Source organism: Harpia harpyja, chromosome 8 (genome assembly GCF_026419915.1).
Source record: "Harpia harpyja isolate bHarHar1 chromosome 8, bHarHar1 primary haplotype, whole genome shotgun sequence".
Lineage (NCBI taxonomy): Eukaryota > Metazoa > Chordata > Aves > Accipitriformes > Accipitridae > Harpia > Harpia harpyja.
In genome coordinates this window covers 5,472,835-5,617,013 of record NC_068947.1, presented here as the reverse complement: position 1 = coordinate 5,617,013, position 144,179 = coordinate 5,472,835, and the positions used below count along the sequence as shown (strand labels likewise).

At 39.4% G+C, this 144,179-nt stretch overlaps 3 protein-coding genes across 12 annotated transcripts in view; 2 read left to right on the top strand and 1 right to left on the bottom strand.

Moving 5' to 3' along the window:
• TAB3 (TGF-beta activated kinase 1 (MAP3K7) binding protein 3) overlaps window positions 1-42,489 on the top strand; it is a 48,683-nt gene extending 6,194 nt beyond the window's left edge. Inside the window, exons 2-8 of one of the 4 annotated variants that reach the window (XM_052794196.1) lie at window positions 21,698-21,886; window positions 24,926-26,060; window positions 26,301-26,378; window positions 29,620-29,780; window positions 33,032-33,125; window positions 34,725-34,808; window positions 37,860-42,489. In XM_052794196.1, coding sequence (XP_052650156.1) covers window positions 21,785-21,886; window positions 24,926-26,060; window positions 26,301-26,378; window positions 29,620-29,780; window positions 33,032-33,125; window positions 34,725-34,808; window positions 37,860-38,008 — 1,803 coding nt within the window. In that variant the 5' untranslated portion in view covers window positions 21,698-21,784 and the 3' untranslated portion in view covers window positions 38,009-42,489. Of the gene's footprint in view, window positions 1-21,697; window positions 21,887-24,905; window positions 26,379-29,619; window positions 29,781-33,031; window positions 33,126-34,724; window positions 34,809-37,859 lie in introns of those variants that run through there. The other 3 variants (XM_052794194.1, XM_052794193.1, XM_052794195.1) reach the window with 3 other exon arrangements.
• A 30,460-nt stretch (window positions 42,490-72,949) lies between these two features.
• GK (glycerol kinase) lies at window positions 72,950-111,207 on the bottom strand. 6 transcript variants are annotated; one of them, XM_052794418.1, is made up of 22 exons: window positions 111,011-111,207; window positions 103,063-103,136; window positions 102,302-102,408; window positions 101,649-101,726; window positions 100,569-100,648; window positions 99,397-99,534; window positions 98,775-98,884; window positions 98,107-98,173; window positions 96,940-96,957; window positions 95,872-95,907; window positions 95,177-95,244; window positions 93,587-93,629; window positions 92,817-92,897; window positions 90,798-90,876; window positions 88,823-88,919; window positions 87,083-87,167; window positions 82,997-83,117; window positions 81,338-81,481; window positions 80,255-80,335; window positions 78,613-78,699; window positions 76,531-76,601; window positions 72,950-75,423 (listed from the first exon to the last, which is right to left on the bottom strand). In XM_052794418.1, the coding sequence occupies exons 1-21, from the start codon at window positions 111,086-111,088 to the stop codon at window positions 76,558-76,560; spliced, it is 1,716 nt and encodes a 571-aa protein (XP_052650378.1). In that variant the 5' UTR covers window positions 111,089-111,207; the 3' UTR covers window positions 72,950-75,423; window positions 76,531-76,557. The 6 variants fall into 6 exon arrangements, with proteins under 6 accessions (XP_052650378.1, XP_052650381.1, XP_052650383.1 ...); XM_052794421.1 differs by lacking the exon at window positions 76,531-76,601; XM_052794423.1 differs by lacking the exon at window positions 78,613-78,699 and having other exon boundaries at window positions 111,011-111,206.
• A 22,794-nt stretch (window positions 111,208-134,001) lies between these two features.
• On the top strand, window positions 134,002-142,727 carry TASL (TLR adaptor interacting with endolysosomal SLC15A4). 2 transcript variants are annotated; one of them, XM_052795038.1, is made up of 3 exons: window positions 134,003-134,267; window positions 138,775-138,866; window positions 141,379-142,727. In XM_052795038.1, the coding sequence occupies exon 3, from the start codon at window positions 141,380-141,382 to the stop codon at window positions 142,256-142,258; it is 879 nt and encodes a 292-aa protein (XP_052650998.1). In that variant the 5' UTR covers window positions 134,003-134,267; window positions 138,775-138,866; window position 141,379; the 3' UTR covers window positions 142,259-142,727. The 2 variants fall into 2 exon arrangements, with proteins under 2 accessions (XP_052650999.1, XP_052650998.1); XM_052795039.1 differs by lacking the exon at window positions 138,775-138,866 and having other exon boundaries at window positions 134,002-134,267.
• The last annotated feature ends 1,452 nt before the right edge of the window (window positions 142,728-144,179 follow it).

Here is a 144,179-nt window from a genome sequence, read left to right as displayed (position 1 = left end):
TGCAGTTTTGTACTTTCTCTTGCTTCTGTACTGAAGAGGTTAGCCTTGGATGTGTACTGGTTTCAGTAGCGGGTAGTGACAGTGAGATAAGTCCCTGATCGCATCCAGCTTCCTTCTGCATTGGTTTGAGCTTATTAGCACTTCCTGTAACACACATTCTTTTACTATTGTTTTCTTGGAATATCCAGTTTAAAGGAAGAGGGGACAGAAGGGGAAAGCAGTTTCTACTATATCTGTTGCAGAGGAATTAAGTTTATAAATGGCAGAATGTAGACCCTCTTAAATGAAACCTGCCTCTCTGCTTTTGAAGCCCTTTCTCTAGGTACAGTAAATGCTGCTTTTGCTTTAAAGAAAGTTCTAAGTCAAGTAAATGTTCTACCTGCCAATCCTTTTTCAGATTTGGGAGTTGAGGTAAATGAGGCTGAAGGTAGCCTTAGGCCTCAGAGAGACCTACGTAAGATCAGCTTTTTTGATCTGTCTTTAGAAATGATCTTCGACTGTATTAAAAAAAAAAAAAACCCCAAAAAAGTCAAAAAGTCACCGAAGTGTTGAAATAGAGTTCCTTCATCTAGGAGGAAGGGCTCCATGAGAGGGAGATGGATTAGTGGCTTCTGTAGAGGACAACTTTAAGTTTTCCAAAGACAAGAAAGTTACTTGCTCTCAGCAACTCTGTACAGTAGGTCTTGATGTTTTTAGTACCATTAACTGGATGACATCTTCCTGTAGTAATGCGGACACTGAGGGATCTTCACTGATCTTTCCTGTTGTTACTCGGCTAGTACCAACAACAGGCACTAGTACCAACAACGCAGACATTGCTGGTACTGTGACAAACAGTACTTCTATTTCTGGAGCAACACCCAGTCACTTGAAAGCTGCTTTTCCCTAACTGAGACCACTTTCTGTAAAAGTTCTAACAAAAACACATGGCAAGTCTCCCGAGAGCGTATGTTACCCAAGATGTGATCAGGGCACAGAGGCTTGTGTTGTTTGGTTCTTATCTGTACAGTTCAGTTCTGGGCTTTTCATTTTCAGAAGTCCTGGTGCCGTTTGTTCTCATGTACATCCATTAGTGAGAGGTCAAAACACAGTGTTAGTGGACAGGTGTCTTCAGTCTGATGGAGGATTCCCCTCCTAGAAACAACAGAGAAGATGAGGGAAGAACTCCTACTTCTCTCACCTTTTGAGGAATCCATATCTTCTCAAAGAGAAGATTTTGCTTACTCTTGGTGGTTGGGGGAGGTGGAGAAAACTTTTTATTGCCAGTCTTGGGCTCACTGAAGCGGTCGTGGTGGGGATTGCTGTTCACTGACTTGGTATCTCTAACTGGATGAAGGGGAAGTGGTGTTAGGGAACTGGCAGGAAAGGATCAAAGGAAGTTTGACTCTATTCTTCTGTGAATTCAGTTTAAAAAAACCCCACAAAACCCAGTCCTTTTCTGTCGTGTGTGTGTTCCCCCCCCTTGATTCCTGTTAAAATCTACATCACAGTTCACTGTTCAGTCCATCTTTCTGTAAGGAAGTCTAAAGAATTCTTTTAATGTGTCTTGTTTTCTGAAAGGTCCGAAAGGTAAGGGTTTCATAAGTACTTAGAGTGCTAGAAGAAGGGGGGGAGGGGGGGAAAGGTTTAAGTATTTCTCTTTGATTTATAGTCTTTGGTTCAGGAGGGAAGAAAGTAGTTATGACATTAACATTTTAGTATCTCTTGTTCTTATGTTTTTATTATGTGATAGAACACAGATTCCAGAAAGTACAGGCATGTTTTACAGTGAAATTTGTGCACTCATGACAGTGGCAAATTTCTGCTTTGGGGTACTCTGAATAAATTTGCCTGAGCATAATCATTGGTCTACTGTATCCACTTGTCCGTTCGCGGAGTATTTGAGTTTAAGTTTTGTTAGTAGTAGTTTATAGTAAAGGCTACTGATATTTTGAATTAGTTCCTAAATGCTACTTTCTGAACTGAGCATGTTTATATGCCTTTTTTGCCACTGTTGGTTGTATTGCCATCAGTAAAAATGGTTAAGATGACTACCACGTGCTTATGTAAGCTGCACTCGTTTTTAAATGAAACTATTTATGGTACAGGCTATTTAGTCTGTTCAGAAATGAAAACTACATCCTTAGGGGGGATGCATTTAGACTTGCTTAGACCTTTCTTTTGTCTGCTTTCTGAGTCTTTTTTTTTTTTTTTTTTTTTACTGCAGTTGTTTTGGGGGGGGGGGGGGGGTTGTTTTGTTTTCCCAGCAAGTGTATGGTATACTTAAACTTGCAGGGTAAGTTATTTCTGTGTATAGTAGAATTTATGAATTACCTAAACATGTTACATAATCGTAAATGATCTTAATTTTTATTAAACTATAAGAAATGTCAGGCAATCAGAAAAACTTGATGTTTTCGATAATTTGTTCATGAGTAGCGATGATCCCATGTTATATAGTAGGAGCAACTTGGTTGGTTAACTGGTAGTATGTACAGAATGACAGAATGCTACTAGAAGACTATCCAGTAGGCAGGTACTCTACAAAAAAATTGCTGGATTTTTTGCAATATTCAAGAAGTATTGTGGTGGTTATTTCAGCAATAAAGCAGCAAAGTTGTATTGCAATGGTATTAAATAGTATTTAACTAGTGGTCCTTTAACAGTTAAGTACATTGCTAGCTATGAAAAAAAGAATGCTTAAGCATTAAGTGAGTTTACTAAGGTGTAAACCTCAACACTGAATTATAATAGGTTATTGCTATGCATATATTTGAGTACATAGAGTTTGTGTTATTTTTATGAAATAAGTTACAGATAGTCAAAGATGAGTAACTGCTGAATATATTAATGTAATTGTAAAACTTTCTGCTGAGTAACTTTTCAGGAGGTATCTGGGAGGATTGCAAACTTCTTTTTAAGTGTTTGTTTTAATTCTTTCATGACACTGGATTAAACTCATTACTTTTATGTATCTCATTAAAATACTAGCATTTTTCAAGCACAGTATGGGTATTTTGCATAGTTTGCTGTGCTCTTTGGGTTATTTTCTCTCTTCTGTGATTCTTCTTGTTTGCTAATCCCTGAAATTCATTCACAACTAATCTGGTCCTGTGGTCAAGGCTAAGAACTCTTCCCAGTTCTTCCAAATGAAACAGAAAATGAAGACTCAGAAAGGCAGTTTTTCAGGGAGGTTGGGAACAATCAAGCTTTCTCCAAGGTTTAGGTTCCTGGCTTGCTTGAATGTAGATAATTTGGATTTCACAGGGATACTGATTTTCTGTCATTTAACCTTGAAAATAAGACTTCTAGAAATGTTACCTGTTTTTCTTCAGTGTCTAAAACACTGAGTAAAGTATGACCAACCAGATACATTGGTTGCAACCAGAACTATTGGTTGCATAGTTGGTTGTAACCGTGAGGTGCCTTTGTGTCCCAGAATGAAATCTGCTAAATGGAATCAAAGATTTATGACTTGAACTGTTTTTGTAATGGGATAGTCTAACTTTTAATAGTCTTTTCTGTCTTGCCTAAAGCGAGAGTCTGCTTTTGAGATCTGGTGAGATCTCATTGTGACATTTTGATCTAACACTTCTCCCTCTCACCCCTGGCTGCCCACTTCTGTCTCAGTGTTTTATATCTGATAATGGCACAAGGTTTCATGGGGTTTTGAGGTGAATCGGGGAGCTGATCCAGATTGAGCTACTATTTAGGGTTTGTAAATCAAAGTTCAGCTTTAACAATGTTCAGTTCACCATTTGGTCCCTAAGTGTTTGTGCTGGTGCGTTGGGAGGAGCAAGCGTTCAGAGGAAAGGAGAAGCAAATTCTTTTTGCAGAATTGCTGTATTTTTGCTGGTTTAAAGTGATTATGAAACAGTCAGATGAGACTTCCTACGTGATAATTTTCTCTTGTGGAAACACCTAGAGTTTGTGCTATAGCTGAGCATTTTATGCCTATAAATACTTCACTGGACAAAGAGATTTTTTTTCCTCTAAAACTTATTTCCTGAAGTTAAAGAGTTTTTGTGCCCAATGCTCACTTGTTTTGATATTTTATGTTTTTCAGAGTTCAACAACAGTAGCAAAACCCCGTCTCTTTTTCTGGGATTGCTGTTGTTTGTTTGGTGTTTTCAGTTGTGACACTATATGCTGGAGAAAAAATGGATGGATTTGGATGTTCAGTATTTGTTTTCCCTTATAACTATGTATTTTTGTCTCCCTGCATAGAAGGGAAGTAGACTGCAGCCCTACATTCCCTGTTAAAAAAGTTTTTATGAAGCTTGGTATTTGGGTGTAGTTATGTTTATAATTTTTGGTGTGGGGTTTGGGTTTTTTTTCTTCTGTTAATTATTTTGCACTTCTGATGTTTAAGAATTTCTTTTCTTCTCACTTTTTTCTGGGAATAGCATTCGATAGCCCCTTAATCAGAAGTTCTAATATTACATAATTTCCAAGTAAGTTAAGTCTTTCTACTGACTCCCGGACTAGCCTAGGTTATGTCTATTCTATTATATAGTCTTCTCTAAAGACACAGGTTTTTTTTACACTGGTAATTTAAAAACTGACTAAAAATGTAAAACACATTTGAAAGTTCAATTTTATTTAGGTAAAAGCAGTTGTATGAACAGTTCCATAAATTTGGAACATGCCATTTTGAATTCTAGTAATGAGATTTCCTTTAATTCTTTGGCTCTTATTTGAAAGTAATCATTTGAATTTTGAAATTTGCTTTTTGTAATAAATTATTAAAAATTCTTACCCTGCATACAATTTAAGCATTCTTATTATGATTCTTTCACAGTGGTGTTCAATTATTGGCAGGTTTGGTGTACATAGTGAATACTTTGACATAAATAAGTAGGTATTCAATACAACAGTGTTTGAACTTGTAGCTTGAATGTATGCCTGTTCTTCTTTATGTGCAGTTTCTGTTTGTTCTGGAATCAGTTCAGTTGAATTGAGCGTGTATAACTACATAAAGAATGTCTTTACTCTTACACATACTTGGAAATTTGTTTATTATAAAGGCAGTGTCTCATTAGAAGAGTATTTTGTCTGCGTCCAGTTAATTTACTTTTCAAGTATGTAGAAGGTTACTCTTCTGATCAAAGTGAATGGTTGGGTGTGGAAACCTGACAAATTCTCAAAGTAATAGAGATCTTGTATTTGAGCAAGTATGTTCAGAGAGTTGATCATACATTTTCTTTTACAAGTGTTCAAATTTGTGTGAAATTTATTTTTAATTAACTTGAAAATTAGACAAAATATCTATTAAGATAGTTGAATTAATAGTAACTCCATAGGTTAAACTGTTTACACAGTAATGGAGAATTAGGGGGCCTCGAGTATCCAAGGTCTTGTGTATATCCTGAAAGGAGCCTAGTAATCCTTCCTGGTAGATAAGTTTGCTAAAATACTATACTATTATGTAAATCTGGTAACTAGGGATTCTTTTGATTGTGGTTCTCAGGTAAATACTGTTTTTAAAAAGATTCCACTCTTTTTTAGCCAAGAAAAACCCCAAGCTTTAAACAGTACTGAATTTGGTTTACTATAATGGAAAACTGGTGATGTGAAATATTCATTAAGGTAAGAATCAATTACTTTTGTATTACAAGGGTTTTTAAAAAGATAAATTATCTTTGTTTTTTAAATCTGATGCTGAGTCAAAGGAACAGGCATCTTACAGAGGTATCTAAATACTTAATTTCTACATTTCTCCAGCAATTGGATGGAACAGAGAGTCTTCATATGGTGTATAGTCTAACTTAACAGGTCTGTTACAGTATTGCTCAGCTCATCTGGGCATTCCAAGTTTTAAATACACAGTACTATTTGGCAAAATTATTCTTAAAATATGCTTATTCATAGCATTTTAGAAGTATGTTTATATCTAATTTTTAGATACGTTTGAATTCTGTTTCAAAATAAAGTAATAGTGTTTAATTGTCCAGAAGTATAGCATTGTTTTCCATCCTGTAGGGGAAGAATGACACGGAGAACAAAATAGGAACCCTTCTGAATAAGGCTTGTGCTTAAGCAGCACAATAAATGTCAGAGATTCTCAGCTTCTTCCCTCTACTCCCTCTATTCTAAAAGCAGAGAAAACCCAAAGCATACATGTGAGTCCAGGTCATGCAAATGCTTAGAGCTGTGATTTGTTTGTGTTTAATGCTTGTGAGAATTCTGAAGAAGTCATTGGGCTATTTTGTTAAGCAGAGGGTATGGCTACTTGTGCTATGATTTCAGAATCAAGGCATCAGGTTACAATGTTATTTTAACCTATTTTTGCTTTCAACTGCTTTTTTGGTTCTCAAATGTACAAATCTGTCACTTTGTGCTGCTGGTGTCTAGGGCAGACACTATCTGTCAGTTACTGGCTTCAGGGGAATACTCTGGTGGCAGTGTGTTTGGCTGGCAGGGAGATGACTGCAAATTATTTTAAACTTTAGATTTTTCTGCTGTCTAACTTCCTGTTGTATACAAGACTGCATTTGATTTGTCGGAAGGTACATGACCGTGATTTTTTTTCTCTGTGTTCTCAGCAAATGACGCTCCTTTAAGACTCCAGGGAGTTAGACCAAAAGACCTGTGTTTCAGATTGAAATTCTCTGTGTCTAAATGAAGAGCTGTGCATGCTCCATATTGTTACTCTCTGCAAAACATAAGGACATGGCACTTCTTAACAGTAAAGAAATTGGGAGATTGGCTAAAGAACTAACTTCATACCACATCTCCTCCTTTGCTGCAGCATCTAAGCAAAGAAACTTACCGTATCAGGTGAAAGAAAGACTTTTGCATTCTTGCAGCTTGCATCTGCAACCACTCAAACTATTGGATGGATATCTGTTGCACTCTCTGTGCTTGTGAATGTGAATAGCACTGAGCACAGCGCAAATACCAGGGCAATTTCAGTGTAGTGTAAAGAATGTTTCAAGCAGTTCTTTTGCTACTGTTTTACCAAGTTATCCACAAGACCCCTATGTCCGGTAAGAACAGAGAGGTCTGTTAAAACAAAAAAGGATGGTGCTTTTGGAGGATGCCTCTACCTTGAGCTGCTGGACAGCATCTTGTTTTAGAGAAGTGAAATAATCCAAACCTCTTAAAGAGAGTAGAATGAGCTAGTAACTATTTTAAGTTGAAGCTGTCTTTGAGCCCTATTTTTTTTTTTTTCTTCTTCTAAAGCAGGATTATGAGGATAGCTTCCTAAAAGGGAAATGAAATCAGCGCAGTTTATCCTACCAACCTTAATGGAGTACAGTAGGGCAGATCAGTGTGGAAATGATCTGGCTTTAGAGAGATGCTGATTGCTTTAAGTGTTTAACATGCATGTTTAACTTACATTTGGAAGAATATTTGTTATATAGAATAAAAATAAGGTATTTTAAAAACAGAAATTGTGAATACAGATTTTCGGGTGAAAGGCTTTGAAAAGCAAAATACTGCTTATTCCTGAAAGTTTCAGAAAGTGTGCTTCATTCATTTTGTCTCATTCAGATTTATACCTATTTTTTTTCTGTAGCTGTACCTGATGAAAGTGAAATTTGCTCGCAACTTCTCCATCAGACAGCCATGCAGTGTCAACTGTGGAAAGACTGGCTAGTAGTAAAGGTCCCCTTTCCCTTTAATTTTTATACTGTAAGCCTGATTTTATAAAGCCACAGAGCCGTTTAACATGTTCCTGCTATAGCTTGTGATCACAGGCTCTGTGAAAGAGGGCTCTAGCTCCATAATCACAAAATTGGTCTTTTTATACTCAGCTGTATGTAAAAAGTCACGCATGCTTCAGCCAGGAATTGCGTTAATCTTATCACTTGGATCTGAAATTTTCTGGCCTGGTACCAGACCAACAAAAATAAACAAATGTTATGACTGATGACCTGAATACTGACAACCTGCCACTGCAGACAATGTCATTGAGTAACCAAGGTGTCAGGACTGCAAACTCAGTTTTCCTTAACCTACCAAAGTCATGACTGAAAGCCTCTGAGACAGAGGTAAAGCATGGTCTTTAGAATCAGTTTGTGCTGTTACATAGCTGAGTGACCTGTGAGTGATCGTAATTCATAAAGCTTCTAATTTAATGTTAAATTGTTAGAAAAATTAGTTTCCAATCCTGTCCTCTGCTCAGAGCACACAAAAGAGTGTGAAAGTTATTTGGCAATATGAAGCGGAAATTAGTATCGTTTGTGCAAAAGTTCAGTGTTGGTGGCTGCCCTTTTATTGCTGCTATCTCTAGTTTCTCAGCCTGCCCTCTCTGGTGTTAAAACACCTGATTTGGTGCCAGGCTTTCTGTACGGGAGAGGACACTCTAAAGCTTTTATCAAGTAAAGCTATTGGATACTGTTCAAGTCCTTTGAAGCTGTGCAAGGATTTTGGCAGGAATGCATCAGTGCATCTTAGGATGAACAATTGTATTCATATTCCGGTATTTCCATTATCTTTTTGGGCTTGTTCTATTTCTAATCTTGGCCGAAGATTATGGAACAAGTGGGTCTGAAATATCTAGATTTCCTTGTGGAGATTTGCCATTGAAGCAGTTCCACATATGGGGCAGCTACAGCTTTATCTGAGTGTCAGTTGTTTAAACATTACCTTATACTACCAAGGCTTCTCACTACAACAGTTATAACATAGACCTTGCTTGTGGAAAGAGGGAAACTCACAGATTTCCTTCTACCAGACTTTTTTTGTATCCTATTAGTATTCTTTATATAGAATGCTGAAGCCAGTGCAGAATGAAAACATTTTAAAATATCTGCATTGTATAGTATCTGAAGCACATCTCCCCAGAAAGGCAGTCTGGGGCTAAGCTGAGATCTTAAAATAAGAGAGAGAAAAACCTCCATCTAGGGCTTATATGACAGCTGTATATTTACACATATATATAGCTACATACACATACGCATGTGTGTATGTTTGTTGTTGGCAGATGATGTTTTTATTTTAAGGTATCTTTTCTGTTTTGCTAGGAAATTGGGTACAGCAATTCCTGAACTATGGCACACACTCAAGCATCTATAGATGTACACGTATGATTATAGATAACCTCAGTGTGTTAATATGTTATATTGACATAAACATATATAGATAAAATAAATACAATTAACACAATGTTATGTGTAACCTCTTATTATGACCTGGTTTTGTGACACCCTTACGGGTGGGTGTTCATGCAAAGACTTGTCAGAAAATACCACAAAATAGGCAAGGTTCGCATTACAGTTCCTTATCTTAACAAATTCTCCGGGAATGATAGAAAAGACAGGCATGCTGCATATCTTGTCCACCATATTTTGTAGCAGTTAGTCACATCAAGGAAATTTACGCAGTCAGGCCACCAAAGCTTAATTCAAAACTTCAAAAGTGGAAGTTGATGTTTTGTGGTATATAGGGAGTATATGGTTCGTATTTCTCTGTGCTGTCAATAATCTTTTGCATTGTTCTGTATTGACTCCTGTCAGTTCCTTGTTTGTTCTGTTTCTGCTCTCTCCTTATTTCTGTCTTATTTTTTGTTCCTGTTTATATGCGCCTGTCCACTTCCCTCCTCTGTTTCCTCTGTGTAAAGTCATATACTCCATCAGTACGTGTTTGCTGGGGATCCTGAAATGAGGTTTTCTCATCCCCTCACTCAACTCCACTTCCTTCTAATCTAGGGTTTTTCTTCTAGTTTAAGGTGGCCAAAGTGAGGAGAGGCTAGTAGTAGTGAGGCCAGAAACAGTGTTGCATAGGTGTTCCTGCTTCCCAGTACCATTTTCTTTTCTTTCTCAACTGGTCATCTTGGGTATGAGTTGTAGTCAATACAGTATGCAGGCAGTCTTTGCAGTAGATGTTGCTTTTTGCGCTGTTGGCAGTTATATGGTCTGCTAATAAATTTACACAGGTCACTTAAATTGAAACTAATGCAGTTAGTATCTCCTTTTATCTCTGCAGGAAAATGATTACTTCTTTACATGTATAAATATGCTTTGCAATCATTTTCTTATTGGTGCAGAAAAATGTGAAAGTTTGAGACAGGGTGTGTTACAGAAATGGTCTGCGTCCTCTCCTGTAACGCTCTTCCATATGTGAAGTTATCAACAAAATAGAAATCTTTGGTTCAGTCAGTGTATTCAATACAGAGTATTTTCAAGGTTTGTCATATAAAAACCCATCAGAGACTTAACAGAGAAATTGTACTAGCCTGGTTATTTTTAACTGTTGTTTACAGCACTATTACTGTTAGCAATCACAAAAGTCTGTCAGGGATATTTCAGAAGCAGGAAACCTGATGTTTAAACAGTTGATTTAGAATTTTTTTCTCCTCTTTCTACCTTAAGAATAGCTTAATTCAAATAGTTCAAGTTTTCTTTGGTTGCGTAGAGAATTAGATTTTATGTTTTAAAGTTTGTTGTCATAAATCGCTCATCCTATTGCTGATTCATAGCATGGTTGACTAAAAGGAGTGAATTTAAACTTTGTAGTTCTTGCATTGCTTCAGTGGGATCTGAGAGGATGGCCAAGCTTTTACTTCACTGTGAAATTGTTTGCTGAGCCACCCAAGTAAATGAAATAACTGGTTAAAAATTCAAATGGTATAGCCCTGAATGCATGAAGTGCAGTGGTGTGCCTTTTATGGAAGTATCAGCAGGTTCAGATGACTAATGTGATTATGTTGCTTTTACTCTGTAAATGGTCAATTGTCTCTTTCAAATTTATTGATAGCAATTCATTTATTTAGAGCAAATATTTTTAATAGGGAGAAGCCCAAATCAAAGTGAAAAGTGAGGGAGACATTTAGGCTAATTATGTGAATAGCCAGTTGAATGTGTAACAGTTGATGTATGAGTGTGGTTAACTCTGAACTTTTACAAGTTCTATGTAGGTAAACCAAATGACAATTTGGTTCATATTTTTTTAAAATCACGACTGTTGTCTTCAGACGTTGTGAAACTTCGGGCTTTAGTGAATACTTACTGCTCTGAATTCCTGCAAAAGTATAGTGTTTCATTTTGTGGAAGTCTCTTGTGGAAGGACTCACTATATTTTGACCAGTGTAAATATATGTTGCAACAAAGCCTGTTCTCAATGTCTTACAAGCAAATTCAAAGTGTAGCAATGAATTTGTGATGTAGGAGCAGGAGCTAATACTGAGAATCACTTACCTTGTGTAGGAGTTATAAACATCTTTTAGGCTGGAACAGTGTTAAATTCCTGTTGAGCTTGTTGAAATTCAGGCTAGTAACCTGCAGATAACTCTCCATCCATAGCAATACTCTGAGACATTTCAACTTCGAGAAATGTTAATCTCACACTTCTGAGAAGGAAACTCACTTTCTGGAACAGTTTGTGTATTAAACAATAGTCCAGTATTTTTGCAGTTTGTTAGCTCAGTTTCCCTCTAGTATAAACCTCAGCTTCTAGTAATTGTTAAACATGGAAATATGAATAGCAGACTGTACTTCAAAAAATAAATAATGCTGAAGTTTATGATCCATGGATTTGCAGTAGACTTTTTTCCTATGCTTTGTAGTATATACTCAGTTTCATGTTTTCTTATATCCTTTTTGGCTCATTTTGATTCCCAAATAGGATATAATGGCCAAAAAAATTTTGCATCATTATAAAACTGCTTTTAACGGGGCCAACACTTACAGTTTATGAATTAGGAAATCTGACAGTATGCTGGTTCACTGCAGGTTTGTTTCCAGCCACAGCCTATATTTCACAAACGTTCGGTCAATAATTGTAGATCGTATGTCCTGGTAAGAAAGCCAATTCATCGTCCGCATAGCCTTGTGATAATCTCAGGATTATCTGTGAGGCACACAAACTCACTTGTGTTTACAATTTCTAGTTGCACCTAGTATTCTGCAGAATTCTGGAAATTGGTACTTGTTGCATAGTAGCATCATTCCTGAACTATCTCACTGCCTTGAAAACTTACTTCTCTTGTAACTTTGTTGTGTAGCAAGAGCTGCTTCTAGTTGCTTTTTGGTGTGGGAGAACCATAAATTCCTAAGTAAGTATTTACTAGTATCTGATGCGGTCTTTCAATATATAAAAGAGGCTTATAAGAAAGATGGAGGGAGACTTTTTACCAAGGCCTGTAGTGACTGTATGAGGGGCAACAGTTTTAAACTGAAAGGTGGTAGGTTTAGATTGGACATAAGGAAGAAATTTCTTACGGTGAGGGTGGTGAGGCACTGGAACAGGTTGCTCAGAAAAGTTGTGGATGCCCCATCCCTGGAAGTGTTCAAGGCCAGGTTGGATGGGGCTTTGAGCAACCTGGTCTAGTGGAAGGCGTCCCTGCCCATGGCAGGGGAGTTGGACTTGATCTTTAAGGTCCCTTCCAACCCAAACCATTCTATGATCTACTTGGTAGAGGAATTGCTGGCCAAGAATCTCTGAGTTACTTGCTAAAATGAGTATCATCATTCCAGTTAAGCAGTCTTCTCATTATCATTCAGTTTTCAGTATCTCCAGGTGCTTGTAATGTACCATGTAGCTATTGAAAGTAAATTCTACTTTGTGGAGATTTGACTTGTATATAGGGTAGAGATGACTTTTACTCCTTTTGCTTCCAAAGCAGTGGAATAAGTAAGGTCTCTTATTGTCAGATACTAGTCCTACCTTAAAGGACAGAAATTTAATCATGACCAATGGCACAGAATAATGTGTGACTTGTTTTGAAAATGTTAGATCTTCGTAGAGCAATACTTCTAACTCCTTTTCCGCCTGGCAACTTGGTGTCTCAGTGCCTGATTTTTTTTTAATCTGTGTAAACGCTAAACTGTTTATATTGTTCCTGTGACTGTCATAGATGGAAGAGGAAAAACAGTAAATAGATAACACTAGTCCTTTTAGATGTTGATGGCTCACAAGGGTGACAGACTGTAATGAAAGGGAGAAAAAGCAAATGCCGAAGCACACAAAGCAACACAAAATACATGCCTAAGAGGGAGTAGTGACTGATTATGACTTTTTGAATTTTAGTAACAACCTGTATCATTAACGTGCTTGCCCACAGACCACAGATGAAACCTTATTATGCTTCGGTCATATTTCTAGGCAATGTCAGTGTTGTGCCAAAAATGGATCTCTTCCATCCAGGTTTCTCTTACCTCAGAATTACATATTGCTTTTGCGTGATGAAGACAGCCCATATTGTATCACAATATTCCTCATTTATAGAATCTGTGGAAATAGTTTCAAACATGGATAAAACCAATCATTGCTTAAGTTTAAGCTAATGGGGGGGGGAGGAATGTCTTCATTGCTTTACACTCCTATTTCATCAATGTGAGATAATAGTATTCTCATCATGCTGGCTTTAATGAATTACGTTGCATTTCAGTACTCCGAGCTGTTCTAGGCCATCAAATGACACATCTGTGTAACTATTCTATGGCTGCGTAACTATTTTATGGCTAAATGGACAGGGATGTCAAACCAAGAGTTCTTAGGTGAGCTTGTATAAATTTACCATAATATAAGAGACCAGCTGGTCAGCAGTGATAGCTTGTCAGCTTTATTTTTAGTTTTATTTTGCTGTATACCTCTATACCACAATAAGTGTTTCACATTGCCTTCCTACCATCCAGGAGCTTTATGAATCTGTTGATCTTCTTTTATACAAGTGAACGAATGTTCATCATAAGACAACTTGACTAACCATGAAGTTGTGTTTTTAGTGATGTAGCCAGTCATTCAGAGCAGTGACAGCAGCATGCTGAGCTCAACTTTAAATATTGACTGCTTTTCTCTTGCTTTGTTGAACTTAGTATGTCTTTATGAACTGACAAAACGTCTTTAAAGTCTGTTGTACTTGTCTTTCCTACTCTGTGAAACAATACAGTCCCAAAGCTGTGGGATGTATCACCCTGTAAATAAAAAAGCTTCTGTAGCAAATGGTCATTGTGATTTGTGAGGTGGGAGAGTTGTTCTTAGCTATATGTAATACTAAAAATTATTTTAGCTGGACTGTTGCAGGGAAAAGTAATCTTTATTTTTTGTCATACATCATGTTTAAACAGAGTGAGTGTGTGACTGAAGGTGGTTGTGAGGAAAAATTGCACTCTTGGCACTGTTAAAACAGTTTAGTTTCTCATATTTCTGAGGTTTTAAGATCTTCCACCTAGTGAATCTTTATGCAGGTGTCACATTACCATAAAAGTATTTGCCTTTGCTGCAATCCAAAGTCTTAGTTGGATTGATATGACTGTTCTGACACTTGTCGTATGAGTTAATTGGTTTTTGTTTATTTGAACGGTTAAATAACTGGAAACTTAGTGTACCAAATTGTTCGCTTTATTATTCCCAGTATCAGTATAACGTGATGACTTTAAACCATTTACAGTCAGTTTAATATTCTACTGCAGGCACCTTTGAATTTAAGCCAACAGTGGTTCCAGAGGCTGCTCAAGGATTAGAGGTGAGATTACGTGATAGCATCTGCAGCCAGGTCACATGCCAGGCATGTTTACAAGGCTATAATTGGGTGCAGATACCTATTAAATAGTAGGTATGTGTGGGATGGGATGTTAAAAAACATATTTTTGCTTAGTTAATTCTTCATGAGAAGCAACTCTGTTTGAATCATCATGTTCAAATTTCATGGTTTTATTCAAGCTTATTTACAAGAATGTTGCTATTTAACAGCTTTTCTGCTGTGTGTTTGCAGTCATTGTAGGAAGCACCACAGTAATTATACACCTTAACATCTGCTGGAGTATTGAAATACGGAAGTGGAATTTGGGATGTGATCACGTAGTAATGTAGACTTTGGCCGAAATCATATTTATTTGTTAAAACCACAGTGTTAGGTGAAAACCAAAAGATATTAATACCTTAACTAATAAAGTGCTTTCTAAATCTGTCGGCTGAGCTAATTCCCTTCTTGTCTTCTCATGTTTTACTACTGGCGTGCAGTGTATGCAGGGTATTCTAGCCTTTGGAAGCATGTAACCAACGCATCAATGGAGACGAAGGTATAATCATATAAGTGATAAAGAGCTGGCTGCCTATAATCAGTTGGTCCGTCATAGTTTTCAGAAAGAATTTTTGTAGAGAACAGTATTGCATGGACTGTGGGGAAGTGACGTGGAGTTTGAAGTACAGTTTCAGTTCTGACATCTTCCTGGTGGTGTACCTTCTGAGCTCAGGTGACAGTCAGCTTTCTTGCAGTGCCACAACCATGTTCTCTAACTCCAGGATTGACAGCACTTGGCAAAATCCCCATCCTGATTTAGTGCTGTTCATACAAGAACAGCTTTGGTTCTTTTGTTCTAAGTCTGCTTCACATGAAGGTGCATTTTTGTTACAGCTTGAACTGATCATTTGGCTTACGTGTGCTGAGAAGAGGGAGGTGGTGTTCCTGGTCCTGTATCCCCTTCCCCTTTTTACCCTTTTTTCTTCCTTTCCACAGTAGTGTGCTATTCAGTGGGCCATGCATTGTGCAGGGTAAGCTTATTAAAGTAGTAAAAAGTGATTGGTTTTTATTATTATTATTAGTTGTTTTAGCAGGTTGAGTTAGTTCAGCTGAGTTGACTGGAGTGGGAAGAAAGGTGGAGAAAGCTGTTCAGTTGTGTATGAGTTGTTACTCACTACAACTGATCTCATTGCTTTTTCATGCTGCTTCCTATGCAGTAAATCTTGGTATCCTTGGAGGACTGTAGCCAAATCTCTAGATGACTCTGGAGGCAGTGGAAGTTTGTCCACTTCTATTATAGAAGCTAAATTGACATCCACCCGGTAAGCAGTCCTTGCTTATAGGGTAACTTCTTCATTCAAGAAACTGTAACAAACATGTAATTCACTGAATAGTTTTCAATTTATATACATGTATGTGTAAATAAAAACTTTGAAATCCTTTCCCAATAAGACAGTTTCTAGGGACTTAACTTGCCCAAGTTTGGTTTTTTTTTTTTATTCCCAAATAATAATAAATGCTTTGGACTAGTTGCTGAATTTGAGTGCTGAAGCTGGAATAGGTGATATTTACTTTTGTGAGAGGCGGAATGTTTTCGCCATCTTTCTTGGGCCATAGGGTTTAATAAAGATACTTCTAGTAAGCAGGATCATCTTTTAAATACAGCTTAAATCTTTGTATTACAGTAGTACAATGAAATAATTTTCACAGTTGGGAAAATAATAGATTATTTGGAGAATCTGTTATGCACTGTGCCTGGTAAAGGAGAACACTGTAGTTCAGTATCTGGATGACTTTCTGGTAGGATTATTTCCATACTATAAGACATCCTGAATGTAGGAATCTAGAGGTAAGCAGTCATGAAACATGAATGTCCTAATACATGTTATTAATAACAACAGCTTTTTTTTTAAATTGTATATAAAAAAGTTGGGATCTGCATAAATTTTTTTTTTACTTCCTAAGCACTCTGTGTACTCTAGGTTTGCTGTATACTTTAGTAATATTACTTTGTAGAGCAAGTCTAGTAATGGGAGTTTTTTTGTGCTTCGGGCATGAATGGTCTGTGTTCTTCTAAAAGGCTTTTCAGACTAGAGCAGATTTTTTTTTCAGAAAGATGAATAATTTATTCTTGAGACCAACTTCAGCAAAATATAAGTAGTAGGAAAATAAGTAGGAAAAATGCAATGACAAAACTGAAAAAGTAATTTCAAGAACTGTAGCTAACATGGATTGAAATTGCCTCAAGAAGGAATATGATTCATAAGATGCACTCACAACTTCATTTAATAAATTTAGAACAAAAGATGTAAAATGTCACTCAGATTCAGAACTCATGCTGTGCAGCCAGTTAGTCTAGCATGGCTTTGAAAACAAAATGGTATGTTTTAGTAAAGTCATTACAAATGAGTGTTAAGCTTTTATTATTGTTCTTCCATTTAAAGAACATCGTATTTTTCTTTTGGACATGATCTCATTTTCATTTACCCTGCCATTTTTGGTGAAAGTAAAATTCTGTACTGATCTAGATTAATGAAACTGAATTTTAGAATTTTGTATCTTTTTCTGCTTCCTCAGTTCCTGTCCTCACTCTTCACAGTTCTCCCTCTATTCACTACCAGAGAAATAAGGAAAGTTCCTGTTCAGGGAAGGTATTCAGACTGTTATTGCTCTTCTGTTTGGCTCAGCACAGGGATAAAGTTCTGAGTAGCACTGATACCAGTGTTACTCAGAAGTTTTATGCCTAAATGCCAGTAGCAAATATAAACAGGAATGAGGTGTTGGTATTGGCAAATGATATTTAAACAGATAACGGTTAGGAATTATTGTCATGAGTTTGGACTGTATAACTGTTTATTGAATTTGCTACTTCATATTTACTGCAAGTGAGTTTAAATGTCTCTAAAGTCAAAGTAACTTTTGCTTGGTGGAGGTGTTATATATGTTCATTTTTCTTTCAGCTTACTGATTTATATTAACATTAATTTTGTTCTTTCTGTTTTGAAGATTCCATAATTAAGAAGTTGATATTGTTTTACTGTTTTGTCCACCTAAGTTTCATGGTATCTTCATGCTCCAGTTCCTGCAATGTTTAGACAGAATAGAGCATCCAGCTTTGCTAGCTTTCCCTGAATTCTTTTCTACCTCTTGGCTAAAAGCCTGTGAGTCCAGTGCAAATGTTTGAAGGAATTGCCCTATGAGTGTTTAATTAAAAAAATTTCTACTGCATTTATGAATCTGAAGGCCAAAATTTATCTTCAACACTTTGATCAAACAGAGATGAACAAGGAGGAAAAAGATTAGATTAATTTACAAATACTGGGTTGAGTTCATGTGAATGCCATTCCATAAATATACTCTTTATCTGTAGGCATCAGCATGCATTTGATTAGAAGTCAGGACAATGAATGAAATTTAAGAATTACATTTGTGTAGTATTCAGAGGAAAAATAGAGGTTCTTTACCTGACAGTACTTAAATCCGTCTGTGTTTTCTCATCCTTGTAATCTAAAGATTTAAATAAACTTTTAAGATGAAGGAATTTATGTAAAATGTATAGAAGCAGAATGCCTTTGGCGTGTTGCTTTTGTAAAGTGATTTGTTTATTATTGTGTTTTGTCGTGTTGCTTTTTTCCACTTATCCTTCAAGGCCCAACTGTTATTATAAAACTCTTAACAATTAACTTTAAACTGATGAGGCCTGAGAAACTGTCTTCCAGGTAACCTGTTTTCTGGAAGTTCACTCAGGAATTATTTTAGTTGCTGCATACATTGTAATTGCATAAGTGTACCAGTACATAATTTATAAACTTCCAGATAGTATGTATTGACCTAATCTATTTTTCAATTGGATGTCATTACTGATGATTCATGTATCTTCATTTTAGGTGATTTAGTGCTTCAGAAATAACAGTAGTGAAATGAATTGCCTTCTGTATATATTTGAACACATCTGTGGGGAGTATCAAGATTATAGTAATTGTACTTTATTTTTCATTATTTCAGAATAGAGGCGTCAGTTGATTGATGGAACTGTTGACTATTTTCTTAACTTGCAAGGTACACAAATGGCTTAGGGAAAGAAGATTAAATTTAAGATACTGTTTCCCTGTACATATAATTCAGGCATGTAAAAGGTGTGAAAAACTGATTAGTGTACTTGTTCAGGACTGGAGTCCTGCTTTGCATAATCCCCAAGGTTCACTAGTGGCTCCCAAGGTCATCTCTGTGTGTTAACACAGCGGGACCAATTCTGCAACAATATCCTTTGGTTTTGCCATTAGAACTGCCATGTATGTAGCAATGTTAATTTATTCCATCCCTGTGAAATGCTTTTTAACTTGAGTTTGGGTACCCTCAACTCATTTTTGAGAGTTACAGATGAAGCGGCTTGCTTTCATTGTGACTTTGGGTTGGTTGTTGATGTGTTCTGCTCTGTGAACTTTCAATAATTATAAGGCTGGTAGTGTACACCTGGACATGTCAGCATGTCCCTTAGCCTGTGAAAGAAAGAAGTTTTGAAGGATTGCTTTCCTAGTCTCCTGTGGCTCAGCAGGAGGTCTTGGCTAGAGTATTTTAGCTGTGTGGTCTGTGCTGTAAGCTCTTGGCTCTCCGAACAACTTGCTTCTCCACCTGCCTGGTGCTGTGGAGCAACATGGGAAGAAAGTATTGTATTCCAGCCAGTCTGTGCCTGCTTAGAGTGGAAAATGTGCAGTCAGCTGTAGGCAGGTCAAGCAGCATAGACGGGACAAAATGCTGGACAATAGGTAGGACAAAATGCCGGGCTCGTAGATACGGCAGTAGTGAATTTTGTGGTTTTGGCTGAAAAATAACAAATTTCCGCAGTAGTGTAACCATGGAATCCAAGGAGTTCTGAATGATTGTGTGTTCATGCTTCTTAAGACAATTATTTCTGGTTTCTTGTAGACTTTTCAAGGCTATCTGTGTAACTGTGAAGGCTAGAAGCTTCAACTCTTCAAAATGAGAATGGAAATTTCTGTTATCCGTTATTTGTGTTTAGAAGAGAACTCTGATAAATTCATAGTTGGCCAATAACTGCCAATTACTTTGAGTGTTAGACCTTTACTCACCACAACTTCAGGAAGCGTTAGAAAACCATCAAAGAAATTATTAATTTAGATTGTTATAAAAGCATTGTAGAAAAACATTGTATGTATTGATGGTGTATCTCCAGCCTGCTCACCCATGTTACATTTGAATTTGCATTTGAAGAGAGAAGTGATGCAAAGGCTTTTGCTCATGCAAATGAAATTATTAAAATTATTATCTTCTGTTTCAGATTTTCAGATGCTGTCATTGTTATTCCACAGGGGTTTTAACTGCAGGTTATTCTGGTAGGGTACTCCTGCATTACTGCACTTCATCCTTGCCTCCTGGGAAAAGGAGAGTTGTCTAGAAACACATAGAGTGTGATTGCTGTCAGGTTTTCTTTGAGAATTCTTGTGGCGGTCTGCTTTTCAGAGTATGATGTTTGTTTGTCATTTAGGAAAAATGAGTTTTATAAAAGATCCCCTACTGTGAGTGTAGATATGAAGTTTCAGCTAGCTCTTGTAGTCAGTGGAAACTTGTTTCCTTTTAAAATAAAAGGGGTCCGCAGCGTTACTGCAGCAGACAGAACTGCATTGTGATTTTACAATGTAAGTTTATTGTAGTATTTCTTAAATCACAGCAGGATAATTCACGTATCTCACCGTTCTTTAAACTTGTCTCATTTATCTTGAGAAAGTGTGATGTGACAGATGTAAAACTGGATACTAGAATATATCAGATATGACAGAGAACAACCCTTCCTGTAAGCATATGTGTTATTTAATGAATGCTAATGTCAGTTAACAGCTGTCCACATACAAAGTAGCCAGACAGTTGACTTGACCTTTTTTTTTGTTGTGGTGGTGGTGGTTGTTTTGCCCCTTTTCAGAGAAAGGAAGTACTATTTAGAAAGAGGTGAAAAAAGAAAGGTGTGTTTATTAAGTATTCAAAGTAATAAAAAAAAGAAACCACCAAAGCTTTTTTTACCCTAAACCTGACATCTTATATTTCTTTGAAGATGTATGTTCTATGTGCTTGCCTATGAAAACTAAGAGACTTTCTTAGGAAAGATGCAGGAAACTGTTGGATTTCATTAGTGCATAAAGGTGTACATATGTTTGTGCTGGTCTGTTGTACTGCTCTAGACTGCTATTAGAAGTTGAGCTAACCAGTGAAAAGCTGACTGGAATACCTATACTATGTGCCACCCAGTATTACACTGAGGCTGAGATAAGCATAATTTAAATTTGGGACTTCGAGTAGCTAACATATTACTTGAACACCAACTCTGCTGGTATCTGACTTTCATTTCCGTTTTTGAAGACAGCACTACATTCTCTGCAGTTATGAATTCAACTGAGTAGTCATGTTGGAAAGGCTTGTGAAGCTTAGCGATAATAGATGTGTTACAGGGGCTATGTCACGCACCACCTTCATGCAAAGTCTTTGTGAATCTTTACTCAGAATTCAGCTGCCTTTTGATGACTGCTGTGATCATGAGCCACAAGTGAGAAGAGCATTTGTTGACTCAGACTGTATTTGCCTTCTAGTAGTCCTTGGGTATTGGAAGTTCAGATAGAATCTTTTCACTGTTGAATAGAAGAATCCTGAAATGGAAAGAGGGGTTTTTGTCACTAATCATGTCAGTATGAATGTAATAGGTGCTTTACAAAAATCTTGGATGCTTATCATAATCCTAAAAAGGACTCTTTAAATTCTGTGTAGCTCTTGTTGTATTTCACAAAAATTGCTCCCAACTTCTTGGATTTGTAATGATGTAAAGAGGAAAGGGTTTAAGGCCTATTACTAGAGGAGTATTTTTGGATAATTGTGCTATTTAGTTTCCCAGCCTATTATTTCTAGCATGTTGTAAATAAGAGACATGCATGCTTTGCAATAACTTTAGACTTTTCTACAAACAGTTCAGAATTTCACTGGGAGTAAATATGTAACAGTTCCATTTTATGCAGGTCAGATTAATTTAAGTTATGCCTACATGGTACCACAGTGGGACTGTGTAAAGACCTGAACTAGCACATTCCAGTGAAATGTCATGTAGACATACCCGTGATATGTTAAGTGTTTTAATATTAGAATTTGAGACATGATGATTCCCACTCTTGTGTTTAAGCCATTGTCTCTCTTGATAGCTAGATCTAAAAAAGTAATACAGTAATTCTTTTACACATGCAGCTGAGGAAGGAGGAAAAGTTGTTGTGATGGCTTGGAAGATAATTGATTGTGTTTCCTTTCTTGCAGAAAATGCCAGAAGCCTCAGAAGACCATAATCATTGGAAGGCCTGTTGACTTCCATTTTTTGGTAATCTGGAACATCATCAATCTGGCATGGCGCAGGGCAGTCAACAACTCGATGTGCAGGTACTCCATGATCTCCGACAACGTTTCCCTGAGATACCTGAAGGGGTGGTATCTCAGTGCATGCTTCAGGTATGGTAAAGAGTTTTTAAGAGTCTGTGTATTTTATTTTTGTGGTATGAAAATTGGTTTTAGTAGTATACATGGAGCATAGATTTTCATTCTTCTGGTTTTATTTTGAAAGGGTGGAAGACTCCACTACTTGCATTTTTGTCCTGTCTCTCATATACAAAGATTTTATCATTCTTCACTTATGTTTGTGGGTTTTTTTCTGCAGGCTACTCTTCCTTGTCTATGTGACCTGTGACTGTATGCATACAGAGAATAAGGAAAGTGGCTAATGGGATGATTATTGATGCTGGCTACATAAATAACATACATATACTGAAGGAGATTTTAGCAAACAATGACTCATTCTTTCAAGATAAGGAACTGGCCTTAGCTAGGAATCTAAAGGTTTTCTGTCTTCATGGTATCTTTTTGCCACAGCTGTCCAAAGGTTTATTTTTACTTCTCTTCTTCCAAGTCAGGTAGCAGTTCTTTTTTGGTTTGGGTTTTTTTGGTTTTGTGTTGTTTTGTTTTGGTTTTTGTTTTGGTTTGGGTTTTTTTTTCCATTCCTTCCTTCCACCTTCATCTAAAATCACAAATTGGAAGTGATAATAAGTGACAACACATAACCATTTTTCAAGTCGTGGTCGTCTGGGAATACTTTCCATTAATGGGAAGATTCAGGAGTGGAATAGAAACATGGAAGATCTGGTTTAGCCTTGCGTGGCCATTGCTGAGGTGGAACCTAATGTGATAAACTGCTGCATATGAAAGTAGCGAAGCTGTGTTTGCATCTGTCCCTGGCAGAAGAGAAAGTATACTTACAACTGTGGCTGTAATTTTTGCATTGTGTGTCTTCTAAACCATACAAATACAAATGAATTGCTTTCAGACAAATTTAAAGCAGGGGAAGCCCTGCCATGTAAAGCTTTACTTACCCTGACAGTCATCTCTTCTGGACTCTTAAGTACATGATCCTTTTGATGAACTATGTTTAAGTCATGGACATCTTTAAACTGATAAAATTAAAGAATCCCTAATGCTGCAGAAGCATATGGTGTTCTATATCTATAATACGGTGTTCTGGATAGCTACTTAACATTACATTGCAAGTATCTGTCTTTTTTTTTAAGTGTATAATCTGTTTCCAAACCCACTTCATATTTGTTTTAAGATACATGAGCTGGTTTCCATTAACCTTTTGCAATACATGCTCTAGATTTAAACCAGTGTGAGTTTTAGACCTATCAAAAATTGAGGGTCCTTTGAAATGACGAATATATTCCATACCCTGAGAAAATCAGATTAGGGCCTGTCCTATCTACGTTCTCTCTACCTCCACCCTGATGAAGTGACCTAAGGAAGATGAGGACTCTCTTTATGAAGTCCTCGTTAGATGGCAAGCGGCTGATGGTAGCGGTTAACTTTTTTAGACTGCTGTCTTGGCACTGTGGTGCTGGTTATTATTACAAAGTCTGTTTCCCACGTGTTCTGGTTTTAAATGTTTCTGTGATAGTCTGGATATTCTCATTAACCATTGGGGTCTAGAAGGCGAGCTTGGCATGAAGGGGAAGTAGTCAATGAGTGAGAGCCGTACATAATTAAGTGCTGGACTCTTTTGTCATGTTCAATATTAAGTCTTCACCTGAGAACATGCTGAATATATGTGTTCGTCTGATGGTGAAATCATGAAATTTTGGGAAAGTCATCTTCACTTTAGTATTAAGACGGACTAGGTATCAGTCCTTTAGAAAAGAAATGTAACCGTGACTTTTCAACCAATGGATAGGCTGTTGAAAATAGTTATTGCAAGGCCACGTGACTATTAATATGTATACAAACTTTGTATAGTGATAGCGTTTAAAATAGTGAAACCATTATTAATTTATATTCCTTAGAATGGTATTCTTAGCATGCTAAGGAATGCAGGGCTGTATGCATGTATATATAAATATGTACACACTTGTTGTGGTAAGGAGGTGCTGTATGTCACAGAAGGTACCAGTCTTGAATCACATGTAACCAAGTTAGGGTGCTGAAGGCCAGATGTAGTTGAACTTAACTTAAAGTGAAATTATTTTTCTTTAACTACTGTTTAAAAAAACCCTGAACCACAACTGATAGAGGCTGTTGTATGACAAAGTGGCAAGAAAAAAAATAAATCCACAGTCTGGAATGCTTTCTAGTGATTTTACTCTTTTGGAAAAGCTATCATTCGTGTCGTTCTTTTAACAAGATTAGATTAAGCTAAAATGAGTGGAGAGGGGAAGAAGGGAAAGGGAATTCCCCATTTCACTTTTCATTTGATTCATAATTTATTGTCTGTATAGTTTCAGCTGCTGGCACCACAGAACAAGTCAAACATTTACAGGGGTTATTTGGTTTCCTCACTGATGTATGAATAAACCTTTTTTTAGCCTTGAGCCTGAATTCTTAAAGGCAGTTGAAATTGCGTCAGAATTGTAAGGTGCTTTATGGAATTGCCAGTACTTTTTCAAGCAATACTTATTCTGACTTCATTTTCAAGGCACTAAATTCTCTTCTACCAAGAGAAGATGGTTTAAAATGTTGGGCTTTTAAACTTTCAGGTAAAGAGAAATACTCAGGTAAACAGTAAAATAAAGATGAAAACAGTAAACACTCAGGTAAACATTAAAATGTCATCTGCATTATTCTTTTGACTTCCCAGAGTTTGCAATTTTGATCTAGTTTAATTTGATCTGTGCTGTTACTAGAAGTAATTAATTGTACATACCTGTTCCTTGCAGAAGATGCAAAGAGTTCTAACCATTGCTGTCCCCAAAACTGGACTTGATTTTTTTTTAATATGTCATACTGTAGCTAGTGTTACCATAGCATTTTGCTAGATGCAATGTGAGCTATGTACTACTTGCATACTATGACTTAGAAGGTGTTACCTTTATTTCAAAATTTGTGTCTTTTGAAATGTTATCCCTAGTTGTGTTCAAGCTAGGCTTGATGGCAGCTTCAGTTGAATGCTTGTTGAATGCTGGCTTTTTCTTTTGCTATTTAACAATAATAGGTGTCAATTCTTACTCCTAGAACAACAACAACCTAGATGCCTGTTGTCGAGCCCTTGCACAGGAGAGCAACAAATACTTATATATGGAGTACCATAGCCCCGATGACACCAGAATGAATAGAAATAGCCTTTTGCACATTAATCTGGGTATTCATCCTCATACCAGCTATCATGCAGGGGATGGAGCTCAACTTAATGGTGGTCGTACACTGGTACACAGTTCAAGCGATGGACATATTGATCCACAACGCACAGCAGGTAAACAGCTGATATGCTTAGTTCAAGAACCACATTCTGCTCCCGCTGTTGTGGCAGCTTCTCCCAGTTACAATCCATTTTTCATGAATGACCAGAATAGAAATGCAGCTACTCCTCCTCCACAGCCACCTCCACAGCCATCTTCCATACAACCAGGAATGAACACGTCTGCTATGCAAGGCCCTCCTCCCACGTATATGCACATACCTCGGTACAGTACAAATCCCATTACTGTTACAGTATCACAAAACCTCCCCTCTGGACAGAGTGTACCCAGAGCTCTACAAATTCTTCCACAGATTCCAAGCAATCTTTATGGGACTCCTGGCTCTATTTATATAAGACAAACATCTCAAAGTTCTTCAGGACGACAGACTCCTCAGAATACACAGTGGCATTCATCGCCACAGGGCCCAGTTCCACATTATACTCCCCGTCCTCTACCTGTCTATCCACATCAACAGAACTACCAACCTTCTCAGTATTCTCCTAAACAACCCCAGATCCCTCAGTCAGCTTTTCGATCACCACCGCCATCCCAGTGTCCCTCTCCCTTTGGCTCTCCTCAACACCAAGTTCAGCCTCCTCAGTTGGGTCATCAGAGTTCACATGTTTTCATGCCTCCTAGTCCTTCAACTGTCCCACCCCATCCATATCAGCAAGCATCCCAGACTTTTCAAAAACAAGGCGGTCACTCTGTATCGTATCTTCCTCCTTTTGCTGGACCTAGTTTATCCAAAGGTTCCATGAATAAAATAGAAATTACAGTTGAGCCACCGCAAAGACCTGGGACTGCAATGAACAGAAGTCCTTCACCAATAAGTAATCAACCATCTCAACGAAACCAGCACCCGCTGTATGCAGCCACTACTCCTCCTTCAAGCTCTCCATCAAGAGGTATGTCGGGTCAACCCAAACCTCCATTTAGTGTTAATCCAGTATATATTACCTACACTCAACCAACTGGACCTACAGGTGCACCAACACAGTCTCCTCGGGTAATGGTATCTCAGCCAAACCCAACCATTTTTAAAATCACAGTAGGTCGAGCACCGACTGAGAATCTTTTAAATTTAGTGGACCAAGAAGAGCGTTCTGCAGCACCAGAACCTATTCAGCCTATTTCTGTAATCCCAGGATCTGGAGGAGAAAAAGGAAGCCATAAGTATCAGAGAAGTTCTAGTTCTGGATCAGACGACTATGCTTACACTCAAGGTAAATGTTTCATCCTGCAAATTGTATTACTGTAAAATGCATTTTCAGCTTGATTTTGCTACTTACTAAGAATTTTTGAACCTGTACAGACAAGAATAGAAATTGCACTGAAAATCATCTAATGAGAGAGTTTGTTCTGATTTTTAAAAAATTTTGCCAAATTTCAGTCTAATACATAAAGAATTTCTGAGGTTCTTAAAGTTGCTATACTTTTGATGTTAGGGGAATTTCTTAAAAGAAAACACTGCAGCCAACAACAGTAGATGGTTTGTTCATATACCGTGTGTCCAGTTTGTAAATTCTGCATTGAACTGTGTCATAAATTTACATGTGGATTTTACTACTTTTTGTATTTGTTCCATACTTGAGTGCTTTATAAAACCTGAAGCGCTAACTTCTGCAGGGAATTTGAATCCAATTTACTTGGTTTAGATTGAAGAGTATTAAGTGAAGGAGGAGAGGGAGGTAGGACTGCAGTTGAAATTACTTCAGGTGTCCATACAAATAATATTTCTATTTTGAAAGGTATTAAAATAATTATTTTGAAGAACTTAATCAAAAGTTCACTTCTTCCGTTTAGAGTTTTCAAAGAGGAGGAAGAGATTGGCAGATAAATTTTAGGATGTGCGTTCTGCTGCATTGGGATAGAACATAGTTAGTCTTAATGCCACGTATAAACGAAGAATAAAATAATTTAGTAAAAATAAATAAATAAATAAAAAAAAAATCATGAAACCTAACCTTTAGCTGAAAACTGCTTTTCTCAGAGTAATCTGCTTTATAGATTTGAAACATTTAAAATTGAGCAAATGAATCAGTCTGCAAGCATTCAAACCAATCATTTGGGGTAATGACAGAACGATAATCAGCAGCAATTATTTAAAGAATGTGCGTTGTTTCTGGATTTGCATTTGGAAAAGAGACTCTATTCCTCTGTTGCTCCTTCTAGCCTTCCTTTCACTTTAGAGAGCTGAAATAATGGTTATAAAGCTGACCTGTAGTTCTTGATTTCGTATTTCACTTTGTGTCTTTTGAGCTATTCTAACTCATCAACAAAGAGCTGTAGACCTGGTAGACCCAATTAGAAATGTTATTTGGAGAGAATGAACTCTAGTAGGTCTGTAACTCTTAGGCCATATACTTTGTTTGGTAGCATTCCTATTACAGCTTCATTAAAGATTTTCAGTTACGTGAGAAAACTGTAAGTAGCTTCACATAACTGAGACATATTTTGAAATGTTTAAATCTGGTTTTGCCTTTGTATCTTTCACTAGATTTGTGTATTTGGAAAACAAAATCAATAAAACTAGTTAGTATATGCTTTTTGGGACATCTGCTTTTGTGGCAATACCTACCACAGCTGGGACTTTATTATAGCTTTTGGTATTGCTGCACTCTGAACTCTTGATAGGAATAAATTGTAGAAGAATAGACGTTATATCCTCTACTACCACAAAGGAGTCCTAAAGAAAAGTATATTTAACAGCTTAATACAGGGAACAAGTTTATTTAATTTTCTTCTGAATATGAACCATTGTGAAAAGTGTTACCAAAAATCCATTCTGGTGTCTGTACTTTCACTGTTTCTTTGTAGTGTGAGTCATGTTTGATGAGTTGTACTACAGTATAATGTGAAGCTATGTAATGTAGTCATATCAGATGTTAAGTTGGAGGAGTCTCACAAAGACAAGGTTTCATAGTAATTAGTGGAAAATCATACAGCCTGGTATGTGTACTTTTGTTTTTTCCCTTTAAGTTTTGCGATCTCTTACTCTACTTGGATGACTTATGCTACCTCAAAAAATAGAGAACAGTTTTGTTCAGTAATACTGGTGCCTGTATTATAAAAACATCTGATGTTATTCTTGGATAGGATTTTCAGTGTTTATTCTTCGGCCGTGAATTGGTAGATCCATACAAAATCCAAAGTATAGTGCTACATTTTTGCACAGAATGCTGACAACTGATAAAAAACACTGTCATTTTTATGCTTCTGACTGTTACTTTTTTTTTCGTCCTCCCCCAGTAAGCTATGTCATATTGTTGCTTATTTTTCGAACTTTTTTTTTTAGGTAGTATGCAGATATTCTTGAAATATTATGTGGGTTTTTTCTTTGCCTGTGTTGGATAGGGCTGAAGAAAAGGGCAGGTGCTAGCTGGTGCTTTGTATGAAATAGCATTTTGCAGATTCTACAATGTCTTCGTACATTTGAACAGTTCGCTGGAACATTGTTATATGAGCAGTGTGCTTGTTTGAATAGCCACAGCAAATTTCTTTTATTTTTCTCTGTCCTAGTAGACTTTAATCAGGTAAAACCAGCCAGATCAGAAAGTGCTAAGCATCACACTGATTAACTTGACCAGTTTTGCATCATGATGAAATACTGAGGAAATGCTTTTCCTGCAGAAACTGAGTATTATTTTCTAGCTAGTCAAAATTCTTTCTTTGGCTGCTCTGGGAGCCCAACATCAGTTTGTGACTGAGAGTCATATATTTCAGTACTGTGACAAAAATACGAGAGAATGATTAACAGCAGACAGAGGTTAGAGGACAGTGAATCGGCTCTATTGTAGAATTAAAGACTCTGAAACACCTGAGCTGCCCCCACTTTTTATTTTCTGGATTCTCTGGCCTGTTTTATTGAAGTTCTATAGTTTTGCTTTTGAGCACTGGGGAACTTACAGTACTGAGAATTATGGTACTCTCTGAAAAGCTAAGACTACTTGAAGTTATTTTAGCATAACCTATTATAGCAGTAAAAAAACAATTCAGTACTGACATTTGGCTGATGTCTCAAGGCTAGTGTGTCAGCTGCTATTGAGCAGCAGATATGAAGTGTGTGTTACCTTCTGATCTTACATCTGGTATTTAATTTTTTTTTTTTGTCAGTACAGTATTAATATAACTAGGTTGCTGTTTCATCCTGAGAAGCTGTCTCCTTGTACAGGTGCCTTTGTATTTTTGAGACGAGAAAGACCAAATGCAAAAAAAGAAGCTTTGACCAAAATGGTAATATCAACTTCGAGTTACTGTCTAAAATGTGTTTTTATTCTGGAAGAACTTTGTTCTAAATTCTAGTTCATTTGGCATGAAAGCATCTTCACACTGATACTTGGCTGCATGTTTATGATCACTTTTTTTTTTCCAGAAAGGTCACTCATGAATCTTATGCATAAGTTAAGAATTCAGCTTTCCAGGTTTTTGTGTGCTAGTAACTATTTCTTTCGTGTAAAACATTAGCCTTGCTGTTACATCAACGAGCAAGGATGGAGAGATTAGCAAAGGAACTGAAGCTTGAGAAAGAAGAGCTCGAACGCCTGAAAGCTGAAGTCAATGGTATGGAGCATGATCTAATGCAGAGGCGGCTTCGAAGAGTTAGCTGTACAACTGCAATTCCAACAGTAAGCAATTTGTTAGTATTTTAATTCAAGATAAAAAATAAATTTGTATGTTTCCATGGACTGAAGTATTCTACAGAAAAATATTTTGGGGTATAAAATCTTCAATCTTTGGAGATGATTTTTTTGTAAGTTCTTGGCTTGTCATAAGCCAGCTCTTATAATTTAAGAGACACATACCTGTCCAGCTTTCTTAGTGTTCGCAACAGGATTTCTGAGACTTTTATACATGTGCGTTTCTGGACTACAGAACTGATAGATAGTTACTTTCCTAACGACCCATAAAAGCGTATGTCCAAATCTATTTCAAGAGCCTGAGCCATACACAGCTTGTTGTTCATGCAGCAATGTTTCTTTTTTTTTTTTTTTTTTAAAGGTCTTTGTTGTATTGAGGTATTTTGTTGTTTGAGTAGTTGTACCTCATAGACAATCGTGTGCCAGGTAACTTTTCAGTGGTGGTGTTGGCTCAAATAGTTGGCACCTCTCTCTCCTCTTTTCCTTGTTGATTCTTCCTATCTGCGTAACTTCCACCTGCAAGTGACTCTAGCCCAAACATCTGTATGGCTCTGATAGGAGAATTCATCTGACTGAAAAATAACTTCCACTCTGTGCAGTTGTTAGCCACATCAGTTCAGACTTACTCACTGTGTTGACATAGACAATGCACACAGATGTAGGCTGGAAGACAGAGTAGGGGCTGTTAGTGGCTTAACTGGTATGGCTGCTGTATGTCTTGCCTGTCTCAGGGCAGCATTTGGCAGGTATGTTCCTGGGAGGAATAGAGAGACGCTGTCTGAGTGTGCAGGGATGAGGTTAGGAAAGCCAAAGCCCAACTGGAGTTGAATCTGGCACAGGATATCAAAGACAAAAAGAAGGGCTTCCATTAGTACACAGGTGACAAAAGGAAGGCTGGTGAAAATGTGGGCCCATTGCTCAATGAGATGGGGGACCTGGTTACATAGGACATGGAAAATGCTGAGCTACTGACTGCTGCCTTTGCCTCAGTCTTTTCGGGCCCTCAGGAATCCCGAGTCTCAGAGACCCCAGGAATAGTCTGGAACAAGGAGGGTATACCCTTGGTGGAAGAAGATCAGGTCAGGGAATACTTAAGCAAAGTGGACATGCATGAGTTCATGGTCTTCAATGGGATGCACCCACAAGTGCTGAGGGAGCTGGCAGATGTCATTGCAAGGTCACTCTAGATAACCTTTGATTGATTATGGTGTTTGGGAGAAGTGCCTGAAGACTAGAGAAGAGCAAATGTCACTCCTGTCTTCGAGAAAGAGGACCCAGAGAACTACAGGCTGATCAGCCTCACCTTGATCCCTGCGAAAGTGATGGAGCAGCTAATTCTAGAGCCCATTTCCAGGCACATGAAGGACAAGAAACTGATCAGCAGTAGTCAGCATGGATTCACCAAGGGGAAGTCAAGCTTGACCAATTTTATAAACTTCTAGGATGAAAAGACTGCCCTGGTAGATGAGGGGAGAGCAGTGGTTATTGTCTACGTAGACTTCAGTAAGGCTTTCAACATTGTCTCCTGTAAGATCTTCATAGAGAAGCTGAAGTATGGGCTGGATGAGCAGACAGTGAGGTGGACTGAAAACTGGCTGAACAGCCAGGCCAAGACTGTGGCACAAAGTCTGGTTGGAGGCCAATAACTAGCGGTGTACCACAGGGGTCAGTACTGGGTCTGATCCTGTTTAACATCTTCCTTAATGATCTGGGTGATGGGGCAGAGCGTGCCCTCAGCAAGCTTGCTGATGACACAAAACTGGGAGAGCTGTGCTGCCATTCAGAGGGACCTCAACGTGCTGGAGAAATGGGCTGGCAGGAACCTCATGCCATTCAGCAAGGGGAAGTACGAGGTCCTGCACTTGGGGAGGAACAACCCCATGCATCAGTACAAGCTGGGGGTTGGCCAGCTGGAAAGCAATTTTGCAGAAAAGGCCCTGGTGGTCCTGGTGGCGACCAAGCTGAAAATGGGCCAGCAATGTGGCAAAGGCGGCTAATGATAACCTGGGCTGCATTAGGCGTGTTGGCAGCAAGGGGAGAGTGGTTACCCTTCCCCTTTGTTCAGCACTGGTGAGGCCACACTTGGAGTATGGTGTCCAGGAGCAGGCTTCCCAGTACAGGAGAGAGACGTCGTCGTACTGGAGAGTCCAGTGGGCGGTCACAAAGATGATTAAGCATCTCTCCTGCGAGGACAGGCTGAGAGAGCTAGGACTGTTCAGGCTGGAGAAGAGAAGGCTCGGGGGGGGATCTTATCAATGAATCAAATACCTGAAGGGAGGGTGCAAAGATGACGGAGCCAGGCCATTTCCACTGGTGCCCAGTCACAGGACCAGAGGCAGTGGGCACAAACTGAAACACAGGAGGGTCCCTCTGAACATCAGGAGCAACTTTATTACTATGTGGTTGACTAAGCACTGGCACAGGTTGCCCAGAGAGGTTGTGGAGTCTTTATCTTTGGAGATACTCAAAAGCCGTCTGCCATCTGGGCAGAGGGTTTGGACCAGATGACCTCCAGAGGTCCCTTCCAACTTCAGACATGCTGTGATTTTTGTGACTCTGTGATGTGACGATGTATCCTGGAATAAGATAGTTATTCCTACATATGTGTTAATAATCACTGCTGCTAGCATTAAGAACGCTTTGTATTCCAGTAACTTAGGGTTTCTTAATGATATGCAAATATATGGACTTAAATAACTGATTATTCTGTTAAGAATAATTTACTGTCTTGAAGCATTGAACGATTTAAATATACAGGGCTAGAAGGTTTGGCATGTTGGAGCTCCTTGGGGTGATGCAAATAAATAAACTTCAGACCTTATTTGGTTATAATCAAGTAATAATTAATGTGAGCTGCAGCTCATATTGTTTCCTGATCATCTTGATGTAAACTCACGTAGCAAGTCATCAATTTATACAGAATTTTATAAGGTGTGTGGTTTTATAAACTTGAGCTCAGCTATGTCTTCTTACCAATGAATTTTAGTATTAAGTAACTTGTTCATTTTTGTTGGTTTGGTTTGTTTTCCTCCTGAAATGCAAATAGAAGAATGTTTTTTGAGGGAATAAATTGGGTAGGGGGAACAGGACACACAGTGGAATCTTGGCTATTTTTTTCAGTGCCTTATCTGTACTCCAGTTTCTAATAAAGCTGTTGACAAAGATATAGCAATGTTATTTCTATGTCAGATAGGATGCTGACTTTCCCACAGTTACTATTTTGGGTTGTTTCTTTCTAGCCTGAGGAAATGACCAGATTGAGAAGCGTCAACAGACAGCTCCAGATAAACGTTGACTGTACACTGAAAGAAGTTGATCTCCTTCAATCTAGAGGTATAGAATTCATAGTTTTTTTTAAAAACATAATTTAGATATGGGCGGGAGTGTTGATCTGCTTGAGGGTAGGAAGGCTCTACAGTGGGATCTGGACAGGCTGGATTGATGGGCCGAGGCCAGTTGTACAAGGTTCAACAAGGCCGAGTGCCGAGTCCTGCGCTTGGGTCACAACAACCCCATGCAGCGCTACAGGCTTGGGGAAGAGTGGCTGGAAAGCTGCCCGGCAGAAAAAGACCTGGGGGTGTTGGTCGACAGCCGGCTGAATATGAGCCAGCAGTGTGCCCAGGTGGCCAAGAAGGCCAATCGCATCCTGGCTTGTATCAGAAGTAGCGTGGCCAGCAGGAGCAGGGAAGTGACTGTCCCCCTGTACTCGGCACTGGTGAGGCTGCACCTCGAGTACTGTGTTCAGTTTTGGGCCTCTCACTACAAGACAGACATTGAGGTGCTGGAGCGTGTCCAGAGAAGGGCAACGAAGCTGGTGAAGGGTCTAGAGCACAAGTCTTATGAGGAGCGGCTGGGGGAACTGGGGCTGTTTAGTCTGGAGAAAAGGAGCCCGAGGGGGGAGACCTTATCGCTCTCTACAACTATCTGAAAGGGGGTTGTAGCGAGGTGGGGGTTGGTTTCTTCTCCCAAGTAAGAAGTGGTAGGACAAGAGAAAATGGCCTCAAGTTGCGCCATGGGAGGTTTAGATTGGGTATTAGGAAAGATTTCTTCACCGAAAGGATTGTCAAGCATTGGAACAGGCTGCCCAGGGAAGTGGTTGAGTCACCATCCCTGGAGGTATTTAAAAGACGTGTAGATGTGGTGCTTAGGGACATGGTTTAGTGGTGGACTTGGCATTGCTAGGTTAAGGGTTGGACTTGATGATCTTAAAGGTCTTTTCCAACCTAAATGATTCTATGATTCTGATATAGTATGTGCTTTAAATGTGGATACTTGGACTCTTTAAAGTTCAATTTTGATTATCAACTTCTCTCTAAAAGGTGTCTTTGTCAGTTGCGACCTCATAAACTTGACTTGTTAATATTTCTGTTGGCCAAGTTAAATTACATTACCAAGAAAGTGGTGACTTAAAAGTGACTTTGTCAAGAGCAAATAAAAAAAAGAAAAATTCTCCTTAGTGAAGGTTCTTTACTTAAATTTTTAACTTTTTGCTGACAAGGGCTCTGAACAAGTAATACAAAACAGAACTACAGGTTCCAACCGAGAAGTTGGCAAACAGAAATCTACTTAGGTCTTTAAAAATCCTCTTTCTGCAACAGAAACTTGACATAAGTACAGTCAAATAGATTAGAATATGCATAGTCCTCCTTTTTTACCAAGAATGTGTCCTACAGAAAGATTTACATTTTCACATTTTTAAAGCAGTACAGAATGTTGAGCTGGAGTTGATTCTTCAGTATGAGATTAGCCTGCTAAAAAATACTAGAATCAACACAAAACTGAAAATATGTGACAAAAGACTACTCAGGAAAAAGCTAATATATAATGTCATAATAAAAAGATGTAGAAAATCTGAAGACTCTAGATGTTCGTATTCCTGGCATAGGCATGTAAATAACCTTTGAGTTAACGCTTTCTTTTCTTTTCTGACAGGGAACTTTGATCCGAAAGCCACATATAACTTCTATGATAACATAGAGCCTGGTCCTGTTGTGCCACCAAAGCCATATAAAAAGGGTAGGTCAACAAACAAGCATCAAGTTACCTAATCTGCATTGAGAAAGCTTTTTTTTTTTTTCCCCTCTTTCTTCTCCTTTTTTTAAAAACCCCTGTGATGACAGGAAGCAATTCTAATTATTATAACTTCTCTCTATAAACCAAACCAGAACATTTTTATATGAGTGCAGTAATCCTGTCTACAACTTGTTTTCCTCAGGCAAGTTGTTGCAAATGAATGTTCCGTTAATATGTTGTTTGTAAATGCTGTTACTCACTATTAGAAAAAGGGTTGAAAGTATACAAACTTTTATGTGTTAACTTGAGCTTCCTAATTATTTTTTTTAAATACTTATAGGTTAAAAGCTCTGTCAGGTTTGTTTATCTGTCTTCTAATACGTGTTGTTAGGATTTTATAGTTTAGTTGGGATCTTTTATGCAAGTTGAAATGGTCACAGCAGCTTTTTAAAATTTGCATTTATATTTTAATTATATTTTAACTTGATTGGTCACACTTTATCTATTTTCTGTGTGGAGCGTGAATTTCACAGTAGTCCTGAAGTTTAAGCACAGGAAGCGCTTCAGACATCGTAAGGACAAGGCAGAACACATTTCCTTGCATTGGTCTAAAAAGAAAACAGTGTCCCACTTGTACAAGTTCATTACTGGTTTCTAAAATTTTTTGTGCTCATTATATAGTGTCTAGGATTCATATCCAGCTTAGGACACTCAAGTTTTTATGTAAGCCCAGTAGCTATGTACTTAGTCTGACTTTTTGCCCAGCGGAGGTTCAGTCCATACATCCCAGAGTGACTCAGCTTGCCCTAAGCAGACTCCTAGGGGCAGTGGAGCTCAGCAGTTCTGAACTCCACTATGTTTAGGGGTCACATTGGAGCAGAATCCTACCTTTTGTCTCAGGTATTTTTGAACCTTTGGTTTTTGTTTTTACTTCCTGAAATCTTTTAAAAGAATGGTTTCAAATGTCAGTGGAAGTTTTTAAACACTTTGTGTCTTTCTGCTGAAATAGTCAGTCTGGGATCCTGTGCTCTGATACAGACAAAACAGTGGTCTTTTCTCTGAAAATGTTACGTGTGATAAGATTTATAATATTGTGTCTCCTCTTACTGTAACTAGCATGTACTAAACTTGTTAGTGGAAAAGAAGTCACTGCTCTGAATCAGTAATCATATAGTCTGCTTGAAAATCCAGATTTTGTAAATAAGTTCTAGTTGCTGATAAGCGCTTTGCAAAGGTTTTTGCAGTTGAATATTGAATTCATATAAGGAAATTTTTCCCCCTCTTTTGAAACAAGTATTTTACCCTTCAGTAGAATAAAATGGTTAGTATGTGGAAATTTAAAAGAAAGAGATGATTCTGATTCTATGAAAAGAAGGCCCAGAACTGCTGCTCGTGGTTCAAAAAAAAAAAAAAAAAAAAAAAAAAAAAAAAACAACAAACCAATACTGGGATGAGTTCCCTGCATAGGTGGTAGTGTCCAGGAAAGACAGTAGCAGCAGGTGAGCAGTGGCATGAAAGCAACTGCCTGAATTCATGTTAAATTGCAGTGCATGTGGTTGATTTAAGGGACTGCTACTTTGTGATGCTTGAGGAGATCCTCTTAATTACACTAGGCTATTTGATTTATTATTTCAAAGCAAAATAATGTGCAAAACTTGCATGAAATAAGTGATTTTATTTGGCAATTGCAAAGATAGTGTCTTGTAAGGATTTGTACGACTTTTATGACTAGCTTCCCGGTTTTGTCTGTCAACTTATTAGAGATCAGTTTTAGGGCTGGTGTACTGTATTCTGAGCTTGGCTTTTAACACGGAGTCATCAAAATAATCTTTTTTTTTCTTTAAAAATTCCATTTCCTTAATATTCAGCTGTTGAAGGCGTGGGCAGATAGACAGGTATGGGCAGACAAGGGTCTGCTGTGTGCTGCCATCTGGCTAGTCAACATGAATGCAGCCTAGTGCCCACACTACTTGCTTCCTTAGAAGGAATTTGTTGAGGCCAAGCGCTGTTAATGTGACTATGCAACTTCTGGACTGGAGAGGGTTTATGTCTGAGCAAGGAGGTTACTTTTATTTTCTTTAAGTATGTCTCTGAAGACAGACCTAAGTACTATTTGCACCAACTTTGTCATCAGCCATCTGCTAGAGTTCTTAGCAGATGACAGTGTGTGCACTTTGAATTACAAATTACAGTCCTTTTTTACAACTTAAGTTCTCTTTTAATTAAGCTGTTGTACAGATGTTTGTTTAGCAGATGGGTATCTTAACCTTATGTTCTAGGTATGTGTGCTAATGTTGTTTTGAATACTAGCATTTTGTAAAATGTTGTGTTTCCACACCCTAGGAGTATTTGTCACTTTTAGTGACAAAGCTGAGTCTTTCCGTGGGTTAATACCTAATGTATGATTTGCATATGTACTGATTTTATGAATGAAAACAGACTTAAGTGCTGTTTCACCTACACACATCCCTCTGCAAAGCCACAAGGAGGAAAAACAATCATCTTGTTTTGAAACACGCCTACCCTTTTATTTTTATGTTGTATTTTCTTCAGCCTGGATAAATGCTAGAAAAAGATGCAGAAAATGTATCATCTGTCATACTGTTTGAAGGAACTAAGTTAGAAGTAGTCTTTCACTTCAGGTAAAGTAGGTTTATTGGAATTTAGGATTTGGTAATAGACTGCTGTACATAAACCTATGAAATCATTCCTTAACAGGATGGTGTTGCAGTGCCAGTAACAAACTTTTCAGTGTGTTTTAAGCTATTAAACCTTTAGCAGTAGCAATGAACTAACAGTGGTGACTGCTTTTTTTGTTTTTAATGTAATATGGTTAAGTGACTGTTTACAGAAGTGAAATACTTTAAATATGCAGATTTCACAAACTGAATTAGAAGTGCTTTAGCAGAAGACCTTTAATGTTACCTAAGCGGAAAGGTTTCCATGTTCATTTTAAGATAGAACGTTTAATGAAGTGACAAACCAGTAGTACGATCTTGCCTATCATCGTTCTCTTCTGAAAAAGAAAAAATGTTTTCCTTTGGCTTTTTTTAGAGCATCAAACCAGCTCCAAACAGACTCCACGGACTCAGCCAAGAGATGAAGACTTTGAAGGGGCTCCATGGAATTGTGATAGCTGCACCTTTCTAAATCACCCAGCACTAAATCGCTGTGAGCAGTGTGAAATGCCACGATACACCTGAAAAATCAGGAAGGGGCTGCACTGGGTTGAAAACAGGCTCTCAAGCCGACAGCTGTAGGAGGAGGAAACATGGGGAACCTTTCAGTCCATCTGCCCAGCCTTTGCCAGTCAACAATCTTCATATTGCAAGGGGTGGGAGTAATGTGTTAAGATATTTCTGCTTGTGCTACACTAAAAATAAATAAATTAAGGGTGAAATTCTTTCTTATCCCATTGCAGTGAGCAAAGCAGAAAATGAAACCTGAAAATGTAAAAGGATTAATTTGGGGAAGAATGTATACAGGAGAGCAAGTAACTACTGGTGTTTAGTCCTGTGGTTATAGTTACTGCTTAGTGGCTCTAAAAAAAAAAAAAATAAAATACTGTTTTTTTAAAAAAAATATAGGACTCTTAGTAATGGTGTGAAATGTTACACTTAACCAGAAAAACTGAAGAGCCAGAGCTGACTTAACCTGGCCACAGCTAGCTGGAAAACAAAGGCTCCCTGTGCTTCTAGATTGTAAGCTACTGAAAAAGAAGACAGGTAAATGCAACGATAAATTTTGCAATGTATAAAAAACAAGGAGAAGGGTATTTGTAATTGCTGCTTTTTTTCAGGGTAACTTATGTCTACAAAAAATTGCTGTTTGAAATAGTAACCTAAGGTGACTAAATGAGATACCGTATGAGTGTTTCAGAGAGTTTAATCAGAGGTAATTTTTTTACAATCCCTTTTGCTTGTACAGTGCTCACCTGGCTGTGTCAACACGGTAATAAACTAAGAATGAATTCTACCGTATTACGGATGAAAATACTGCTGCATGCTTTCATTAGGCCATTGTGTTCCAAAGCTAAAAGTATGCTTTTATATACAACAATCTTCTAAGCCTGTGCTGCGTAGCAGCACAGTGACATATGCCAAACACAGACTACTCCAAATTCGGTTTGGAAGACTTGAGCTCAGCCATGGTCGTGTATGAGAAGAGTTTGTACCCAGTTCCTTAGGCCTTTTCAGCTTCCAATTTGTGAAGAATTCATGATGTTTACAGCACAGAAGGTACTTTGTGCCCCAGCTCAAAGTTAGCTGAAAAATAATTAATCAATTAGCTCTTCAGTAAAGGTTTATTTGCACATTGTTAATAAACCAGCCTGTATAAAATAGCAGATGCCAGATCCTGAAAAAGTACACACTGCATTCTTTTTATTTTGGTCAGGAAATATTTGCTGTAGGTTGAAGAACACAAGACTTGCAACTGAAGATCATACTGGTACTTTTATGCGTATGATATACTGTATTATAAAGGTGATGTTCAGTTTGTTTGGATGCTTCAGGTTGCTGTAATAAAGCACTCAATACTAGTGAAATCTAACTTGGGTTTGGGCAGCTGAATGATTGTTAAACAACTGTGCGACTGAGTAGGATGTTCTTGTGTACTGGTCAGAAGCTGATACAGTGCATTTCAGTTTTTATGGTATAACTTTGTCAAGATTCAGAAACACAACCAAGCACGTCAGCTGAGTTATGGTAATTGACTTTGCAACTGTGAGGCAGAATGTGCTAGCTAAACCTTACCAGAAGAGATTTAAACTACTTCATTTTAAATTGTTCTTAGCTCATGGCAGCCACATCCATATGGTCAATTACTGCAATTCACTTGATGTGTGATAACATGTTAAACTGTGGTAGAACAATCATGTGTCTGAATCCTTATTTAAAATAAAGCAGCGTTTGTAAGGGGTGGGTGGAGGAAAACTCATCTTGTCTGCATTGCTCAATCTGGTGTCTTCTCTCCCTGCAGTTTATAAAGATAACAGTAAAAATCAAACTGTGATCTTAAATGGGGAACCAATATTTTATCTGGCATTTTTCAATATGTTCTTGCACTAATTAAATCTTCAGCATAATTTTAAATAAGCTAAGAGATCTCCAGCAATCAGTGTGTACCACTGATGAGCAAAACAAAGTCAAAGGCATCAGAGCTCGTTTTCCTTCCTTCCTTCCTTGTGATTTATATTATTATGTGGGGAGCTCATCACATGTGGAAAAGGGCTAAAAAAATTAGTGTCAAATGAGGTTAGAAGGCAAATATTAATTTTGTTCATGTAAGTGGACAGTTTGACAAAACTGAGATAACTGGAAAACAGATGAGCAGAAGCATTGTACCTAGGATAAGCAGTACTGCTGCTGCTATCAGCCGTATAATGAATTACTCAAAACAATACCAGTAACTTCATGACTTTTCTGTCGTGATGCCTTTGCCTTTGTATTATTTCAATTTTCTGTTTATTCGTACTTCTGCTGAAGTTCTAGAAGCATTTGTTTTTGCTGGAATTACAAAATGATAGCAACTGAAATGACAGTCAGCAAATGAGAGTAGGTGTGTCATGCATCAATACAGTTGTGCCATTTTCAGACAGAATAGATGCTACTTTTGAAGGGGGGGGGGGTGGGCAGGGAATGCATGCAGTCCAATAATTCCCTGCACTGTAATAATCATAAACAGAGACTTGCTAATCTTAGTCATAGCTTCACCAGAGGAAGTGAAGGAAGGCTGCCGTGACAGCAAGATACTTTCTGGAAGACTGAGTGCCGTTAAATTGCAAATTAATTCCTTTGTACCAATAATTTTACTCCAGTTTTTCAATTACTCTCATTTGTTGCTTGTACAAAAAAAAAAACAAAAACAACCCTTCTGTTGTATTCTTTTATGTGTAAATGCTCATACTCAAACATTAATAGTAAAGACTTTACATGGTGCTTGAATATTTCTAGTTTGTTAGAATGTAAATTGTATTTTGAATATTGGAAGATCCATTTTCCTTCTGAAAGCAGGTGACGCCGTTCACACCCCAACTGAATTGTAAATTATGCCAAAAAGATTGGTTGATGTAATATTTATTGAATGCACATAAAACCCTAATGTCAGTTGGCATACAAAATGCACTGTATTGTATAAAACTTTTGTGCGTGCGTGTGTGTGTGTGAATGGTGGGATGCTGATGCCATTGTGTTGAGTTAATGCACTACCTGTGTTTTCTTTTTTTTTTTTTTTTTTTCCTTAACAACTGAGCTTTCCCTCAACCATGCTACTAGAGTGGTAGAGTTTGTAACTGACCTGGACATTCAGATATCCAAAATGATTTCGCTGTTCATTGAAATTTTATAAAGCTTATTTTATATTTACTGTGCTATTAAGATGAATTCCCTTTTACTTATAGAATACTACTGTAGTTCTTTAAAAGTTTATTTAGAGTGGGGCTTGTGGAAAATGATTCAGAATATAGTAAACCAAAAGAAATCCTGAACTTTGGATCTACTTTTAATTTGATGTAATTATTAGTCTTGTTTGGGTGAAGAGGAAAGGGGTGGGAAGTCAAGCAAAAGGAAGTACCTTGTAAAATGTAGTCTTAGATCAGATTGAATTGTGTATCTGTGTGTCTGTGGTATGTGTGTGTTTCCCTTGAAAAATGGGAGGTGTGGTGAAAAGGTGTAATAATTCTTAAAAGAGCTGGTCTCAGTACTTTCTGATTATGATATACTACTAAATCACATTTTTAAAAAAAAAAACAACCTTTCCTTTCAGTTACTTTATCTGTCCCAGTTATACATCTCTCATTTCAATTTCTAAATACCTTTACATTTAATACTGATTGTAAAACCCCTTGAAACTGAAATAAATATACTTGAGTTGAAATGGGGACAAAACAAAATAAAAACAATAAAGAATGTTTTTAAAAAGAATGTGAGAATATTAGATATGTTAAAAAGAAGCTTGTCATCAGGATGATAGTTTTTGTTTTAAAATTCAGTGGTATACCCTAGAATGTGAAAATGACTATCCTGATGAGAAGCGGACAGTTGGACATAAACAATTCATCAGCTTGTTTGGTACCACAGAATTTACGTGCTCTGTACTACAGTGACTCTAAATCCCGTAAAGAAAGAAGACATGCACAGATATCACATCTCATAGTCAGTACTGTCTCTATGTGCTGCTGCATTTGTTTTGTTTCAAAATGTCAATATTCTATGAAGCTAGCCATGACTGAATTTTGCCAGATTTCTTCAGTTTGGGGCTTTCATTGCTGTTTATGTCCATAAATATTAATGCGAATATTTTTCTTGGTTTTGAATAATCAGAAATCAATGGAGTTAATGCAATATTATAATCCTGCATTTTCAGTACCTTTGAAGCCAATTTTAAAAAACTGTGTTCTTGAAACTTATTTATTTATGGTGGCACCAGTGTATCTAATCCATATTTCCTGCTGTGTGAAACCCTGTTAAATTTTTTCATTAAAAAAAGAAGACACGATCTTGTTTAATCCTGTATATATGGTGTCTACATTCTAGATTTGTGTATGCTGTGAATGAACTTATTACTAAGAGATGAAATTGTATAAAAGCATTCAGAGGCTATGCATGCATGGTACCTCCAGAAAGTGCTTACTCCGAATTGCAGATTCCTGCAAAAATAAATTAATAAAACTAAGCAAACATCACATCCCGCATTTGTTCTTGTATGTAGTAGGAAACGTTTGAAAAATACAGCCTTTTTGCTTTCATAGTCTGATTGTTTCTGGTCTTCTACTTGAACCCATAGCTATAGCAGATTTGTTTCGGCGGCTTTGGGGGTTTTCTTTTTGGTGGTCAATATGATTCTCTCAAGGCACCTGGTGAATGTTGAACTGGGGTCCAAATCCTGTCCCCGTGAATGTGGACGGCTTGTGTAAGCAGGAGTCCCATTTAGATGATGGATATTCTGTGCAGCTTCTGGTGTAGAAACAGGACATAGGATGTTCAGAATGTGAAGTTCAGCTCATCACTTTTCTCTTATTTTTGAATGGAAAGTTGATACTAAAGGAGTAGCTTTATCTACTATAGCAGATGATCACCTTTTGTTTGCTGCCTTGATTGCAGGCGTTCCTGCTTATCCTCGATAGTGTTGACTGTCCGAGTTACAAAAGTCCATCTTCTGCTATAACCTCTTACAGAAAGGCACTGCTCTGGGAGAGGGTGGAGAGTTTGAAATGCATAAATCGGTATGCAGGCAATTTCTTTTTATTAGTATGTCTTCTCGGTTATCTTGATTGTATCAGCTCACCGTGATCTAAAACTTGAAAGCTCTGTAGCTGCGCTACACCTGTACTTTGTTCACGTACAGTTTCAGTCATTAAACACATTGTGGTCTAACAAACCTACCACAGCTTTGGTTTTGAGCTTTTGTCAGCAAACATACCTAAGAATTTAGTTTTGCATTCCTTTTGCTAAATTGAATTTATAAAACTTTCAGGGTAGGTTTGTATTTTAATCAAGCATTCGATTCTTTCACTTCAGAAATCACTGCAATTGAAACTTTTAATTTTTTAAAAAAGAATTAATTTGAAAGCTTTAAAGTTTAAAAATGTTAAGGTACCTGTAAAATATATTACGCTAATGGAGAACGCACAAAGCCAAAAGACACTAGATCTAACAACTGACGGTGGCCACTATTCTTTTGTTGTTGCTGTTACCCTGAAGTCACGAGGAGGATCCCTGAAATAATTGCATAAATCTAGTTGATTTATTTGTACGAATTGCTTGGTTTTGACAGTACTGTACCACATCTTAAACCTGTGGCACTTAGAAAGATGTTTTGTCTCATGGTCTGGTATTCCAGGCATTAAGTGCTGCTGCTTCTCATCAGTCAAGATGATCCATAGTGCTGGGTAAGTACTGTGTATTCTTTAATTGCACCCTCTCTGATTGTAAATATGCTTTTGGAAAGAGGTGACTTAAATAACTAACTTCACCTAACGGCTGTACTCAAATCATCGTATATTAAATAGGTGACCTGATGTTTTGTGGAAGCCTTGTAAAGTTGTTGGAGAAGAGGCTATGTTAATTTTTAGATAGAGGGTCTGCGATTGTGACGTGTTCTAGTTTGACGGGAAAAGCCAGGCCAGATCCGTAAAAGCCTCTTGCAGGAGTGATGCTTTATTTTACGAAATATTCTGTTTCTCTAGAAAGCAGTAATGTGTTGGGGTTTTTTAAAAGATATAACTAATTAAAATACATTCATGAAAACGCCACTCTGCAGATAATTTCCTTCCAGTTAGGCAAGACTTAAAACCTTGCACGTATTTGCTGATTTTACAAGTTGTGTTTTGAAGATTTTGACAAATTAATTGTCCTTTATTTCCAAACCTTAGTGATCTTGTTGAAGTTAACAAAGGCTCCCTTGCTAGGTTTGCTTAAAAAAAAGGAGCTACAGTTCTGTTACTGCCTCAGAAACAAAACCAAAAAGCCTCTGAATGAAAGAGATGCAACACGGGTGCCACTTGATTTTTGACTAAAAGCTTAATTTTTTTGGAAGTGGGAAAAAAGTTTAGGCATGTGGGGGTGGTTTTTTTAGGAAAAATGGATATTTTGGGAAGAATTTTGCTAGGTGAGGGAGGTTGTCATAGGTGTGGAAGTGATACTCTGATTCCAGACTGGTACGGCTCACCGGTCTGTTGTCTAATAATTGGTACCGAATTCCAGCATTAATTACAAAGACCGGGAGTAGCAGCATGCCTGCAACCGGTGGTGGCCAACCGCTCGGCCGAAACGGGGTGCGTGGCGATCTTTTGGGAGCGTTTACTGGCCGTATATCATGGCCCCGTGTCATGTGCTGGGACGTGCAGGGTGGTGCGTGACAGTGAAGCGTCGTGGGTTCCAACGAGTTGGTGGTTTGTCACTTCATGGGGACTGCCCTCGCGTTAGTCACCTGATGGGTAGATGTTACCACAGCAGGAAAGATCGTCGGGCTTTTGGGAAAGAATTAAAAAAAAAAAAAACCAAAACAACCAAGACAAATGGGACCAAACACTCCCCACTCTTGGGGAAGAGGTGGTTCAGGGGCTGCCTGGGAATTGTGCGGTTGGCTCAGCCAAAACTGGGGCTTCCCTGCCCTAAATCAAAGACCTGAGTCACAACTCGATGAATATTCATCACAAGCTCTGAAGAGCTCTCTGCTGGCTTGGTTTCGAGTATCCTGAACCAACCTTGCAAATTCCTGGCATCGGGGATTATATTTCACCTGAAATTTTTCTACTGTAATTTTGAGCCAGTGCAATTAATTCTGAGTTGGCAAAGCCGAAGTTGCTGTTGGCAATGTAAACGGGTCTGTGCGGAGTACCCTGTGCTCTGGAAAGTGCCTGGTGTGACTCTGGGGTCCAGATCCACGTGTAGTACCCCTCTGACCCATCCCACGAGGAGGGTGAGAATAAGAGTCAAATACACTTTCTGAGCAGATATGTGGGTTTAGAGTAAGCCGGGTCTGAGAGAACCCTGCAGAGAGTGACTTGTGTCTTTCTTTATGATGATTTGTGAATCCTTTCACCTAGCTAGATCTGTGTATACGCTTTGCTTGCTTCGTGATGAGCAGCTGCGGTGGTGAAAAGCCGTGGTTGTCTTTCATCACCGCAGATACTGAAGCCTAATGGTTTGGCTTGGTGGTAACTGATTTTAACTCTTTTTTTCCCCACAATTGTCTCAAATGACTGTTCATAAGCCAGATGTTCTTTTCTCTGGGTTGTTTTTTTATTATTATTTTTTTGACTGATAGTGATACGTGACCATGAATCTGTTGCTGATCATTATCTTTTTCAAACTCTGAAAATTTCAGAGCTACAGTGGGTAGGTAAAGAGCTTTGGGTACATTCATACTCTTCTTCACAACACTGATACCTCAGGTCAGTGTTGTACCACACAGAAAGAACTAGATAGATAAATACTTTATAAAGCAAATCTTAAAAAATACATCTCATTTTCAAACTTACTTCAGGCTTTACTATTACTTTTTAATGAAACTGTTTGAGAAGCAGACTGGCTGACTTGATGCTGTAGCCCTTTCAAGAAACTCAAGCCAATGTTGCTAGTAAGAATTGTTATCTCTAGTAAAACAGCAACTGCCAGACAAAATTTGCATACCTTGTTTTGTGCAACTGAAGTGAAATATTTGAAATAAGTTTATTTTTTGAATATGTATGTTGGCATTACTTATCACACAATTGATTAAATAAGAAGCTAAGTGATTTGCATGCAAAACATTCTCATCTAGTAGTCCATGTAGTACAGTATTAAAACAGAGAACCATCAATCAGATTTTTTGAGACTGATAACAAGATCCTTTTTATTTTCAACTGCAGCAATATTAAACTCAGTGAACATGATGATACCCTGTGCACTTTAAATGTTCTATCATGTTTTCCCATTTGATTGCCTTCCAGTTCTAGTCCAAGATGAAAAATATCCTGCTTTGGCCAAGGAGGTTCCCCAAGTATTTGATGGTTCCTTAACTGAGGTTATCTGATGGATAGCAAAATGTTTTCCAAATTACTGACTTCCAGGTCTGTAACTCAAATTCTCACCTTGTGAGCATCGCCTTCTCTTCAGCAATGCTTCTGTAAATGAAGCAGACCCTTTGAAGTGAAAAAATCCAAATAGCTTAACTATGAACTTTTAGAAACAACTCTGTGAGTGTTGAACAGCTGTGTGCATGCAGGATCTGTCATGAAAAATAATCTTCATTATTGAAATGTTATTCTGAGATGTTATTCCATCTGGGAATAGCAGCTGTTGCAATTTGTAGCCCAGTGCAAGAGCCACTGTTCATGCAGAGCTTCAAGTGATTCCCCCCTCCCAATTCAATCTTCTAGAAAAGCAGAGAATAGGTTAGGTGTATCAATGTGCTTTTTTTGACTGGCTCTTTCCTAGGTTGCTAGTTAATCCCTGAATTTGGATATTTTGTCCCCCCCAGTGGGGTGCAAAGCTCTACCATTTGTGATTTTTTTTTTTTTTTACAGTGTCTGTTTTTTCTGATAAATCTTTGGTAAGATTCCATTCTTGGGAGAGGTTGACTATTTCTAATCCCAGCTATGTGTTCTCTGTATCTAGAACTGAGAAGCAAGAGCCTTTTTTCCTTCTCCTTGTCTTTCTGATCTACCTAGATCGATGGCAATGCTGAGTCTCCCTGCAGTCACCCAGGTTGCTAATCTCAGAGCACTGCTGTGTCCTGGTGCCCTCTTCAAATCCATTCTCCCTCACTGGGAATCAAATGGAATTGGCTTACTGTATTGACAGGGTCCCTGTGTGTCGCAGATGACTGATTTACATCACTTAAAGAATCACTGTCAAAGGTATTAGCAAAAAGTGATATTTAATGTGAATTTGTAAAAGCATGACTTAGCGAACCTTGCCATTGAATTTTGTTCTGTTAGTTACGACGTGGAAGAAACATACAAAGGAAAATCGAGTTAGTTAGACTTGATTTAGAATGATTTACATGCAGACCAGAGATGCAAAAGGGTAAGAGAGAATCTCCTATAGAGTCACGAGGTTCAGAGTGGACCCCCTTGCTTTCTGAACTCCTCCTCAGAGACGAGTTGAGGTGCAGCTGGATCCAGACTTAGTCCCAGACTTGGTCAATGGTTTAGGTCTAAAAGAATTAATACAAAGGGTAAGAACCCCCCCCCATTGAATTACTATGCCAATCTGTTGGGGAATGGGTGATTATGGATCCTACACAACTTTGAGGTAGCAGCAATGGAAGATTTATTAACACTATTACAGTAAATCACAAGACTAGGTTATACGATTTTTTTTAACAATTATTAATCATCATCAGCCAATTATCAGACTGTTTTAATAAATTTTGCTATAATCAACACCACAAAGTTTCCTAAATCAAATCGCACACACACAAACACATACAGAGATACAGAAGTTAATCTATGATCAAGATTTTTCTCTCTTTGCCAATTGTAGTAAATTATTGGTACCAGGTGATCTTTGAAACTTCACAAAATCTAACTCTAGTGAATGAATTCCTTTTCTCCTTCATCAGCATTTTTCAGCAGACAATCTTTGACCCCTTCTTAATCAGCATCTATCAGCGGATGATTTTGGAAATCCTCATGAAATCTACTATTTAAAATCCTTGCAAATTCTACCCTGTGAGGCATCCCAGTGCAGGGGGAGATACTGGGTCACAGCCAGCTGTGATCCCAGAGAGCACAAAGGGTCTCACTTAGGATCGCTATTTATAGGATCATGAGATGATTGGCTTTGGTCAGTGTATTTCCATTCCGGCCATAGTTCTTGTCAGGTAATTCTGGCACCTTCCAGGGCGGGCCATGATCCCAGCAGCAGGAGTTTCAGGTGTGACCTCACTGTACCATAGCCAGGAGAAGAAAGTCCCAGCTTGCCCCAACTCACTGCACTTGTAGCCAAAACAAGAACACAACGTTGGCTGGTCATGGCCCGGGGTTCTGCACCACCGCCTTGTGCTACCGAGGTTATGGAAAATAAGATTATCGTAGGGTGGGTGGATACCCTGTCGCAGGCAAGGAGACCGAGAAGACTTTGGAGGAAAATGGAAGCGTATACAACTGCTCTTGTGTGCTGGGTGAGGGGCTGGGAGAGACCCCGTGGCTGAGCCTGGGTGCTGGGGATCCACCTTGGACACGAGCACACGTGTACTCCTTCCCACGGAGACACCTCCATCCCCATCCGCCGGAGCGGGGATCAGGCTGAGACCGCTGGTGCCGCTTGCGTTCACGTAAACGCCGAGCGTCTCCGTCCACATGGATCTGTGTGCCGGGCCGTCTGTATCCGTACTCCGGTGTGTACGTGTGCCTATAGGGAGCAGATGTTTGGAGCTGGGGGCATGGAGCAGCTGCAGCCTCGTCTCCTTCAGGCTGCAGGGGATGGCAGCGTGTAGCCGTAGAAATGTGGTTCGGGAGGTGCAGTCGTTTGGGAGAACGACGCATGTAAACCCCAGGAAAGAGACACAATCGTACCAATGACAACAGAGCAATAGCAGGACGTTAGGCTAAATGTGGCTAAGCTCTTTAAGCAAGCATATTCTGGTTGTGACACGAGTCTTCTATCCACCAAGGAGGGAAATACAGATGTTTTCGTGAGCTATGAAAATCACCAAGTGTGTGAAATTCCCACGTGGTGATGCCTGGCTTTAAAAATGGAAGCAAGTTTATTACAGCAATAAATGCAGGGTGTGTAAATGCTTCCCAGTAGTTTTCAAAGCTGTCCCTTAAAACTGGAAGTGAAAGATAACCACTTTGCTCTTTTTCCAGCTCACAAATTCTACTGACATCAAATTTGTTCTACGAGCAAAACTGCTTTGAAAGAAATTCTCTGCCCTGACAAATGAGGGACATGTTCCTTACCCAGAGGAATAACTTACTATCTCCAAGAGAAGAATTTTGTCTTGTCTGGGTTTTTCTAACTTCTGCAAATATTCAGACCTTTATCAAGTCATGCTCTTCTTCAGCTGCCACATTTTTTTTTCTTCTGTTCTTGCCAGTTGCAGGCAAAGGCATCGCTGGCCTGATGCTGAAGACCTGCTGTGGGACAGAGATACACGTGGGTGTAATCTAGATGTGTTTAATAAACCCACCGTGCCAGTTTCTTATGGGAAGAGGCCACCACTCACGCTGTTCTGTTAGGATTCAGACATCCCAGCACCACCTCTGACACCGGTTCCTCTCACAATCTTGGTCACCTCCCAGAGCCTCTGCTCTCTCTCTGATTTTGGGGCAATCAATCTGAACTACCCATTTTGAAACCGTGCTGAGCCAAGTGCAAACACATTATCATTAAAGACATCTGAACATCTGAGGGTGCCCATGTAATGCCATATAGCTGGCTCTTACCTTTTTTTCCATACCTGGCCAGAAGAGAGTGTTTTGGAGCCGAGTTGTACAACCGCGTGCGCGGGTCCTGCTGAAGTAAAGAGCATCCTTTACGTGCATCTGGGTTAGTAAGCAAGTTTTGGCAGATTAAGTTTTTCGTTACAGAACATGTGAGAAACTACAGCCAGTTGCTATTTTTATTTGCAGTGTTCAGGTGCAAGAAGAGTCAGATGATAGCAAGGAACATCAAGAGAAAAATATGTTGTTTTCTTTGTGTAGTTATTTACTGTATTCAAGACATTGTGATTACCAATAAAAAGTTAGTGGTTATCCTTCACCACTTAAAAAACCCACACCTTGAAAAAAGTGGGGTAATTTGAAATACGAGCATCTTCCTCTCGGCCTGAAAACAGTAGAGAGATGCAATATTGATCATTCACAACAGTTATATGAGACCACAGTTACAAAAATATTTTCTTACCCACTTATTTGAAAGGCCTAACCAAGGTTTATCAGTCTGAACCTCACTCTGTTTTCAGCTTTCTAATTTTTTCCAGTGATACTCATTTGTTTTCTTCTTATATTGACAAACTTCAGAATCACTGAATGTTATCATATATTTCTCTCAGTAGTTACATTGAAAAATTTGCATCTTATGAACTATACAAAAAATCTAGCCAAAGCTGGGCTTTTCCTCATTGCCACAGCAAGGTTTGTGGCTAGCAATTGTCCCTTACTGTCACAGTAGGAACAGTGCCGTTATTTGCCTCTGGAAATCTTCCCAAAGGCAATGAAAAAGGGTCAGATAAAACATAGATAAGCTGGTCCTTTCAATATTATTTTGCAATAAATTGCAATTAAACAGCCTTATTTTCTCTCTCTTCTTTATTTGTTTTTTCCTACCTGATCGGGTGCACGGTGTAAATCAGTTCGTTAGTTCAGGGATTATGTGTCTCAGGCACACACCAACATAAATGTTCTACCAAGAGGTGACAGGTACCTCAGACATATTCTCATATAAAATATGGAAAAAGATGCAATGAATGTCTTCCAGCCTCCACAGGATCTATGTTCACAAACATATTAGTTCACATATAAGGGCATATTTACACTGTAAACCAAAAGAGAGGTAAGAGGATGACCAGAACGATGGACAACTGGAGCAGAAAACCAGTGTCTGGACAAGTGCTGTGGGATGGCTGCACTGGTTTCAGCCCTTACATGCATCGGGGGTTACAACCCCCCAGCGAAGGGTAGCCTACGCTGCTGCCAAAGAAACAAAAATTGCGGTAACGTCTTTAACTGCTACTGTCGTTTCCGAAATGGTCATCGGAGAGTATCTTTGGTCACAACAGCCTGTGACCAGGTAGTGACGTACCCCCAGACCAGTGAGAGGCAAAAGACCACGCGGGTTTGTGTGGGAAATTTTATGCTCTTTCTCCCGGAGGCAGCAACGGGAAGATTCCGAAAGAGGCAGAAATGGGGAACAGGCAACTGAAGAACAGAGGGTTGAGTTGCGTTTTTCTAAGTAAAGCAAACTAGTGACCTTAAAGGTGATGTTTATCTCATCTAAGCTTAGATAGCCACATGGCTGAAGTCTACATCTGAACTGCTCGGTTTGAGTCCTCTTTTAATACAGAGAGGGCATAGGCGTCTCTTGTAAAATAAAACATATTTCCCCCTAAAAATGACTCTTCCCCTTTGCATGTAGAAAACCAAGCCACCTACTTTTAATCAGATAAGTCCTACCTTAAGACTCAATTATATTCCTGTTATTTCAGACTGCTGCTTCAAGGAGCGTAGGTGTGAAATACCCCCATTTATTGATGTCCACTTGCAGTGACTGTGGGGATGGAGGTGGGAGTACTGGGGGCCCCATGCATATAATTTCTGGGTGCTGCTTTTGTGTTACCAATATCACAAGGGCAACTGCTTGCTTCCTAAGAACATGATGACAATAAATCATTTTCCCTGAACATGTCAGATCAAAGAAATACTGACGCATAATGATACCAAACTCCTTCACTTGTAACTCTCCTCATCTATAAGCAGTCCCCCTGGGCATGATATTTTTTTTTCTGTGTTTGGTTCTGTCAGAGATCTATTGTGAGGTAGAAAAGTGGGGAAAGTAAGATTAGGAACAACTATATTTTTGTTTTGTTATCTGTTCAAGGAGAAAAAAAAAAAAGCAGTCTACATCCTGGTTGTCTGCCTGCCTCTCATTTAAAACAAATGCTGCAGAAAAACCATTTTCTCATTACCTCTTCTGTTTGGCTCCAGACACACTGTACGTGGGAGGCACAAAAAAAGCCCTCGACAGAAATAAACCCCACTTCACCTTCTTTCTGAGCTGCTGGCGTTCCGACCGGCGGCTTTGGCAGCGATGCGGCCGTATCCTCCGGTGACTTTGGCCAGTGTTTAGGGAAATGGAATAAAAAAACCCCACCTGATTTCACTAGAATTTTGTAGAGGCCACGTAGTGCAAACTAATTATTGTACTTTGTAAACTCAGGCTTTGTAAACATTAAAAAAAAAAAAAAAGAAAAAAGAGTTTGACTAATATTGCAGAGCATCACTAGATAACGTGCTGAAACACCCCAGCTACACAATGCCCAGCAAACTGCCACTCAACAGAATAAATACTTACTGAGACATCACCTGCAAGCAGGAAAAATGCTTTCAAGCCATAAGCATTTAATGCATCCTACAGCTAAGACTGGACACGGCAGACAAGCTCAGCTCACAGTGGGAAGAGAGTGGCTGTGCTTTCTTGGTCTAATATATTGTAGTAGACTATCTTTGGTTTGCCACCATTTGAAAAATCAGAAATGAAAAGTCTGCAGCAGATTAAGACCCTTCATATGCTGTAGGAAGAGATATAATCTAGATTAAGGCTCTAAATGTCACACCATCACAGAAACCCCCATTACTTCCCCCCAACCCCCTCTTTTTTAATTCATTGTTTAAAAAAAAAAAAAAAAAGGTAAGGCGGCCTGATGTGCTGCACTAATTCTGAACACTGCAGAAAGGTCCACTAATAAGACTAAATCTAAATGACTTAGTTTATCCCGTCAGCTTTGACAGGATAAGATGTGGGTAAAACCCCAGATATTCCTTTAAAATGTACCTCTTAGTCATCAGGTTACATTTATTCCCACATTGCAGTAGTACAGAATTTCTAACAGGTTCATCCCAAAGCCCTTTTCAAAGATTTCAGCCATTCCCTACAAAGAATAACTGTATTATTTGAGCACTGACAGAGCGGCCTGTGTCTTCCAGGAGGAGGAGGAGGAGGAGAAAGGGGAGAAGAAGGAGCCAAGAGCATGAGTTCTGTGGACAGGGGAGCAGTTACAACCTGCTACACACCCGTCGGTTTTATCACCATGACAGATTTTGAAAGCAACAACAATACAAATTAATCTCAAATTACATTGGTGTGATGCACAGACATCTCACACGAAATGTTCTGCTATTGTTTCTCACCTTCCTATTTACAGAGTTCTGCAATTGCTGTGGTGGTGTTCAACTGCAGTTAAATCACTGAATTCAGCAAAGAAAAACTACCTACAAAGGGAGCATCCATGATATGAACCACAAGATGGGTACTCATATCTGTTTTGGTTTTCTTTTCATCTGAGAGGAAAATATTGATAGTTTTACCTGGTGCTTACCTGCCCTGTAAGCAGGCTGTTTGGTAATGCAGGTGTGGGGGTGTGTGTACACAAATATAACAGATAATCCAGCTTACCGATATCTTGTGGCTGGTCCCAGTGGAGCTGTACACTCGCCTGCATTGAATTCATCTGTTAAACCAATAAGAAATACATTATGGTGTTGAAATGATAGGAAACTTACCAACAGGTGCAGTAAAAAATGGCTTTATAGCCCGATAATTCTTAGCCTAGCTTAGCAGGTCTGACTAAAACTAAGCTGTATAGGTTTCTCTGTTTTTGAATGAATCAGGTAGTATGTATGCTTACAAAGTATTTATATTTTCTTTTTCTTTTAAGGTCACTGGTATGGTAAATTTTAACGCTACATAATTTGCTGCATTGTGATTAATCTCTTAAACCCCTCCAAACTGATTCCAAATAAGAGAGACAACAGTTAGAAGAAAGCTGTTTAACCAACATGCAGCAGGCACAGAGAGAAGAGAAACACATCAAAACTTCTGCAGACACTTCATTTTATTGAACCAAAAACGTCCTGAAGGTGATGCCTGCTAAATAAATCAAATTAAAAAACTTATATTTCAGGAAGATAATTAGTGTGTATGACACTTAGATGTCAGCTGCAAAACATCCAGGCGTTAGCACGTATTCATACAACCATCACAGCACAACTTGTAGTCGGAAGGCTTATTTTAGACAAGCTAATTTAAAAGGCTCCCTCCTTTTCTTGTTTGTGTATTTTGGTTTAAAAGCAAAAAATCCCTCTCCCACCTTAAGAGCGATTGCTTTTATTTCTCCTTTCCCTGCCCTAGTCGTCCAGCCCATGCCCAGGTGCCCAAACCAGTATCCCCAGTCTCCCCGTGGAGCCCCGTTGTCCTTCGGGCAAGGCTTGCCCCGTGTCCAAAGCATCACTCAGAGGATCCGAGCTGCGGCCGTCTAGCAAAACCCGCGCAGCTCGATGAAAAGGGGCTTTTTGGAGGCGATGCTCTGATCCTAAAGCCAAGGCAAAATCTGACATAAGAGATTTGCAAACATAGCAGATATGTTGCCCTGCGAAAAGTTTGGAATTCCGCCGTTATGTGCCACAGGGCCTTTTATACTCGGCCAGCTTTGAAAAGTCACATGGTACAGTTCCAAATGGCTGGAAAAACATTAAAAAAAAAAATCAATACAAGGCTCTACTCCACTGCCTGAGCAGCAGAAGGGGCTCCAACATAAAATTAGAAACAAGTCCTACATCTCCTCTTTTGCTACTCAGTAAAACCCTGTTTTTCCTGACCCTATGGATCTGGACGTGACGTCCTGTATCCTCTCCCGCCTTCGTACCCTAAGACCATCCACGAAGCTGCCAGCCTAGGCTTGGCAGCAGCATTTCTAAAACCACAGTAACCACTAGCGTGTGACTCACAATTTGATCAAACCCCAGAAAACTTCACTTTCTTCCCCAGCTGCTGCTGGTTCCCTGCAGGGACGTGCTGCCGTCACCCCATCCCGGCAGCCGGCGTCTCCCTCAGGATTCTTTTTCTTTTCAGCCCTCCTGCTGCTCGCTTGAAATAGGAAACAAAGAGAAACAGGGTCAGGCTTTCGTGGTTTTTTTTTTTGTCCCCTCTCCGTTCCTTCTGTTCTGACAACAGGCATTTAGTTTTATCCACGTATTGCTGGGGAGACGACACCGGTAACTTCTTATATATTTTAATATTTGGGTAAATATGAGATTTAGAGCCTCATGAGCAAACAAGGTTCCTGGGAAAGGCTCCTTTTAAGCAAAAGCAGGCTGTCTGGGTTTGGGCTGAATGCTTTTTCTACACTCCGAGGGCAGAAGCGCAGCCCTCGGCTCCCTCTCCGTGCCGAACAGCCGGTGCCTCTTCTTTTTGCCGATGTTCCTTCGGCACAATGGGCTGCAGGACCTGAGCGTGTATTGGGTAAAAGATTTCTTGAGTTGGAAAGGCCTTGCAAGTAAATCCAGGGACTTACTTGGTCAAAGTCATTTAAAGGAATTGAAGCCTTTAGGCCTTGAAGCCCTAGGGAGTAATTCATAAGGTCTGCTCTGCAGCATCACCCGGCTTCTGAAGGTGTCTAAAGCCGATCAGCACTTCTACAAGTGCCCAGGTACATGCTCCTACATCCCAAAAAAAACAGGCTGGTCTGGAAGGATAGGTAGAAGGTGGTGTAAGTGCCTAGAGAAACCTGATGAGTTGATCATTGCGATGTTTGCGTAACAGCCTAAAGGTTAGGTAAAAGGGGATAGAGAAACTACACTTATTATCTTCTCTTGCAGCTCTGTTTAACTGCAGAGAAACCAACATTTTGTCTTCTGGAAATGGATTTCTTGTGCTTATGATGTCTATAGCGTTTGTGTTCTCACCATCTGAGACTACAGCGGGTATTCACCTATCAGCCATGCCCAGCTAATGCTAAGGCAGTTGCAAATACATGCTTGTAGCACTGAAGTTGCCATTCAGCAAAAGCTTTCCATTCCAAATCCAGACAAAAACAAATACAAAGGGGTTAAATTTCTGGAGTATGACATAATGCACCTTGATCGTGTCACTGTATGAAAGAAATTTAGATTCACAGACAGGCAACCGATCTAGCAGGTACAGCGAATCTCAGGCTGACGTCCTCGTCTTTCTAGTGGTGCAGTGGTCAGTTTTACATAAGCTGCATCGAGATCCACGTGCCACAGCTCCTACGCTGAGCAGACGTGCTGATATCATCAGTCCTTCGCTAGGTGCAGCAGAATTACCAAGTATAAACATGCTTAGTAGCCCTCTCTTGAGGTCAACGCTGTGCTGCTGAGTCTCTCGGTAAAGCTGAGATAAGCCGTAAGCCAAAGGAACACCAGGAAAGCTTTTCTTTCCCTTTCTCACCACCAAGCCTACCAGACTCATCAAACAGCTCCCCTAATCCTGAGTTAGAATAATGAAATACTTATTTTTCTAACAAAACAAACAAAGAAAAAAATTTTTGAGAAGTTAAGCAGCTGGCCTCCAAGAGGACAGCATCAAAACCAACGTGTCCCCCCAATATTCTCCGCCAGCGGCAAAGCGTTACCGCTCTCCCCACTGCAAGGGCAAACCGCAGAAACGATCATCGTGTGACCGGTCCGCAGTCACACCGCGTAAAAGTAGCGGAGCTGGGAGCTGGATCCGGACCTCTTGTGCACATGACGTAAGCCCAGCCCTGACATCAGCGGCGCTATGCAAGAAAACATCATCACTGTTTTCTTAATCAGTCATATAAAGCAAAATTAAACTGACAGTACTATACAATCTTCATTCTTAGTACAAGTTATTAGACAACTGCTGAAGGAAATAACTGGGAGCAAGTCATAGCACTGGTAAAAAAAACCCTGAATCAACTTTCTAGGTACTGTTAGGAAAATCTGCTTTACCGAAAACCAGTATAATATGAATTAACTAATTAATGATTTACACGTGTTAACTTACTACAAAAAAGGTTCAATATAGGTAATAAAAGCCTTGGAAATTAAGGAAAACATCTTTTGTTACATCAAAATTAGAAACAAACAAAAGATAGTGTTTTTAGTGTTGTACCAAGGTAAAATAAAAACCCTCCCTGTGGAGGGATACAATGCATTAGCTGGTCCTTACCAGTTTTGATGAAATTTAAATAAGTAAATGGAAAGTCTTAAAAAATGCAGAAGAGCAATGTAAAAGATGTTTGCTGTCAGTCCATAACTCAAACTGAGTTATCCCCTCCATTGGATACGCATCAGCTCAGCCACAAATAACTGTGAGATTGCTCGGACTGAGCCCACGTAAAGCAGGCTCAACTGAAGCATTATTTTATTACAGTTTGGCGCATGAGTTTATGCTCACCAAAAATCATGACTTAAGTATCGAGCCTGCAATGGCATTTTTCACACTGGAAAAAAAAAAAAAATAAAGCCTCTCGCACAAAATCGATTTCAGTAAAAATTCTCAGGATAAGGTACAAGGAGAATGTTTCAAAACCTAGCTACAAAGGAAAAAAAGAGCTCCCTTCCTCCAACACTTCTCCCAAAATCCACTTTATCACAGGCACGCCCTCTGTGTTACTGCCCCAAATTAGAGCATCTGGGAAAATAAACGGCGACCTCATTTCATCTCCTTATAAAACTCTGAAGTCTAGGTCACGAACGCATCCAGCCTTGGTTCGGCCAGATACCTACCCACATAGGAACCCCCGCAGCGCCCGCAGACGTACCCCTCCGGCTACTCGGGGTGCTGGCAGCCACCCTTGGGTGCTGATGCCGAGAGGCACAGCAGTCAAAAATTGAACTTGAGTCATCCGAGACGTTCGAGAAGCTGCCCCCGAATTAGCGGGGGGGGAAACCTGGGACCCGGCTGTGTTTTACGGAAACTCTTGTAGTGCGTAGAACGTAATCGTTCAAGCACAGCCTCCGAGAAAACGCTGCTCATCCTTTTTTAGCTGTGGGTTTGATAAGGCGCAGACATCTTTCGTCTTCCCAGAGCTTGTGGTGGCCGCTGGGAAACTCGGCGCCTCGCGGAGCTGGGCTGGCCGATACGCGATGGGCCACTAGCAAAAGCGATACTGGGCAGCAGCCCTTAACGGGGCAACCAAGTTGGTTAGACATCCTTCTTTTTTCACCGCTCCTTTCTTACTCTTTTTATAAGTCATCTGGAGATACCCGAATTTATCGTATTCACGTAACTCTGCCTAAAACGAAGTAGATCCACGTAACGCGAGTAAAACATTCACTGAGAACTACCTAGTACCGATTTGGATGTACGACAATTCTTAACGTACTTTACAGGAATATTTATGAGAACAGAATAACCGTGGTGTCCAGCGTTCGACGTGCATTCTTGTAACATCTGAATTACAATACTTAAAGAGTTTACAATGTAGAGTAAAAGGTATTACACTGGAACATACAGTTTTATTTATTTATAGAAGCCAATTTTATTATACAGGAAAACATGGAATGAATCAGCACTAACACTAGTGCAATTTCTTATTTCCAGCACTAATACACCTTTGCAATAATGGAAACTCAGTGAAGGGCATTAACGGAAAAAGTCTCATTGCTGTTTGCGTACCCTGTTCTCCTTTCAGTAAGAAAAAGCATTTTTTTTGTCCACATCTTCCAATGCAACCTTTTCAATCTATTTGTTATTTGTTTTATAGTTTGGACTGTATACGCTGAGAGAAGTACTGTAGATACGAGTCCAGGCAAACCAGAGAATGAATAGCAAAATTTGGTGCCAGCACACAGAGGTTACTTTATCTTGTAAACATAATGACAAGGCATTTAGAACAAGGCTCAATATCATCAAAGTAAATAGCAAATACCCAGCAGTCCATTTATTTTCCTTTTCTTCCCATCAGAAATAATTACTGTTTAAAGATCCCTACCTGAAGACCTATCATCTTGAGAAAAGATCAAAAGTAATAATCACATCCTTCAAAACTGATAAGAAATGAAACTGTACAAATTAAATTTTCCCCATTTTGTCTGGCAAAAACTGTCAATCATATAAGGTAGAGCAAATGATTCTCTGATTAAAAGAGCAGAAGCAGCACATTTTTCCCCCCCCCAAAGAGAAAGTAGAAAAAACTCCACAGCAGATTCTATGTAAAATACAGACATTAGACACTGGAAGAATATAAAAGATGCTGTGGCTGAGTTTCAGGTTCACTGTAGCTCTCTTTCTTTTACTGCAGTTTATAAAATTATTAAAGCAGACACTCAGCACAAAGCCCTTTTCATAGTTCCCTATCTGCAGGGAAAGTTGGAAATTATTTTTCCTCAAATAAAGCCCATCTTATTTCATTTCTATTAAGTGGGGCACCAAAACCTGAAATAAAAACAACTGAATAAATTATAGATACCATGCTATTTTTAACATTCAGAACATCTTTTACCTGGTAAAAAAGAAGAACCAAGAAAGAGTAAAGCACTGGCGGCAAGCTTTGGGGTTTTTTTTTCTTTGTGTCTGATCTTCGCAGCTCCCCAGAACAACACAGAAGTAACTTAGCCAGTTTGGTCTTGCTTTATTCACTGGACCCAGGTGGAGGTACTTACTGGTACCTTACCAGGTGCATCCAAGCAGTGTTAAGGGTTTAGCTCCCTGCGATGCTGCACGACCCTTCTGAGCACATTCCTCTTAATCTCATTCATGCAGTCAGCATTTCTAGTAAATTTAATATGAAATGTCAAGGCTTGCATTTAAAATTCCCTAAACAATTCTTTTTTTCCCCCAACACAAGCATTTAAGCTCTATTGAGGAAAAAGGGTTAGCTGGAGAAGTTTATCATGATGTCGGTAGGCTATTAAAGGAAAAACTGAAATGAAGTTGTAAAGCAGAACTAGATAGAAGGCTTAATGTGGGGATTTTCTTCTTTATGTCTTAATCTATGTTTCGTATTCAAAGAAGATGATACCTTCTTCCCCATGAAGCAATATAAGAAAAAAAAAAAAAAGGAGCATAACTATAAGAAAAAGTGTAGTCATGAAGCAGAGATGAAAATGAAAAACAGGCACTGAAGTGAACGTGAGCTTTTGAAAGAGAAAAAGGGATAAGGAATTTTTTTTTTCCTGAATAAAAAAGCATGCATTCAAATTTAAAGTGTAATTAAACAGAAGGCTGGCTGGCAATCAAATATAGGTAAGATATCAAATAAGCGTTGCACAGCAGTGAAGTGTTTTGGCTTAACCAAGCCAATGAATGAAATAAAGACAGTATGTCCCAACTCTTAACATCACCAGAAATTAAGGTATATCTGAATTGCCGATACCACTAGGAATAAGTTTACTTAGACTCTTGTCCTTCCAGAGGCTAGCCTGATCATCTACCACACTTATTTCCTAGCTAAAGATTTGATATTATATTACAGTACTGCCTGTGTTGTCTAGAACTCCTAAATTAATGATGTTAAATATTTCCGTGCCTTGAAGCAATAAACTCAAGTAAATGCATTACAAAAGCTATAAAAAAAAAAAAAGAAAATTTCATGCATACACATATTAACTCCACCTCACTTAGACACTTTGGTGTCCAGCAAAGTAAGCAGCCTCGGGGTCCGTCTCCCTCTGCTAACCACATTGCCCCTCTGCAGGGAAATGTGGGATGTAAGTCCAGATGTTAACTCAAGTCCAGATGTTAACTCAAGTCCAGATGTTAACTCAGATCACCGAAGATCCCGACTGCGCTCCAGCGGTGACTTTCTGTGCCGAATACAAATGGGGTCAAAGCTGTGAAACTTCAGACTACCTAAACTGGGGGCATGGCACGGCTGCAAAAGAAAATACTGGAGCTTGAAGACCTTTTAGTGCGTTTTAGTTAGAGAACGTGATACCCGCATCCAAGGACATCCTTGTTTGGAGAAGGAAACCAGCAGGATTCAATACCGAGTGCGGAACCGTCAGTCTCACAAGGGTTCAGCACCCAGCTACCGCTACAGGAGGGCGGCACGGTGTCCTTCGGCTGGCGGGTCTCTATGGGAAACCAACGCGCGAAAGGTCCGAGCCCTGAAAACACACAAGAAACTCAGAGGTTAGGAAGTTTCCTCAAGGGAGGGGGAAATTTTTAGCCATCAGGTTGGTATTTGATTTTTTTACGGTGTCTCTGGTTAGTCCACAATTTATTTATACAGGAGTCCGACATGTAAATGCCACGGGTTTAATATAAAATTGTAATAATGAGGGTCATAAATCAGCTAATGGTGGAATGTTGTGTAATGATTAACTGAAAAGCCAAAATAATAGAACTTAATAAATGATCATGTTAGGGTAGAAAAAAAACCCCTTTTCTTTTCAAACATAAAGGGTATGAGCCCTCACAGACAGTCATAGAAACTTCAGGTTTGTTGTCTGGCAGCTGGAACTGTTCTTCCTTACATACTATGTGGAACTAATGGTTTTCCAAAAATAAACAGTCGTTGTGACCTTGAGTAACAAATACGTAGCTTTTGAGGGTGGTAAAATTCCTTAACTTTTTAGGGTTCTTCTAGCTGATTCAGTAATGACCCGCTAGTGCCTTTCAAAGGATAAATATAACATAAAAATCAATACTGAGTTACAGAAATTTTTGGTACCTTTCCCATTATTGATTAAACTCTTTTTAGAATTTAAGGCAATGAAACATTTATTACTTTTTCCAATTTTTTTTTTCCCTGAAAAATTCTTACTCCAGTTTTGCCATCCTATCTTTACACTTCCTGATTTCACGTTGCTTCAGGCACTCTAGAGATTTCAAAGAGTCTGTGATGTGAGATACACCCCAAGATTTTCCCTACTTAAATTTGTTCTATTTTACAAAGTCTCCTAGAAGGACAATAGTTTAAAAGACTGCTGTACTGGATCTGCATATTCATCTCTCGCATTCATCAAGGAACCCAGACCTCTTGCTGCTACTGAGGAAAATGTGCCAGTTGTTCAGAGCTGATTTCTTATTCTGGAAACACGCACCTACTTCTTTCTCATTGAAGCTGGCGTTAGCATTAAAATACAGTTAAACACCTTTTCCGAATGGAGGCGTTTCTCTGGATCAGAGCTATTACCTCCAGCACTTTGTCCTGGGTATAATTTTCTTGCATTTGCCTGTCCCGAAAAGACAAAGAAGAAATGCAGCGTCAATGGAAGCTAAAATCCCTTCCTGTCCTTCAACTAAAAGATGGGAAAAGCACAAGAGAAAATACAACAAAGGTACTGACTAGACATCTTTTGATTTACAGATATTTATTCATCTTAACTCATGCTTCGATTATAAATAAAATAGTGATAAACTGTTCCTTCATTGGTTTTTTATAAGGCTCTTAAGGTATCAAATGGCAACATGCATCAATAGATTTGTTTAGTTGCAAAACCAAGGTGCCATGTATTCACAACTCATAGAGACTTATTATGATATCTGCTCTCATTTTTATACTTCACCTTTCAAATACTTACACAAAAATCAGCTTAAGCAGACCAAAAACCACTCAGGTGCACAGGCTATGTTTTGCACCTTCACGTAATTCCTTTCTGGGTTTATATGAAACAGTACCAAAGATCCATACCAATTGCAAACGAGAGGTACTGCACTTAGCGATACCCCAGCATGCCGAGCTATACGCGCCATGCAATTTCCAATTGAGATGTGGTAGCAGATACCAGCAAATTGATGCATTTGTTTAAACTCCAGGTTCATTCCACAGAAAAGGCGCAGCCATGTTTCAGTGCTGGGTGAAAGGAGCTTCCAAATTGTCTGGAAAGCGTTGACGTATCTTACAGAATTTAAAGGCAATAGCTTTCTTTTTCTTAAAATCCAAGTACAAATCCTTCCTCGTTGCATTTACTAAGTTGTCCAGGTTTCAGCTGGGTTAGAGTTAATTTTCTTTCTAGTAGCTGGTATAGTATGTTTTGGGTTCAGTATGAGAAGAATGTTGATAACACAGGGATGTTTTCAGTTGTTGCTAAGGAGTGTTTAGACTAAAGTCAAGGATTTTTCAGCTCCTCATGCCCAGCCAGCGAGAAGGCTGGAGGGGCACAAGAAGTTGGGAGGGGACACAGCCAGGACAGCTGACCCACACTGGCCACAGGGGTATTCCATACCATGTGACATCATGCCCAGTATATAAACTGGGGGGGAGTTGGCCCAGGGGGATCGCTGCTCAGGAACTAACTGGGCAGCGGTCAGCGAGTGGCGAGCAATTGCATTGTGCATCACTTGTTTTGTATATTCCAATCCTTTTATTACTATTGTCATTTTGTTATTGTTATTCTTATCATTATTAGTTTCTTCCTTTCTGTTCTATTAAACTGTTCTTATCTCGGCCCTCGAGTTTTACTTTTTTTTTTTCCAATTCTCTCCCCCATCCCACTGGGATGTGAGTGAGCAGCTGCGTGGTGCTTAGTTGCTGGCTGGGGCTAAACCACGACACTAAGCACATAGCAAGCACTGAAATAAATGCGGCTCTGAGATGAGTCAAAATTTTTCCCTGTGCAAGTTAATGTAAGAACAGAAGTACTGCCTGATATGAGCAGAATTTGTAGCAATTGTTTGAGGCTTGTGCTTGGGGAGGAACAGGGTAAATCACGCATGCGCTGCTGTTGTGAGAGGTCTATGTCAGGCAGAAAGGGACCGACTGCTTCTTCTTCATTTCATAGTCATCAAATCATTATCGTCCTCCCACCAGCAGCCCTCAACTCCGCTCCACCAACACTCGCAAAGCAAACGGTGGAAGAGGACGCGCACGCCCCGCTGACCCCCCGCAACCCGCTCTCCCGAGCCGCAGCAAGTCCCCAGGACCACTGGGAAAACGTGGCTGGGTGGGAAACGCCGCCGGAGTCAGCCGCGGTCGGCAGCTCCCCAGCTCTCCGGCAGCCCAGCCGTGACCCCCGCGCTGGGCAAGCCGCACCGGCAGTCCTGTGCCAGCGGCCACCGCGCAGGATTTTCGGGCAACGGCTTCCCTTGAGCTACTGAAAACCCCAGTGGACAGCCAAGCCACTTTTATTCCCACTATTTGCAGTTAATTGTCTGTTATTTAATGATGGGAAGGATAAAGAAGATGTCCTTGGGCACTGGCTAACTACTTCTTCTGCTGATGAAAATAAGGAGAACGCATCCTGTCTTCTCTCGATCCCAATTCATAGTCTGGGTAACTGCTGGAGTAAACCATCTCTTTAGACGTAGCCACGGTCCAGTCAACATGCACCCACATCCCTAAACCTTCTTCACTTCTTCCTGCTCGCTCTGATGAAGTTGAAGCGTTTGAAAATGTTATTAATGTGCAAACAAGCCCAGATCAGACCCCAGAGACCCAATCAACAGCCCACTACACAGTCTTTTTTCTGGAGGAGCTACGTAAACGTCACTTGGCTGATTTTAAATGACTAATCACGGCTTGGAATAGCAATGTTCTCATCAAAAATTGTTTCTTACCAGCAGTTAAGTTCTGGGGTTTTAACTGCCTTTGGGGTATTTTACAAAAGCACTGGTCCTTAACCCCATCAGCAACAGCAGAAACAGAATGAAGGTTATTTTGAAACTAAAATGGTCACGCAAGGCAACAAGCACTCTGGCTCAAAACTTGATCTGGAGCTGATGGGTCATCACAGTTAATATGTAATAGATCTGTGATACAATATAAATCATACAAGTCCCGCCGGGCAGTCTGGAAAGCACAATAATTAAAAGGATTTTACATATTCATCCAGCTACTCACACTTTCATTTTAGAATAGTCTGTGAACTTTTTGCATTCTAATAATGAACCGCCTTATTCACTGTTCTGCACCCCCATCAGAAAAAAAATCAAACTACAATTAAGATAATTATTCATCATATTACAGATTAAATCCTAAAAAGCAGAAATTACTGTTTAATTAAAAATAGGGAGTCAGGAAAATAAAAATCAGCTATTTGACATATTATGACTGTATGAAGCACTATAGTGCAAGTTTCTCTTTTAACACTTCACAAAGGGAAGTAATGGAAAAATAATTAACTTCAAGTAGAATAATCCTGACATACTCACACTACTCTACAACACAGAGGAAAAATAAAAGGTACATAGAAATAAAGAGAAGATAAACTCTAGTAGACCCAACAGATTTTCTATCTAAAAGCTGTTTCCTGAAGTCCAGTTAGAGGACAGAAAAATGCTGCTAAGTCCAACAGCTCAAACACTCCATGATTTGAAAAACAGATTTTTTTTTTATCTTCTTCTTGTGCTTGAGAAAAGGTGAAAACTAGATGCTTTAAAATATGTTTATATATATATATATAACCACACCTGCAAGTAATAATTTTAATCCAGAACTCTAAGTACTGTGAAACTTGTATTAAAATAATTAAAGTTAACAATGGCAATCCCATTAGGTGGAAAAGTGATCCCTAGGGAGGGAGAAAGTGGAAAAGCAAAGAACCGATGGCCAGAAAACCAGCTGCAGTGCCCTGGAGGAAGGGAATAAATCCTATATATCGCCCGTGCCCCTTAGAGTATACACCTACCTACCTCCATTTGGTAAATACACCGTCCCTGGGGCAGTAATGAGACGTCGTGACTTTCCTTACCAGTTAAAAGGCTAATAGCAGCAGAGAGGCTGTAGCAGTGAAAAACATCCACTCCCGCCCTGCTGGGATGAGTAATTTCTTAATGAAGAGCTTTACCTTCCACCCCAGAATCATGGCTGTATCGTTGAAACCTGTTTTGGGTATAGCTGTAAATAATTAAATGCCACTGGCTGCAACTCATTTATTGACCACGCAGGAGTGCCACCAGGGCTTTTCCTAATTCATGAATAAGGAGCAGCAGAGTCTCGTATTGCCAAATGGGTGAGCAGTAATCAGGAGAAAAACATGTGCATTGGGTGAAGGAGTACGGCAGAACAGCGAATTCATCTTTAATATAATATTGGATACTGTCACACCCAGATAATACTGGATCCTGACTATACGAGGGAACAAAAAGAAGCAGACTGACAATTCTTCCGTTCGAGTGAGTTTTGTGACCTTTTCCAGCCATATCCTCAGTAATGGCACTGTGGCTCCGACTGGAGCTAATCCTGCAAGATCTGATCTTCATATATTGGACTGCCCAAAATAAATCCCTCTTTGCCTGACAACATCTCTTTCCTGGGGAGAGCAACAAACAGCAGCTGTTGCAAAGGGCACAGCCATTCTTTTTTCTTATTTCTCAGAAACCGTCAAACTTTCTTCATCTGCAAAGATAAAACCAGAAAAACAGTAGGGAGAAAGGCTAGACCACACGAAAACCATTTCTATTTGTCCTTCCTCCTGCCAACGGAGCACAGGAGGGAAGACGAACAGATTTGGGATAAGGGGTGGAAAATAACCCCTTGGATTTGCCGGGAGGGTTTTTGACCATTCTTGAGGTTGGATGAAAAAGCTGCCTGCAAGGAAGAAACGGGATCAGGGCTGGTAGCCAGACACCATTACCCCCTGCCCACCAGCTTCTGCCTGCCCTATCAGTGAGATAACGTGGACCTAAGCCTAATAAAGACATATGGCAACTCCTCGGTTAGGTGGCAGGGTGGAGCAGCATCAGACAACCTCCGTCACGTTAGGCAAAGGGTTGTGACCGATGGCTAAACCTGCAAAGAGTTATCATTGGTATTTAGTCTGAGTCAAAGTCAGAGCGCGCTTGCAGAAAAACAAGTCTTTGGGGAAATTTTAGGGTGCTTGGCCACCACCACCTTCTCGTAGCTTGCCCTAAAAATCAGATTATTTTGCAAATTCTGCGGCTTTGACAGCCTCGATGTCGCAGAGCCCGGCCAGCGTTCAGCCTGGCTGCAGCTGTGGCTTTTGGGGCAGATCAGGGGGAAAACAGGGGCTCTCCGGAGAGCTGCGGTTGCGGAGCCAAGTCCCGTGTATGGAAAAAGGAGGGAACGTAATAGAAGGCGTAAGTCCTTTTGATATAAGAGTTACAGGTCCGCTTGTGGAGGAGCCAGGAGAAAGGGGGTTCGAGCCCACACGATGCAGGGGGGCTTCTCTCGCTCGCTCTCTGGTTTTTGCACAGGTTGTTCAGGCAACGGAAGGAAACATCACCCAAAGGAAAAGAAAATTCGTTGAACGTTACCCACCGGTGCCTTGCTTGACAAAATATAGAAGGAAACCTCTGAAAATCCAGCTTCGTTTTGCCAGAAAGCTGTAATCTGGAGTCAGTTGAGTGAGAACAGGGAAAACGAAGCTATGGCTCCGAAAAGGAGGCAGAAGGGAGGAGGGAGGGAAGGGAAAGTGGAAGTGATGAGAGCACCACCTCCACGCTCAAGCTGTTAATGATATCCACCTGTTTTTCACCACCGAGAATATTAGTTTCCTCCCTCTGAAAGTTAAGGTAATGCATTCTATTAAACAGGAAAGAGTTTGAAGTGACTAATAGCCACTCTTGTGCAGAGGTTTCGGCATGGTATTTTTATTCTTCTCCTTCCTGCTCCATCAGTAAAGCAGCAGAGAAAGCCACGTTGAGTAGCGTTACACAATTAATGCAATTTACACACTGGCATTTTCCATCAATATCCTTTTGCCAAGATTTAATTATAAAACTTGGTGGACTGCTTTTACACACTGAAATAAATTTTAATTAAAACTTTTGTAGTGTTTTAATTCAACTTCCTTTACACAATTTACTTGATCAATTTGATAAACAATTGCAACGACGGTACTCTGGGGTTTTTTCATTGGTTTTATTTTTGTCAAGAACCCTAGCAGGTTTCTAAATGTCACCCGGGCAAAGCCGACGTGAAGTGAATGGCGGAGCGGGAGCTGCCCTTGGCTGCCATCCCGTCTTTGACCAAATGACGTGTGTCTGTCCAGGTCCTGTCGTTTGAGAGCGACAGCCCTGAGCAAAAGCATCCCGGACTCCCGGTGTCCCCCCGGGGTGAATTACTCAGTCCTACCGTGAGCACGGTGCTTGATTTTTAGGGGAAGCAAGGAGAACACCGGACCGTTAGATGTAACGAATAACCGAGGTGGGAATCTTTTTACAGCCTCACGGTCGGAGGGAGTTAGCGGAGCTGGCGTGTCCGGCTTGCTGTGCTTCCACACGGGGGAAAGCAGGATTTTGAGTCCCAGGGCTGGCTCTGTGCTCCCAGGGGAATTCCAGTTACACTCACAGCGGGGACGGGATGAAGCCCTTACTGGTCCTGATGGGGTAAGAGCGAGGCTTAAATCTCTGTACAACTGTAGGCATCACAAACAGGATGAGTGTATCCGTAATTAAGTAGGGTTAAGAGACCCTCCCCTTCTTCATCTCCACTAGAATACCCAACATGGTATTTTTAAAATGGCTATACAGCACAGTAATGAATAACTGAGTGATGTTTACCGCCCTGCAATCGTCTAGCACACGTATTAAGAAATGGTTAGTTGGATTTAAGTCTTACTCTGAGTCATTTAAACATGCAGGGGGTGCCCACAACAAAACAGCCGGTGAATAAAGAGGAGAAAAATAAAGGAAAGAAAATGACTGAACGGGATCCACAGTGCCAGGTTGTTACCTGACTGATTCAGCCACCGGTTACTGGCAGAACACCGGTGTCCTTGCTGGTTGTTTGCCCATCTCCTGACAACGGGGTGAGAAACTCTTTCAGGATCCAGTAGACAAGTAGCTACAGGAGGACAAAGCGTAATCTCAGCGGACATCTGATGCCCGAAGAGGTGGTCCAGGGTTAATTGGCGACAAGAATCCCCTCGTGTATGTGGCACGCAGCTGCCCGTGCACAGCTTTTTTTGGGAATAAACAAAGGGCTTCTGTTCGTCACACTGCCAACTGAGCATCAACTTTAATTACCAATGAAATTAGCTTTCCTTAGAAAATAATGCAGTCAACAAGTGTCTTTTTTTTTGTTGTTATAAACAGCCGGTGCTTTTCAGCAAAAGCAAAATGTGGTTAAGAAAGCAAACACACTTCTCTGGTCCCTTGTTAAGAAAAACAATTGTGCTTTAAACTTTTAATGAATCAAAAGCTTCAGATTTAAAGCAGAACTTACCATAACCATATAGAAGGTTTTTTTATATTGCAGTTGTTTATAAACTGCATAATCATTTACAATTTTCTCTCAAGTCACTTGTGGCATTAACTTAATGCTAACCTAGGCAGCACTAGCAAATGATGAAAAAGTCAAAGCAGCGAAACAAACGTATGTTTGTTGAAAATGAACGTAGTTAATATCTGTGCAAACGGCTTTTGAGTACAAAACATGTCTTACTTAAATAATAAGAGTCCCATGCATAGGGCCAGCAATGTCTAGTTATTCAGCTGATCACATAAGAGTTTCATTTTTACAGTTAGGACCACATTTCCTTCATGTCTGCTCTGGTAGGAAAATGACAGTGGTGACAACTCTGGTTTTTTGTTCTTTGGAAAAATTCCACCATATGGGCTGCTAGCAAAGGTCAATCTAAGGAACAAAGGGGACTGGAAGACTCAATCAATCTTACCTGTGCACATCTCCAAATGAAGCGATACCATCACCTGAGGGCTTTTTTAAAAACTCTTACTGTTAATTCCTTTCTCATAGTCTTTAAAAGTTTGTCTTCATTGAAGAAACATTACTTTTGAATGGACTATATTTATTCTACTTTGTTTAAATTAGAAGCATTATGTGACTTGGCCTGAAAAACTATCTGTTAAAATTACTCTGATAACAGTCTGGTTTAGTTCAAGCCCAAGACGCCAAGGCTATGTCTGCAAAAGGATTGCTTAATGCAGAGAAATAAGATTGCAGGAAAGCAATTTTGCTGTGGTAATAGAGGGTTTAGATCAGTCCCCACCTAAAATGCCAACGAGGCCAGTAAAAGCACAGCATCGCCCTATGTCTGATGTATGTGGGTGCTAAGATATCAACCGAGCAAAGTATCCGTATGCCCACGGGTAGCACAGCTCTGCTGGCAAAGGGTTACAGCGGGGGCCCGACGGCAGCACGGACGTTGGGATGGAGAGGGAGTATTTGAATTTATACAAATGCAAGTATACAGCGCATCAAAGACTTCTTTTTTTTCTCTCCCGAATGCCGTTTTCCAGAAGCAGTACTCTGCTCTTGTCATGATGTAAGCCAGCTCCTTAAAAAAAAAAAACAACCTATCCTGAACCCCAGTGAACACCCAATGTGGACTTCAGTGTAACTCTTCGTTAGATCATCTCTCCGTAGAGTCTTTCTTTTGGACTGTAGCTACATGGCCACCTGTCAGGGTGCAAGAGGAAGGATTAGCTCTATAAAGGAGAATAAGGAGTACGTACGCTCTGAAGAAAGTATCTGTAAAGTCTGATGCTGTCTGGCATCTAGATGCATGATTCCATATGCCCTGAGGCTGCCAGACGTTATCTCCCCACAGAAGCGGGGTGAGGGTACAGATGAGAACCCCCAGCTTCTTGTTCCTGTTCTGAAACGGGAATGCTTTTACTGACGTAGAGTCCACACTCAAAGTGATGCAGTAGATACGTAAACCCAACATAATAAACAAACAGCTGTTAGCAGCCTACTGAATGGATAAAATGTTTGTGGTTTTTTTTCAGGGCCGGAGAAGAGAGAGGGAGGTATCTTGGAGATGCCTGGGCAAAGGGTGTAGCTCAGCGTAATTTCAAGCACCACAATGATGAGAACCCACGCCTTATGCACTACAAACCCTCTAACTTCAAAATATAATTAAAAAAAAAAAAGGAGGCATAGATCCTACTTACATCCTTTTTCTTCACTATGGAACATCAGTTCATTTCAAACTCCGGGCAGTGTCCAAGATTAAATACCCATAGAGAGAAAGAAATTACCTAATTATACTTTAATGGCTACTTTGTGCCTACGGACTATTAGGTCTGTGCGTAACCTTGGCACTGGAACTTCATGACTTCTGAGTGAAAATTCATAACATTAACAGTCTTAGGGGAATTTCTGTAAACGAGAATTACCACACCTCTTGGGTTTTTTTTTTTTATTATGAAAGAGCTCGCTGTCTTTCCTCATATGTGTTTAGTACTACACATTTACTGCAAACTAGTTTGGCAGTCCTGACCTACAGCGTGCAAATGAACTGCTCATATGCTGATGTTATCTTTGCTTCTATTGGAAGGTAGTACAGCTGTGACTCAGGTTTTTGCATAAGTATTTAAATTACGATTTCACCATTTTCATTTTGAGAATACTGTGCCAAATGCTGCTGTGATAGCTTCAACAAATGCTACTTTGAACAGCAAGTGGGAACAACTGATTCTTTTTTTAAATGAAGCTATATCAAAATTTTCCAACAATTTCAGATATTCAAGGATATTCTGTAACCCAGTATCATCTCAATGTTATGACCTTCAACCATCCTGTTGCTTGTTACATTGATCTACTACTGCGTTAAGCTGGGTTCTGAACTGCTAAAAATCTGGTATGTTTTTTTCTATCTTTCCGAAGTGCTTATCTATCTCACACAACAAATAAAACCGTACCTGCATATTCCAATATAAAACGTGCACATAAATTGGGACTCGGTATTTCACATACTCATGAGTAAACAAATAACCTACTTCAAGAATAGCAAATAAAATCTTTCAGCACTATTATAATGTATTTAATTTAATTGATTAATTTAATTCATATGAATTTTACTTAACATTTCGAAGTTTGACAAACCTTGCATTGTATACACTTGTTTGTTGCTGTAATATCAGCAGTGAAACAAAAAGACTTGGTATCAATCAAAGAAATGATCACATGGTCTAAAATCTCTTGCTGGGTATGACAGCCCTTGACAGCTCTTGAGTTAAAAGTTCATCAATGAGCTGAAACCCAAACCAAGGTAAGGTACAATTTGTTTAATTTAAGGTTTATGTATTAGAGGGTCACAGAATAGAGGCATCATGTTGTACACGAAGTGGTTTGCACCTTGGTGAAGATTAACTAGAGTCCCAGTAAGAATAGCTTGCGTTGGTAATACAAACCTTTTTCCTGGGGGGGAGTGATGAGCCCTACTTCCATAAATGCCAGTCAAGTATAATAACAAGGAAAAAAAAAAAAAAATCATACTCGGTCCGTGCTACAGCTCGTAATAGGCTGGCATTCCAAGAGCTACAGATCCAGGCTTCTTTAGATGGAAAGATTATGGCTTGGATGCTGGTATGGCTATTAAGAAGCTTGTTTGTATAGAGTTCCAATAATAGACTAGATATTGTGTTAGCTTTTGTTGAGCAAAAGTTCTTTATGCATATAAATTTCTGGTACTAAGTACATTAATAAAGTTCTCATCTCATAATACTCCAGCTTGATGAATCATGAAATTCGAGTATGCTCTTGTACAGCACAGCTAAGGACAAGGCTGTAATTTTGCCGTGTTAAAGGAAGACACCAGAGCCTCATGAGCAGAGGGAGAAGTCTGATATTGAGCAATTACATGTGACCTAAAGTTTCTGTGTGATGTGATATAGAAATGCCCTTTTCTTTTTGGAGGGGGGGTGTGTGTGTGTGTGTGTTTCTGACTCATACAACTGATTTCGATATAGGGGACTAAAGACTTTGTAAAGACTGTGGATGAAGGCTGTATCCTTGGCATAATTATGCAGCACTAGACGTGCAGAATACAGTTGGGAGCTACAGAGAGACAGAACAAACGACAATCTGGCAGGCACACTCCATACAGGCACCCTCCACACATACACATACCCCCACGCTTCTTCCTTAAAATAACAGAAATACCTTCCGCTCCTGGCTAGTCCCCCCTGCAATGTTTTCCATTCCACGAACATTTCCTCCCCCAGCTCAGAATGGCTTTTTAATCTGTAGCAATTACCAGACCATGGTGTAAGAGCAAAAACCGTTTGGCCTGTTGGTCAGCCATGGTGTTCAGATCGGACCTGTTTTACGACCGTGTTCCTTTTCGTCGTTTTACTTGTGTTTTCCTGCTTTTTCCTGAATATGGAGGGACTTGAGGAAATGTAGTTTCTAATCCAGTCCTTGAAACTGAATGTATCAGTGAAACGCAGGATGCAGTACTGCAGGTATTTGATCTGTATATATGAGTAAGTTAAAGCATGTGTCTGTGATACTTAAAGAGGGTGCTCTGTTGTTTAATATGCATCAGCGTATACTAATGCCTCATGTAAAAAACATCAATGAAAATGTGTTTGAAAGATAATGTGCAAGAATAAACTGACAGCTTACAACAATTTATTTAGGGTATTTTAATACCAAGTTAATGCATTTCTCAAGTAAGAATTTATAAATCTGGTAATTTGTAGAAAAAAATAAATCACAGCTTCACAAAAAGCTAACTTTCAACAGTTTGTCCCCTCCCCCCCAAGACGCAGTTTACAATATATTTCAACTATGTTGGTAGAAAGTCATCAGTGGTGTGAAATTCTTAAAAAATATTTGCAACAGCAATTGAAAATAAAATAATGATTTTTACTCAGTGAAAAAGTAACAGGAATTGTGTTTCCCAGTAAAAGATAAGTCAGAAAAGCAGCAAAAAAACTCCCTCCTACTTATTATGTGCTACCTTTCCCCCTGCTACATACGTCATTGGCAAAGGCAACACTTCAGCATTAATCGTTCCCAGGTTCAGTACTTCAGTGTTTTTGGCAAGAAGTCGTACTCAGAAGTCCCGTGTTTGAGGTGTGTGCTGCCCTCGCCCTGCGTGCTCCAAAGGCTGCTGTTACTCCTGTTCCTTGGGATCAGCAACAGCTCCCAGTAAAGCTAAGGAGCATAAAGATTTTTCTATGGGTTCCTGTTCATTTTTCACTCTTTCGTCACCTCTCCAATACAAACTGGAAAACCCAGAAATTTTAGTTGTCACACCTCACATTTGAGTGTTTACAGGAGATATGGGATTTGAATGATGTTGTTATATTTTCACCCGTGCACAAAAAAATCCCTTCTGTGGAATTTATACACGCAAACACAGGACAAAAAATGTTCCTTCTCTAACTTCTTAACTAAAAGTCACATTTTCAAAGGTCATTGCACTTGATAATAAAAAGGCAATTAATATGCATTTGATATTAAATATATTGTACAGACCTGAACTTCTGTGCAATCCATTGCTTCAGACACACACATATTTAACGTCTTTTTAAAAACTAAGCCTCTAATCATAGTTTAACAAAGAAAAAACTTTTTAAAGATTACTTTTTTAAAGACAAAAATCTTTAAGAACAAACGCACACAAAAAAAAAGCTCCCTTTAACTCCTAGTGCATTTAAACACACCTTTGAAATTCTCCATGTTGTTCCCACATTTAACCTCGCTATCATTCTATACTGATCTAATGACAGTATACAAGAACACATTTTCTCCGACCTAACCAATAAGGCTGGCATTCATCATGCTGTTGGTACAAACAGGAAAGCTGAAGATAAGATTATCACCTCACTCTGTTACCTGTGGAGGACAAAAATTTTCAAAGTGGACGCAACTCACTTGTCACGCATGTTGCCTGTGAATTCCAGTGGCCCATTTCAGATGCCAAGTGCTTACTTTTCCAAGCCAGGGTTTTGGGTTGTCTCAGCGTATTTTGTGACAACTTGCTGTTAAAACTATGGACATGGAAACTGAAAGGGAGATTTTGGTCCCTGAGATATACTAAGTGAGATCAAGAACTAAAGCACTGATATTGAATTTGGAGTGGACCCTCTCTAAGGAAAACTAAGTTAGCTTCAACTTTCAAAAGTTTAACAAATAGTCACTAAAATATCCTTAAGCAGGATGACAGAATATATGCAGTATTGATCAAGAAAAGTGCATTGTACAGAGTAGTTTCAAGAGTTATCAGTTGCTGAGGACCAAGAAGCTGTCCTGTCAATAGCATGCTGTATCAAACTTGTCTTTCCAAACTAACACAAAAGCACAAGAACATGAAACATGACCTTAGCCAAAATATCTATTTGCTCCTATCTCTTTAAATGTACAGACTTAAGTGTCTTAAATACTTATAATGGGCAAACTGACTGCATATGCCAGAAGCCAAACCAAACTTTTTAACTTTGTAATTGATCTTTTCAACAGTACTCTGTGGACCATATCAGCAACCTCTTCAATGCCAAACCAGTGGCGATGTGTGCTACTGAAAATACATTTTGAGCTAGTGTTTAAAAGGTTTATACCACTGAAGGTGTTTCAGACCAGCAGCCACTACAATAAAACATCTTTGGCAACCATAGACATACGAAAGATAATTCACAGCAGCTGGAAGAATTGTAAGATGTTTACAAAGTTCTACAGTGCACCATTAACTCTCTGCAGTGTGTTGTATAAAGTACCAAACCCCTGAAAAGGATAGCTAAACATCTGACGTCATTACCTCAGAAGTTGCAGGGTTTTGTTATACCAACTTTCTCAAACAAAGCTAGGGCTTGTGAAATTTGAGAGGATGATGTGAGAGAGTCCACGCAAAGGCCTCCACTGCAGCTGATGAGGAGTTGATGAGGAAGGGAGCAGAGTAATGAAGGGCTGAAGACATAAGTTTCAGTGTACCACTGGGAGGTTACTCAGGGACTGGCAACAGATGGATTCATGAATGTATTTAGCCACACAAGTAGTATAATCACATTGGTGGTGGAATCTCTTCAGACAACAAAACAAAATGAAACAAAGAAATCAGCTGCATCCAGAGAGTCCACTAAGCAGTCTCATTTACCAGTACCTTAAATAAGAAAGAATGTGCATTAGTAACATAGAATTTACTCTAAAGCATTAATAACACTCTATAAAACAGCTGAGCTATGAGGGGAATTCAGTGTAACCATCTTTTGTTTTCAATTAATGCAGTTATAAATTAGATGTATCTCGTGACACCAGATAAGCCAGCACTTAAGTGTGGGGGATATGCATATAGCAGGAGAGAAGAGACCACACTATTAAGATGGGTAAATTTTTAACAAGTAGAAGAATTGAAGGAAGGTACTCTAAGCTTATTTTTTCTGAATATGAGCTCAGCTTTCAGAAATTTGGGAAATATTATTGCAACTAACTTGCAGAACTGCATAGTGATCCCTGTATGTAAATTAGTATGCAATTTAACAGTAACTATCACAGCGCAAGAAACTAAAAAGGAAAAAAAGAATCTTAAAAAAACCCCCCAAAGGGTATTTAGGCAGGAAGAATACAGTATTACTATCAGCACTTACACCTTATTCTGTGAGAACAAAGTCAAAGAACTGTATACCCCAGAAGTCACATAAGATCCCATAGATATCCAATCCCTACTTATATCTCACGTGAGAGCTGCCAATTTAAGCATGCAAAGGCATTTCTTTAAATTTGAGTCTAATAAAATATAGTATCACTTTCAGTTAACTCCCACCCACCAAAAAAGTACAGCTACAGAATATGTTGAAACCTCTCAGATGTCCGCTTCCAAAACTAGTGTGAAAAACTTAATAGAGTCTTAGCACAGGGACACCAGTCGCTACACACTACTTGCTTTAATAGTGAAATAAACCAAAATATTGGCCCTTTCTCCTCTGGGAGAGAAGAATGAAGATCATAAAGTAAGGTACAAGTAATTGACCTGATTTTGATGAAATTACAAAATGATATCATGAAATACAGTATTGTTCTTCATATTCAGTCAAGAGGTGCTGCATGAGAAGGCAGTTAGTTTAGCAGTTCTGCAAATGGGTTTTTGTCACGTTAGTGTTCTCTATTCTGCCGCAGCAGATTTCTCCTTTGCATTTCAGTAGCTGTAAAATCATGGCCCTGCCCTACAGAGACATGTTCAACAACAGCACTGTTGCCATGCAAGACTTACTGCTGTTTCAGCACATGAAGGATGAATTCAATCCTCAGTAGATTCAATCCTCAAACCTACTATACTGATGACTGCATTGGAGTTCCAGTGTTTCATTAAAAGATAAAATGTAACAAATTAATTAATGGAGTTCCTGTACTGAATTAGAAGGAAAGTCTGGTCAGCTAGTTCTGGCTTTTAAAAGCAAAAGGATATTTACCAGAGTAAATATCTAAGGGGGAAGCAGCCCTGCTCCAATCAGCAACACAAATTCTGTATGTCATGTCCTATCCTAACACGTAGCTGAGCAAAACTACAACCTGTACATATCATCACTGATGCTATTCCTTGTTAGACATCATCATTTTTAAAACAAGTAGCAGCTGGAAATTTCTTGCAACTTCTCCTGTCCCCAAGCTTACCATGTAAATAATATGCCAATATACTGGTATATAAAGTACCTATATCGGTATATATAGTAACTGTATATATATAGTAACAGTAACTATACCAATAGTTATCTGTAGTTAAATATACTAATAGTTACTGTTATCTGAAAACAAGGGCAAAAATGGGTTCTGAAGGCCAGAGGGAGTTGAGATGAAAATGTTTTCCACTTGTGGGTCAGAAAGTCACTGACAAGCTTAGGGAAAGGACAAAAAAAAAATCTTTTTTTATGAGTTCCAGCAGTGCAAGTTTAGATATTTATAGGCAGGTTACTGATTAGTAGTTTTTAAAAAGCAATAAGCCCAGAATTTAAGTTGCTTATCTGCCCACTTAACACTGATCTTCATATTATTTTAGGTGTCCTCCATGTGGTGAAGAACCTGACCTGGAATTAATATTCAAGTTGCTTAGTTCAGCTTGTTAAAAATTTACCCACTTATTCACAGCTGGTTTTATTTTATTCTTCATAATCAAGATTGTTCTCATTCATAGATACATTCCAGAGTTAGTAAATCAATGTCAATTCAGTTTGATTTTTGCCTAGCATTTGTTTAGTTTGATTTTAGTTCTCCTACAAGCTCAGTCAGTCTCTTCCACGCAAGGAAAATTACAATTGAATAGTTAATTCAGGCTGAATAAGTAGAAACAAAATACAAACACGTCATTACAGGAACATGCTAGAGTCCTCAATTGTCTGTTTAATTAACACCCCCCGCCCATCCCACCAAAACCAAAACAAAGAAAGAAAACTAAACAACCACCCCCAAAAAGCTTACTAAGCAGCAACAATGGCTATACTGTAAAATATTTTCTTTGGAATGAAATTATGAAACACAACAACAAAGAACAAATGGCATCACCATATAAACTTCTTTTTTTCTTATCATAAGAATATCTTAATGAAATGTCTTACTTCTGGCATAAGTAACTAACCGTCATTCATATTAAAAGAACTTTCTTTTAAAATAACACATATATTAATAGGTTGAAGATGCATCTTCATTGCATATGCACACAGTCCCTTTCCCCAGTTTTGCAGATAGGCCTTTTAGGGTCTCTTCTCTTTACACAAAATGAATTCACTTATCCATCAAGAACAAAGTACAAAAAGAATATTCTATAGATTTAGTAGATGAAGATTTCTGACCATACAATAGCTCCAAGGGGAGCAGAAAAATGAAAGGGGTGCATGAAGCCTTTCAGGGACAGATGAAAAGTCTTCACTTTATTCAAACAAGATCCTCAAAATAATTTTAAACGTTATGAGAAGAAATATAAGATAAAGGATGGAACCTTATTCTAACTGCAGTGCACGCTGTAATGCAGGCAATGCAAAACTCTGCTAGGCTGCTCCAACCTATATGCCTTTTATAAACTCTGTACAGTCTGCACAGCTAGACAAAGGGAGGGAGGAGTTCAAGGTTTCATGTGCATCTAACAATTATGAATTTCATGGCACATGAGGATGAATTTGAGATGGCATTCACTTGGTTCCCTTAGGTATCATACGTCTAATTCACATCCTCACTCGTGTGCATGAACAACAAAAAGCATCAGTCATTTTTGCTAAAAATAAACAGACGGAATACAAAAAACCCCAATACTTAAACTAGTGTAGATAGCTTTTAAAGTGATCTAGTTCAAATAATAACTAACCTGAGACGTACTTTGCTCCGATTAACATTATCATGCTACTCATAATAAAAAAACCCAAAGGCAGACTACAGAAGATACTAGTGTCACCTGATGTCATCCAGGGGAAGGTGTTTCCAGTCAAGCAAATCAAAAGAGAAATATATATATATAAATTGCAATATATGTGTTAAAAAGCATATGAACAGCAAAAAGTAACAAATGTAGTGACATTTGCAGAAAAACTAAAAAAGATTATGCATAACCCCCACAATAATTCAAAACAGGCTCTCAATATAAGAGTTCAAATTCAAATTCCACTGTTAGCAATAGTAATTGAGTTGAGCCCATTTCTAGTATTCTTCAATCTTAAACACTCCTAGCAGGCAGAAGACAAAGTTCCAAAGCAAGAACTAAGGAAAATAACATTTTCCTGTCCAGTGTTAAACCAGATAATCACTGAGGCTAAGTTTTGATAAACATATTTCACATGAGCTGAAGAACACGATCTAGTTTTATTTTCTGCAAGGCAGAATTTTCTATCCTTCAAAAGGAAATAAAGATATGTAAGTAAGATACGCATCAAGCACTTGGGATTTTAGGATCCATAACAGAGAATTTAGATGTAAGGCTACTAAACCATAATAGACAATACTGAAGTGAATCTTGTTACTTAGCATGTTACCTATTTCCCTTCCAAATAGCCTTGGCAGAATTGTTTGTATAACCATGGTGTTAAATAAAATACGTAAACCAACATATAGGATGGTAAAAAGAAAATTTTAGCTTTAGCTTTCAAGAATAAAGTAAGAGACTTCATGCAGCTTGAGGGCTGCAACTGTGGATTGTGGGCGGAGTTTCCATTTTGAGGATTCTTTACTTAATACTTTTCATTCTAATAGTTTTTCCAACAATAGGGAAATGAAATTAAGATAAAGACCATAAATGATGTGTTGTAGGATGATTCAGGACTCAAACCTCATCCTGAAAAAGTGCTGAAATATAAATTCAAATTATAGATCATAGAAGACTGCAGGTTTTATTTAATTCAAACCTGACAGATGAAAAAGCCCTCTACGTAAAAAGAAAGATCTTGTTCAGTCCCTCAAAAGTGTTTGTATATTCTCTGTGTGTGAACAACAGGTCTATGAAATTCTTCACTTTATGATAACTTCTTGCTCTTAGCCCTTCTCGGTCAGATTTTGATGTGGCTATCAATCCCTCCTTCCTATACAGCAAATAATAAAAGCAAGATGTAGCAAGAAAAATCACAGGATGAAACTTTTCTCCTTTGCAACATGAGGTTATAGTATAAGAAAGTTTACAAAATCCCTGCACTGTCTTAGAATTGTGCTGTATCTCTTCTTCTAGGTAAGATTTTTTTCTTTTGTAAACCAATACTATTCTGCAAAACCTGCAGTTAGTCTGGATTTCATGTCCTCTGCTTTTAGAGCCCTACAAGATGTTGCTTGTGACCTCTTTTCAAGAGGAAGACCTATCTATCTATTCTCCTGCTTTGCTTCCACAGTGGTTTTAAGTAGTAATTTTTAAATCATTGGAATAGTCCAGAGATGGTACGAACAGTAAAGGTCACCAAACTCAAGATCAACTACCTAGGCTAACTGGCTAATTAGTAATACTTGACCTGCATTAATTTCTGGTTTACCATTTGAAGGAGCTTCAGATGTCTCCCAGCCCATAGATTTCAGCACAGCTTTCTTCCATCTGGCATAGCGATATTCACTTTCTGAAATTAAGAAATCAGCAAACAGAAAAGCCTCTCAATGCATACGAATACAAATACAAGTATTTAAGAAGCAAAGACTACAATATTAGCTTTCCACTCTTTTGCACAGTATAGTTTGTCTGCACAGAACAAGTATTATAAAATGCTGTTTTGAATAAAAAAAAAAAAACCCAGCCCAAACCCCCAAACAACCCCAAACCCCACAATTATGCACAGTTAGGAGAAATAAACCTTAAAAACCATTTTCTGCATGTTCACCAATAAGAAGATTTACAAGGAGGACAAAATGAAGCAATTGTTATTCATGCAGAAGCCCTTCAGTGTTGAAAATACTGTCTTGAAGTAGGGATTATAGCAGTAATTATATTCAAAATGGTAAGACAAAATTCTGTAACAAAAATTAAGAAATAATTGAAAAGACAAAAATGCATTTGTCTTGCACATGGATTAATTATGTCAAGTACATGCTTTCCATCTCTAGAAGCACTTAAGAACTGATGAAAGAGATAGTCAGCTAAAAAACAATGATTAATGTAAGCTTTTTAAAGCCAAAAGAAAAGTCTCTCCAAAACAGTCAGTCTGTCCTTTTTACATCTGTGAAAACTCACAAATGCACAGGAGCTTTAGGAGACATCTTTCTCAGTAAAAACCTTTCAAGATTTCTTTGATTTTGCTTCCTATAAATCAAAAGCTACTAACTGCAACGCCCAGTGACAAGTTGCTTTCAAAAAGAAGAAAGAAAAAAACCCCAACACATTTCCTTGTGGAGTTAAGTTGTTTTAAACATTTCCCAATCTTACTAGTCAATAAACGGACAAAACAGCAAGTGAAATGCACTTTTCTCTAAACCAAACACTACAAATCTGATCTTCAATGTTTTTGAGGATATTCATATATAGCTGTTTTTCTATCAGCATGTTAGACTGCAACAAAGAAAAAAACGATCTGTTGGATATAAAACACTAAGTTTGCAACTTCTTAGATAATATGAAAGGGTTTTACCCTCTGGGTTGATCTGTGGTTCAAATCGTTCACATGTCACTGCTGTCAAATCTCCAGGATTCAGACTCCAAATTCCAACTCCTTCTGCAGCTCCTGCTGCCATAGCAGCTCCTAGAGCTGTTGTTTCAGGCATTGATGGCTTTACTGAAGTAAATTGCAGAGAAGCCATGATGATTTTTAATGAAAGTCACCTTGATGACATCAGAACTAAAGATTTACATATATATTTAGAATGATATATATTTCTACAACTGCTATATGCTTCCTTTAAGTTTACCAACTACAGACCTCATTTTATTGCCATTCACATGGTTATGAGGCTAACTTCACCTATGAGTCGTCCAACTCTTTGAAATATCTCAGATGACTACTTCCTTCAAGACTGAATCATGCAATTGCTTATTTTCATACCATGTGCAGGGCTGCTGACTTCAACCATCAGTTTTCTTAGAGTACTCCTGTTAATAATATACTATTTTCTTGTCGTCTTGCTCCCTCCTCAAAGCAGTGATTACTGGCTAACTTATCAGCCTTGTTACCGTGCTCTAGATGTTGTGTTATTAAAAGCACTTATACTTAGAAAAGGCATCTTAAAAGAGGCTACACACCTGTACTTACTAGCTTGTTTGCCTTCCACAGATGCTACAGAAGACCATCCCACCCCCAAGACGTGAATGGTAAATCTGTTCCATTAACTCTAGAACTGCCTGCATATCTGCTTCAGGCAGAGGATCCTTTAAAATCTGATTTTATTGATCATATCCTTTCATCTGTTAACTGTGCATCTGCACGGATAGTATAAGCCTTGTGCATTATGTATTATTAAAGGCAAGCTACAATATCTCTAGAGTTAAAAACTTTCCACTGAAGTGTCTCACATTTATGCATAAGAAACAACACGATGTTTTTCTAAATGATTTTCTAGAAGCTGCATTAGGCAAGATTATTACATTTATGCAGCAAATTATCAGCCTTCAGTATAGATGAAGATATATAATATCCTGATGTTACTCAGTGACACACTGCATCCTTAGAAATGTTTATGTATAGCTTATAATACTCAGCAACCTGAGATCTGCTACAGGTGTTAAAACATGTCTTCAGAAAGATGCACCCTTTTCACTGATGCTGAAATGCTTCAAGTTTCAAGTGAGGTCTTTAAAGAGTTTTAGTGCATTGAAACACATTCTTCAAAAGCTAAAAACCCAAAGGTCTGTGCAGGCAAAGGGAACAGAATAAAGGGTATTTTCCATTTGCTGAAATGCAAGACCAAACATGAACGAGCAGTGGAGGTGCAAAGTTCTGATTTATCTCTGAGCAAGATTCTCAGGGCCAACATGTTGCAGCAGAGCATTCATTTCACATTTTAAAATTGTTAGATGTTTAGAAATTGATATGACAACTTTGAAGTTCAATACTGTCATAGTGCTGTAATATTTCAACACAAGAAATAAGTCAGTGATTCTCTATGAAAGTGAATCTCAAAACTGGAAGCAAGATCTAAAAACTTTTTCTGAAAAAAAACCCAACATTCTCAAACAGTAGCAAAAGACCAGCAACAACAACAAAGCAAGCCATCCAATTTGTCCTCATTAGCCATTACAAACCAATGTTGTTTTCAGCTTTAAAACGAAAATAAGAGTTGCAATTTCATCTTACCTACTGGAATACAGAGAATGTCTGATTGGAGTTGCATGAGGACTTTGTTATTGGTCATTCCTCCGTCTACTTGTAACTGATTTAGTGGTATCCCACAGTCCTTGTTTATGGCATCTAAAATCTTAAGTAAGAGTAATATATGTTATGATTTAACTGCAGAGAAATCCATGACACCCTCTGAGTATAAAATACTGATAATTCAGCATTTGCTAAAGAGTGTTAAGTAGATAATTCCCCTCCCCTACATATCAAGAGGGCAAAAGGTAGTAACAACACAGTTTTGTTTAATTTACAGCAAATGCATTCTATTTATTACAGAAATCCTAGTGTAGGAGATGTTTCTCCTCTGATGCTCTACATCTAGCCTATTTGTTGGTTATATGGTCTGAGAAGAAGAATTTTGAAGAAAAGCTGATGACAACTACAACATTTATTAAAGCTAATAAAGGAAGAAGTAATACTAAATGGAGTCCTTTAGCTGATTACAGTTTGCTAGGTACTTTCTCTAATTTGATGCATTAAAGAATTGAAAAATTAAAACGTTTAAACTGGCAATCTGGAAGACACTTCATTAGGAACAGCTGAACGTTGAACTGTTTTGAAAGAGCAGCATCTTGAAATATTTTCCATTAGTGGTTGAAAATTGAGAATTTTACATTATGCGAGATAGACTGCAAAAATAAACTGTTAGTGTAATTTTTTTTGAAATTATGCTTCCTTCTTTTGGGCACAGTGGATAGCTGGAAATAAATGAAAAGTGTTGAAGTGTTTGCAAGGGATAATTAACTAAGAGTGAAGTATGTAATTCACTGATACCTTGTCCTGGTTTCAGCTGGGATAGAGTTAACTGTCTTCCTAGTAGCTGGTACAGTGCTATGTTTTGAGTTCAGAGGCAAGAATGTTGATAACGCTGATGTTTTCAGTTGTTGCTCAGTAGTGTTTAGACTAATGTCAAGGATTTTTCAGCTTCTCATGCCCAGCCAGTGAGAAAGCTGGAGGGGCACAAGAAGTTGGCACAGGACACAGCCAGGGCACCTGACCCAAACTGGCCAACGGGGTATTCCATACCATGGGACGTCCCATCCAGTATAGGAACGGGGAAGTGGGGGCAGGGATATCACCGCTCAGGGGGACTGGCTGGGTGTCGGTCGGCGGGTGGTGAGCAATTGCACTGCGCATCATTTGTACATTCCAATCCTTTCATTATTGCTGTTGTCATTTTATTGGTGTTAACATTATCATTATTAGTTTCTTCTTTTCTGTTCTATTAAACCGTTCTTATCTCAACCCACGGGTTTTGCTTCTTTTCCCGATTTTCTCCCCCATCCCACTGGGTGGGGGGGAGTGAGTGAGCGGCTGCGTGGTGTTTAGTTGCTGGCCGGGGTTGAACCACGACATACCTATTGATATGCTTTTTAGAGGGTTTCCTAATAAGATTTGCCTCAAACCTTAGCTACTGGTAACACCATGGCATTATCCTACAAGCACCTATTAAATGCGGAATAGTGGGTTTTCTAGGGTTTTGTAAAGGCAGTCAATTAAATGTCTCATTTACATTTTTTAAGGTTAGTGCATAATTTTTGTTGACAAAGTTAGGCATTAACTAGTGCAGAATGATTTTATCTTTGTAATTTTTCAATTTATTTGAATAAAAAAAAGGTGTGCTTTTCTCAGCTTTAAATGACAAAGCAACACAGACCACAAAAGAGACCAAAACTACAACGCATTCCGTGCTGTTCTGTAGTTCACAAAGCACCCTATTATACAATCCTTACTGGGAAAAGTTAACATGTTTTTTTTTAAAAAAGAACAGAAAAATTGTAGGTTCGTAAGCTAGTAAAAGCTATATAGAGATCAGTTGTCCAGTAGATTCTACCCATTCCCAGAAAGTAAGTCAGCAAGGTCCCTCACCAGAAAATCTTTAAAGGAACTAAAAGAACTGCCACAGGATAAATAATGGTTAAAATTAGAAGTTAAAAGGCCAGTTTTCATGGTGGCAGCATCTATCCACAGGCCTGTGCTGTTCAATACATTAGAAATAACCTGGAAAAGAGGATTCATAGCACAGCAGCAAAGTTTGCTGGCAGTACTAAGCTAGTACTGCTCCCCACCACTTATTTCCTTTTTTTTGCATTCGTCTATGCTGACTTCACCTGCCCTTTTTACCTTTCAGAACTTCAGCAGTGCCTCATAATCTCAGCTTTACACACACATACTGTTGGAGGCTCTGGCTTTGTTTATCACTGTGCAAGAGCATGTTGGATCATGCACTCGGTAGAGATTAAAAAAATGAAAAGAATGCTAGAAATCAGGAAGGGATGAAGGAACAAAACAAATCATGATCATGCTTGCTGCTATCTCTATTGTACTCAGGTTGGGTGAAGAGCAAGGTATCCAAGTATGTAAGTTTTGTCTAATGACAGTATTGTACAGCTCTTAGAACTGAAAAATTGCTTATTTTTTCAAAATGCCTTCTGGAAGAAGAAACGTTACAAGTTTCATCTGTCTGCACAAGGAAGGAGCTTTTTGTACAACAAGGAAGAGAGACTTAGAAGGACTGGATGGCACAATAAACCAAGCAAAAACTCCAATGAACATGAAATTTGAGGGTTTTCCTGAAGGATACAAAAGACTTCCATTTTAACTGGAATTAAAACAAAAGAACTTTGTTTCTGACAGGACAGAACTAACAATGTATCTTTGAAAAATGTACACATATTTTAGCTGTGTCACTAGGACTTAGTCTGTTAATTTAACCGTGTCCAGAGACCTGATCAGGCACTCCTGTCATTGTGATAAAAGCACATTGTCTACAGTATGAGGAAGTATTAGATCTGTTCAAACAGTTAACTTCACCCTCACTCAGTCTGACAGCTTTACTCCCCTCCCTCCTACTCCCAGCCACATGCCCTGTCTCTCATTCTGACATTTGCTACACTCCTCTGCGAGGCAGCTGAGGTCATTAATTCATCAGAAAAATAGCCCAGCAAAAAAGAGGGATAATTTTCTGCTGGAAAGTTCAGTGAGCTGTCATATGAGAGGAAATGGATGGGAGGAGGGACAAGGAAAGAGAGGAGCAGACAACAAACTGAACTATCGGTTCAGTTCCCTGTAACTTTACCCTGACTTCTAGTACCAGAATTAGAGATATATGCTACTTCCAAGCTCCTTTACAACTTTCTGAGGACTCAGAGGCTGTTAGCACAGCTTCAAAAGCAGACGTCTGGGTGAGATTTCTGGCTGTCTTTTTCCACATGAGTACTTTTTACTCTATTCTATGTCACTACAGAAACAGCAAGCTGCTTTCCTCTGCTCACATGGTTTTAGCCGGGTGTTATTTTAAAACTCACTGTGTTTAAATATGAGCAGTTTAGAAACATGCAATCAAATTAAGGTTGACTGTTACCCTTTGAGGTCTAGGGATTTCATTTTGTCCTGTATTTGTATGGAACACAGGGAGTGTAAATTGATAGTAGATGGTGATATAAAGATTCTAATGCTCAGAACATACTGATATCAACCCCTTTGATTTGATTGGAGGATTCATTTCTTCTGTGAGAATTTAGGTTTGCTGTTGCAGAACGCCAGCTAAGGTAATACAAGATGTAATGGGCAGGAAGTGAATCCAGATTTCCCTTGGTATGTTTGCTGCTGTCTTGCTTTAACTTATTTTTGTTCTTGTGTACCAGAAGCAACATAAGCTATCTCCGTCACAGCAGACAATATAAAATGTAGTCTCCTACCAAATGCAACTTTTTAGTTATGGCACTGGCCTTGTAATTTCAATGTTTCTATGTTCTGCCTCTCAACATATTCACAAAGTATGTTCACCTTATTTTAAGTGCTGATAAAAAGCAGCATTGCCACCCCAAAATAATGTACCACCCAACCACATCATTGTAGCTAAGCCCACAGGAACAATTTTTCAACATTAGCACTATGTAAAGAGAAGAATAGCATCAAAGTACAATATAAAGCGTATGATTAATCTTCATTAAATCTCTTCAATCCTCTCTCTTCCTGAAGAGCTATGGTCCCTGTTATTATACTAATTTACAATGTATTTAGGACCCAATTTGCCTTTACCTCTCGTGTTTGAAAGCAAACCGCTTCTAGTGCAGCAAAGGCGATGTGGTTTTTATTTGTAAACTGAGTAAGGCCACAGATAATACTGTTGAAGAGAAAAAAAAACCCCAAACAGTTAGGACATACTTCTTTACCAGACATACACCATTACTTCAGACCTAAGCTTTCTAATTCAAAACTCATTCAGTTCATTTGTATGAGGACTGCTTTTCAATATTAAAAAGCTTGTTTCCCTTTAATCTAAAGTCTCTCATCCATGTTTTCCTGACAAACATGGTTTCAGCGTCCAATCAATACAATTGCCATAAATTAAAATTTTATTGCCAATCTGCATGCAGATGGATGCATATTCACACACACACACACACACACACAAAAATTCTAGTCTTCCTTTAAGAAAAGGAAATGTATGATTGAGGCTGATTGTTCTTTAAGAAATAATATCATCTATCACTAAAATCTTAATTCTAGTCTTTAAATTCTTAAGGAAAAGCCCAGCTGCGTCAGTGCTATGCTCTAAATGCTTAAAATTGTGTTCAGATCTATTCTGATCATTAGTTGTTTCTGCATCTTCAAAGAGATTTTTGATTATGGAAATTATGCTACATCTAACCATGAGTAAGCTGAATTCTGTCAAGGTACTCTGAACTGCAGAGCAAATAATCATCCTTTTATTCTATTTTAACATCTGAGGGATAGTAGCATTCTACACAGAAATGAAGCTATATTTGGTGCTGGATACGTGCAAGTTCAAAGATATTTTTAGTTGTTGCCGTTCCAAAGATCAGCTTTTAACAGTTAAAAAGTTAAGCACTATGATCCTAAAAAGTGTAAAAACATCTAACTGAAAGATTTTTTTCTTCTTTAGGTACAAAAAGGATCTAAATTCTAAAGATGCAGCTACTCAAAACCTTGGAAACTAGATATTCTTTAAGATTTCTTTTCTGACTTTAGGAAAGCTATTTTATATTTAAATTTGTTATGCTTCTGTGACTCCCATGGCATGTTGTGATTCCAGCAACAGGAGGTGAACTCGCACTAGCAGAAAAGACAAATGGAAGGTTATTGTTTGAACAAGTAGTTCTAACTCGTACCAGCTAGTTAAGTCTTAACAACCAGGAATGGGACTTGAAGGAGAGGAGAAAAGAGTATTCAATAGACTGGAAAGAAAGCTGGACATAAGGGGAAGGAGAGGGAGGAGAAGTGGGGAGGAATGAAATAGTCTGTATCATTTGAAATAGTGAATGCAGCAGCCATGGGATACTGAGCTCAAAAAAACTAATCAGCACTAAATTCTTCATTTTCTACTTTTGTTGCCTGACAGCTCACAGGTATGCAGACGTCCTTTCAGAATCAGAAATGTGTGAAGAAAAAAAGCTGGCCCCATTATTGGCAAGAACGACAGAACTATCTTGTACCTGTCCTCTGAAACACACAACCCAGCCCAAATGTTTTCCCTGCCCCTTGCCCCTCCCTCTTTTTGGGGGGGGGGGGGGGCAAGATGAGGGTGACTTGCTGAGCTAGCTAATCCTTCTTTTTCTCCCAGTAGCAGTTGCTGTTTTGAACAGATTAAATACAAAAGAGATACACAGTAGTTGCTTGAAGATACCACAGAGAATGATGTATCCAGACACATCAAAGGAAAAAAAAGAACAATTTCACATACCTGGAAGAACTAGTGATAGTATTTGTAAAATCATTAAATCTCCCTGCAAATGCAGTGTTTAGTCAGATCCTTACCCCCTTGCACTGGGTTCCCAGTATGGTGCATACAGTCCTGAAAATGCTGGCACAAAGTAGCAGCCATAAGAAGTCCCCACTTCCGCAGCCAGTTTTTCTAATGCACACACACAAACGGTCTTCACTTAGCTTTTCACAACGGTACCAACACTTAAATGTGACACTTAAAAGTGTTATTATTTAAATAGGGAAAATATTCATAATATGTTAGGTAGCTACAAAAATAATCAAGCCACATACAGTTAGAAAATACACCTCCAGCACTCTGCTTCTCATTAACTAGTTGTCCATTTGCAACAATATGAACAGAAGATGGGTTATAGGGAGTTGTGGGAAATGTAAAATACAAAATGAAAAATCAAAACCGAAAACCAAAATCGTGTACTCAATATTCTGACCTAGATTCTGTGATGTTTTCAAAGGGTATCCTGTGGGTAAAGAATGCAACCTCCAAAGCAGTCCAAAAGGTCACATTTCCTTGCATTTAAGTCAGGGCAAGCAAGTGAAACTGGATCAAGACCAAAGGGAGTTAAGAACTAAATTCCCATTAATTTCAAATGGATTTAGAGTTCTAAATTCTCAGCTTACGTATATAATCACAAGGCCAGCTACAAGGAAATCTGAGGTTTCTTAGTATCTGAGTAATGACCTTGGATAGCTGAACTCCACAATATTAAAATATTTGTAATTTTGAAAATTATATTAAAACATTGAGAACTGCAAAGGAAGTAATGCTAATGTGCAGCTCCTTCCTATAACAAGAAAGGAAAGTATCTTTTTTCTGCTTTTATAAATTTCCTCTGCATTGATCAGAGAAGCATAGTAATAGAGAAAAGAGGTAGGAAAATTTATTCAAAGTCTTTTTAAAATGGTGCTTTCACACAGACTCCACCTAAAAAAGGAGTGAAGGGAGAAGGAAGGACATGTTCAGGGAAACAGGAAGAGATGATGAAGTCCCACATGACTTTAACAACACTGACAAGATTAAAGTTCTTGAAACTCAAAACTTCCAAAGGTCTAGTCAAACTTGTGAAGCCAAGTGGTACTGTAGTGTTTCAACAGCTGGCTAATTCACATGACAGTAGTTTATATTCTTCCGTATGATCTGCGAAGCTTTCTTACAGAAAGACAGACTGACGTTTTAAGTTTTTGCTTAATCTTTGAAGTTTTACATAAAATTTGAATTCTGAATTTTTCCACCTTTGAATAAGATATCAAATTATTAAAAATATGTAATGAAATGCTTTTTAATCCTTAATCTCATCAAGTCAGTCACTTTCACACTGTTACACTTGCATGCTTCTGACATTTTCTCCTTTTTCAAAGTTCGATATATTCCTAGTCTTTATAATGTCACCCATCAGCTTCTTTCAGTTCAGCTCAAGCAGAAAACATCAGCTCCCCAAATGCTAAAGGATTACTGTATTCTTACCCAAAACAGATTACCATCCTCCACAATTCCTGTAAGAGGCAGCTTTGCAAACTGAAGTCCCTAACTTAATGGATATGAAGCCTTCTACATAAATCGTTGCATATGTAGGGCCTCAGGTTCTCATGTTTATGACAGGAACGAATATGTAGGTTTAGGATCAAATATGCTCTGGCTTCTGTAGTAGAGACTTACATAGTCTTGGCTCTGGAGAATTCAATATTATAAGAAACCAGGAAATACACTGTAGGTATAGTATCTTCCTGAATATCTGCTTGCTAGGGAAACTACTAAAAAGTACAGATTGCAATAGAACAAAGCTGACAAAGGGTTTCAAAGACTGTATTGATATGCTGTATGAAACACATATATCGATAAACAGTGATTTCATGGATGCAAACCAAATTGTCCAAACACAGCAAAATATATGCATCTTGCAGCTTTTCTTTACTTGAATATTTTGAGCTTTCATTCAACATTAGAGACAGCAAGACATTGGAAAAGAAAACTTAAAAAACTGAACGGCTCCAAATTGTGAATACTCACCAACTTCCTGGGAAGTCTTAACAATACCTAGATTGTCCCTTAGCCAACGAACAACAGCACCAGCTATTGCAACGGATCCCTGAAAGAAACAAAATCACTACAACATTAGGAGACAACAACTGGTAGCTTCGTGTTCCTTTTTACAGGACTGGAGAGGAGGGGTAGCTGCAGCCTCCAATTGCAGGCTTACAGTCACAGCTTAAAGCACTCCCAAGAATGCTCACAACTAAACCATAAGTTTCTTGGCAGCTGGAGACTGCCGTGTAAAAATGGCAGCCTGTTACACAGGCTCCATGTAGAAAAGGCGCATATTGCGTGATTCTTCTCATGGGGGGGAGTTACCATGACATTTGCTAAGCAGTCTTCTTGTCTCTCTAATTTAGGTCTTCTCCTGAATATACAGTTATGAAGTCCAGTAGCCTTAGCCTTCTTTTTCTGACAAATTATTGAAGAGTTATTAAGATTTTTATGCTTTGATTTAAAAAACCAAGACTGATTATGTCTAGAGTCTAAATACAAATGCCCAGAGAGGCAGAAAATTTAGGCACTTGCATTTGCCAGCAAAATTGCTCTGTTGTCTCAGCGAACGGCCCTGAATGGCTCCATCATATCATAGATGAATGGTATGGCTCCTGTCTCACTCCAAAGTCCAAACGGACTTCCCTACAAGACAGTCTCAAGTCTACTAGAGTAAGCTTCAAGTAAAATGGGAACAGCATTATATTTTCATTCAAAGCCGTTGCTAGAAGGAGCAGGGGTATTTTCTAACCAGCTAGCTATTACAGTTACAAGATATGGGTTTAAAAGAAAAGGCTGAATCCACATTTTTTGCATCTCTGGAAAGTGTCTTAACCAGCAGATTGTAGATGATTCTAGCATGTATACAGGAGAAAGGACACTTAATATCTTCTGTTGAAGCCGTTTTTTCAGCCAATATCATTAAAGACTTGGAGATGAGGAAGAAGCAAAGTACACATGCATGTGTTTCAGCATGCAGAAATACAAATCACTCTCAATACAGTTCCAGTTCTTGCTTCAAGAGCGTGGGTTAAAAATAAAACAAACCTCTCACACACCTGCACAAAATGAAAACCCCAGAGTTTGCCAGAATATGGCAAATGCGAGATCAACTTTCCTTAGGGAAGAAAAAGGAAATGAACACAGCCTCCCACATCCTAGTAAAGCACTGTAAGCCACAAACTATTCTCCCAGTGAAGAAAATCCTGTGCGTTGTCTTTGTTTCACATGGAAAACATAGGCTCTCTACAAAATCTCAATAGCAGCAGAGAATTCAGTATGCGTGTTTTGAGAATAACTATTAGATCAAGCCCACTAAGCAACATAGATGGAAGAATAATCATTCTGTTATTCCCAATGAAGCTCTGGTGCCAAATAGGTGCTCAGCTGATCTGTGCTTCAGAAGCAGAGCTTTAGAACAATGAACCCTGAAGTTAAAGTAAAAATCCAATTTTCTACAGAATTTGGATGCCCTCAGAGTTGTGTGGAGAGTTGAGGAACTAAATTCTGGAAGTAGGCACCTAAGTCTTAGTAGGTAAAAAAGATCTCAATTGTTAGAGGATTCTTGTCCCAGAAATCTGGTTCAGATTTTTTAAAGTTAGAAGTAAAATCCATTAGAATGAAATAAACTCCAAAGACATTTAGTTATGACTTTTATTATGAGAGGACTTTTTCCCCTCTTTTTAAATCCAATTTTAGTATAATTTTTTTTATTTATATGTAACATTTATTAAAGATTTGAAAGACTGTGTAACGGAAAAAATGCTTTAGCTGTCATGCCCTGAAAATATAAATGATGCAATGTAGAAATATTTTTATTAGATTATGTGATACAGATTGAAGATAGGGATAAACAAAACCACACATAAGCCTTGAGGCACACAAACTTTAACACAAAGCTATTTTGATTTCCATGCAGCTGAAGATAACATAAGGATACTAGAAAACAGAAGTAAACAAGAACAGGTATCACTACAAAAAAGAAGAAACTACTGGACTTACCTCTAGTGCATAACAAACAGGTTTGTCTCTGCCCAGTTTGTAAGCTATTGTGGTTAGAAGCCCATGCTCAGAAAACACAGACTAAATGGGGAGAGGGGAAAGAAAAGGTAAAGCATGAACAGAAGCAGAAAATATTTAAATACAAATATTCAAAAGATAATAAACAAGAGACAAAACCTTCACTGGAAAAAAAATGAAATACAGAAAGTTTAAACAAAGTAAACTATCAGTCACTCTGAATAAACACCTAAGATAGAACCCTCAGATCACTGGTATTAACTCTCATTTCCACAAGCTACCTCAGATCTTTCCAGCCTCCTTATAGCAAAGAATTGGGGGTCTTTAGAAGGAAATGTGAATGAGAAGGAAGCCAAAGCTTTGCATTATTTAGTCAACTACAACTACAAAGAAACAATGGGAGAAAACGAAGGGAAGAAATAAAATAGCCAAGACAAGGAGAAAAGCATGTGGTTAAGTAACACAACACTCAGCACTTCTGGGTGAGGTTAAGAAACATATACAAGGAAAGAGCAAGAAACTTGCTATGAAAAGTTCTTTTTGGAAACTTATGGAGCTAGGAAATGGAGTCTTACTGAAACACCTTGAAAAAATTACTTTCTATTCCTTCAGATTTCAGTATGCATTTTTCCTTATCTCTAGCAACATAATTGTTGTCAATAAGTTTAAGAAAGGCTAACATATAGTTGTAATCAAGAACTTAAATTAAAGATTTTAAAAAAAAAAGTGAACAACTGAGAAATGCAACTGACCTTCTGACCTGTATTGCACAGCAAGAAGCATCCTGTTCCATACCTAGCATGAAAGCAAAGGAAAGTTAAACCCAGGATGTTTAAAGGATAAACTGTTACTGTAATTCATGAATACATGACTCCACTTTTTGCCCCTTGAAGGTTATGTTACCATTAGCTAATGATAAAACCACCCTCAAGAAGTTTATTTAAATGCAGCCTGGAGCTGAAAAAGCTAGTCCCACACCTCTCTCTCTGGCTATTTCTTGTATAATAGTTGATCAAGGAGCAGATAAGGCTGAAAACTAAGTGTGAATTCCTCTTTGGTGGCAGTGTTTACCTACTTCAATTTAAGCCGATTATGAAAGCTACTTTATAAAATAAATATTTCACAATATTAAATTCAAGCTTTTAAGGGGGAAAATTTAAGAAACTTTGTTCCTGTCACAAAGAAGACGGTTTTCTTTAAACATATTCAGTTCAAAAATTTCTAAAAATGGCACATTTCTCATTCAAAGACCACATCACATATATGTGTGCATACATACACATATAAGGACACAGTTTAATAAAAGGAGTACAAAATACTTAAAATCCACTCTAACTTATTCTAAGAAATTATGAGTTCGCTACCTTTTTAATGCCCTGAAAATTAATAGCTTAAAATAGTACTGAGATAGCCTTCAGTTATATTTGGAGAGAAAAAGGGTAAAGCAATATCACAAATAGGTTAAAAAAATCTCACTTTTACCTTTTGGTTTAGCTGGCTTTTTTTCAAAAGGTCTATTGTGTTATGAAAGTATTTCTTACAAAAATATTTTTGATAATATTACTTACAATCATGTTTGTTATACTAAAATACAAGGCCACTAACCATTACATTTGTGTATAAATATAAAAGATAAAGTGAAGGTTAATTAGCAACAAGAATAGATTAATGTGTAATTAAATCTGTGAAAGTCCCATACTGTGTATGTACCTACATGCTCAGTTAAGCACATGGTTGTAAATGGAACAGTAAGTCATTTAAGCAGAGAGCTTTTCCTCAAATGAATGTTTGATTACACCAGTTGCCTGATTTAACTGATCAGCTATTTTAAACAAGGGACACTAAGAGGCTGAGAAATAGAAAAAAAACAAATGTGAAATTCTCCACACTGAGCTAGACACAGAAGCAAAACTAAAGCACTGCAACTGAAATGAACCTTTCCCATCTAGCAATGTTGTGGGTTTTTTGTCATTCAAGTCTATGCAATCTAACTCACTTGGCCTGTATTTGTTTAACTTTAGGTCACATTAGTTAAATGATACTGCAACTGTTTTAATCTGTGTTTTGGAGAATTTTAAAATGAAAAACCTCCTGTCACACAGACATATTTCCTCACAATGACTTTGCTCCAAAATATACCTCACAAGCCATGTAACTTTAATATCTTCACTATTTTTTATAAAAGTCAGGAGACCCTTTACTTTGTAGGTCAACACAGTCAAAAGGTAGAGCTGTAGTTATGCAGTAACTACAAAAGCATTTGGCAGTTAGCTTGTAAGAGAACATAATACTAAATTCAAAACAGAACAGTGTGTTATCTTACAACTTTCATAATAACTTACGTATTTTTTGCCTGCCCATCTTGAAAGCACATTTGCCCAACAAGAGCAGCAGACTGGTCACCCAAGCACTGGAAAGAGATTTTTTTTTTTTTTTAGCAAATGTCTGCACACGAATGAAAAAGGAACATGAACAGATATATATAACTATAACTCTAATCTATTAGGAGCATGCAGATAATTGAAGGTAAGGAAAAATCTATAGAGATAACCTGTGCTTTTTACTACCCTCCCCTCTGTAAGAACTGCAAATGAAATGTGTGGTGCTACTTATGGTGAACAATTTAAAGAAATCAAATTAAAATTTTCTATCTTTATGCATGTTGTCTTGGAAAAAGCTGAGAATCTGCCCAACATTTCTGGATTATGCATATACTGAACTCCTTTTATATACAAAGCAGAGCTTGCTTCTATTTTGTAATGTTGCTCATTTACTTAGAGATCCTAAGTTTCCAACAGCACTACACATATGCATTAAAGCCATCAGCTGTATTTCCACAGCCAGACCTTAACTTAGTAATGAAGAATCCAGTCAATTAATAATTCAACTTCAAAAGTTTACTTCGTGTTTAACATGAAGTAAAAAAACATCAGCTGAATTTGTAGCAGGATTCACCCATCTTAAAGTTCTTTCAGTGAAGGTATGTTCATTCAGTATCAGGTTCTCATGCCAGAATCTGAATTGAAATAGGACTTACCCCGGAAATTGGTACACCTGTCAAAGCTCCAGATTTCTGATTCGCAAAAAGAGAAAGAAAAGTTCCAAATTAGCTTTCCATGACTACAGTTTAAGGCAATGAAAAAGAAGCTAAACTTGTAATGCTCAAAGGAAAACAAAGAAGGGTCACGTAATCAACGTGGTTCAGTTCAGGTGTACATTGGACGTCAGCTTAATGCAGCTCATGCCTAAAACACTAAAAAACAGAAAGCAGGAAATTTACAGGTATACTTTATGTCACCTCAACAGTTCTTAACATAAATTTTGTTGAAATCATAGTGTACAGAAAATTAGGTTCAGTGTAATCTGTGCAGTCAGTGTCAAGTGTAAAATGCAAAAGTGCAAAATGGTAAAGTCACTAGAAAAAAACGTGATTGTGATGACACACTAAGCAAAGACAGATGCGTCATTTTAAGACACATCATTTTAAGTCTCATATAGAACTTCTTCCAAACACAACCACGCAGTTTTTCAGTTGCGTTCTTGCAACAGGTATCATAAGAAGTTTACATCCTGACAATTTTTACTTCTTTCTTTAGTTTCTTTGTGCAATTGTGAAAATGCATTTTCACGAGGCCATACAAGTGCATTTCCAATCTGAATCTTTTTTTCTTTAATTGTCATTTTAATTAACTGGATTTAAGGTAATTGAGTTTATAAATGCAATAAAACCCCCTGCATGAATCTGATGTTTCACTATAATAGAATGAATATTTGTAGACAGAATGGCCCGCTTTTCTCATTTAAAAATGAGGCATAAAATGAGACAGCCAACATTTATTAGCCAGTAGTTGTATTTTTTACTTCACTATAAAAAGAAATGTTTAACAGCAGCCTACAAATTAAGGCAAACGCATACATCAACATTACATTTTAGAAACAACTTTGGCATGAACTCTAATTGTAATATCTCAAATTTGGAAATACCCACCAAATTTATTGGTCTAGAAAGTGTGCTTTTACTAATCCTTAAACCAATGGAAATGCACAGCATCTGAACAGAATGGATAAGATATAGGTGGTCAGCCTAATGGAAGACTCTACTCACCAGGCTAGGACAGATTTTCTACAGTCAGCAAAAGGAAGAAAAAGAAAAAAAATGGAAGGAAAGGGGAAGAGAAATAAAAGTTCACATTTAAATTGACCAGCTATTATGTTTCAGTTGCCAGGTAGTAACTTTTTCCATTTACCTCAAAAATTCAGCTTAATACAACTCACTCTCATCTGACCATCACATTAATAAAAGTCAGCAATGACTTCCAGTGGCATCTCCATTAAGAGATTAGCAAAAATACTTACATTTCAGGCAAGTTAGAGTTATATTTTAAATAAAAATCTCCATAACTTGTCTTAATTACAAAAAGCCTGTATTTTCTTAGTAAACAATAGGGCAAACTATGAGGAAAAAGAATGCAAAACCACAACATCCAGTTTATCTGATTCTGAAGCTAATAAATTAGATGTCACCGATTCAGAATAGTTGGTGCTGCATCAAACTAAACTTGAAACCTCAGCCCCATGAAAACAATTAATGATTTACTCCTAAGTAATATTCACAGCTGCACTGGAAACAGTGTGATTAAAAAGACATCACGATATTCAAAAATATTTTTTTTACTGAGTGCTATGTAAATATACATGGCAAGAGAAGTTTTTTTTTCAAAAAGAAGGCAATCTAAGGTGTCACTTGTGATTTTCCAGTTCACAGAAGCTGACTAATCTTGCCTTCAGTTATTTGGAAGTAAGACATTACACGTCTTGTCCAGTCTTCTTAGATCACAAAGACTTCCATAGCGATTTTCATCTCTTCTTTTCAATTGTACAAGAAGTAAAAATATTGTGCTCTAATTACAGCAATCTCATTCTTTTAATCTACTGATTATACATTGCATTCTAATGGGTAGTTTCTAAATCAATAAGTAACTGTAATAAAAAAATCAAATTTTTATCCTTATTTTTATGTAAGAATAATTATTATCCTTATCAAAACCCTCTCACATCTTGCTTTGTCTATTTGACACTTAAAAGAGAAAACAACAAATATTCATCTTCATATAATATTATACAAGAGTAGATAATGACTTACTAATCATAAATCAAACAATATTTGTCTAGAAAAAGCCACTAGTCTTAATCTATGGAAATTCTGTCAAATCTATACTGATGTAGTTATATTTTTACAAGATTAACTTCACACACACACAAGCAAACATACCATCAGGCCATAAATCTCAGAGGAGCTTCGTACTTTTGGGAGTATTTCCATAGGAATATCAAAGAACCTGAACACAATACAAAATAGTTTATATATATGGTCAGTGCTAAATCAGAAAGCATTTTGCATTTATTTTCTTCAATAAGTTTAAGCTGTAAAGAAAAAAAAACTACAAAAGGAACTTTGATTTCTAGAGTTTAATCCATCACTATGTGTTTTTCCACTTGTTACAGTATGTGACACTGAATTATGGAGGAAAACAGCATATACTTGAATATTTTGAAGACTTATCCAAATCTTTTGTGTGGGAAGTCATTCCTCTTCTAGCAATATCTTTATTATATTGTTGTTAATAAATTTAAATTTAAAATAGAGAGACTATCATTGTAACTGCCTTACAAATTTGATTAAGGAATAAAGAAACTATTTAATGTCATTGTTTCCATGAACCTGTCTTCCACCTACAGGAAAAATCTGCTACTTTTAATTAATCCAGACAGTTGTAATTTGGACTTCTGGATAACAAGGAATCGTAATTACTAACAGTAAATACAACAGTAATTGCTGATCTTAGTCTAGATAAGAGATTCTTACTATTAAATGAGTTTCTTCACAGATCACTTGTAGAATCTATTTAAATAACAGTATTACTGAAAAACTAAGCTTACTGGCAGAGCTCAGGATCCCATTCCAAGGAATGAATGTTGAACAACATTGTTCTACTGGCATTGGTTACATCTGTACAGTGAACGCCTCCATTCTTTCCACCTGTCAAACTCTGAACAAAATAAATATCAACAGTATTTGCCAAGAAAACAGATAGGTTTACTTCAACACATTAAAAAAAAAAAAAAATTCTAAATTTACAAAGCTTTCAGCTTGGGACTGGGAACTCTGATATTTCTGCAACAAGTAAAAAGGCGGACCTGTTATAGCAGAAGAAAGGCATGAGAGAGGTAATAAGGGTACAACAGTACCTCCTGTATTCTTATATTGTAAAGGTGTCTAATACACCTTTCTAAAGTCCAAGACTTTTCCAAAAGCATGAGCAAAATTTTACAGCAACCTATAAGTGGTAAATTACACATAAGCACCTACAAAAAAAAATATCGTGATACAGGGACAGTAAAAGTTCATATTGTAAGGAACTTTGATGGAATTTTTTTAGTAGCTTGTATTGACATCACTGTGTGATCAGTGGGCCTCATGTGTCACAGTCCTTTGCACAGGAATTTGCATGATATGGAAATTAATTTTTAAAAGAGTGATAATAAACTCACAAATACATACCCATATAAGCCACGAATCAATAGTCCCAAACATAGCTCTTCCATCATCAACTGCTTGCCTAATCTCTTCCACATTATCCAAAAGCCACCGAAGTTTCACTGCACTAAAATAAGTGCTAAGTGGAAGACCAGTCCTAAACTGTAAAATAATAAAAAAAAAAATCATTTAAACACCACGCAAGTACCTTTTCCATGAATACTGTAGTTACATATAAAAATGGTGATAGTAAGTGAAAAACCGAAGACACAAAACTCAGAGAAATTACACAAACTTGTTATTTAAGTAAGTACTAAGCATACAATACACAAGTCTGAAAATATCAAAAACAAATGACCGGTGCATTAATGGACAAAGATCAAAGCTGATCTAAATGCAGTTCAAAGACCATTTACATGGAAATAGTTGTTTGCAGAAGTCCTGTCTTATCTAGGATATCTCCATATGACTAGACAGCAAGTAACGACAACAAAAATGAGCAGCATGACACAGGAAAGATGGAATTTGTATTCTATGAGAAGTTAAAAATCAAGTAAGTTTATATGCTTTTTGACATCCATTTCCTGCCTATAGGAAAACATACAATATATAAAATATATAATATTTATACAATCAATCAAGAAAAATATAAAACAAAGAATTAAGACACCTTTTTGCAAGCATTTATTTTCCAAATTGTTATATATATATATATATACACCCATATAAAAAAAAGAATGAAATTGCTCTTTATAAACTATCTTCCCAGTTCTCAGATTGGTTGCAACTAATTTCAATATTAAGGCATAAGATGAGAAAGGATAATATATTTCACATCAATAAATTATTTTCCAAACAGTTCTTTTCTACTTGCTCTCAATTTTTGTGTGTGATGTTTACTTATCATTGGATAGGTAGCACATGATTAAATCTCACTAACGATTAGTCATTTAACTCCTCTAGTGAGATATGTAAGGAGTGTTAACCACTGACTTTGAGGAAAATAAACATTTTCCAGTCTCAGATTGGTGTATAGTATTATGCACATCTTTTATTATTTGACAAGCTAAGAAGTGACTAGAAGCTACAACTGACTGACTTCGTTTGGGGGAATTTTAAGCACACATCTCCAAAACATTATATACCATAGCAATAAGAGTTCAGCTACTATTTAAATGTTCTGGAATATCTCTTACCTTAAAATAGGCTTTGTTTTTTCCTGGAATTCTTTTAAGAAGCCGTTCAACTGTTGACTGGGTTCTCAGGTCAAGCCACACTAAAAACATGAATAAAATTAACTGATCAACTGATTTAATACACGAAAAGTGACATGTACAAGCTGCTTCTACAAAACTAGAGCTCTTGCCAGTAAATTCCTGTCTTTATTTTTAGCTTTTCATGAGTTGAAAGAATACTGTATTGCCATTGATTTTAAATGCATTATTGTAAAAATTAAAAATTGTTAGATAAACTCATTTGATTTAGAAGAACAAACAATTTGAGAAATCAAACAGGATTTTCCACATAATAGGACATATACTTTTCTCTGTCAGAGCATAAGCAAATGACTAATACTATGCTGTTTAGAGCAGATGACTGTCATTAAACTAAGAGGTTAAAACAAATAGCAGGTTGATTATTTACTATTCCTATGAAAACTTTGAACTGGAGTGCTATGTCAGAGTTATCAAGGTACAGCTGGGCTCAATATAAAGCTGTTAAGAACATATATTTAAATATAGAAGAGTCCTGGTTTTTCAGTGATACTATGCTAAACTAAATCTGGCACTTGACATGGCCTAAAAGAGTAAATCTAGACAATTACCATTACTCAGCTGACATAATCTGAAAAGCTAAGGTAAGTTAAAAATAAAACTCCAAATCAGTAAGTACTCATGAAACCTACTTAACGCATTTTTCCTTTAAAGTTAAATCAAAAGCATCCTGAAAATTTAGCAAGCTCCTTCATTTAAAAGGAACTGATTTGGTGTAAGTCAGAGCTTCATTACATGCCAGAGATGTATAAAACCCCTCAGGAACATTGTTTTTTGTTAAAAGTCCATGAAGTGATGTATTAACTATTAAGTAATAATTTTAACAGAATAGTTTTTTTTTTAATTGGACTGGTGTATACAAACACAAAGTTTATGACACAGATACTAAAAAATCAAAGAAGTTAGTAGGCTAGGCCACAATGAGGTCTGTACAGGAAACTAGGAAAGCATTTTTCTGTAACACACTCATGATATTACATATTCAGAAAGTATAGTAGTTACCAATAGCATTATAAAGAGGTTCTCCAGTTGTCTTGTCCCAAACCACTGTTGTTTCTCTCTGATTGCTGACTCCAATGGCTTCAGGACAAAATAGAAAGAAGTATCCTTTTCAGAAGGTTTGTTTTCCCCTTTTGGGGGATGAGGGAGGGGAGGGAGAGGTGGAGAGGAGGGAGGAACAGGTAAGGAGAAGAGGAAAGTAAATGGGAAATAAAAAGCTTCCAACTTTTTCATGTTATAATCTAGAAATATCACTTCTAAAAGCTCATCATTCAACTTTTGCTGCTTAACAATGTTAAAAAAATCTCTCTTCTTTTTTTGCCACAAACTGAGACAGCAACAACACTGACAGAGAAACTAGCTTTTCCCAGTAAGTCCTAATTTAAATTTCAGAATTTCTTCATTCATCACTTGTCTCTGTGACTTTGCAAGATTAGGTTAAGTCTACTTTGTAGATTCTGCATTGCTAATATACATGAAGGACTTGTTTTCTCATTATTCCTCCCAAACAAACTGCTCTCAATTCCAATTTAACATTTCTTTGAGGCCAGCACATGCTACCACCTTTCTATTTATTGACTTAAAGACTAGGTAATTTGACTTGCTCAACCATGAGTATGTTAAAGCCCTCAGTTACCCTTAAGTACTAGAAATACCTTTTATGTTAGTGATGTCTATGTTTAGTTGTTGCAGTTTCTCACAGGTCCTTTCCACACATTCATGGACAGACTTCAGTATTTCCTTTGGATCTTGTTCCACCCATCTTTAACAAGCAGTAGACACCAGTTAATACAAAGACAAAAAATTACATTTAGGGAAAAAAAGAAATTCTAGTCTGAAAATCCAGCCGAGTATTTTGACTTGATCTTAACTGTAAAGTATGTTTTACATATCTAGAAAAAGTGTCATAAATTTCAAACTCTTTTTAAACAGTAAGCTGCATTTTCCCAACAAAACCATCTGCAGAAACCAAAGAATTTTGTTTTGTTTTATTCTATACAGAGGGCTTTGGCAGCAAATGGTAGGTCAGTTAAGAACAAACAAACAAAAATCCACCTCAGAGAACAAACTAAGCAGTTTCTATGGACTAAGCTGAAGACTACGATTAAATTGTAAAAATGACCAGCTTTACCACTTTAAATGAGACTTTAGTTTTAAACCTTAAAGTTTAAACTTTAAATATGTTAATGAGTGATCGGAGTAAAACACCAAGTATTTTTAGTTTACATAACTCAGAGCACATACCGGACACCCAAGGTGAGGTTTTTTATGCCATTTTTCCTACCACACAGTCTTCTATAGCAGATACTATGTTCTTAATAATTATTAATCAACTTCAGTTTTGATCATTCAGAGATAAAAATACATAAGCTCTACCAAAATGTAAACAAATAAAAAACCCACAGAAAATTCATACCCTTCTTTAGGGAATTTCTGCTGTATCTCAACCTGATGGTGACTCAAGAGCTCTGCTGTTTTCGCATTAAAAACCTGCAAATAAATTACACAACAATTTTCTATGAACACAGAAGTTGAAACAACAATAAATTAACATTAATTCTTTTGAACAAACACAGTGCTGTGATAATTGATAGCCATTTTCTATCATCAACCCAAATATCCATATAACCTGGGTTCAGATATATGAACTTTTGTGATTAAGGTAAACAAAGAATATTTTGGTAAGCTCTTCTGTGAATTATAACTGCTTTTTTTTTCTTGATGGATTGGTAAAGAAACACATTTTTTCTTGTGGAGGTTGCAGAAATTAAACTAATTATGCATTTTAGAACATACCTCTCCGTAAAATACCTACTACTAGTCATAATAACATTTCTTTAGTTCCTGCTCTGATACTCTAATGCCAGAGCTATGCCTTTTCTTGGGTTAGCTCACTTTTAGGGAGAGTGATTTTAAGAGACAGACAATCACATGTAGTTTAGAAATCACAGAAGGGACCAAACTGTGAAGACACAAAAAGCACCTGGGTAGAACTCAGTTTGTTTCAAAGCAAACTACAGATACAGAGCTTACGAACAATCTGACAAGAAAAGAACGTCACTGCAGCAACATGATACATTAAAAAAGAGAAGAACATGCAGAAAAGTGACTTAGATTTGGATATACTACGACAAAAAACAGCAGAGTAGAGAATCCTGAGGACTATACTAATGGCTGTTCTTAAGGAATCACAAGTTAGAGGCTCTGCCTTGCAGTAGAATCTCTGCTAGAATACACAACGATCTTCATTAACCATCAGTGGCCTGTTTCCAAAAGTAATCTACTGTGGCCAAGCTAAGATGACACCAAGTAAAACATCCAACTTAACTGCACAATTAGTAAACCAGCGTAACTAACTGGGCGACGATGACATTCCTGGGAAAATGGCTCTTTCTCACTAACACCATTTAGAGTCTTTTCCTTGAAGAACATTCAGGGACCTAGAAAGTAAAATCTAACAGCAGACTCAGGTGAACTGCACAACACGCCAGTAGGACACCATCCTATCTTTTTATGGCAAGCAGAGGAGGGTCAGATTCAGAAACCACCCTCGTGCTAAGGGTGCAAAACCCATTCACTCTCTAGGAGACAAATGAATCTTTTCCACACTTCCTTGGTAATGCTCTCTTCTCATTCCACAAATTTTAGGAATTTCTCTTAAAGCTTTTAATCCAGAAACTCTTGATTTCATCTAGATAAGACAGTTTACTCTGAAACTATTAGAACATTTCTGACAAAGAGCAGATGAAGTTCTGATTCTCCAGTTTCTTTGAAACCTTAAAGTGTATCTTTAGAGTGAAACTTTGAAGTTTAGAAACATTCTAGTTCTATATTAGAATCATAGAATTATTGTGGCTGAAAGGGACCTTGAGAGATCTCTAGTATAACCTCCTGCTCAAAGCAGGGTCAGCTATGAGGTTAGAGCTGGTTGCTCAAAGGCTTTTTCCAGGCAGGTCTTGAAAACCTCCAAGGATGGAAACAGCACAACCTCTCTGGAAAATAGTAATTTTTCCCCTCTACTGCCCAGAAAAGAAGTCTTAAAAAGGTACATGTTCATCCTTTTCTGTTATCAGTTGGAAGGTTTACATAGAAAAAGCAATACTGTATTCTTTTTACCATATTTACTTGTCTGTGTTTCATCTACCAGCTCAGGCTTGACGTGAAGCTATCCCAATAAAAGGGTAAGCTCTGTCAGTACTACATGTTTGGAGGGAACTAGTATAATGGGATATGGGTCTTAAAACACTGTGCAACATAGTTAATAGGAGAGATTATGTTCTGCATGTATGCAGCAAGATTTTTTTACCTGAAATTGCCTTTCTGCCAAAAGCATAGTAACATTTACTGTTTTTATAATAAAGATAGAAAGATAGAACACTTTTTACTGAACCTGTGTGTATCTGACCTACTAACAATGTTAAATATCATTTGATAACCATTCACCATTAATCATTCAGTATTCTTCGAAACAGAAGGCAGTGCATAAGGATTCCTACTGTTAGCAGGAAATAAATACAGATTCAATTAGACAGGGTCATTCATTGAACCTGGATTGTGTGACCTGCAGATAATAACGGGTGAAGCTCTAGCACAGCGTGGCTTTTTGCCTCCTTCTAAGCAAGCTGTTCTAACAGCAATAAATTCTCAACAGAAGCAATAACGCTACAAATGCATAGATTTTTTCATGCCCATAGAGAAGAGCTAGGGAAACATGCTCTCCTAATCCATCACGAACAAACCACAAGCTTCTGACATCCTCAACAAAAGCAGCAGACACTCCCTGTACCTCGGGGCAAGGGATTAAAAAGTTTCACTGAGAACAATACCATGTTCTACAGTGATAAATAGAACTCTGATACAGGAGAAGATGCCAAACATAAATGAGTCATTACATTTAAACCTAGAAGACAATAAACAAAGTAGGGAATAAATAGAACAAATGGGACCTCCCCTCCTTCCCTGCTCCTCCACCCCCTCAAAACCCCTCCTGCCAGAAAAAAACCCCAAACCATCCTTGTTTCTCTCTGACAGTGGTGAGAGAGAGAAACAGGTGACAATAAGTATGAGTAATTCAGATAAGGTCAATACATTCCTGTCGAAACAGGTTTGAAGTGTATTTCTGTCACTGCTTTCCTTCTGTTCATATTCATTAAGAACTGGTTCCAGTTTATGATACTGATCTCTCACTTTTTGTAGGGGGAAAAAAAAGTCGAAGTCAGTTTTGCCCTAATTTTATCAGCAGTAGTCACAAAAGAATTGTCTAGGCTATTTGGACATGTAGAGCTATCTTGAACAGAGATGATTTGATGAAAGACAGTGAAAACCACCAGATACGTACTGAATTCTCTAGTGAGAGATTAAAGAAAAGCAATAAATAACACCCTCCTTCCACTCCCAACAAATTATCATACAAAGAATTAGAGCTTGAGCCTTGAATCTCCAGAGTGGAGGAGAGAAGAAAGACCTACTTAGCTATGCTGTATGTAAGCAAGCAGACAAGCACAAGGGCTGATCCCTTAATTCAAGCTCTTTATAGGGTCTCTAATATAATACATGACATCACAGGAAGGGGTGCAAACAGTTGCATGGTATTACATTGAGTCTTCATCATTTTAGTGGAAAAGAACTCAGATGAATCAGTTGTAACAATTTTCAAAGAATGAAAAGAAATATGAGACAAACTGAAACATGAGGCTCATAGAAGTGATGCAAGAAGCTGCACAGCTGAAAAGACAATAGTGAAAACAGATTTTAGAAGTAACGTTTCATGACTCTCAAGCTTTGCCATGTAACTCTGCCTGCAGTAAAGCTACTTCTGTTAGCCTATGCTGTATCTTCATGAGTTTCTGTTAAGCTGGAACAGCTATGGCTTTGCAAGCAAACAAGCTCAGAGCTGGAGTTCTGAAATTGCATTGAAATAACCCAACTGGGGGAAGGATCACAAACAATAATTCCACCTTCTGTATTTAACTAGGATTAGCAGGCAGTCAGAATTTATGAATAAGTACAGTTTAACAAGTCTCCTAGAAATTACCTTGCTTGGAAGGCTCCTGATGAACAGATCTCCCTCCTCCCTCAAGGAGGTGCTTATGATTATGGGAATAAAAAGCAAAACTACAATGTATTTTAAGTGATAAAAGCTAAGAGTTAGGGAAAAACAGAAGTATTTGCAATATTTCTAACCCTTCTTGTTAGCTATACAATCCAGTTTTGCTTTTTCCCAAAAGGTCGTTACTTCAATAGAGGGGTGAAATGGATTCCCCTCTGAAGGGTAAGCTCAATGGGTACTAAGTTTTTCCTTATCTAAAAGCAGGTTTTGCTCACTGAAAATAATGCTTACAGTGCAATATAGCTTTATTTGAATGTTTCTTCTGGAAGTGAAGGAAGAAAGAAATATTCCTCTGAGGTGAAAAAAGAAATTGTCTGTGGCTGACTGGCAAACCTAGAACTTGAAGCACTGTATATGTACTTCACTGGATGTGTACTTCACTGAACACTTTGATTCTTGCTGTTCCTGGATAAAATGCCAGAAAGACTTTACCCAGCAAATGCCTTTCAAGAGATCAGGCAGTGGTTCAGCTGGCCATTAGCTCCTGATCCCAAGACTTTTAGCAAAAGAAGTTACAGTGGATTTTTATGATATGATTCTTGAACAAAATAAAATGGAACATGAGAGATGCAAATATTTGGCAAAACATCTAGACCAGAATTTAGTCATCTGGCTACACTTGTTTAGCCTAGTCAATTTATTTTCCTGCTTGCTATCTTTAAGAAAATGAGCCTGAAGCAACTGCAGTGGTACTTAATGCACTGCGCTCTCCCTGGTAACTCTGAATCTGTTATCGAGGTTCAACCCAACTTAACAGAAAAGTTGAGATCTCAAAAATAATTACAGTTTATTTTGCAAAAGCAAGTAGCTTAGCAAAGAAAAGATCCAAATTAGGGTCCCCAGAGGGTAAAACTGTAGCATAAGCTAAAACTGTATGTGTATTGTGTGTGAGAGGCAAGGATAAATAAGGAGTGACAGTAATGGAAATGCACCTAAGTTCTGGTGCTTCTTTATCATCTGTGCTCATACAGCCTCATTCACATAAGCAGTAGAATCTCTCAAAACTTGTGTCCATACACAGAATAATTAATTCTGGAAGGAATCTCTGGAGGTTGTCTAGCCCAACCCACTGCTCAGGTAAGCTTAAATTTAATGTTAGACCAGGTTGTTCAGGGCCTTTTCTAGTCAGGTGTTGAGCATCTGCAAGGAGGGAAATTCCACAGGCTTTCTGGGCCCCTGATCCAGAGCCTCTCATAGTGAAGCATTTCTTCCTTACATCTATTTGAAACTTCACTTGCTGCAACTTGTGTTCATTGCCTGTTGTCTTTTTCCGTGCACGCCTGAGAAAAGGCTGGTTCTGTGTTCCCTACAAACTGTGGTTAGATGGCCGAAGACACACCCTCAGACTCCCCTGTGACAAAACAACCCCTGATCTCTCAACCTCTCCTTGCATGCCTTGTGCTGCAGCACAGTGATCATGTTAGTGATCCTCTGCTGGGTGAAATCCAGTTCTTCAGACTCTCTCTTCCTCTGGGGGGACCAAAACCAGACACAGTGTTCTGGATGCTGCCTCCTAAGTGCCACACAGATGGCAATAATTACTTCCTTTGATCCACAGCCTGCACTTTTCTTAATGGGGTTAATCTTCACCACCACAAGGACACAGTGCTCACTTATATTCAACCTGCTGTCCAGCAGGAATCCAGGTCCTTATTCACCAAGCTGCTTCTTAGCCTTCTGTCCCAAGTGCTAAACTTTGCTGAACTTCATGAAGCTTCTGCCAGGCCCCTTCTCCAACTGGAATTCCAGTCAACTGCTCCCCCCGCTCTGTGGTCATCCGCAAACTTGAGAGGGCATTCCAACCCATCCCCCAAGCTGTTGAGGAAAATACTTCGGGGTATCAGCCCTTGCTACTGACTGCTGCAGAACACCACTTGTAAACTGGCCACCTGTAATTGTAAATTTAGACTCTGAACTGTTGACACTACCCTTTGGCCCCAAAAGACCAGCCAGTTTTTCACCCAGACATCTTTAACCTGGTCAAAATCCAGGTTAAAGATGTCTGGGTCCATCTTTAAAAACTAGGTAACAGTTGCACTGTGTTATTGGATAGACACGTGCAAAGTAACCAACAATTTGATTTTGACTGGTGACTTGATGAAGACGAAAATTGTTGGAAGCACTAGAGAAAAAAAAATGAAGAGCTATCAGTGACAAAGCTATGCAAAACAACTAACACAGTAAAAGATCAAGAGGTAATAAGAGAGCCAAGGAAACAACTCAGGTAAAAAGAGCACCGCATTACATTTTGGCTTAAAATATTTCAAAGCAAAGTCTCTCTTCTAAGCGTGGCAATCTCTTTCCAGTACAGAATTCTCCAGATACATATGTTATTATCTGAATGACTGATGCGGCTTGTAGCAGGTCCCTGCACACTTTGCCCTCTTCTTCCACCCTACCCCATGTTCTGATTTAATTCAGATCTATCTTTTTTGCTCAAATCCACATAACTTTATTATCATAATAGTTTGATCACACTGCCAAGTTTAAGACAATGCTGCATTTTGAAATTAATTGAGAGAAACCGAGATGGATACAAGAAGAATTGAAGAGTGACAGACACAATACACTTTTGAAAAAAAATAAGGAAAGAATTATGACCTCTTATTTATTTGTGTGAGCACCTGAATCCTCAGAGGAAACATACCTCATGTGGACAGAAAAAACCCCGGCTGTATACAAGCCATTGATGAATGCATCTAGCATAAGAAATTCCTTGTTAGAAGAACTTGTAAAAATACTTGTAAAAAGAGCTTGAGTATAACTTTAAAGCTTGCAGTGTCTCTTTTAGTTCTACTAGTGTTATCCTTCTAGGCTAAGAAAAAAGTTAACTTGGCATACATGTAAAGCAGATAGAATTTATCTTCAGGTGTTACAGGGAACTTTTCCAAATTCACTTCTGAAAAGGACTCCTGACTGGCATTCAAGACAGTCTGCTGGTGACATTTGTCATTTTGTAGTTTCTCTCCACCCCCAGATCTGTTTTGTCATTTGACAATCCCATGATGGTCGTGATATTGAGTAATAATGGTAACATAGGTCAAGAAGATATTCTAGTCTCCTGCTTCATGAAAGAACATTCCACATGGGGGAAGCATCAAAAAAAAAAAAAAAAAGAAAAGAAAAAAGCAAGGGCAAGCCAAAACATTCATCTTCCCCGTTCAACACTGTGCACACTTGACAACATTTTGTATCTAGTCATTATCTCTATTCCACTTCCACGGTGGAAATTATCACTGGGATCTAAGTCTAATTACCGTGACTTACTGACTAGGCAACAGGACATTTGTAGAGATTTGCAAGCAGGAAGTTTATATAGTAAGTTTCATACATAATAACAACATTAGTTACTGTCTATTGCATAAGATAGAAATATCTTTGATCCTTGAACTAAAGGGCTTATATATATGATGAATATATTCATCGTCCCATCCTTAAACAAACTATCTTCCTCCTGTGTTTAAAGAAGCCCATCTTTCGTAAGGTGTACAAGTTCAGTCACCTGAATACGTACAGTGCACAGGATGCATTGACATTAGGGTTGTAGCCTCCGGAACTGCAGCAGTCACTCCAACAGGCCCGAGTAGGTTTTAGAGGGGAACACAGCAGAGTCATTGCATTGTTTGAACACTAGCTAATCACAGTCACTGAACTCACGCGGATCTATTCCTCCAGTGCCTGAGCACCTTGTCCATTTGATTTCATTCAGGGCGAGATACCCGACCGATTTAAAACACAGCCTGCTCGAAGCAGCAGGATTTTGCAGCCCCCCTCAAGCAGCGGCCAGAAACGCTGGCCTCCGCCTTGCTCAGGGGGCCGGGCAGGCACTGCTAGAACTGCAGCACGGCCCGCTCCCCTCCGTTCTCCCCCCCCCAAGCCCCAGCGCGGCGGGAAGGCGACGGGGGTCTGACTGCCGGGGGACAGTGTCCGCCGGCCGGCGGCTCCGCCACCCCCGTGTCCACCGGCGCCCGCTTCTCCTCAGGGCCCGGCAGCCCCGGCCAGCCGGGGGACAGAGGGATGCCGGCCCCGGGCAAGGGAACGGGAGCCGGGGCAGCGGCAGCACGGCCCTGCGCCGGCCCGCTCCCCCCTGCCCTTCCCCAAGGGCGCAGCGGAGGCCGGAGGGACCCCGCGAGGATGCGGGCGAGGGAAGGAGCGAAAAGCAACGGCTCCCTCCGGCCGGCGGGGCCGCCGCCTTGCCCCCCCCCCCGCACGCCTCAGCGCCCGGGGCCGCCCCAAAGCCCCACGCTCTGCTCACCAGGAAGCGACTGGAGCTGGTGCCCTGATCGATGGAGCCCACCAGCGGCCCCAGCACCATCCGGTCCGAGGCGGCCATGAGCCCCGCTCCGCCGCCGGTCGGGTCCCCTCAGCGATCGCCTCAGCCAGCGGGTAACGGCCGCGCCGCGCGACACCGCCCGGGCAGCTCGCGGCCGGCGGCGCGTGGCTGCCGGGGTGAAGCCGGCGGCGGGGCGGGAAGGGACGGGGGGGGCGGGGCGTTGTCACGGGGCGGGGGGCGCTGCCTCGCGCATTGTCACGCCGCAGCCAACCAGCGGTCGGGGCGCGGCGGGGGCGGGGAGGCGGGGGGGCGGGGCCGGGAAGGGCAGGAAGTGGGCCAGCGGTGAGAGGTGGGCGGGTGGGGGGTGTGTGTCACGTGACGGACGCCGGGAGCCGTTGGCGTGAGGGGAGGCGCGGGAAAGCTGAGGCGTTTTCTGAGGGGAGTCCGTGCCGCTCGGCGAGGGTCTTGCGGAGGGTCGTGCGAGGCTGCCGGGGCACTTGCATCCTTCCCCGGAGGGAAACCTGTTTCGTTCGTAATGGGGGAGAACGGAAAGAAAGCCCTGGCGGGCCCGGCCGGCTTTCCCGGCGCGGCCGCCGGCGCTGCCGCTCTGAGGCGGGATCCAGCCGCAGAGGATGAGCGCTGGGGAGGTGCCAAGCCGGGATGTCCGCTGGAAGTTTTCTGTACAGAGCGAATATTGCCCAGGAGGCGTTCAAAACTGAGTCACCGTAGCCGCGGTATTGGCCGAAAAACGTTAGCAGCCCCAAAGCGGCTTGTTTCATCTCTCACAGCTTTACCCTGCGCCAAGCAGAAATAGTCATTGGCTTTAAAAAATGGGATCTTGATCTTCCTTACTTACTACATGTTGGTAACTAGTGCTTCAAGAAAAACTGCTGGTGTTGCAAGACCCGTGATAGAATTGCAAAAGCTAATAATGCTGACTAAAGCACATGAGAAGTTGCCCTGTGACACGCATAGCCAGCAACTCAGCCCCCACAGGCGCCATTAAATAAATTTGTCTTTGTTGTAACTCCCCATTAGTGGTAGTTGTCCAAACTCTTGATGTTTTGTTGGCATTGCTGCCTGATAAGCCAAATCTGTTTGCTGCCGCTTGATAATGTTTTGCGTGGCATCTTACCCAACGCTTCCGACATACCCTTTCTTTCTTTCTTAGTACTTCAGCTGGCATCTAGGAGCCTTGGTTGGGATGTGAACAGCACTAGCTGCTAATGTGTAATAGATAGCAAGGGATTTAGTTGCAGCCCGTAATTACAAAATCTGAAATGAGACAAATACAGTTTAGTAATGAGGTCCATATTCTCAAGAGTGAGAGTAATGAAACACTGGAACCACTTACCAAACATTATGAAGGATTCTCTATTATTCTAAAATTTTATAACCAAGACTGGTATCCTTTCTTAAAACTCAAGGTGTAGTTCAGAGATCAATTTGCTCAGGGACGTGCTGAAACCCATAGAGAAGGATCCACAGCAGGTCATACAAGAAGGTCATGACGAACTCTCCTGGCTTTGCAAGAGACCCCCCTCTACATCCTTCAGTTGTCCTGGCGTGTGCTGCAGGCAGCTTCTACTCCAAAGCCACAGGCAACAACCGCAGTTGACTTGAAAAGTTTATGCAAGACTACAGCATCTCCATGTAGATTGGCGATTCAAGGAATTAATCTCATGGGATCTTAGTTAAGTCTGAATTCATTAGTATAATTGCTAGGAAAAGCGTGGGGTTTGTGTTACTTCGTTTCTGTTAAAAACTGCCGTATGGTGTTTTGAACGTATTTTCACTCAAGATAAGAGATGACTATTTTCAGCAAAGGTTGAGGTCTCTCAGGATCCAAAAAGAGAGGAAGCAATATCGTGACTGATATTTATGCAAAACATGAAATACTACTGCAAGCATGCAAATGTAAAATTTATAAAGATTACTGAGTTACGGAAATTTTCTAGGAGGTGCAGATCTACCATTTTCTTGGGTGTTCTTTAGCAGTGCCTGTGTATTTTCATAGACCGGGGACAGGAGGGGTGGCAACGACGCCATTTCTTTAACGGGCAACAGACATGCAAGCAAGACAGACAGAAGGGGGAAGAATTTTGTCTGAAACTAGAAAATACAGAGTCAGGGAGAATAGCTTATTCTTCCTAGCTCATTAGCTTATTTTTCCTAGCTCATTCAACAGTGTACTTTCCCTTCTTTTACAGTTCTATTCAGTGTTTGCAGAGAACATTTTTTTTCTGTGGTATTTATTATACAATATATGAGCATTACTATTTGCAGAGTCCTTAGTACAGGTAGTGGGCACTGTCCCAGGGCAGTAGCCTGCAGGGGAAAGGAGGGTGGAGCTGTGGCCGTACCTTTACAGTAAGACAGTGTGAGGCCACACTGTGCCGAGATAGTTTTAAAGGAATTAGCTTCCTTTAAAGGAAGGAGCATGGATATCTGTGTGGACTAATTTCTTCTGCTTCTGGCTCAGAGCTCACTGAGGCAAGTCTACATAATGCAGCTTAAGTTGTTAGCTATTCTATTCCCCCACTGAAGAACATACAAAATGGGGAAAAAAAAAAAATCAAGCTCATATCCAGCAAGTGCTTGTTGGGAGCCTTGTATATGTTATTCATGACAGAGGGAGAGATTTGGGAAGTTAGATATACTTACTATAACATTCTCGAGCCTGACAGAAATAATGGAGGCTCCCATTGATTTGGGAGAACTTAATTACAACAAAGTCGAATTCAGTTCCCCAAAATATTACATTTATGAAGATGGCGCTTGTTTTCAACTGCCCGTGCAATGCGGATTCCTGCAACTGCTGCTCCACATGCAGCTTTTTGACCTCTTGTTCTTCAGACTGAACTTGAATGGAAGTTTTCTCTGCCTCTGAATATAGCCCCACTGTTTTTTTGGATATTTAAAGGTAGTGAACACATTTGAAACACATTTGTTAAGCACATAAATATTTACAATGCATTTTCCAGAGACAACATAATTTGGTTCCTAAAGAACTATTTTCACTAGCTAATAAACCCAGTTGTTTGCTTTTGGTTTGGGTTTTTTGGTTTTGGTTTGGCGGGGGGGGGTTTCCTCCTCAGCAGAATGGAGGGATGTTGGTAATTACATTCTGCTCTTTCTGGATGATTCTTTTTTATTGACCTCAAGTTAAGGACAAAATGTGACTGTATCAGGCTACACCAAGCATGTGATACCGTGTGAATTAAAGAGTGGATGCCAGAGGTGCACATGTCTTTCCCTTCTGCCTCTTGGTGATGGAGAGGGCTTGGCAGTCGAATCGTGCTCTTCCTTGCTGATGTCTGATCTTTGTGTTCCCCCAGGAAGAGCTGAAGGCAAATATTTTGAACTAGCCTGAAACAGGTGTAGGTATAAAGTGTATACAGCGTGCCAGGAGAATGAGTCACGCTGTCACATACACCCTTTTGCCTACTGGGAAGATGAGTGGTATGTGTGAGAGTGCATATGCCTGCACACGTGGATCAATTCAGTCTCTCTCACTGGCTCAGGGAGCAAACAGAAACAGATCATGACCTTGGCTGCCAATGCCCTTACACTCATACAGATTGTCTGCGGCACCCGTATGCAGGGAACCTTTTCATAGATCCAGAGGAAGGAGATTAGAACGAACAATTCTACGTTCTGTCTCCTAGGTTTATTTTGGAAGGTGTCCACATGCAGTACTCTGTTACCATTTGGCAAGAACAGTTTTATTGTGAAGCCACGACTGCGGCGATGCAATGAATGTCTCACAGGATGTGTTTTACTTCTGACCTGATATTAGACAATAGTTTTCCCTGAATGACATTTTATATTTGGAGTCACTCACACTGTTCAAACCCTGAGCAATCGCTGTTGCTGTTGCTGTCTTTCTGGTGGACAAAAATAAAACTTAGACAAAAAAAATCACATTTTAAAGACAACTAATACTAAGTACTTTGAAAAGCAGTTACTAAGCCCATAAATCTTTACTGCGTAGTATTATTCAAATCGAAATGGGGAAATCAGAAAAAAATTCCCGAGAATTTTATATAGATAAAAGTAAGCATTCTTGGGAATTAAAATGAATGATTCAGAGAAATATAAATATTCATTAGTGGTATAGTAGATACTCTGTGCTTCAAAATCCTTAACACTGAGATACTTGGTCTTCTAGCTTCCATACAAAAATATGGCAATTTACTGCAAAATTTACTCCTGAAAGAACGTGTACACTACATTGAAGGGAAGCATTAAAACTGAGTTAGTTTTCTACTGGCTTCACAGCAGCTGTATTTTGCAAGCTTTTTTTTTTTTTTTTACTGATTTTTATCAAATGAGTTAATCTAGTTTGTGCTCCATAAACAGAAGATAGGACCAATTATCATAGGCTCATTCTTTTTTTACTTTAGCTTTCAAGCAGAAGCAGGGCAACTGCTGCTAATACAGGGCATCTTTTCGCATATATCTTTTTTGCTTTGGATAGTGGATATTTCAAAAAGTAAGCTTAAGTGAAATTGCTATGTATGCTAGTAGAATTAGAAAAAAGATCAATTGCTCTAAATACTGATATTTGACACTTTTGTCTCTTAATCCTAGGTCAGGATTGAAAATCTAGTGATACACACTCCAGGCTCTAGTTTCCATATGTGGTGAAGATACTAAAAACAAGAAGCAGCAGTGGAATTGTATGAGAACCCTGAGACTGTCACTACACTGGATTTTTTAAACAATTTCTGTTAATCCTGCACTACCCTGAGCTCTTACATCATGCAGAAGAACTAAAGCAAAGCAGAAAAAAATAAAGTTTCAAGTGAGAAGTCCCATATGTCCACAGAGAGTACAGAAGGATAGTATTTATTAAAACATACTATAAAATATATGTTCATTTTGTAGAAATATATTTAATTATATTAAGGAAAATACATATTTAGTATACTTAGGAAAATACATCCTATACTTTCAATTTTCTGTTTCAGTTTGGTTATTGCATGCTGAACTGCTGTGCAGCATCCTCAGAAAGGGCATTGAGAATTTAGTACTGATTGTTATATAGTGGTCTAGTCATTTACTCTAGGTAATTAGATTGCCCCAGGATCCGTACATTTCTTTGTCTATGAACTTAGAAAGCTTTTGATGTATTATCTCTACAAAACCTCTTGCAGAAGTGTCATGCTTCTAGCATTTTTTTTACAGATGTGCAGAAAGGCTCGGAGCAGCTAAATTACTGGCCAGTGGTCACGTAGCAAGTCCTTAGCAGAGCAGAGGTAAAGGACAGCTTTCCCTCAGGTCCAAAGGCACTGCATTCCTTAGCCACTGCATTTCTCAGAAATCAGCAACTGCATTCCTGTTGACCTCAGAGAGAACAGGACTGAATAATCTAATAATAACCAGTAGAGGCAGGATTCCACAGGGTAAGTTGATCTAGCTGCACATAGGTCCTAAAAGATGATGTTTTTCCACTACCACCCTGATCCCAGCTCTGCACAGTTTCTGCTTATTGTGCAATGGGTCTGGTTTTTGTTGGATCCTTTCTTGAGTTGTCTGAGCTCATTAATATGGCAGAAAACATACCCAGACAAAATAAAAGTGGATTGTTTTCTGCCAAGAAGCTGAATTGACTCACTTACTGTAATGAGTGCCAGAGCTGGTGCAAAAGCAGAGCTGTCCACAGCTAGGAGCATGGGAAAGGTTAAGAATAAGTAGGAGATGATGTGGAGGAGACTAGGGACAGTGTGAAATATTCAGCAACTGCAACCTCCTAGATTGCCTCAGCTGCTCACAGACCTTCAGCCTCCGTATCATCAAATCAAATGTTAGCCGTCCGTTGGGAAATTCTGGAGATATTAATGGCTACACTATTGTCATGAAGACTGAACTATACTGTCTGTTTTCCAGAATAACTTTAATACATTGCTGTTTTCAATTTAGTGTCTCTCTCATAAAACTGATGGGAGAGCTCAGCTATACGGAAGTCTTCTGGAGATTCTTTGTGCTCTAGTTATATCCTAAGGCAAAATGATGTTAGTTACCAGCAGCTGGAGTTCTTGGGGACTGGTAGGTAATGTACGAAGAGTGTCTGAGAGAGCTGTGTTTGCTTAGCTGTAAGAAGAGAAGGCCTAGGGGACATCTTACTGCTGCCTATAGCTACCTAGTGGGAGGGTATAGAGGAATGGTAGTAACTGCTACTAGATTAATAGTGAAACAGATATATAAACTACACAAATGGTTCAAAATAAAAGAATGAAGACCTAGGAGCAAAGCTTGATATGGTAACTGGAAACCCAGACTTAAGAGTTGCTGCCACATTAAAACATTTCTCCTGTTTTTACAACTCTAACCTTTTTATGTATTTCTGAGTTTTCTAGCTATTTCCCTAAATTAAAAAAGAGGGTAGGTGTTTAAACAAAAACTCTGTAATCCTAGCAAGGACTTGATATTTACAGTCCGCTACTTCTGTAGAAGATCACTGAGTAGGTAAGAAGAGTCCAGCAGAGCCTGATTTATAGGTAAAGACATTCTGGAGAGACTGGGTGTTGGATATTGTCCTATAAACCTTGTTCAGTATTGCTGACTCCTCCAGCAGTACCATAACATTTGGGAATACCTTCCACAAGAGATCATGAAAATACCCTGAATTTATGTTGTGAATCTAGGGGTTCTGTAAGTAGGATGAGAAATCCTTTCTGACTGATATTGGGGATAAATGGGCCATTTTCCTGAAAAAGCAGTGTTTAGAAGTGCAGGAAAAGACTGGGCTTCGCAGAATCCATGATTGATCAGTACCACTATCAGGACAGAAGAGGCCGAACATCTTGTGTGAGAAGCATCCCTGCTCTGATGGAGTTTGGGTTCTAGGAAGAGGAGAACGCCGGACAGTCCTAACCTTGATGTCAGAAGTAGCCCTGCCCCATAGCCTTTCCTTTCTGAAAGGAGCAGTGTCGGTATTTACCTAAAAGGGTGGGTTGAGAGATGTAAAGTTTCAAGTGTATCAGAATTAGTGTGGCCAGCAGGACTAGGGAAGTGTCTGTCCCCCTGTACTCAGCACTGGTGAGGCCACTCCTTGAATATTGTGTTCAGTTCTGAGCTTCTCACTACAAGAAAGACATTTAGGGGCTGGAGTGCGTTCAAAGAAGGGCAACGAAGCTGGTGAATGGTCGAGAACACGAGTCTTATGAGGAGCGGCTGAGGGAACTGGGGTTGTTCAGCCTGGAGAAAAGGAGGCTGAGGGGAGACCTTATCGCTCTCTACAACTACCTGAAAGGAGGTTGTAGCGAGGTGGGGGTCGGTCTCTTCTCCCAAGTAAGAAGTGAAAAGGCGAGAGGAAATGGCCTCGAGTTGCGCCATGGGAGGTTTAGATTGGATATTGAGAAACCAAAGTTCCTTAGACATCTTCAGTCAACAGTTGGGAGAAGTTGTGGAAGGAGATGGCAGATGAGGAGGTCTCAGTTCGACCAATGCTTCCAGGGACCAGGGTATGAAAGGACTGATCCCAAGTAACGGATCCTTTCTGATGCCAAGATCTGACACTGACGTGATGGCATGCACTAGCAGGAGCTATTCGTGAAGCTTGTGCTCTCTGTTTTTGAGTGTTCTAGGTTCAAAGGAATAGAAATAGACATGTATCATGCACAAGTTTCTTCCTGAGTCAGAAAACTCATTTGCTATGTAAGCTGGCAAATATAGCTCACTGGGAACACCAAAATGAACACCAACCTTTTTGAACTTCATAAAAGATGCCTTGCTTCTTTGGGAATTGAATTGGATTTGAAATTAATTTGGAAGATATTGCATATATTTCTTTCTGGGATTGCCGAAGCAGAACTCCAAAACTATGTTTGTGAGGGAAAAAACCAACAACCCAGCTTTAGAAAGAGAAGAAACTCTCAGATGGAATCAACTAAAATAAACTATAAGAAAAAGACAGGGAGGAAGCTAACCAAGCTGTCAATGAAGCTATCAATGAAGCTGCCCAAGAGAAAAGTGCTCTTCAGCAGCGGAGAATAACTGAGGTTGCAAGGTAAAAAAACCTGTGTAATATCCTGAGGAGAGCATGAGAAAATTGAAACATATCTAGTAGATATCATTAGGGTAAAAAGCCCAGTCACCCAAAGAGAAAGCGGATATGTGGACTGATCTTCAAAGACTGAATTTGGCATTTTGATAATTTATTGTGTGCTTTCTGAGCATCTGCTGAGACTACGTATCTTAACCATTACTTAGGATAGCTAATCTAAAGAATGCACTCTCCTGGTGCAATGGTGGAAGAGCATGACACTCAAAAAAGAAAATCGCTTGTCTGAAACAGTGACTGGTTCAGCTGTTCTTGCTCCTTTCCTGGAAGGCGACGATGAACTGCTTACCACACGGTCCTGACCCAGCACAGGAACCCGCCTGCTGCAGTCCAGGAAATCCAGGGTGACGCTGGTGTTAATACCCACTTCTGTCAGAGCCAGCTGGATTACAACCAAGCCTAAAAGGCAGGATGCTAGACCAGAGGCAAACGTAAGGGGTGTCTTTCCCTGGAGTGACCATAAGGTAACACTTACACACATAGCGTTGCAGGCAACCAGAGTGGTCAGATTTGCACACTGGATTCTGAAGCACAGACATTTGTGCAACAGGAGGTGTTTGTTACAGGCTTATATATGCAATGTAAAGATGGCTCCACCTATGCTATCAGTTATGGCTATTTCAATAGGTTATTATGCAGTTCTATACATGGTCAAATGATGTGAATCTTATGTGCTGGCTGAATGGTTTTCCCACAGCAGGTTCCTGTTTTTCTTCAATATACCTCAAAACATAGCTTCCTGCTCCTGTTTCCCAAGGTAAGTTCCTGGTAACTGCAGCACACTGTAGTCATGTTATTCCCTCCTATTCCGTGGCCTTTGACATTTCAGTCTACCCAGCAGTGGTTCATTAACAGAATGTATTTATATATTCATATTGCAGCTACTTCTATTAACTTCTGTCTAATTCCAGTAATGCTCTTGGTCTGTTATCAGAACAGCTTACTCACAGGCATTTGGTTCTCCCCAGGTTACAACACTCTTCTGCAGGAGCAGAAGCTTCTTAGGGGCAGAGTTGAGAGCTAGGGTGGAAACTTGCTCCAGCTGCCTTGTTTGTGAGTCATCCCTGCGAGTATATTAACTTTTAGAAGCTGAGCTGATTCTTCTATGCAATTTAATAACATTCTAATGACTACAAAAGAGTGATTTGTCTGTATATACTCTTTATTGAGGCTATTAGGCCAAAAGATACTAGGGGCATAGATAAAATCATAAAGCTAGACATTCAGATGATGAACATCAGTGTAGCAGTGGTAAAATTCATCTACTTATTGCAGAAGTAGAAAAAATACCTTTCTAATGACATTATAAGGTTCCTATTATTCTAACATAAATTCATAGCTGACTGTTCATTCTGCATGAGATTATATTTTTGGTATAATAATACTACTACAAAGAAATTTAATTGCTAACCTTAGCCTCTCTTATACATCCATTTCTACCATATTATTTGAGACAGGGAGTCAGCCTGAGGCAACACACTGCTCAATTTGATTTCATATGCTATAGATGTAGTTTATTCTTTCTGTTCTATGCAGAAATAGTTACCTGGCTAATGACCAAGACACTGCACAGTAAGTGCACCACAGCTGGATGTTTCAAAAATGCTTTAGGAAAATTCTTGCTCCCCCTGCAGTCAAAGGAAGCTTTTGCATTGAATTTAAGAAGGAAAGATGTGCATTTCTCCTGTGGATGCCCTAAAATGTGCTTGATGTTTGTGTGTGTGTGTGTTTGCTTTGCTTTGCTTTGTCACTGCTTACTTAAGAAAGAAACTAGCTTTTTCTTGGATATGTTTGCTTACTCTCTTTGTTTGTTCTACTTCTGTAAACAAGATAAACAAACAGTGAGTAAACAGAAAAACCTACTTCCGTGGTGTATTTTGTACAAAGTTCTCAGATGATTAATGGTGGAGCATGTGAGTCTGCTAAAACAAAAGAGGACAGAGAGTATTAGAAATCTCAAAGCCATTTGAAATGTAGGGAAGTACAGTTCTAATTAATTCACAACAATATTTTAAAGCATGACGTGAACATTGAAAATAAATGGTATTAACACTAATTAATTATAATTATTACGTATGTATATAATAAATATGATTTAGTAAATGTCTTCTTATGTATATGTAATATAAACATATATAAAGTTTTGTATAATAATATAGTATTTCCAGATATTATATTAAAATAATACCATAATATACATCAAATAGCATAAAGTAGTAAGTGGTTTTCTAAGAGTATAACGCCATTAATTTTGACAGAATAATTTAGGTTGGAACTGAACTCAGAAGGTCACCTCATTACCCTCTTCTAAGATTAAAATAAACACCTTTTTTTTTTTTTCCCTAGAGATTCAGTTATGCTATTCCTTAAGTTTCCATGCAAATAAACATCCAAATAAAAGGATTTTTTTCTGTACCTTCTTCTGGAAGGACTGATTCTTATTTTCTTTTTGCCTCTTCCTCTTTAAAATCTTGTAATAATTAGAAGCCTGATATAAAAAAAGAGCTCTTCTGTGGCTGAAATGCTGTGTTTTCCTTATACACGTCAGCAGAAGGTTTTACTTTTTATCATTTTGACAACTGAGACAGCATATGTGAAACAGGTGATCCCAGCTAACAAAGCATATTTCTCATGACAGCTTGCTGGGCGGGAGAGGAAGGATTTAAGAATTGCATAACAGAATTAAGCACTGAACATTTCAGATGCTTTAAAGTTACTTCAGAGCTATATATTTTGGCAAATAAAGGAGAGGTTTTTTCGTCAAAATAAATGAACTCTGAGAAGTTATTTTTAGCTTGGAATATTAGCTTTTCTCCAGGCCAGTCCCATAAAATTTGAAGATCAGATTTATACTGCTAAACAGAAAATATCTCCTGAAAGAAACACCCTGCACACTATCTTTTGGCTATGCAAAAAGCCCTCATCAGGTAAACTTTGAACGGCCAGCCTACGAAAGAAATCTGATATGCAATCACTCACTGAAGAAGAGGCTGTTGTGGGAGAAAGGTGAGAAGCTATTTTCCCTGAATGTGTTTTGTCCTTCTGTGGGTAGACCTGCTGGTGTGTGGATACTGTATTTGTTACACAGTCACTCTGCCTCTCGTTTGTTGATTCAAGTTCAGAGACTATCTTGTTTATAACAAATTTCACTGGTCATGGGAAAGTTCATTCTACAATTTTATGAGCAATGCTCAGTTCATTTACCTCAGGAGGCAAAGAATGAGGAACTGGAATGTGCTCTGCCGAAGAAGCAGTTCAAGGGTGGAGTGTCCATTTCTTAGTAAATCTTACAAAATATGTCTTATCTCACTAATGCAAATCTCAAGAGACCCAACCTCTTCCTTTCACCTTTCTGCCTTTAAACTTGAGCCATGCCACCTGCAGCAGGCGAGTCCAATAATCTTCGGTGGTTGTGGGCCTCAGGACTGGAGAAGTGAAAAAAAAAGTAAAAGGATGATTTCTTCCAGTCTGCACGTAAAAGAGTTTCTCAATTCCCAAATGGTTTCATAATAATAATATTTTTCTGAGGACAGGACAAAGTTGTCTCCCCCCTGCGCTACAAAGACACCTACTGTTCCTCATTTCAGCTCCTCTCCTCTCCCCTCCCATGTTATTTCAGGAGGACCGTAGCTTACCAGTACAGATCGAATCAATCTATAGCTGCCAGGGTTGTGAATCAGGGTGCTGATAGTTTTTCCTCTTTCCTGGACTGCTCTAAGAGCTTTGTATTGGATGAGAAATGCCCTTCAATTGCTATGGAAGAGCTGGTCAGACCCGCTCAGCTCATCCCAGAGGTCACATTGTTTGGCAGGAAAGCAAGGAACAGAATGGCTGAAGTTACCTCTTCTCCATCCTCTCCTTAGCCACAGCCGAAAGGCAACAAGGCAGTGACCAAGCAGCTTCTGCTCTTTAGGAGAGCTCGTGCTTCATGCTGGAGATACAGCTGGGTCTATGGAGAAGCTGTGGCATGTATCTGGGGAGATAGGGTCCCCTTCCAGCCTTTTCTTTAGAGTGATGCAGCTTCAGTTAAAAAACAGTCCAATCCTTCAGGGCAGTCATCAGAGACCAGGTTTTCTGTGTACACAGTTGGCCTTAGCAGTCATGCTCTAGAGCTCCTCAGGGTGACCAGAGAACGTTATCTATAATATGACCACGTTTCTCTGAAGTCCAGAGTCTGTGAGTGATAAGCAAACAACCTCTTTTAAGGGCAGCAAGCAGCCTGAATCCTGAGTTTTGCCTAGGCATAATAATACTGGGTTCAAAGTACTGTGTTCTGGTACAAGGCTAGATGCAAATTTCCATGACCATTGATTGCATCATGTATCACACATGGGTGAGTCAGGGATGTTGTGAAACATTTCCTAGTTACTTGTAACAGTAAATTCATAGCAGAATGTGAATTATGCTCTGATGCAAAGTGCCCCTTACCTTATTATAGTATCCGGGTATGTATAATTACTTTACAAACTTCTTCTATTATTTTATTTTGCCTTGGCTGACTTAGCAGGAATGGTTCCTCAGTTTGATGATGATACAGATGTCTGTATGGTCACTGTAATTTTTAATTTACAATTTCTGTGTTGTAAGTAATGAAGTTTGTGCAGCTTGTTGTGATACGAGATGAAAAAAATTAGAAATGGCACAAATACTAAACTTCTCTAATTTCCGATGATTTATCTAGTTCTTCCCTAATAAATATCTTTACCAAGTCATTAAAGATGCCAACTACCTAACACAAACCAAAAGATAAACGATTTAAAGAAAAAAAAAAAGGAAATAACCAACTTTGCCTGACAGCACAAGTGTACATTTTTCAACATTTCTAGAATGCCCAGAAAGATACAAACATTCCTTAATACTGACTTAGGAGTTAAACTTTTCAGTTTAGTAGGTGCTACTCCTACTATTCCCGGTTTCATAATCGCTTTTTTAAAACAAACAAAGAAACAAACAAAAACCTGTGTCATCCACATTGTCCTGAACTCTAAGTTTCCTACCTCTTTTGGGATTCTTGATGCCATCATTCAAACTTGCTCCAGCAATATCTTTTACTATGGAAATGTAATTTACTTGGCCTATGGCCCCCTTCTTTGGTTAGCTTTCTCTTAGTTCCCGGTTTTGCTTAGGGGTTACTGAAATCACTTGAATTTGTTTCCCTTTTGTGTAACCAAATCCATGAGATTGCCTTGTTTTCCTGAAAGTGTTGTGTGAACTAGTACTTGCTGTTAAGTAATGTTGCAAGTTGAGAAAATTAGTCATGTAATATTTACAGATCTCATTCAGAAACATAGAAGATGTTGGCAGCGTTGGCAATATAAACCAAATTATCAAATATCAAAAGTTGCTTTGAGCACAAAAATCTTGCTTCAGCTTAAGTCTTCATTTTTCTCCTTTGTGGTTATTCTGTTACCTCTTTGTCTAGTTTCATATCCAGCTTTTATCTGTGTCGCTGTGCTTACAGTCACACATATTTGTGTATTGTATCGATGTATTTTCACACATCACTTATTTCATGTTGCAATAGCAACAAACATTCACAGGGAAATATTTGTTGTCTTTTGTACAAAATACTGGATTTTCTACCTCCTTCCGATTTAGAATCACAGACCAGCTGAGGCAGGAAGGCACCTCTGAAGATCTCACCTCTGGGCCTGGCAAGATCACGGAGTGGATCCTCCTGGAAACTATGCTAAGGCACATGGAAAATAAGAAGGTGATGGGTGACAGCCAACAGGGCTTCACTAGCAGCAAATTGTGCCTGACAAATTTGGTGGCCTTCTACAATGGGTTTACAGCATTGGTGGATAAGGGAAGAGCAACAGATGTCATCTACCTGGACTTGTGCAAAGCGTTTGACACTGTCCTGCACAACATTCTTGTCTCTAAATTGGAGATACATGGATTTGATGGATGGACCAGGAATTGGCTAGGTGGTTGCACTCAAAGAGTTGCGGTCAATGGCTCAGTGTCTGAGTGGAGACCAGTGACGTTCCTCGGTGCAGAGACCGGCGCTGTTTAACATCTTTGTTGGCAGCATGGACAGTGGGATCGAGTGCACCCTCAGCAAGTTTGCTGATGACACCAAGCTGTGTGGTGCGGTTGACACACTGGAGGGAAGGGATGCCATCCAGAGGGACCTGTACAGGCTTGAGACGTGGGCCCATGCGAAGGTCATGAAGTTCAACAAGGCCAAGTGCAAGGTCCTGCACATGGGTCGGGGCAATCCCAAGAACAAGGACAGGCCGGGCGATGAGTGGATTGAGAGCAGCCCTGCGGGGAAGGACTTGGGGGTATTGGTGGATGAAAATATGAATATGAGCCAGCAATGTGTACTCACAGCCCAGAAAGCCAGTCGCATTCTGGGCTGCATCAAAAGAAGCATGACCAGCAGGTTGAGTGAGGTGATTCTGCCCCTCTACTCCGCTCTCATGAGACCCCACCTGCAGTACTGCGTTCAGCTCTGGGGCCCCCAGCGTAAGAAAGACATGGACCTGCTCAAGCAGGTCCAGAGGAGGGCCATGAAGATGATCAGGGGGCTGGAGTACCTCTCCTGTGAGGACAGGCTGAGAGAGTTGGGGTTGTTCAGCCTGGAGAAGAGAAGGCTCCGGGGAGACCTTACACCAGCCTTCCAGTACCTAAAGGGGGCCTACAGGAAAGATGGGGAGGGACTCTTTAACAAGGAGCATAGTGATAGGATGAAGGGTAACAGTTTTAAACTGAAAGAGGGTAGATTTAGATTAGAAATAAGGAAGAAGTTCTTTACTGTGAGGGTGGTGAGGCACTGGAACAAGTCGCCCAGAGAAGTTGTGGATGCCCCATCCCTGGCAGTGTCCGAGGCCAGGCTGGATGGGGCTTGGAGCAACCTGGTCTAGTGGAAGGTGTCCCTGCCCATGGCAGGGGGGTTGGAATGAGATCACCTTTAAGGTCCCTTCCCACCCAAACCACTCTATGATTCTGTGATCATCTGGCCCAAACATCTGCTCTCAGCAGAGTCAGTGAGAGCAGGTTGCTCAGAGCTGTGTCCAGTTGGGTTTTGAGTATCTTCACGGATGGACACTCCGCAGCCCCTCTGAGCAACCTGTTCCTGTGTTGGACCACCTTCACAGTAAAAAAGTGTCTTATGTTTGCATGAAATTTCTTATATTTCAGTTTGTGCCCATTACCTCTCGTCCTGTCACTGAGAAGAGTCTGGCTCTGTTGGCTTTACTCCCCCCATCAGGTATTTAAGCACATGGATAAGTCCCCCTGAGCCTTCTCCAGGCTGAGCAGTCTCAGCTCTTTCAGCCTTTCCTCTTATGTCATGTACTCCAGTCCCTCAGTCACCTTTGCGGCTCTGCGCTGGACTCGCTCCAGTATGTCCATGTCTCATAGTGGGGAGGCCAGCGTTGGACCCAGCCCTCCAGATGTGTCTCACCATGGGTGAGCAGAGGGGAAGGATTGGCTCTCTCAACCTGCTGGCAATGGTCTGCCTAATGCAGCACAAGATGATACTGGCCTTCTTTCTACAAAGATGCACTGGTGGCTCATAATTTTAATTTTTTAATTTAAAATGTTCTACCTTATTCCTAAGTCTTTGTATTGTTTCAGTCCCAGTCTTCCTGAACATGTATATGTACCTTCAGTAAATCCTCCACGCACCACATCAAACATACACTTTTCATTGACTCACTGTGTTCCACCTTAAAGCAAATATACGTGTTGTTTTCAGAAACCACACTGGATCCATTTTTCTTACATTATTTTCCTCTTATTTATGTAACTAAATAACCTTTTGCTATCAGTTTTCTTTGCAAAATCTCAGTTTCAGCCTCCATCTGAAAAAGCTTCCTTGGTTTTCTATGCCTGTATAATTGCTTGATTTAATGTTTTTCTGCCCCTTACCAGTAACCATCTCTTAAAAAAAAATCAACTCAGTGACCCTTAGCTTTCAATCTGCTTTTCAGAAACTCGTCCATGGTACCATTCCTCCCTCCCACCCCCTCTGCCAGGTCTCATGCCCCTGGATATTGCTTCAGCAGCAAACTGTGATGAGCATCATTTCTTTGTTAGCAGACGGAACCGACGATTTGCCCGCAGTCATTCCAGCCTTTAACATTTGCTGCTTTTCCTTTTTTTGTTTGTTCGTGGCGTGGTTGCCCAGGAATACCTAACTCAAACAAAACCACAGACAGTGGTTTGCTGGCATCTAGTTTGTATGGACCAAAGTGCAGGAGGGTTTTCTATTATTATCTTGTTAAAATTACTCAGCAGATCAGATGCTTTTTCTGTTGCTGCTTCCAGATTTCCCTGATCATCTCCATTGTAAACATCCTGAAGACAGTGCCTGAATTCAGACACAATTTGCAATTGAATGTTACTGGCAGAGAATTTGAGATAGCTGAAAAAGTTGGTTGCTGGAAAGATGAAAGAATAAGAAGCGAGGGATGCGGAAATCAGAGTCAAAGTAAGAGCCAGTACTTGCGAAAAAGGTACATGAAATTCAGCCAATTACCACTGGATGGCTCTACCTAGAAATTACAGAAATGTGCCAATACGCCTAATGTAACCAGACCTCTGTAATACCTCTCGGGTTTCTGCAATTTTTGTGGTATTTTGATACACTGTCAAAAAAAATCCCTTCTTAGTAGCCTGACTGCCTTCGATTTTATTATGTTACACTGAGGTATAGTAAAAAACTAAAAAAGAAGAAAACCCCCATCTATTGCTCAATCCTGTTTTCCAGTTAAAAGCTCTTTGCCTGATCCTGAAGCCTTACCACTAGTGACTAGCTGTCACTGAACCAAGAAGTACATTAGCAGCGTGACGCATGATTTATTTTTAACAAAGACTCAATGCAAGCATTGGAATTAAGAGTAGGTATCATATGGCAGGATTTTATACAGGTAGGCAGTGTTCCTGCCAATCTGTTTTGCCTTTGGAAGTAGCATTTGAAAATTTTATAATATAATTAACTAGTTCTTCCTTTGGAATTACACAAAAAATCCTGGCTTATCCCGGAAAGTCTGTCTAGCCACAGTGGAAATCCGACAGAAAGCCAGGAAGAAAGCTGCCAGTATTGTACTGAGCTAGTCCTGCAGAGCGGAGTAGTATTCCTTGTCCTCAAGATGCACACAGGTGAACCAAGCAGCTCCTCCTCTTACCAGCTGGGATTTGCTGAGGCTTAAAGCTTATTAAATCTGGAGACCTGCTGAGAAGGGAATCCAGAGCTCACCCAGAGGCAAAAAAGCAGAAGAAGGTTCTTGGGGGAAGAAAGCCAAGGGGAGGAGAGACAGGTAGGCTACACCCTGCTCTGGCAACACCGGTAAAACAACTGCAGGCTCTGCTACCCTCTTCCTAGGACGGTGTTGTGGGCTGCTGGTGTCTCTGCTCCGGACACTGCATCGGGAAAAAGACTCCTGCAATAAAAGGTGGAACTACGTTCCAAGCAGCAAAAATGTTTCCTCCCACAGACCTACTGGTTAGTCTTATCACTAATCCAATGATGTGCCTTTCTGCCTGGTACATAGGATGTCATTAGCTGCTACTTAATTAATTAAGTATATGTGAGTAATCATTTCAGACTTGTAAAGCAAAGAATGCGTTATAACATCCCTGTGGGATTCCTGCAGTGGTAGGAAGTGATTTGACATAGGGGCTCGAGTACTTTTTTATTCTTCAGGAGATGCTTTGAAACGTAGGGATCTAACATGGCTGCTTTATTTGTTTGCCACCTGAAATACTAATTTTGATCACTCGTATTTGCTACACACACTCAGGCTTACAAATCAAAAATAATAATCAGGAATTTTTTTCACATTGTTCGCTGAAATGATTTATGTGAATTTCAAGCATTTAAAGAAGTTTTCAATGTATGAAAAGCATTAAATAAAACTAAAACCAGGAGAAACCACCAACCCTTCAGATTATATATTCATATTTTGAAAGTTTAGATACTTACAAAGGAATGAGGTGTCTTGGGGAAAAATCCAGAAAAAAAAGTCACTGCTAAATTTCCTCTTTGTAAATGGGCTTTTTAAAGAAATGGACGAGGCCTACCACAACACAAATTCTATGAAAGGAGCAAAACTGATGTCTTTGCAACCTGGAAAGCTTAAAAAATGACCCCAGAAAACTCCCTAAAAAGATCTGAAAGGTGCAAATGTAAGCAGGGTTATAGCTGCTGATAAACCCTTTAGCTGAGCTGGCTGGTAAGATGGGGAAAAATACGCTTCGTTGCTTGAAGAGTAGTTGTGGTTTGCGCTCTGCCCTTGAAAACTGCAGTTTCAAGCTCCTCTCTGCTGCTGACTGCAATGCATCATACCCTGAGGTATTTCAGTCAGCAGCAGAGAGCAAGCTGTACGCAGTATTTACAGTGTGCATCAGTATTTCAGTAAATAGATATCGATATATCCCTCTCATTATTATTTGAGGCTAGAGCAGTGTTAAAAAGTAGGTGGCATTTAGATTTTTTTTGCTGCTGTTTAAAACCATCCATTTCTAAGTTATCACGCTACTAGTTTAAAAAAAAAGAAAAACAAAAGAAGAAAAAAGAGGAAAAAAGAAAAGTTTCTGGCTTTTGGCCAGACATTGGCAATGGGAAGAGGGCAACCTGCCCAGCACACCACCTTCTGATGCTTTACAGGCCACTTGTGATTCATGCACTGCAGACTAAAGAACAGTGCTTATATGCTTATGTGCCCATATGTGGTTAAGCACGGAAACCACAGTATACTCTCTGCCATCAATGGGATCACTTGTACAGTAAGGTACTTAATTCGGAATACATTGGTGCAGCCATTATTTCTGACCTTCATTAAAAAACCATGGGCAGAACAGTTTGACCGCTAAAGGTAAATAAAGGATTATGAATGAAGAGAGGTTGAGATTGAAGGGAAAGATTTCTGAACTGTGACAAGACCAGTCTCCTAGCTCATGTAAATTAGTGAGAGGAGAAAAGAACATGAACTGAAAAGACTTCATTAACTGGCTATTCATTACTAGAAAAGACTAATGCTGGGAACATAGTGTAGAGCAGCTTCAGTATGCTACGTCCAATGCTGCTGTCTTTTCTCACAGAAGACTCCCTTTGGCCTTGGAGATTTTATCAGAGGGTGCAGTGGTCTTGCTCATAATTTTCTCATATCAAAGGCCTTGCTTTTTTTCTTGATTTTCACATAGATTGAACCTGTAGAGATGACTGGATATAACTAAAATATTTATGTGAGCCACAAAAGAGAAACAAAATTTAACACGAGAATAAATTGTATATTTTAGTGACTAGAAGGACAGAGCGCTGGAGTAATTCATCCAGGAGACTCCCTTCAGCCTGAGATATCTCAAAGCCGGACTTGCCCGGCACTCCTTTGGAAGATGGGAATCCTCACATTTTACCTAGAAAATTATATTGATCTATTTTCTACTACCAGCAATGAAGAAAGAGGAGAGAAAAGTGTGTATGATGGAGGCCTCTTCCCTGTTCAGACTGATGTTTTACTCAAATAATTGATTATACTTGTGTAATTAGTGCATCGGAAACGGAGTTTCAGGCTCTAATCAAGTGTGGCATAAAGGGAAGCTTGAAATAGAACCGATTTTGCTGCTGTAAGGAACATAAATCATTCATGATTGTTCTTTGTGATGAAGTACTGGATAATGTGCTTATCTCCTTCCCATAACCTCTTCCCTTCCAAAGACCAAAAGGATTCAAAATATCCCCTTTGTCATATTGCACAATTATAAACCAGGTGATAATCTTAAGGTGTTATCTTTAACCTTCTGGATTTCAAAATTCCTAGTTAATGGTACAGACATACCAAATGGGGATAGAGCTAAAATTGTTCGATAACCTGACAGAGCTTACTGTGTACATACCTGCTTGAATATATGTACAGGAAAATTGATTTATTTTCTGCATTTATTCCTGCTATTAATTGTAACAAAAAGCTAGGGGATATTGGTCTTCTCAAAGGCTCCCAATTTATAATTTCCAGAATACAAACATTTCACCTACAAGTGACAGGCAGCTGCCTTTGCACTGTTTGACAAAACAGGCCCAGGCTAAGCAGAGATTTATTTATACCGAACCTCAGTGGCGGAGCCTGTAGCTATACAGAAGGAACTTCAGCCTTCTCTTGTGTTTATGGCAACGTAGCGTTATCAGTTACAACATATTGAGACACACGAGCTGAATGGCATCGATGGGCAAGGTTTACTTGGTGAAGAACTGATAAACTGTCTAGCACTGTCCTACAGATGAGTCCCTTGGCAACATTCTTCTGTTCTGCTTACATCAACCAATAGTGCATCACATTTGGAGCAAATGTGGACGGCGAAAGAGCTGGTGCTGAAACCCTGCCTCCATGGCGTGTGTGTCCTGGGGAGTGTATTTTGGACTAGCTCCGCTGTGGTCCCATGAAAGCCCATGAGGAAACTTGCCCACGGCAAATTTCAAGTATGGTCCTGGTGTGCATCCTCCTGCTGAGTTTCATCCGAAAGGAATCTGCTTCACATGCTTCAAGAGGCAAGCCAAAGCACGGTGAGGGCATACAACTGGCAGATTTGTTTTGAAAATAAACTCTTGAACTGAAATAAAAAGCTAAGATAGATGTACTTAGGGTCAAAATTAAAGCAGTTTCCTAGAGGAAACTCCCTGGGAGTAGAAGGAATGTGGTAGAGAAGGAAACTGGGAACTGTGCAACTTACTTGAAATGTTTTTCTTTTCTTTTTTGGGGGTGGGGATAACACATTCTTGATGCATTGGACTTGCCGTAGCAAAGTACCCCAACAAAAATAAGTTGGCGTGTCCTCAGACAATCTGAGCTACGTTTACGGATGAAGAGGCTGACTGAATGACTCCCTAAGGTGCTGAAGCTTTCCCTCTCCTCTCACGCCTATTCCGCTGGGCGCAGGAGGCACAGCACATGCGGGGATCTTTGCGAAAGGGGTCAGGTGCCGCTATGTCGTGTAGTCTCCCAACTCATTCAGCTCTGAATCTGGCCCTTAGAGTGCTACACTCAGGAAGTTGATAAGGCACAACCTAAAAATTCATATAGGACAATGCTTCTTAGCTGAGGATAACCCTTCCAAGGTCATGAGCGAACGTAGAGAAGATCGCTAGAATAAACGAGTGTCCCCAAAGCCTGGACTGTCAGGATGTTAATGTGCAATTTGTATGACAAGCAATGACAGTTCTACATCTCCCTTCCATAAGCATATGCAGCTACTGTGCAGAAATACAGACAGTGTTTGACTTCCTCTAGAGCACTGAAAACATTACATGTGCATGACTGGGAAAAAAAAGGCCACTTATTATTTCCAAATCTAGGTGCCTGAAGGTAAGTCTTAAATCCATATTTAGGTACCTCTATGAAAGCAGATTGATTTTTCAGTGGTTCTGGATAGCTGTGCTTTTCTGGCTGTGGAAGAACTTCTTACTTTCAAAAACCTGTCTGTTTGTATCTTGCTGTTTTTACATGGATTTAGATGATTTAAAACATATTTTGAAAACTCTCTGAGGACCTTTACAGAAATGCTTTTTTATACTACCAAAGTTATTTCCCAACAGTCTAACTAGAAATATTGAGCTCCTGTGTATATAGAGCTCTCTGGATCTACAGAAGAGGTAAAACTTCCTAGTGATTTATTTCTTGCTCCCCTCAACACTATTTCAACCGGATATGGAAACACCGAAAAAAAGTGTTGGAGCAGTATAAATTTGACAAGGCCTGAGATTGGTCCATAGCACCGATGAAAGATCAGAGAAAAAAATACAATAATGTTAATATTAATGTTAAGCATAAAAGAGTTGTCTGTTACTACAGTAGCTTTGTTTCCACAGGGAGCGCTTTTACAGCAAAGACATCTATTGAGATTTGCATTAAACTGCCAATTTTGTCCAGTTTTTGTGCTTTTTAGATGTTGTTGATCCTAGCATAGCATATGATTGGGTACGATATTATTTGATTAACTGTTGTATGAATTAGCTAGGGATGCGTAGGTAGGGCATATGACATATGGACTTTTTCCATGCCTATGGTTAAGATGACTTTGGATACTAGTCCCAATCATATATCACATCCCAGTGAATATTTAGCAAAATTATGTTAATAGAAGCATTGTACTACAACGTCTTTTCTGGCTGGCAGAGTTGGAGGCTTCTGAGAAAAAAAAGAAATATGTCCTCAGTAAGGCAGTTAAAATACACTGAGAATGAAAATAAATTTCTCTCATTATTGCAATGTATGGATGCCTGATGACGCCTTTTAAAGCAAATTCTGTACATCCTATTGGGATCAATTCCAACAGTCCAGTTACATCCTTCCAAGCGCACTCGTCCCCTCTCCTTTAAGGAATAATCCTCCAACACCAATCTCAAAGCCCTGTTCACTGCCCATACACCTCAAGCTTGGCGGGTGAACTCCCCCTTGCCCGAGGTATTTTCACAGTCTGCCCCTGCTAAGACAAGCTGCCTGCCTGGCTCTGGCAGGCACCGAGGTGCTGAGCGCACCTCGAGTCTAACTTTCCTCGTCACAGGTTTTGCGGATCGATACCAAGCAAAACCTGATAAACCAGCTGAGCTGTGCTGTTCGGTGGAAGCTGCGATGTACCAGGGTCTGCAGACATCAAAGTAGGCCTGCTGTGAAATGCGTTTCTGCTTCGGCATCTCGCTCTTCCTACCTATTTGGCATGACAATCTTGACATGTCTAGATGCCTTGCTGTGTCAATTAAAAGGAGAACGATAGATAGCGGTTGAAATGGGGTACGCTGTAAGTTGCAGACAAATGAGCAGTTTCTCTAAGATTGTTCTAGCTGTTCAATTCACCAGTTTTTTTTTTTTTGTGTAACAGTTAATAAAGAGAAGTCCGTCTGCCTGGACTGAGTGTGTTGCAATCGGCTATTTTAACAGTACATAGTTTCACAACAAAGTTTCATTTAGACATAAAAGAGGAAGCGAGTTCAGCGTGTTGCAGTTCAGTCAGTTATAAAACCCCCTCATCTCCTAAGGGACCTTCTTTCTATACTTCTGTGCTATAGAGGATTAGAAATAAAACACATGTCATCTTAGAAGTGTATTTAAAAAGGAAATAAAAACAGAATGTTGCATTTTGGGGTAGGACAGACTCACGGGAAGCTTTAAACTGGTTAGAAGACAACGAATTTTCTGTACCTGGTCAGCTGCTGTATCCTTGGAGGTAAGAACTAAAATATACTATGCATCATATAAATGTATGAAAACGTTGCTCTTGCTTATCAAAGTGGCTCAGTTCTCTTCGTGTGGGATCACAGCTGGTAGCTGGTAAAATGAAGCTGTGAATTTTCTGTTTTGAAGGCATGTGCGTGTTTGCAGAGTCTCAGCCACTGTCCACATGCAGCTTCTGCTGCCTTAAGAAGTGATGAGAACACTTCAAAAGTGCCATCTTCACAACCGTGACTGACCGTGATTGCAATGCAACTTCAAAATGCCCCCAAAATTGTTCCTCTGATATTTCTAAAGTCTTTCACAAAATCATAGTAAAAAATGTTTTTCAGAGTATTTTTAAAGGGAGTCTTACCAGGTGTGTTGTTTTTGTCATAATTATGGTATTTTTATTGATCTTTCTGTGCATGTTAGTGTACTGTCTGAATAATGTCTTTGGAGTACTCTATTTGTAGATTAGAAATAAAAATAGGCACCGTAATAGATAAACATGGGCATCTTATTAAAAAAAAGTTCATAGAAAAGAAGCCGAGACTTCTCTGAAAACAAGATGATGTTAAAAAGTATGAACAAAGAAGCTTTATCATTGTATTTTCCTGATTCACAGCGAATTTCCTGGTTCACTGCAAATTCACAGCTTGACATGTGTGTACACACACAACATGCACCCTCCCCCTCTTTTTTTGTACTCTACGGCAGATGGGACTAACGTTTCAATGCTCGTTAGTGCACCATTTCCCTCACTCCTCCTGGGAAACCCCTTCAGCCTTTTCTGTCTTTCTTGCTTTACCATTTATTCTTTTCACTTCTAGAAAGTGTATTGTCTTCTATAAGAGTGCGCATGAATTTATTTCCCCTTTACTTCAACTGCTTAGATACAAAATACTGCAGTCCATATAGTTAAGTCATGACAACAACTAACAACTCATTAAAATAAACACAGAAGTCCAGAAACATGAAATGATTTCCACCCCAGAAAGCCATAAAAGCACAATGTAGAAATATCATGTAGCCAAGTCAACCTTATGAATGTGGAGCCTGATCCTTTCCTGCCTCACATTTCATGTTGTTGTTTACAGCTGTGGATATGAGATGCAAAATGCTATCAAACCAGATTGATGATGTCCTAAACCAACTTTGTATGGGTATAGATGATTAAGAAAAGTGTGGAAAATGATGAACCAGGCTTAGTCTGTACAAAGTTTCAAGGAACTTGAACTGATAAAATGGACTTGGATGGGAAATTATTTGAGAGCTCAAGAAGCTGTATTTACCCACATACAGTTTTAATTGTATTTTTATGGAAGCCTGTCCCCCCAAACTCCCCTTAAAGATACAACAGCACTCAAACATACAGTAGGAATGTATTTTTTTTCGAAATGAAAGAAACCAGCTGCTCCTGAAGCTCTCTGCCATCCATTTAGCATGATTAAAAAATGGGTAGACACCGGTATGACAAGAACATTCAACAGTACAATAGACATATAAAGTATAATGTGTTCTTGGGGAAGATGTCTCTCCTTACTTTCTTCCTTCAGCTTTCCTTCACGGAGATTCCCTCATACTCTTGAAATACAGGATTGTTATCCTCTCAAACCTACTCTACTCATTCCCCCCAAGACAGCCCATGTTCCCCCGTGGGAGAGGTACTCCTAGCTTTCCTGCGTGTCTTGAACTCTTGACGTGTGAATAAAGAAGATGAGCAGGGCTCATGTTTTCTTCTGTGAGAAGACCAAAAGATCCGAGTGAAGAGAGCTGTGGGAAAGGGTTTGGCTCATGACCGCTGCTGAAAGCCTTACGGCACGGTCCCACAGGTCCCAGATCTTCCAGAGCAGCAGCGGGCAGAGGGAGTTACGCACGCAGCGGGTAGCGTTCCGCTGCTTGTGCAAAAGCACTTCTTAGCTATTCCTCTTCTCTTCTGCTATAGGCAAAGTGGGCCAACTCCTACCTCAAATAGCAGCCACTGTTACTGTAGAATCGTAGAGTCATAGAACTGCCCAGGTTGGAAGGGACCTCGAATGATCATCTGGTCCAATGTTTCGTGGGAAAGGAAGCCTAGATGAGATTATCTAGCACCCTGTCCAATTGCATCTCGAAAACCTCCAGCGATGGGGACTCTACCACATCCTTGGGGAGGTTGTTCCAGTCATTGATTGTTCTCACTCTAAAAAATTTCTTTCTTACTTAGGTCAAAATGAAACTTCTGCTAGTGCAACTTGTACCCTGTCCTGATTTCAGCTGGCATGGAGTTAATTTTCTTTCTAGTGGCTGGTATAGTGCTGTGTTTTGGACTTAGAATGGGAATAATAACATACCCATTGCCCCTCATCCTCTCCATGTGGCTCCTTGTGAAGAGTGAGCCTCCGTTCTGTTTGTAGATGCCCTTTAAGTACTAGAAAACTCTGATAAGGTTCCCCCCGAGCCTTCTCTTCTCTAGGGTGAAAAGATCGAACTCCTTCAGTCTTTCCTTACAGGCAGGTTCTCCAACGGTTTGATCGTCTTTGTGGCCCTCCTTTGGACCCCCTCCAGTCTGTCCACACCTTTTTTGAATAGTGGGAACCAGAACTGGACACAGTACTCCAGGTGCAGCCTGACAAGTGCGGAGTAGAGGGAGATGATCACGTCTCTATCCCTGCTGGTAGTGCCCCTGTGGATGCAGCCCAGGATCTGCTTTGCCTTCGTTGGTGCAGCAGCGTGCTGCTGGCTCACGTTCAGCCTCTCGTCCCCCAGGTCCCTTTCAGCAGGGCTGTTCCCCAGTCACACCAAACCCTAGCCTGTACTGGGCTCTGTGGTTATGTCGTCCCGCGTGGAGGACCTTGCGCTTGTCTTTGTTAAAGTTCATACTGTTATTGCTAGCGCACTCCTCCAGCCTGTCCAGGTCTCTCTGTGAGACAGCTCTCCCTTCTGACGCGTCTACCTCCCCGCGCAGTTTAGTGTCCCCAGCATTACCTTTACCCAAGCCAGCCCTGGGCATCGGAGATAGCCCTTAACAAATGGGGTTCAGATACCAAAGATCTGTGGGTTTCAGGCGTTAAGGAAAGGCTCTACTCATCCATATGCACAGCTCGTTATACTACCTTCTTCACTCCCCTGATTTCCCTACGCTGGCTGTGCCGAGGCTTCCTGGGAGCTGTTTCACACCAGCCCCAGTGGAAAGTGAGATGTGGGTCCTGCGACGTGCGCAGGCTCGCTCCCCAGTCTATCCTGCTTGCCAAGTGAACTCTTGCACGCGTGTCTTGCAATCTGAGGTAGATCCCGAACCTCACTGAAGGGATCTGTCTGTATCTCCACAGCCTGAAAAAGCGTCTCTTAAAATAGGGAAAAAGTACTACAGATGGATCCACAGGATTTGAGTTCCCTTGAGACAGGGAGACTTTGTCATCTGGGGTCTCATCTAGTAAGTCAGCTAGAACTTAAGATATACCTTGTGATGGAACTTGAACTCCAGCTACCAGCAGCACAACTTTAGTGCCATTCAGAGCCTTGTTCAGGGATCTGAAAGCCAGACATATTCAAAACAAGCTTGTCTCTTCTATGAGTTTCCATCCCCTCCTTTTGCAAGGCAAAAGAATGTCCCTTTCCCCACTGAGCTGTGATCCTAGCTAGCACCACGTTCTTCCATTCTCCCTAGCAACTTCTCATCTTGCTCAGGTTTTTTTATAGGACACAATTTATCATATCTCTTTGTGTACACTTCTCAGGCTTTCCTTAAGTGTTTTGCTTATCCTGAGCCAAGAACTCTCATTCTGTTTGCCTGCTCCCAGACTCTAATCTGAGGTCTTTATGCAAACATTGGCACCATCTCCAAGCATTATAATCCAGCAAATTTGCTGCCACTCAGAAAATAGTGGCAATACTACTGAATTCTCCATGTGGCTTTAAACATTCATCCTACCTTTAGGTTTTTCTTCTGCTGAAGAACTGAACAAAAACCCCAGGCAAGACATATGAGATTTTAAGATCATCTGAGAGTAATAAAGACTATGTCAGATAGAAAAGACAGTGTAAACCAGACAGTCTTCTCCCTCTGCCTCCGCTAGGCTTAGATAGAATGTAGTCAGCTCCCATTGCCAGGACAGTAGCCACACAAGGAAAAATCTCTTTGTTCACCTCACATGCGAAATGCATCACATCAGAATTGTAAAGGGTACTGTCTTTCCTTGTGCAATGAAAGTCATGCAGTTATTTTCAGAAAGTGGGAAGTGAAATCTGAGTTTAAGGAGCATGAAACCCAAAATATTGAAAGACATTAGATATAATCCCTGTACGCTTGGAATCCTGGTGTATATGTGCGTCTGTGGCATGGAAGGGGATTAAGAGAAGGGGCACGAGAAAGTAGAATTAATGAAAACTGTCATCCTTATTAGATGTAAAATGCAAGAATTAAAGGTGACCCAAGTGCATGACCAGTCATTGGTAGTGATGGAATAACAACTTGACAGGGGTATATATTCTGTGAAGTACTAGGACCAGAGATACACACACCTCTCTTTTGCATTCAGGCTCTCAACACTGCCTATCAAACTTCGATCAGATTTCCTCGCAGAGCTGGGAACAATCAGATTAGTGCGACAGCCCTTGCCAACTTCAGAGGGTAAGCTTGCGACTCATTCAGCGAAACACACAACTCCTGAGCACGATGGGAGCCTAATCTTTTTGAATTTGCCAGTTCTTTTGTTTCCACTCCTGTCTCAGACAGTGTGCTCTAAAACTCTTAAAATAAGTATTGCAGAATGCATTGCAAAGAAATGAAACCAGTAGTTTCATTTCCCTAATGTATCACCTTATGACAAACAACATACATCTGGGTAGTAGGAAAGACAGAAGTGTCACATGCTACCTGAACACAACTGGCTTTGCGTACGTTGGTGGAGCAGTGAACAGGCCATATGTTGTATTTCCACTCATTTCTCAGAATCCACTTTAAAAATAAGCATAGAAATAAGCGTATAACAATTCCAGATTCATGCTAGCTGAAGTTAGTGGTTACTTTGCAATAAAGCCATCTGGGCCATGGATAGCAGGGGGAAGGGAACAGCCTTTGCGCTTCAAAAGGGGGGAACAGAAGCAGAAGCGAGAGGGGGATGAGTCGATAACCCAAGTAGCTCTAGCATTTGGCTAAGATTTCTGTGGTGGCACCTTAATCACAGCTAAAACATAAAGCAAGGCAACAGCAGCATACTGCAAGGAATGCCAAGCCCCAAACATGATTTTTCCCCCTCTTGTGTAAATAGATCGCTTTTCATTAAATGTTACCTGCCTGTGGGAAATCTCACACAACTGGCAGCAGCAGAGGGGATCCGGGGTCACCAAAGCGAGTGTTTGGACACATTTAATTTCCATGAATATTCCCTTCTGAAGGAAGTTTATTTTCCCTCCAACCTTCTTCTTCATAGTGCAGAAGCGATTTTCCCCCCCCGTGAGGAAAGTCTTTTCTTACGTTGTCTCCTTCCTAACATCTGCGTAAAGTCTATATCCATGCTTAGACAGGATTTAGCCAACATTTATTATTAGTGCAGCGTTTTGCACTAGCGACTGTGACACATGAAATACTTTACTTAGAAATGAAAGTCCTTTCACTCTTGGAAAAGATAAGTCGACAGTGCCAGAGAGATGCCACCTCCCCATTCACAGCTTGTGGGAAGATGTTCCCGTTCTGGTGCTCCATCACAACGGGTGTTTGGAAATAGACAGGCAAACTGTCAAATAACTGGGACATATGTTCATATCTGCAGAGACAATATCTGTTAAGGATTAAAATGATATAATTGGATTAAACAGTAAATGAAGAAAAATACTCGCTAGTGAAACAAGGACAAGTTATTTGTTCCTCTATCACACAAGATATTTTGTACTATACAAAAAAAACCCAACCAGTTTTCATTTTAATTTATTTTTACTTAAGATTTACTTTCTCTTGGCTGGACCACACAATTTCATTAGGACATCTTTCCCACTGTTCGTCTCCTTGACATCTGTTAAAAAAAAAGACACAGAGCTGGACTTAAGAACAATTCTGTGGTAGTGGAGCTGCTAAAGCTTGGGCAGAACATTTACTTATGTGCAGATGCACGTACGTCCTTGCTAGCGAGTCCTGCCTTCCATTACTAACATGTCTACGCAGCTTTTGAGGCTGAGCTGCCTGTTCAGAGAGTGGAGAGAGTTAGCAACTGCTGGAACCTGATCATGTCTTTGTAGAAACGCAATGGAAACTGATTTCAGAGCTGGTGGTACTCACGACTAATCCAGAGTACTTCTGAAATGTGCACTTTCCTGTGCATTGCGCTGAAATATGTCTCTTTGAAAGTACACTGCGGATTTCTACATCTAGGGTAGTCAGTTTAAGATCCTTTTATAGGAACTGGAGAGTGATAAGCAAATCTAGGGCACAATTCAACTCATTTCAATTTAGGTGTGTAAAACAGTCCAGATGAATCATGCCTCCAAAAAGCCTTGCTTTTGCCACCGACATTTTCATGTCTAAAAGTTAGAGACAGTTAATTCCATCCTGCTTGGGATGCAGAAGTGCTAAGTGCTAATTTAATAATCGGAGATTTTTTAATGAAAAAGGAACCACACCGAGCCATTGATTAGTCTGGAACAGAAGGGGTGATACTCTCAATATGAATCTCAAATCAACATAGTGCAGAGGCAGCTGACAAACCACACACAACAAAAGTTGCTTCAAAGCATATGAGAAAAAGGGGGAAACCCCTTGGCTTCTTACTGCAGGCAAGGGCAAAAATATACATATTTAAGTGTAAGCTATTACAGCAACTATTACCACAACAAACCACTTCTTGTTCCTCTCTTCCCAACTCACTTGTCGTTCGATGTATTGGACATGCCATACGTTATGTTATACAGAATATGCTTTGATGTGATTGAGTTAACAGCACAACAGGAAGACTAGCTGATTGCTTCGCTCACTGCCTCAAGTCCTCTAGAAAGACAGAGACACTCTTGTTCATGTCCAAATTAGAAATATCTCTCCGCAGCTAGTAACAGACTTGCGAGTGTAATCACCACTCGATGAGTTTGTAATGAACTAACGGTTTCTTCTTGCCATTTTTTCTGCCCGCTGGTGCTTTCTTCCTTTGGCGAAGGATGCTGTCGGAAGGTTACCTTTACGGAATCGCCTACCTTTGTGAAGATCTGAACCCTGAGCTCTACAGCAAGAGTTCGGCTGAGGAAGTGGTGTATGAAATGAAGCCCATTAATTATTCTTCCACGGATGAAGCCCAGGGAAGAAGCTTCCTTCAGAGACGCCGATCTGCTGGCAGGTGCATTTCTTCAGTCTGCTCTAGAGGTAGCAAGCACAGCAGAAGGCAGAAGGATAATCTGCTACAGCCGACGCAGCACCCCGCGCCCGCTGGGCAGCCGTCTCCAGCTACGCATGTCTGCCAGGGGCTGGCGAGAAAAGACACCTACCTGGTTCCGTCTTCCTGCAAAAGCATTTGCAAGAACTACAACGATTTGCATATAGCCGGCGACTACGTGGTGCCGATTAGCTCAGTCACGACAGATTTCGCCTGCGACAGCGGCCTGGGCCCCTTCTTGGAGTCCTCGGAGATTCCTCCCCCCATGGAGTCCGTGAAGGTCCCCATCTCCGGCGAGACCAGCCGAAAGCCGGTCCAAGGCTACTCCTCATGTTGGCGGCTGGCGAGCTTAGTGCCCCACCAGCAGCCCCTCTCCGACTCGGCCCTCAACGACTACCTCGAACAGAAGCTGGTGGAACTCTATAAGCAGTACATCATGGATAGCACAGCAAACAGGGCATCCCCCACTCAGATCCTGGCCTCGGAGCTTATCATGACTAACGTAGATCAAATCAGCATGCAGATATCACGGGAGAGGAATATGGAGACCACCAAGGCCAAAGACATTGTCATTAGCCGCTTCTTACAAATAGCCAGTGAAAAAATATCCTCAGAAATTAGCACACCCAGTCTGCATATTTCCCAATATAGCCACACTAACGCATAGTATTTGAATGACTGCCGTTAGAAGGCTTTTATGTTCCGCAAAGTCAATATTTAGTTTCTTAAGACAATTTTCTGCTTCATAAAAACGCATCCACCAACTACCACTTAAATTAAACCTTCCAGTACATATTAAGCAAGTAAAAATATCTGTCCTGTGCAGCCCCTACTGTGGACCAGATGATTTATTGTTTGTTTGTTTGGTTTTTTTTAAAAAGTCTTTCCCTAAAGGCTTATTTTAGTGAGCCTCAGACATTAAAAAAGTTTTGTTAAAAAATGACTAAGGGCATATGATGCTCTTCCAGGTGCTCAGGCGTTTGCTTTCTTCCCCACGTGCTTGACAAATCATTTCAACTTTCCTCTGTTTGGTGTCTGCATGAGGCGAAGGCTTACGCCCACGCAAGCACAAACACAGTGATGGCAGAGCCACAGAAATACAGAATTTAGGATGTCATCTAGTTCATCTCCCTGCCCCAAATAGAAGTTTTTATAATTTGTTCTTAAAGATATTAAGGGATAGACACTTCACGGTTTCTTCTATACTAACCCTAATTATTTAATTGGTGTCTTCCTGTTCAAAAGCTACCATCCCTTTTTGTGAAGCACAAACTCTGTTTCCAAACAGACTTCATCTGTAAGGGCGTGCGTGTATACCGGTGTGTTTTGCACTGAACCGAACTATTCCAACGGACGCTGGTGACCTGTGATCGCAGACACACGTCACCTTTGCCAGCTGCTTACGGACCTGCAGCTGCGGAGTGGTCGTGTAGGGACAGCGATGATAATAAAGGGGGAAAAGGAAGAAGAATTCACCTTTGTTAAGAGAATCACACGTTGAAAAATAAGGGCTAATCCAAAGCCCGTTGGATTAATGCGAACGGTTCCTTTGAATGCAGAAGGAAAGCTGAAACGGATTGCTCAGCAGCGTGGCTGACCCCTCCTTTTGTTAGGATCATTGCTGTGTATCATAGGTCAAGGTCATTTGAACCTGATGTATTTCTAATAGGAAGGTCCTTTTTTGTAAAATTTCACTAAGTCTTATAGGAGAAGAAGAAAAAAAAAGATGCCCTCTGGCAAGGATGGTTACCTACTTCGAGTCTGTATACTGTATAACGTATTGTCAATGCCAATCCATTGTTGGCTGAGTTTCTAAGTATCAGTATATTATAAATACTAATTTATAATAAATATTCATAAGATGTTTTCACGTTACTGATTCCACAGTGTCCTTTTGGCCTTTGTGTTCTTTTTCTTTTCTTTTTTTTTTTTATGTAAGGCATACCTTTATGTATATTTCAGAAACACACGTAAAGTAGTAAACATGTCAGTTTATTCTATTGCTGCTGTCTTTCCAGAGATTACTGGGATAGCTCAGTATATTTTCCTGCTTGTGCAATGAAGGGGTATCCAAAAACCGGTTGCGATAAGAACCTTTGACGTGTGAATCCAGAGACTGTACATCTGTTGCCATAGCAGCATACCCAAATACTATTATTCAGCAATTCAAGATAGATAATTTCTGGCATATGATACTTCTAGACTGTGATCAAATGCAATTTACAAATAGAAAAAAAATGCTATTTTTAAGAGAAAATAACATTCATGGTAATGCAGAGGCATACGCATGTGCTCTGCATGCAAACTCCATTACCAACAGAGCTCTCAAATCTCTTGAAACTCTCCTAGAATAAAAAGATACACTAGAATCTATGGAAATAGATTTTTGCTTGTCGAGGACAGCAAAAGCGAGCAAATAGAGTAGTTTTTATGTCCTACAGGTACAGATTCAGGCTTTTCAAAACATGGGGGTTTTGTTGCTGCCTACCGACATTCACGTCACCGCATTGTAGTAGCAAAAAGATGTAGCAGAGAGCAACTTGCGCAGCTGAATGCATAATCAGTACCCTTGCTGCAAAACCCGGCAC

Excerpts from the sequence above, each read along its gene's own strand:
- GK (XM_052794418.1), bottom strand. The coding sequence starts at position 111,088 with ATGGCCGCCTCGGACCGGATGGTGCTGGGGCCGCTGGTGGGCTCCATC. Across the intron at positions 90,877-92,816 it reads CTGTTTGTTATGCACTAGAG|GGATCCGTTGCAATAGCTGG; the intron begins GTAAGTCCAGTA and ends TGTTTCTTTCAG. Across the intron at positions 83,118-87,082 it reads TTTGCTTTCAAACACGAGAG|ATTTTAGATGCCATAAACAA; the intron begins GTAAAGGCAAAT and ends CTCTTACTTAAG.
- TASL (XM_052795039.1), top strand. The coding sequence starts at position 141,380 with ATGCTGTCGGAAGGTTACCTTTACGGAATCGCCTACCTTTGTGAAGAT.